Source organism: Oncorhynchus masou, chromosome 25, assembly GCF_036934945.1.
Source record: "Oncorhynchus masou masou isolate Uvic2021 chromosome 25, UVic_Omas_1.1, whole genome shotgun sequence".
Taxonomy (NCBI): domain Eukaryota; kingdom Metazoa; phylum Chordata; class Actinopteri; order Salmoniformes; family Salmonidae; genus Oncorhynchus; species Oncorhynchus masou.
Window position 1 is genome coordinate 14004159 of NC_088236.1, and position 125108 is coordinate 14129266.

Here is a 125108-nt window from a genome sequence, read left to right on the forward strand (position 1 = left end):
GCAGTCAATGTCTCTTAATTACGATGTATTGTGATGAGCTGTGTGTCGGGGGGAATTTGAGATTAATTCTCAGTCTCTTATCTCGAAATCGTTTCTAGACCATTCCTTGGACAGCGTGGTAAAATGCAGATTCATTTCCCAATGTTTATTCTGTGGAAAATGTGCTGTTGAAATGACAGATCAGACAATAGTGTTTTTTGAAAGGGGGATATAGCGTGGACTAGAGTGTCCTTTTAACTGGCTAGCGGCTGTAGTTAAATTAACACTCAGATAATCGTCAGCACCAACTGCAGGATGCATAAACAGCAAATCATGAGAGACTTCACCTCAATGCTGTTAAACGACAAAATACTAAATCCATCTGTGTTATTCTGTCAGTATTTGTAAGCATAAGCTGATCCTCTTCCAGTAAAACAATGCAAAAACATTTATGATAAAATGTTGACAACATGGGCCATTAAAATCTTACATTGCGAAGAACAGGGGGGCTTTTTAATCAAACTGAATAATTGCAGCTTCAGGGGTAAGTTCAAACACTCTGCAGCTAGACAATGAATTAATATGCTGATGAGTTTCTTTGCGCAATCAGATTTTTCTCCTTGAAATCAATCATGTATGAATGTATACGGCCACACACACACACACACACACACACACACACACACATTTCCTCAGTTAATGTTGGTTTAGTCAGAGGGATAGACTAATGGTAGGGCAAGATCTCCTGTTTTGCAGAGATTCAACTCACCTTCTGCCCATGTGCGCACACAAACAGCTTTCCCCTGGCCCTGGAACTAACTGACACTATTAATCAGGGCACAAACACAGCGTGGAGGCTGAGTTCATGAGCACATTTCCTGCTAAGCCTGTCAATGAGGCGTGTGTGTATGTCTGTGCGTGTATGTCTGTGTGTGTGTTTGTGTGTATGCGTGTGTCCCAGGGAAGTCACCGTCGAGGGCTTGAAAGTAATAACAGCCCCTTGCCAGGTCCAGAGGTTAAACAGACATTTAGATAGGCTTGGATAATGACAGATGAGTGTAAATCTGTCTGACAGGCAGAGTTAGAGAGGCAGCAGTCCAAATGGTACCCTATTCCTTGTATGGCTCTTGTCAAAAGTAGTGTACTATATAGGGATCAATGACAACGATGAGGGAGGAGGTCAGAGAACTGGCAATGTGGTGCCAGGACAACAACCTCTCCCTCAATGTAATCAAGACAAAGGAAATTATCATGGACTACAGGAGAATGAGGGCAGAACATGCTCCCCGTTCTCATCGACAGGGCTGTAGTGGAGCAGGTTGAGAGCTTCAAGTTCCTTGGTACACATCACTAACGAACTATCATGGTCCAAACACACCAAGAAAGTGGTGAAGATGGCATGACAATGCCTATTCCCCCTCAGGAGACTGAAAAGATTTGGTATGGGTCCTCAGATCTTCAAAAGGTTCTACAGCTGCATCATCAAGAGCATCCTGACTGGTTGCATCACCGCTTGGTATGGCAACTTCTCGGCCTCCGACCATAAGACGCTACAGAGGGTCGTATGTACGGCCCAGTACATCACTGGGGCCAAGATTCCTGCCATCCAGGACCTCTACAACAAGCGGTGTCAGACAAAAGCCCTAAAACTTGCCCAAGACTCCAGCCACACTAGTCATAGACTGTTCTCTATGCTCTAGGCTTCTTAACAGCTTCTACCCCGTACCCATAAGACTCACAGCTAAATGAATAGCTAGTTAAAAGGCTATCCAGACTATTTTCATTGACCCCCCCCCCCCCTCACCCGCTACTGTTAATCTCTGTTTAGTATCTATGAATAGTCACTTTACCTACATGTACATATTACCTCAATAACCTTGACTAACCTTTGCCCCCCCACATTGACTCTGTACTGGTGCCCCCTGTATATAGCCTCATTACTGTTATTTTAGTTTTGCTCTGTAATTATTTATTTTTCAATTTTTTGTCAGACAAAGACCCTAAAAATGACCAAAGACTCCAGCCACACTAGTCATAGACTGTTCTCTCTGCTACCACACGGCAAGCGGTACCAAAGCACCAAGTCTAGGTCCAAAAGGCTTCTTAACAGCTTCTACCCCGAACCCATAAGACTCCTGAACAGCTAATCAAAAGGCTACCCAGACTATTTTCATTGACACCACCTCACCCCCATTTTTACGCTGCTGCTACTCTCTGTTGAGTATCTATAAATAGGCACTTTACCTCCATGTACATATTATGCTCCCCGCACATTGACTCATTTTTGCTCTTTAATTATTTGTTATTTTTAAATTTTCTTCCTTTTGTTTTTTGTTTTTATTTCTTTATTTTTCACTTCAGTCTATTTTAGTAAATACTTTCTTCACACTAATTTTTCTTAAAGTATTGTTGGTTAAGGACTTGTAAGTAAAGCATTTCAGTGTAAGGTCTACACCTGTTGTATTCAGCGCATGTGACAATTTAATTTGATTTTAAGAGTGCTATTTGGGAAAGGTTCAAATAATGTTCAAATAAAATAAAATAACATGTTATTTATCACATGTGCCGATTATAACAGTGTAAATAGTCCAGGTGGCCATTTGATTAATTGTTCAGCAGTCTTTTGGCTTGGGGGTAGAAGCTGTTACGGAGCCTTTTGGTCCTAGACTTGCTGCTCTGGCACAGCTTGCTGAGCGGTAGCAGAGAGAACAGTCAATGACTTGGCTGACTGGAGTCTTTGACAATTTTTTGGGCCTTCCTCTGACATACAGAGTTATTACGAGACCATGGATGACATCACAGTGGTGAATAACAATGTGTTGTAATGCCCAATCTGACCACTATATGGTGGCATTCACATATTACATTTGGTACCCGGTTTCCTGGAAAGTTTGTGAGAATTCTACAAAATACATTTTGCTTTCTCAAGTAATGAAAAATAACAGGTTCAGTGTGTGATTAGCAAGACACACATTCTACATGCCCTTATCTAGCCAGCGTATTTACAATGGGCAAAAAAGTTCCACGAAACTCGCTCTGCCGCATCACAATACCTGGTACTCTGGTCCTGGATCTTGAACCCGCTACTGATTTATGTCAGTCATGGCTCATTTGCTTTTCACACATGCTTTATAATGAGGATCAGGGTACCAAATGCTCCAGTATCCGGATCATAAGGGGATATGTCGAAGGGACTATCAGTGTATCGTGGAGATAAATTCCAGTGCTGTTTGTAATGTGTTGTGGTGCCTACGGCATTCATTTGTGTTATGTAAACTGTAGCTTTGATGTGCAATAAATAGAGACTAGAATGCAGTACTCATACTGAGAGAAAATCAAATGGAGAGAGCTCAAAACCCCCAGTTTCACTTATCTGCCTGTCAGTCAGTCTGTTGCTGTGGTGTTGGCAACCATTTCTATAGTGTTTTTTGTGTGTACCCCTTTCACCTGTCTGGATAAGCAGTAGTCCTGACCAGGCCTTCATCTTTCTTCATCTTTCTTCATCTCTCTCTCTCTCTCTCTCTCTCTCTCTCTCTCTCTCTCTCTCTCTCCCTCCCTCCCTCCCTCCCTCCCTCCCTCTCTCTCTCTCGGCATGCAGTCATTTTCAGAAACACAACCCCTTGCATCTCTGCACCTAAACTCCTCCAGAGGTGAATACATGAATTCCAAAACACCTACAAAGTCTAGCCTGTGTCCCAAACTGCACCCAATTCCCTACATAGTACACTACTTTTGATCAGAGCCGTATGGGCCCTGGTCAAAAGTAGTGCCATAAATAGGGAATAGGGTACCATTTGGCATTCTACCCTGTTTCTCTCACATTAGTCAAGGTCAATTTGTATTTGTATTTATTAAGCATCCCCATTATTAAGGATCCCCTGGCAGCATCTACTCTTCCTGGAGTCCAGCAACATTTTGGCAGTGATATACAATTTTAAATATTACATGACATTACATTTCATAACACTTTTCACAACACATTAAGTGTGTTCCCTCAGGTTCAACAAATTGTGTGAGGGGTAGGAATAAGCGGATTTCTCCATTCCTTTCTCCAGCCATTGAATTGGCCAGTTCAATGGTGAGAAATGTCTTAGTCCCTGCAGCAAAAATGTTGTGCTAACTAGGAGCATGAGCACAGGACATCAATAAGCTGCTCCCAAACATTTAGTCAATTATAGTTAATGTGGGATTCAATTACATGATGAAGGGCATCTCAGAACAGTTGAAGATGGATTTTAAAGAACTGATTGGGTCACTGCTTGACAACAACAAACACCCCATAATATCTGTCTCTCTGTCCTCCCTAAATCGTGGCATTGAACATTTCAGCAGACTTTTAGCCCTCCATAACTGGCTACAAGACTATTGCAGCTCTGTGGATGTAACATTAATTGACAATTTTGATACCTTCTGGAAACAGAGCTTGTTTTATTAGGATGGGAGCCACCCAAATCATTTGGGTTCCTGGATCCTTTCACAGCATTGTTAGGCTGCATCGAGACAATGACTTATCAATGACCCAAGTCCAGCTCAGTTAATCCCTACCATTGTGTCACTTAGCTACAATAATGCTTCAGCAAATGTACATTATCCAAGGGGTGTTGGAAAACACAATGTAAATTACCTAATGTATTTCCCTCTAACTGCTCTGAATGCCTCTGCTGATCCGACAGTATTGTATGCAGTAATCATGTGCTTTTGAACCACAGTTATACTGTTAACACTGAGGCTGGCTCCTCTCAATTGTACATTTTTTGCTTGACTCGTTATGATGTTATAATTACTTACATTTGCTTCAACTGTAATGTTTTGTCAGTCATCTTTGCTGACAAATGTGGGGTGGCAGGGTAGCCTAGTGGTTAAAGCGTTGGACTAGTAACCGAAAGGTTGCAAGTTCATATCCCTGAGCTGACAAGGTACAAATCCGTCTTTCTGCCCCTGAACAGGCAGTTAACACACTGTTCCTAGGCCGTCATTGAAAGTACGAATTTGTTCTTAACTGACATGCCTAGTTAAAAAAATGTTGTTTTTTTTTAAGTCACCAGCAAAGTTGGTTGGGTCACATCAAATTCATCATTGGAACCACTTGATATGATCGATCATATAAAAAACTTGGGACCCAAATGTATAATGAGTGCTTTATCTCCCCCTTGCGGTGTTCTGGAGCAATGAAGCTGTAGTGCTGGGTCCTGCGGTGTAAACTCACAACATTTAAAGGAGGAACCTGTATAGACTAACAAGTGCTAACAGTCAGTTAGTATATGTGTGAAATGCTTGATAATGTAATGTATGTGATATTAACAAAGCGGTATATTTTCTGGGTGATTTCAGTATTGACATGCCTTCATCAAGCTGCCCGCTAAAGAAAATACACACTAGCTTAAAAAGCTTCAAACTGTAAACAGTGCCTGCAAACTGGTTTAGGTTATCAAGTTATCAGTCAACCTACCAGGTTAGTTACAAACAGCACAGGAATGAAATCATAAACATGTATTGATCACATCTTTACTAATATAGTAGCCATCACAATATAGTCGCCAACGTTCCAAAGGCTGGGGGTAATATCATGTATAAGAGGTCATAGAATGAATTTTGTGTTGATTCTTATGTTGAGGATGTAAAGAATATTTGCTGTTCTGTGGTGTGGTGTGGAATGAGGAGCAACCAGACTCTGCCCTTGACACATTTGTGAAGTTGCTTATTTCAGTTACTAATAAGTACGCACCCATTAAGAAAATGATTGTAACAACTGTTAAATCCCCTTGGATTGATGAGGATTTGAAAAATGGTATGGTTGAGCAGGATGAGGCAAAAGGTATAGCAAATAATTCCAGCAGCACAACCGACTGGCAAACGTACTGCACATTGGAAAATCATGTGACTAAACTGAATAAAGATATATCGTTTGAAACAGAAATAAATGATATAAAGAATGATAGTAAGAAGCTTTGGAGCACATTAAATGATATGTTGGGCAAAAAGGCAAACTCAGCTCCAACATTCATTGAATCAGATGGCTCATTCATCACAAAACCCACAACTACTTTAATTATTTTTTCATTGGCAAGTATGGTGGCAAAGAAATTGCTGTGTATCTATGTATTTAACTAAAGTCACATAATGTACTAATGAGACTTGCTCCCTCTGCTAGAACACTTCCCTTTGTCTACATAACTGTCTCATGGTTTTGACACTCCTATTTGCCAAATAAAATTTGATTTGATTTGATTTAAATACACATATAGGTAGTGTTTTCAGTAGTTAATAACTTTTTTGCAATGTAGCAGTGTAGCTAACTACTGGAACTACACACTACTGTTTTACCATAAGGCGGTGTTGCTAACTACGGGAACTACACACTACTGTTTTAACATGTAGCGGTGTAGCTAACTACGGGAACTAGACACCACTGTTTTACCATGTAGCGGTGTTGCTAACTACGGGAACTACACACTACTGTTTTACCATGTAGCGGTGTTGCTAACTACGGGAACTACACACTACTGTTTTACCATGTAGCGGTGTTGCTAACTACGGGAACTACACACTACTGTTTTAACATGTAGTGGTGGAGCTAACTACTTGAACTACACACTACTGTTTTACCATGTGGAGCTAACTATTGGAACTACACACTACTCTTTTATCATGTAGTGGTGGAGCTAACTAACTACAAACTACTGTTTTTTCAAAAAATGAAATAAAATATGGGTAAAGTAAGCAATAATTTCCATTCTATTTCGACTTCAGACCTGCCTAATTTTCACTTCTCAATGTATTTAAGTTTTTAATCTAAATTACACATTGTTAACATTTGAGCCCAAGGTGAGTTTTTCTTGTAATCTTTTGTCTATGACGTTTCAGATTTACATATGATAATTGTTCACAAAGTAGTTCGGATGTAGTAAACTTTAGTTAAGTAAAAAAAAATATATAAGGGTAGCGTTAGTGTAGCTTAATTAATTCCAGTGTGAAGTAATTGGTAGCTTGGTAAACTATATGTTCAGAGTAGCTTCCCCAACACTGATTAGGAGATCTTTATCCAGGATGCCATGTCCTCATTGGGGATAATTCAAAACAGAGCCTCACAATAAACTCTAACAAGTCCCATTGCTGTAAGGCAGGGAGAAAAAGACAGAGAGAGAGAGAGAGAGAGAGAGAGAGGCTCTTCTGAACAACTTGATAAATGCCTATCAAGACATCGACTGTCCGTCTGCCTCACTGAATAATGTATCCTATCTAGTCCACTCCACCATTGCCAGCTTGTTCATTCTTAGCATTCTGTTTGGTTTTACATTCACTCTGATTTAGCTACAGATGAAATTCAAACTTGCATGCAGCCCAGACTGTAAAGTGGGATTATATTTTCTTTGTTTGATGGGGATTTTTCCAACAAAAGCCAGAAAGACCCTCGGGCTTGTTGGAATGTGTAGTTGGCAAACCGGAGAGCTTTTAAAATTGAATTATGCATAATTGTCTTTGGTTTCTTCTTTGGTGTTTGAAATGTGGTCCAATCACTCACTCAAATGAGAACATGCTCCCCAGCCTCTGTTGTGCATCTTGAAATAGTTTCTCATCCACTCTTTGATTATACATAATAAAATAGTTAAAAGAAAAAGAAGAGAATCACCTCTTACATAACATTGTGTAGTTGGATGAGTTAAAGAGGATCAAGGGAGACTCTGTCGGTCCCCGGCCAGGGTTTGCCCAGCACCACCCACCCATGGGTCTCTGTTTGGTGTCGTCATCAGGATTCCATATGATGCAACTGGAAGGAAAGACTGATTGATGGATTCCCTGCCCAGGGCTGCATTCTAGAACCGTGGAACTATAGTATGGTGTTCCACAACAACATCTGTCATAAGTCAGTCTGTCCCTGGATTGTTCGCGGGCGAATACATTGCAGGTGGTGATTAGATGTTTGTTTGTACTAAATCAAATCAAATCAAATTTTATTTGTCACATACACATGGTTAGCAGATGTTAATGCGAGTGCAGCGAAATGCTTGTGCTTCCAGTTCCGACAATGCAGTAATAACCAACAAGTAATCTAACTAACAATTCCAAAACTAATTTCTTATACACAGTGTAAGGGGATAAAGAATATGTACATAAAGATATGAATGAGTGATGGTGCAGAGCAGCATAGGCAAGATACAGTAGATGGTATCGAGTACAGTATATACATATGAGATGAGTATGTAAACAAAGTGGCATAGTTAAAGTGGCTAGTGATACATGTATTACATAAGGATGCAGTAGATGATAGAGTACAGTATATACGTATACATATGAGATGAATAATGTAGGGTATGTAAACATTATATTAGGTAGCATTGTTTAAAGTGGCGAGTGATATATTTTACATCCTTTCCCATCAATTCCCATTATTAAAGTGGCTGGAGTTGAGTCAGTGTGTTGGCGGCAGCCACTCAATGTTAGTGGTTGCTGTTTAACAGTCTGATGGCCTTGAGATAGAAGTTGTTTTTCAGTCTCTTGGTCCCAGCTTTGATGCACCTGTACTGACCTCGCCTTCTGGATGATAGCGGGGTGAACAGGCAGTGGCTCGGGTGGGTGTTGTCCTTGATGATCTTTATGGCCTTCCTGTAACATCGGGTGGTGTAGGTGTCCTGGAGGGCAGGTAGTTTGCCCCCGGTGATACGTTGTGCAGACCTCACTACCCTCTGGAGAGCCTTACGGTTGTGGGCGGAGCAGTTGCCGTACCAGGCGGTGATACAGCCCGCCAGGATGCTCTCGATTGTGCATCGGTAGAAGTTTGTGAGTACTTTTGGTGACAAGCCGAATTTCTTCAGCCTCCTGAGGTTGAAGAGGCGCTGCTGCGCCTTCTTCACGATGCTGTCTGTGTGAGTGGACCAATTCAGTTTGTCTGTGATGTGTATGCCGAGGAACTTAAAACTTACTACCCTCTCCACTACTGTTCCATCGATGTGGATAGGGGCGTGTTCCCTCTGCTGTTTCCTGAAGTCCACAATCATCTCCTTAGTTTTGTTGACGTTGAGTGTGAGGTTATTGTCCTGACACCACACTCCGAGGGCCCTCACCTCCTCCCTGTAGGCCGTCTCATCGTTGTTGGTAATCAAGCCTACCACTGTTGTGTCGTCCGCAAACTTGATGATTGAGTTGGAGGCGTGCGTGGCCGCGCAGTCGTGGGTGAACAGGGAGTACAGGAGAGGGCTCAGAACGCACCCTTGTGGGGCCCCAGTGTTGAGGATCAGCGGGGTGGAGATGTTGTTGCCTACCCTCACCACCTGGGGGCGGCCCGTCAGGAAGTCCAGTACCCAGTTGCACAGGGCGGGATCGAGACCCAGGGTCTCGAGCTTGATGACGAGCTTGGAGGGTACTATGGTGTTAAATGCTGAGCTGTAGTCGATGAACAGCATTCTCACATAGGTATTCCTCTTGTCCAGATGGGTTAGGGCAGTGTGCAGTGTGGTTGATATTGCGTCGTCTGTGGACCTATTTGGGCGGTAAGCTAATTGGAGTGGGTCTAGGGTGTCAGGTAGGGTGGAGGTGATATGGTCCTTGACTAGTCTCTCAAAGCACTTCATGATGACGGAAGTGAGTGCTACGGGGCGGTAGTCGTTTAGCTCAGTTACCTTAGCGTTCTTGGGAACAGGAACAATGGTGGCCCTCTTGAAGCATGTGGGAACAGCAGACTGGTATAGGGATTGATTGAATATGTCCGTAAACACACCAGCCAGCTGGTCTGCGCATGCTCTGAGGGCGCGGCTGGGGATGCCGTCTGGGCCTGCAGCCTTGCGAGGGTTAACACGTTTAAATGTTTTACTCACCTCGGCTGCAGTGAAGGAGAGACCGCATGTTTCCGTTGCAGGCCGTGTCAGTGGCACTGTATTGTCCTCAAAGCGGCAAAAAAGTTATTTAGTCTGCCTGGGAGCAAGACATCCTGGTCCGTGACTGGGCTGGATTTCTTCTTATAGTCCGTGATTGACTGTAGACCCTGCCACATACCTCTTGTGTCTGAGCCGTTGAATTGAGATTCTACTTTGTCTCTATACTGACGCTTAGCTTGTTTGATAGCCTTACGGAGGGAATAGCTGCACTGTTTGTATTCGGTCATATTACCAGTCACCTTGCCCTGATTAAAAGCAGTGGTTCGCGCTTTCAGTTTCACGCGAATGCTGCCATCAATCCACGGTTTCTGGTTAGGGAATGTTTTAATCGTTGCTATGGGAACGGCATCTTCAACGCACGTTCTAATGAACTCGCACACCGAATCAGCGTATTCGTCAATGTTGTTGCCTGACGCAATACGAAACATGTCCCAGTCCACGTGATGGAAGCACGTGGACTGGGAACTTTGAAAGTTTCTTCAAGTGCAGTCGCAAAAACCATCAAGCGCAATGATGAGATTAGCTCTCATGAGGACCACCACAGGAAAGGAAGACCTAGAGTTACCTCTGCTGAAGAGGATAAATTCATTACAGTTAACATCTCAACATTAACTGTTTAGAGACTGCGTGAATCAGGCCTTCATGATTGAATTGCTGCAAAGAAACCATGACTAAAGGACACCAATAAAAAGACACTTACTTGGGCCAAGAAACATGAGCAATAGATATTAGACAGGTGGAAATCTGTCCTTTGATCTGATGAGTACAAATTTGAGATTTTGATCTCAACGGATGATCTCTGCATATGTGGTACCCACCATGAAGCTTGTGTTGCCAGGTGGTAAAAGTGTATAGCTGTATTCATGTATGTCCACTAAATGGCACTGTCCCTTTAAGAGAAACATAAATAATGTATGCAAGTGTTTATTGGGTTGCGCATGTGCAGTGTGTAAGAGCGAGAGCAAGCAATTACACTGGAGAGCTGTTGAAATCCATCGTGGGTCCAATGTTACTTCAGATGGGTATATAATATGTTTTATCTTACTCTTGTGCCAATATATCATATATCATATTTTGCATAATCTGCAGTGTATAAGAGTTATTTTGTAATATATATGTCAGATGGTCGTGTTAGCCTATTGATACTTTCAGATTGACATGAGGATGTTTGCTCCTTGCTAGCTGAATACCAGTGCTCTCAGAACCATGTTGTGGAGTTGATGACAACATTATTTGTAGTGTGAGCAATTATCAGATTGACATTCTATTTCGTGTAAAGCTTCAGGGTGTTGCATTTTGTTTCATTTTTGAATTGTAACTTATCAGTTTATATGACATTTCCCCCAGTGCAGTATGGGAGAGATGAGGATTTACTGTTCCATGTGGGGTTAGGGCATCACCTGGACAGTGTGTTTGTAATTATTCCTACTGTTTTATGACAAAGTGTATTTTGGTTTTTCATGCACTACAATGTAATTGTATTTATGGACATCTTGTACCAAGATATTTGAAATGTTAGAAAGTCCATTCAGTGAGGATTGTGGTCTCTGATATTTTCTTATGTTTTTCTGTATAAAGCAGAGCCACTACCGTTAAGGCATTTCACTTTGTACTTATTGTACTCCGATTGTTTTTATGCACTTTACTAACAGATTTATTTCTCTTGATTGTGATTTAGACTGAACTTTACTTTATGGTGACATCATCTTGTGGTGATTTCCTTTCTACATTATCCTGTTTTAAATGTAAGCTTCAACAGAATAAACAACCCCAAATTAGTTTGTGTCCTGTGCTGGTTTTCCTTTTGCCAGGCTACACATGGAGGTGTGTTGGTGTGGGGGTGCTTTGCTGGTGACACTGTCAGTGATTTATTTAGAATCTAAGGCACTCTTAACCAGCATGGCTACTACAGCATTCTGCAGCAATGTGCCATCCCATCTGGTTTGTGCTTAGTGGGACTATCATTTGTTTTTCAACAGGACAATGATCCAAAACACACCTCCAGGATGGGTATGGGCTATTTGACCAATGATAGTGATATAGTGCTGCATCAGATGACGTGGCCTCCACAATCATACCGACCTCGACCCAAATGAGATGGTATGAGATGAGTTGGACCGCAGGGTGAAAGAAAAGCAGCCAACAAGTGCTCAGCATATGTGGGAACTCCTTCAAGACTGTTGGAAATGCATTCCTCATGAAGCTGGTTGAGATAATGCCAAAAGTGACCAAAGCTGTCACCAAGGCAAAGGGTGGCTACTTTGAAGTATATAAAATATAGTTTGATTTGTTCAACACATTTTTGGTTACTACATGTGTAGTTTGGTTACTTCCATATGTTATTTCATAGTTTTGTTGTCTTCACTATTATTCTACATTGTAGAAAATAGTAAAAATAAAGAAATCCCCTTGAATGAGTCGGTGTGTCCAAACTTTTGATGGGTCAAATGTGCCCCGAAAAAGTAAAAAATCTTGAACTTTATTGTATCTCCTAGATAATGAACAGACTTCAAAACCGTATTCCTTATCCTTATGATTTACTTTTTTACTGTATTTTGTTTGTCATAAATGTGTTATTCAATGTGTTTCTACGGGCTATAGTAGTAAAGGTCAAATTCAATATTTTATCAACTTTGTACATTTTTTTTAATAACTAAAGGGGTCCTAAAATGTTATATCAAATAGCTAAATGGTAGGTGTCACGACTTCCGCCGAAGTTGGTTCCTCTCCTTGTTCAGGCGGCATTCGGAGGTCGGCGTGCCAGTCTTTGAGCCATCATTGATCCACTTTTCATTTTCCATTTGTTTTGTCTTGTCTTCCCACACACCTGGTTTCAATACCATCATTACATGTTGTGTATTTAACCCTCTGTTCCCCCCATGTCCTTGTCCGGAATTGTTTATTGTAAGTGCTTGTGCACGTTATGTCTGGTGTGCGACGGGTTTTGTTCCCATTATAGTTTTGTTTACGGTGATTTTTATTATTAAACTGTGCCGTTGTAACACAGTTTTTGCTCTCCTGCGCCTGACTTCTCTGCCGCCAGTACGCACCCCTTACAATATGACCATCTTAAAACAATTCCAAAAGTTAGCTTAGAGGAACCCCTCCCCCCAGCAGTTTAGACTTTTAGAGATTAAGCATGCAATAATCATTACAATATATAGAAATGCTGTGTACTAACCAAGAGGGACATATTACGGTGTTATTACTATGTAAATACATTGCTGTATTCTTTACTTACAGCTGCTCTACTTTTGTATAGGAGTTTGCAGTCTTGGTTTGACTTTGTTGCTGCGTTTCTTTCCGATATTCATGGAACTATAAGCTACATGGGAAATACTTTCTTTCTTTTCGATAACTTATGCATGCATTATTTCATGTCTTTGGGGTAAATGATCTGTTTCAAAAACTGATGGCCAGTGTGATATTTCAAAAGGTTACGCTGTGTCGGGCTCAGCGATTGTTTCGGCTGATTTATATTTATATAAAGAAGGGTTGTGGTTGTCAGTGATAACAAATGCTCTTGACAAATACCTGGGCAGGGTGCCATTTGGAATTCATTTAACAGGCAAGGAAACGATAAAGCCCCCTGTCTGGGCTCCAGTCGGTAAATCACATAACAGATACAATGAATTACACAGGTGAAGTAGTACCCTCTAAAGAACAAACAGCACCACCACAGACCTGGATTCAAGTACTATTTCAAATAATTTCAAGTACTTTAGATGTCCAATAGAATAGTCCCAAAACTGCATACACTGCCCATCTTTTTTATCTGGTACTCTAGGTAAGCTAGAAGAAATGCTCATCGTATTTGAAATATTTCAAATAGTATTTGAACCCAGGTCTACACCACAGACTACAGATGTAGGATCTTATTTTGATCACCCTGTTGCAGGATAACTTTCCTGCAATGCAGGATATTTTAAACTTATAGTGTATTTGAGGTGAAAAAAGGCTTCTGAAGTTTGTAATTTTCACTTTTTCACAAGATGATTTTCCCTCATGAAAAACATATCAACACAGCAGCAGGGCAGCCTAGTGGTTAGAGCGTTGGACTAGTAACTGGAAGGTTGCAAGTTCAAATCCCCGAGCTGGCAAGGTACAAATCTGTTGTTCTGCCCCTGAACAGGCAGTTAACCCACTGTTCCTAGGCCGTCATTGAATATAAGAATTTGTTCTTAACTGACTTGCCTAGTAAAATAATAAATAAAAACCTACAAAATTGTCCATTAATTATATTTCCTGTTGCTTCAGGATTATTTTCCTGCTGTAGAAAACTGGCTCAAATTAAGATCCTACATCTATCTGTATGTTTATTTACTAGAGCCCGACATTCCATCAACTGACACAATATTTCACGCTCACTTCCCCAGAACGCCACCATAAATGGAGTAAAAAACAAGATCTTACATTTACATCTCAGGTTTCATCTCTATGAATTTATCCTACGATTATTCAAGGCAATCCATTTCAATCATAAAATGACCCTGAGGAGAGAAGAGAGCACACACCGGAAGAACTAAACTTGCCAGGTTTACCTTCTGGACCATCTGAGGTAGGCCCAGCTACTGTTCACATAGCCTCTTCCAAGAACCAGGAGTCTGGCAAGACATACTAGGATAGACAGGCCCATTCTGTCTTGTGAGACTAGGATAGACAGGCCCATTCTGTCTTGTGAGACTAGGATAGACAGGCCCATTCTGTCTTGAGAGACTAGGATAGACAGGCCCATTCTGTCTTGAGAGACTAGGATAGACAGACCCATTCTGTCTTGTGAGACTAGGATAGACAGGCCCATTCTGTCTTGAGAGACTAGGATAGACAGGCCCATTCTGTCTTGAGAGACTGGGATAGACAGGCCCATTCTGTCTTGAGAGACTGGGATAGACAGGCCCATTCTGTCTTGTGAGACTGGGATAGACAGGCCCATTCTGTCTTGAGAGACTAGGATAGACAAACCCATTCTGTCTTGTGAGACTAGGATAGACAGGCCCATTCTGTCTTGTGAGACTAGGATAGACAGACCCATTCTGTCTTGTGAGACTAGGATAGACAGGCCCATTCTGTCTTGTGAGACTGGGATAGACAGGCCCATTCTGTCTTGTGAGACTGGGATAGACAGGCCCATACTGTCTTGTGAGACTAGGATAGACAGGCCCATTCTGTCTTGTGAGACTAGGATAGACAGGCCCATTCTGTCTTGTGAGACTAGGATAGACAGGCCCATTCTGTCTTGTGAGACTAGGATAGACAGGCCCATTCTGTCTTGTGAGACTAGGATAGACAGGCCCATACTGTCTTGTGAGACTAGGATAGACAGGCCCATTCTGTCTTGAGAGACTAGGATAGACAGACCCATTCTGTCTTGTGAGACTAGGATAGACAGGCCCATTCTGTCTTGTGAGACTGGGATAGACAGGCCCATTCTGTCTTGAGAGACTAGGATAGACAGGCCCATTCTGTCTTGTGAGACTAGGATAGACAGGCCCATTCTGTCTTGTGAGACTAGGATAGACAGACCCATTCTGTCTTGTGAGACTAGGATAGACAGGCCCATTCTGTCTTGTGAGACTAGGATAGACAGACCCATTCTGTCTTGTGAGACTAGGATAGACAGGCCCATTCTGTCTTGTGAGACTGGGATAGACAGGCCCATTCTGTCTTGTGAGACTAGGATAGACAGGCCCATTCTGTCTTGTGAGACTGGGATAGACAGACCCATTCTGTCTTGTGAGACTGGGATAGACAGGCCCATACTGTCTTGTGAGACTGGGATAGACAGGCCCATTCTGTCTTGAGAGACTAGGATAGACAGGCCCATTCTGTCTTGAGAGACTGGGATAGACAGGCCCATTCTGTCTTGTGAGACTGGGATAGACAGGCCCATTCTGTCTTGAGAGACTAGGATAGACAGGCCCATTCTGTCTTGAGAGACTAGGATAGACAGGCCCATTCTGTCTTGAGAGACTGGGATAGACAGGCCCATTCTGTCTTGTGAGACTGGGATAGACAGGCCCATTCTGTCTTGAGAGACTGGGATAGACAGGCCCATTCTGTCTTGTGAGACTGGGATAGACAGGCCCATTCTGTCTTGAGAGACTAGGATAGACAGGCCCATTCTGTCTTGAGAGACTGGGATAGACAGGCCCATTCTGTCTTGTGAGACTGGGATAGACAGGCCCATTCTGTCTTGTGAGACTAGGATAGACAGGCCCATTCTGTCTTGAGAGACTGGGATAGACAGGCCCATTCTGTCTTGAGAGACTAGGATAGACAGGCCCATTCTGTCTTGAGAGACTAGGATAGACAGGCCCATACTGTCTTGAGAGACTAGGATAGACAGGCCCATTCTGTCTTGAGAGACTAGGATAGACAGGCCCATTCTGTCTTGTGAGACTAGGATAGACAGGCCCATACTGTCTTGAGAGACTAGGATAGACAGGCCCATTCTGTCTTGAAAGACTAGAATAGACAGACCCATTCTGTCTTGAAAGACTAGAATAGACAGACCCATTCTGTCTTGAAAGACAAGGATAGACAGGCCCATTCTGTCTTGTGCTAAGTACCAGAAGATGTGCATTCTCTTATAACCACAAGTGGAGACAGCTTATAGCTCAATCCAGATATTCTCCATATACCCTGTGTAACGGTTTTCTTGAGTTGAAGGAGAGGCGGACCAAAATGCAGCGTGGTTACTTGTATACGTCTTTAATAAAGATGAAAACACGAACAGTACACAAAAAACGTGAGAAAACCGAAACAGTCTATCTGGTACAAACAAACACAGAGACAGGAACAACCACCCACAAAACCCAACAACAAACAGGCTACCTAAATATGGTTCCCAATCAGAGACAATGACTAACACCTGCCTCTGATTCAGAACCATATCAGGCCAGACATAGAAATAGACAAACGAGATATGTAACATAGAATGCCCACTCAGATCACACCCTGACCAAACAAAACATAGAAACATACAAAGCAAACTATGGTCAGAGTGTGACACCCTGTCATCTTTGATTAAGACATGGTTCTGGAATGTCATGTCATGGTTCTGTTGGTGACTAATTGATTTCACGCTTTGTAACAAAGGTACATAAAATAAAACAATTATTAGAAGTGCTTTCACAACTTCTGTGTGCATCTACAGATGTAGGATCTTACTTTGAGGCAGTTTGCTACAGCAGGAAAATAATCCTGCAGCAACAGGAAATGTAAATTATTATGTGGATTATAATTAATGGACATTTTTGTAGAGGTTGATAGCTAAAAATGTTTGTTTTTTCCAAAGTGGAAATGACAAACTTTAGAAGCCTTTTTAAACCTCAAAATTCCATGAACAGACAATTAGTTCCATGATACTCCCATCTTTCCACAAGATAGTGCTTCAGTTCCAACTAGCTAAGCAAACCCATACTTGATGCACCCTTGTGTTTGAATACGTATGTGATGTGTGGATATGGGGATATGGATATACTGTATTTTGTTGAGAGTGATAGATCAAAGGGTTTAACCATGGGTTCAGAACAATAGAGGACTACCTTCTCTTGACATTCAAGCAGTACACCCCCCCCCCCCCCCCAAAGCACACACACACACACACACACACACACACACACACACACACACACCCTCCCCAATGCAATTGCTCCATAAGTACCGGGGCCTCGCATCTCTGGTCTGTCTATTGGTGTGTTAGGGTTCTCTCTCTCTCTCTCTCTCTCTCTTTCTCTTTCTTTCTGCCTCTGTCTTTCTCTCTCTCTCAGTGCCATGCAGCTTCACTCCATGGCGAGCTCTGAGCAGAGAGAGAGAGAGAGAGAGACGCTCATTATGCGGTTTAGAGGAGAGAGCAGGGCAGGCACTGGGAACATCCCACACACTTCCACACCAGGCAGCATAGTGTTGCACGAGGCTGTCAATGACAGCAGTCAAGCGGGTGTGTGCCTTGCCCTCCGGCTCTGTGAATAAGTGCCAGTGTGCCGGCTGGCTCACAGATCCCTGCTCCCTGTCGTGTGTGTGTGCGGCTCCAGGTGGCAGCTAGTACTCTGCTTGGGGCATAGGCGGAAGGCTTTACCAGGCTTTACAAGCTGTGTGTTGTGTGGTGGGACTGGGTACTGTGACAGCAAACATTACAAACGTTCAGCCTGGCCTCAGAGCCATACGAAACATACTTTATGTATTTCCGAGCACCTCCAAGATGGATGATGCACTCTTAGAAACAAGGTGCTATCTAGAACCTGAAAGGGTTATTCAGATGTCCCCATTAGAGAACCCTTTGAAGAACCCTTTTTGGTTCCAGGTCGAACCCTTTTCACAGGGAACCCAAGTGAGTTCTACCTGGAACAAAAAAGGGTCTCCTATAGGGACAGCCGAAGAACCCTTTTGCAACCATTTCTAAGATTGTACCTATTAATTTTCTGGTTACTTTAGACAGGAACAAAAGTAAGGAGGTTGGTTGGGGAGGATGGGTGGAGGTAATCCGCGACAATTCAAAGCGGTTGCGTCTTCAAGTCGCGTCGGAGAAAACTGTAGCATTTTAGACAACCCTTCCCCTAAACTGTATTCTAATCTTAACTCAATTCACCTAACATTTGTTGTTTTAGTTCTCCTAACCTTTTAAATAAATTATCCTAACCTTGGTCATTGGTTTACCTAACAGCCAATGTAACAGCCAATGTAAATTCTCCCCATAACTCTCCTTTGTTGTTAGCTGAAATAAGCAACCTGGTCTCAGAAAAAGACGTATAATAATATCAGCCTCAAAGATGTATGGTAAATTATGTCATCCAATTCGTATGCTACTATTTGGCCAGGTAAGACGTATGATACTATACATCCTATACTTCGAGAAAAACTATTCAGTTCAAAATGTAACCTAATATACAGTATCATACTAAATGGTGCATTGCAGATATATGTATAGAATAATACGAATTGCCCTGAGACCACAGTGAAACGTTCGATATCTCTGTAAAATGAATCAATAAAGATTGTTTGGTTTTGTTCCTCCAGGAGGATGGATGGATGTACTATACGGATGGATCCACAGATTGGGAAGGAAGACAGATGTAACTGACAACCAGTGTGTGTCAGTGAGGTGGGGTGAGTTGCCTCTATCGTACCTCACGTCCTTGTCCATAACTCTCACAGAGCTTTTAACACTTCGGCTTATATGAACAATGTTGGTCTGGGTTAAGTGATGGAAGAGTTATATACAGTGCCTTCAAAAAGTATTCATACTTCTTTACTTTTTCCACATTTAGTTGTGTTACAGACTGAATTGACTATTTATTAACCTGAAATGTTGTGTCACTGATCAACACACAATACCCCATAACGTGAACGTGGAATTTTGTTTGTAGCACATTTTAGAAATTAATCAAACATTTAGAGCTGAAACTTCTTGACTCAATAAGTATTCAACCCCTTTATTATGGCAAGCGTAAATAAGTTCAGGAGTAAAAATGTGTTTAACAAATTACTATTCCATCTCTATACCCCAGAAATAGAATATTCTGTAAGTTCCCTCAATCGAGTAGTGAATTTCAACCACAGATCCAACTATAAAGACCAGGAAGGTTTTTAAATGCCTCGCAAAGAAGGGAACCAATTGGTAGATGAAAAAAAGACGCAAAAATGAAAGAAGCTGAATATCCCTTTGAGCGGATATATATATATATGTGGATATTAATTACACTTTGGATGGTGTATCAATACACCCAGTCACTAAAAAAGATACAGGCCTCATTCCTAACTTGCCGGACAGGAAGAAAACTGCTCAGTGATTTTAAAACAGTTACAGAGTAAAGGCTAGGTATCCCACTAGCGGGACAACTTCCGGTGACACTGGAGGGCGTGCAATTCAAATAAATAATCATACAAGTTATGGATAGTAAACCTTTAGGTACACACAAGTGTCTTATCGGTTAAAAGCTTAAATTGTTGTTAATCGAACTGCGCTGTCCGTTTTACAGTAGGCTTTACAGTGAAAGCAGGCCATGCCACCGTTTGAGGACGGCGCCCCACATCAAAATATTTTTCCACCGGCACAGGTTTCATAAATTCACAAATAGCGATTAAATATTCACTTACTTTTTGAAAATATTCCTCTGATTTGTCATCCAAAGGGTCCCAGCCACAAGATGTAGTGTCAGTTTGTTAGATAAAATCCTTCTTTATAACCCAAAAAGTCAATTTAGTTGTCGCCATCAATTTGAAAAATCCACTCGTTCAACATGTGGGGAAAGGAATCCAAAATGCTACTGCTAAACTTTGTTAAAACAAGTCAAAATATGTTTCTATTTAATCCTCAGATGCCCTAAAATGTAAATAAACTATAATATTTCATACAGAAATAAGTATGTTCAATAGGAAAACGATATTGGCAGGTACGTTTCCTCTTCGTCGCGTGCGCATACACGAATTTCCAAGTCTGTGTCCCTGTGTAAAAACTCATTATTATTCATCGTTTTGGAAGAAACAAGCCTGAACTTGAAGAAAGACTACTGATACCCAGTGGAAGCCATAGGAATTGCATACTGGGAGCTAGATTACATTTTTTTCCCCATACGTTCCATTGGAAGAGCAGGTGCTCTCAAAAAAAATTAATTCTGGTTGGTTTTTCTTTGGATTGTCTCCTACCATATCTATTGTGTTATAGTCTCCTACATTATTATAACATTTCTACAAACTTCAGAGTGTTTTCTTTCCAATGTTACCAATTATATGCATATCCTGGCTTCAGGGCCTGAGCAACAGGCAGTTTACTTTGAGAATGTTAGTCAGGTGGAAATGGGTTTTTAAGTAATACTGAAAAAAATGTGTCAAAGAAATGAACTTTTTGTCCTGAATACAAAGCGTTATGTTTGGGGCAAATCCTACACAACACATCACTGAGTACCACTCTTCATATTTTGAAGCATTGTGGTGGCTGCATCATGTTATGGGTATGCTTGTCATTGGCAAGAACTATGATGTTTTTGGGGATAAAAATAAATGTAAAACAGCTATAAACACAGGCAAAATCCTAGAGGAAAATGTGGTTCAGTCTGCTTTCCAACAGACACTGGGAGACGAATTCACGTTTCAGCAGGACAATAACCTAAAACACAAATCCAAATCTACACTGGAGTTGCTTACCAAGAGTGGCCTAGATATAGTTTTTACCTAAATCGTTTTGATAATCCATAGCAGGACTTGAAAATGGCTGTCTAACAATGATCAACAATAAACTTGACAGAGTATGAAGAAATGTTAAAATAATAATGTCAGGATAAGTTGTAATTGGGTGAGGTTGTAACTGATCATGTCAGGCTGAGTCTTGACTGGGTGAGGTTGTAACTGATCATGTCAGGCTGAGTTGTGATTGGGTGAGGATGTAACTGATAATGTCAGGCTGAGTTGTGACTGGGTGAGGATGTAACTGACAACCAGTGTGGTTCAGCTGGGGAGGAGCCTCTTTCTGTCCTGTGTCAGGCCCTTGTCTAACAACACACAGACCCTCATGAAGTCCCACTCCTTAAGTTCTGCAGTATATCAACAATAAAGTGTTGGAGGATCAACAGTATACGACATTCAAGATTTTGTGTTCAAGTACTGTATCTGTATTTTGGCAGAATATGTCGGAAGCGACAGGTCTGTGTTTTTTTTTCCATTATCAAAACTTCTACAGACATGCAGAGAGATAAACCCTTACCAACCAATACATGCAGAGAGATAAACACTTACCAACCAATGAATGCATAGAGATAAACACTTACCAACCAATGTATGCAGAGAGATAAACACTTACCAACCAATACATGCAGGGAGATAAATACTTACAAACCAATGCATGCAGTGAGATAAATACTTACAAACCAATGCATGCATGCAGAGAGATAAACACTTACCAACCAATGCATGCAGGGAGATAAACACTTACCAATCAATGCATACAGAGCACACACACAGACCTAAAGTGCAAACACTAGTGAAAAGATGAGGATTACTTACACAAAAACCCGCTGCTTGCACAACATGCAGCCAGACATATACACACATGCATACAAATAAACCCTTATACCCTCACATAGGGATATGTCTACCCATATACCCTCACATAGGGACATGTCTTCTCATATAGGGATTGATAGAGTAGCCAACGGCTTCAGACATTTCAGTGGTCTGTTCAAGGTCTATTTGAAATCTCCCTCGACATCCCTACACAGACTCTCAGCCTAGCAACCTGCTTTCGCATGCTCCTCTCTGTCAGAGTCTGTTATTCCCGCTCTCTCCCAGTCTACCTCCTCCCTCTTTCAGTTTCCCCTTCTTACCCTATTCCCCACTTCCCTTCCTCTTTTTCTCCTCATCCCCACAGCATTTTTCTCTGTCAGTTTCTCCCTTCCTCCTCCCAAACTATTTTCTATCTCCATCTTGCTCTCTCCTCTTTCCCCCTCCTTCCCCTTTCTCCCTCTCTCTGCCTCCCTTTCTCAATCTCCCTCCTCTTCCCTCTCCATCTTACCCCTGTCCGTCTCTCCCTTACCTGTTCTTCCCCCTATCTCTCTATTTCTCTCCCTATCCCTCCCTCCCTCTCCCCCTATTCCTCCCTATCTTAAGCAGTGTCCTGGCTCCTTCTTATCTCCAGTCTCCATGTAGTGACGCCAACCATGACCAAACACACCATGACCAAACTGCAGTCTTCTCTCTCTTTGTCTTTCTCTCACTCTCTTTATCTCCCCCTTCTCTCTATTGATCTCTCTCTATTTCACTCTCTCCTTCTCTCTCTCCTTTCCTCTCCCTTCATCTCTTGCTCTCTCTTTTTCTCTCTGTTTCTCCTTCTCTTTCTCCACCTCTCTCTCTCTTTTCCTCTCCCTTCCTCTCTCTTTCTCCCGCTGTCTCTGTTTCACAGTCTGTCTAAAGAAATCAAAACTAATGCCCTCAACTAGTCATTGGATTTAATGATTGGTTGGTACCCTTCCCACCGTACCTGTTTCCGGAGTTGGATATCTACAAATGTAGGATCTTAATTTGACTTATTATTGACACAGCAAAAGAATCCTGCAGAAACATAATGTTGCTTCTGGCAAAGGGTGCCAACACATTTATGCAGCATTGAAGGTTTCCAAGAACACAGCGGCCTCCATCATTCTTAGCCAAAAGTAGGCTACATATATATATATATATATATATATATATATATATATATATATATATATATATATATACACAAAATGCATTTCATTTCCCTCATCAATCTACACATAATAACCGAGAATCACAAAGCAAAAACTGTTTTGTAAAACATTTTTGCAAATGTATAAAAAATGTCAAATAGAAATACCTTATTTACGTAAGTTTCCAGACTCTTTCCTATGAGACTCGAAATTGAGCTCAGGTGCATCCTATTTCCACTGATCATCCTTGAGATGATACTAAAACTTGATAGGAGTCCACCTGCAGTAAATTCAACTGATTAGACATGATTTGGAAAGGCAACAACCTGTCAATAAGGTGAGGTGAGGTTAAAGGAATTGTCCGTAAAGCTCAGAGACAGGATTGTGTCGAGGCACAGATCTGGGTAAGGGTACCAAAATATTTCTGCAGCACTGAAGGTCCCCAAGAGCACAGTGGCCTCCATCATTCTTAAATGGAAGAAGTTTGGAACCAACAAAACTCTTCCTAGAGCTGGCCGCCTGGCCAAACTGAGCAATCAGGGGGGAAAAGGGTCTTGTTCAGGGTAGTGACCAAGAACCTGATGGTCACTGCAGAATTCCTCTGTGGAGATGTGAGAACCTTCCAGAAGGACAACCATCTCTGCAGAACTCCACAAATCAGGCCTTATGGTAGAGTGGCCAGACAGAAGCCACTCTTCGGTAAAAGACACATGACGGCCCGCTTGGAGTATGCCAAAAGGCACCTAAAGACTCTCAGACCATATGAAACAAGAATTTTTGGCCTGAATGCCAAGTGTCCCGTCTAGAGGAAACCTGGCACAATCTCTATGGTGAAGCATGGTGGTGGCAGCATCATGCTGTGGGGATGTTTTTCAGCAGCAGGGGCTGGGAGACTAGTCAGGATTGAGGGAAAGATTAACGGAGCAAAGTACAGAGAGATCCTTGATGAAAACCTGCTCCAGAGTGCTCAGGACCTCAGAAATGGGCAAAGGTCCACCTTCCAACAGGACAACGACCCTAAGCACACAGCCAAGACAACACAGGAGTGGCTTCGTGACAAGTCTCAGAATGACCTTGAGTGGCCCAGCCAGAGCCCGGACTTGTACCCGATCAAACCTGAAAATAGCTGTACAGCGACGTTCCCCCATCCAACCTGACAGAGCATGAAAGGATCTGCAGAGAAGAATGGGAGAAACTCCACAAATACAGGTGTGCCAAGCTTGTAGCGTTATACCCAAGGAGATTTGAGGCTGTAACAAAGGTGCTTCAACAAATTAGGGTCTGAATACTTATGTAATTGTGTGATTTTATTTATTTATTTTTTTACAAACATTTCTAAAAACCCGTTTTTGCTTTGTCATTTCGGGGTACCATGAACCCCTGAATGACTTATGAATATGACATTTCATAGATAGCTTATCCGCCATTGATTCATCAGAATTTTATCTATATCCCCATTACTGGGAAAAATGTATGGAAAGAGGCAAAACAGACTCCCCAGTTGAAAAGAAACCCTATCACCACCACACATTGTAGCCTGTGGAACACATAGGAAGAATTATTGACAAGTATCCGTCTCCATCGAGCCAATAGAAGATATTATGTGAGAATCACGTTTCCAGATGAATGGTGAAACAATGCAATCTGGTGCTACAGAACCTGCTATCTGCAGTGGGGAGACACAGCAAATAAATGTCTGACTTCAGCGCCTGTCAGCAGCCAAGCCGATACCTTTTGAGTCTGTATCAAAACGTAATTATGACACCCATGCATACATTATTGCTACCAGGCTTTCTATCATACCCAAATGTGAGCCCTGGGAATATAAATAACAAACACACATTTTTATCTATCTGTACTGGAAGTAATTAATTATTGAATCCATGTGGAGACAGACTGGAGAATTCTCCTCTGGGTTTACACTGCCATCTAGAGGTGGACTGAGGTGTGTGTGTGTGTGTGTGTGTGTGTGTGTGTGTGTGTGTGTGTGTGTGTGTGTGTGTGTGTGTGTGTGTGTGTGTGTGTGTGTGTGTGTGTGTGTGTGCGCGTGTGCGTGCGCGTGTGCGCGTGTGTGTGTGTGTGTGTGTGTGTGTGTGTGTGTGTGTGTGTGTGTGTGTGTGTGTGTGTGTGTGTGCGTGCGCGTGCGCGTGTGTGTGTGTGTGTGTGTGTGTGTGTGTGTGTGTGTGTGTGTGCGTGCGTGCGTGGGCGTGGGCGTGTGTGTGTGTGTGCGTGCGTATCCGTGTGTATACTTGCCTGCGTCCATGTCTGAATGGAAGAAGTATCAGTACCCAAGGATGCTGGCCCATCCTGATTTGGTGGCTGGATGTTGTTCCTTCCAGGGGAATGTAGCCTGGACGATTGTTCCCGGTGCCATGGTGTGTCGGTCGGGGCCCAGGCTGCCTGACCGTCCCAGCGGTGCTCTGGTGGAGTGGAGTGTGCCCAGGGCTGCTACGGGCCCCTGCGTCTGGCAGCTGCATCGCCCTCCAGATGGTCCCTGGAATTATGAGTAGGTACAGTGAGTAGACACACACATACACACATAGAGAGAGAAAAACACACACACTCACAGCAGCCTTCCAGCTCACTGCCCCTGTCAAGGCAAGAAGCCATGCATGAAGTTTTATCAGCTTGTCAACACCAGCAGAGTGATTATCCCTCGGCGGTGGAGAGGCACTGCAGATAGATTTTTCTCATTTTTGGTATCTGGTAACAGCTCAACAGTTTCCGGCCTCCCCTGGCGTGCTGATGTCTCTCTCCTGTCTGTGGTGTGGTCCTCCCTGACACCTTTAAGACTACCTCGCTCCCTCTCTCCCCTGACATTTTGTCACCAGGCACAAGGATTCTTTCTGTATTGTTAACTACTCCCCTTCCCACTCACACCATCACTGCCACCTTCCTCTCTCTGCAGATGCTTTGAGTCAAGGTACAAGGAGTTTTTCTGTTTTTGTTAACAACAGCCATGCTCTCCCTGGTATACATGCGCAAGTGCGAATGCACCCACACACTCAGCCCCACACATACAACCACCTCCCCTTGGCACCGGCTCTTCCAACCTGTCTGTGCCCAGACTAATGGTTGCTGGTGTTTAATGCTGGCTAGGCTTGAGATGTCACAGGCTGAGCACCTTCCCAGATAGAAGGAACCGGCAGCCATTTTAACTTCCGTCCCCCCCTACATGCTTCTCCAGTCTGCATTTAGTTGTTGGTTGGGTGTGTTTGAGTTTGAAAAAACAGGTATAAGATTGCAGGAATTAGTTAAAAAGTCACTGATTCTGGTCCTTTGGCCACTCTCCTCTATGAACCTCTCCTCTCCTGTAGCTGAGACTCATAGAGAACGGCCGCTGCACCACACAGCACAGCACAGCACCGAAAGGAAAGGAAACTTTTAATTGGCTACACGAAGCACAGCTGTGTTTTGTTGTTCTCTAGAAAAAAAAGGAAAATCTATTTGCCAGAAGTGCAGACTGCAGTAATACTGAGGCAACACCTGAAACTAATACCAAACAGAAATATGTGTCCCAAATGGTTCCCTATACCCTTATAGTGAACTACTTGGTCTTGGTCAAAAGTCGTTCCCTGCATAGGGAACAGGATGCCGTTTGGAACTAAACCTATGGATTTACTGAAGCACATTCATATCGGAGCTATCAATCAGATTTTATCTGAAGCACAGGGGACCGTTTATCTGTAAACCAAGGGAGGAGTAGAATCCCTCCTTCCTCTAAATAGTATCAGCATCATCGTCTGTTCTGAGATGGAACATCATAAATATGCTTATTCATTCAGTGTGACTCTGGTGTTGCAGAGGGTGGAATGTTTTACAGATTCCTGTTCCAATCAGTCAACTGTGGATACGTCTCAAATGGCAACCTATTCCCTATAAAGGGCACTACTTTTGACCAGGCCCCATAGGTTTACGTTCAAAAGTAGTGCACTATATAAGGGGTAGGGTAGGGTGCCATTTGCACCATTTTACTAATCATTATTCAGATGGGATTGGTTTTATTCACCCTCCCTCTGAGCTTTACTGTATAAACGGTTTACAGGGGGGTGCTGTGAGGCTTTTTGTTATTTTGTATTATGTATGTCGCCCCCTGGACAGTACTTGAACAGTCCCAGAGTCCCCCACAATAGGCTTATGACTGCAGACGGAGGAAGTGCTATTTTATTTTTCCTTTCCTTTTTCTCTGGCTCTCTGGGATTCACTTCACGGTCATAAAGAAAATGAAATCCACCTGAATGGGGCCCTTTGGGTAATTTGCATGCCAGTAGTGCTTTGAAATGGAATGAGATATGACACGACAATTTAATTACGGCTTCAGGAGGGCTTCACAATTGTCTTCCCTTATAGAATAAATATTGAATAAAGGATTCTCTTGCTTTCCTTCTCTCTGCCTCTGTTCCTTCTCTCTCTCTGCCTCAATTCCTTCTCTCTTTCTGCCTCAATTCCTTCTCTCTCTCTCTACCTCAATTCCTTCTCTCTCTCTCTCTGCCTCAATTCCTTCTCTCTCTCTGCCTCAATTCCTTCTCTCTCTCTGCCTCAATTCCTTCTCTCTTTCTGCCTCAATTCCTTCTCTCTCTCTACCTCAATTCCTTCTCTCTTTCTGCCTCAATTCCTTCTCTCCCTCTGCCTCAATTCCTTCTCTCTCTCTCTGCCTCAATTCCTTCTCTCTCTCTGCCTCAATTTCTTCTCTCTCCCTCTGCCTCAATTCCTTCTCTCTCTCTGCCTCAATTCCTTCTCTCTCTCTGCCTCAATTCCTTCTCTCTCTCTCTGCCTCAATTCCTTCTCTCTTTCTCTGCCTCAATTCCTTCTCTCTCTCTGCCTCAATTCCTTCTCTCTCTCTCATTTTTTAAATATATATATCTCTCAAAAACATACTCTCTCTCGCCCTCCCTCTCAATATTGTCTTTCTCTCTACCCCTCCCTCGAGGCAAGTTCTTTCCCTCTCTTTTTTCTCTCTCTCTCTCCACCCCCCCTCATCTCCATCTCTCCCCACTTCACTTCCCAGTCAGTCCCTCCACTCAGTATTCAGTAAACACCAGGTGATGGTGATTGGTGATGCATATCGTGCTGTGGGGGGGCCAGCTCAGAGACCTGCTTTGAGAGGTCCCACATTCATGAGTTTCCACCCAGGTCCTGGCCAAGCTGAATGTGAGGTTACCACAACTCAGTATGCATACCCACGCTCCCCACCATAATGACCTCTGAAAATACACACCATTTCCAAAGCAATAGGCTTTAGAAAATGTAAATGGAGACACTCGGGGCATGGGCACACCTTTACAGCAGAGGGGAGCCAAACCAGTGGGGAGGAGAGCTGACAGTGTACGCGTACGTGTGCACGCATTAATGTGTTTGAGAGACTTCACACACAGCCTCCCTTCATCCGCCAGCAGGCAGTGTGTGGACTCTGACCCCTCCGCTCCTCCGTTACCCCCGAGGGTCCATTGGGTCAGCCTCTTAGAAAACCTCACCTCTCTGAGAGTCTCTGTGAGAGCTTCCCCACTGAGAGGAATAGGCCTGCTTAGGAATTCACTGCCCATGTTTAACCACCACCGCAACTCAGAGAAAATGAAGGAGAAGAAGAAGAGGAAGAAGCATTATCTCAACAAAGTTTGGCATCATTGAGTCAAATTAACATCTGGTCGCCTCCACTCATAGTGCGTTGACTGAAAGAGTTGTCAACATATTCTTATTCGCTTCTACTCACTTAAATGACTATTCTCAGGACCACACACACTCACGCACACACACACTACAGACAGGCCATTAGGGCACATCCTCTTTCAGGGTCCTCAAACTTCCATTTTCTAATGGCTCACTCATGTGAATCATTACAATATAGCCTTAAGAAAGGGTGTCAGCGCTTGCCAGCTTGATGCATTGTTAACACCATGTCGCAGAGTGAGCGGAGACAGAGCTTCGTCCCAAATGGTGGCCTATTCCCTACAAAGTGCACTACTTTCGACCATGGCATGGGGCAATGGTCAAAAGTAGTGCACTATGTAGGGAATAGGCTGCCATTTGAGATACAACCAGGACCTGCCAGAGGATTAATCCGCCTCACAACACAGAAGGTCAGGGGCCGTCGACGTCGCGCTGCAATTCTAATCAGATGCCTACCAACGTTGACAGTCAGTACAGGCAGGAAGGAGAAATTAATATTACACAAGTCGTCTATTTTCATTCCTCTTCTCTTCTTTTCTTGTCCAGTGAATGATTCATGTGTCATGAATACATTAACGCTGTAGCATAGCCGAAAGAGGAAGAATGGAAGATTGAAATAAAGACAGAGAGAGAGAGAGATTAGGCGAAAGATTTGAGGCGATTAGGCTGTGAGTCCCAAACAAGCTCGTACGACAACAGCAATCTCTGATTCCAGATTTCTATCAATTTTCGAAGGCTTCTGTTGAGATACTGTGTTTTGATCAGTTTCCATCTGTGTGTGTGTGTGTGTGTGTGTGTGTGTGTGTGTGTGTGTGTGTGTGTGTGTGTGTGTGTGTGTGTGTGTGTGTGTGTGTGCCAATGGTTTACCATAATGAGATGAACACCTCCCAGCACTAACCCTTAGCCATGATTGAAGGCTACAGAAGGGCTGGGAAAAAAGGATGACAAATTTAATTGTTTCATTCTAATTGGACTGCATGGAGATGGTATGTGTTGCCATGCGAATTCCATGCCTTGCATGTTAACATACAGTATACGCAGGCCCACTTCTCTTACAGGGAGGCATGGGTCCTTCTTAGCAGTAGCAGTTTCTGATACACAATGAACATGGTGCTGTGCATTCAATCAAACATGGACTGGTGATGCCAATAGCATACAGTAAGCTATATACCAACCTCTTGGTGATCCATGAGCACTCTAACAGGTAGAATACACTGCAAGACTGTTGACGCTAATAGCATACAGGATGAACCAGCCTGTCTGACTCTATATTCCCACTAATTAAAGAAAGAAGGTGGCTTGTCTCTCCGGAGGCGGCGGCTGACTCCAGGTCTCATGGTCTGAGAGAAGGTTGCTGACCTAACCGTTTGAGGACACTGTGCTATCGTTCATTTCCGCTTCGCCGGCTCCTTATAGCGTGCTAACGATTATGAAAAGGGCAAATATGATTCTGAGACCTGAAATGACAAAGTAAACCTTTCAATGTGAAAAGAGTTGTAAAAGACGTGGGAAGATGTCTCCTCGGTTATGTAGCTATGACTATACAATTTGACTTATCTTTTGTGGTTTGGCCTCGCCGGTCGCTTCCTGTGGAATGGAATGGAAGGGGAAAAACAACCTTGAATCATTTGAATGTGAATGGAGTTTAGATTCATCTTTTCAGTTATCATTCCCAACAGAGCTGGAAAAATGGGGAGGAAGGGAGTGGGCATTTTCAGTCCATAAACTGGAGCAAATTAAAACCTCCAGGCAGAATAGAGACATACTCAACCTTGATAAATATTTCATTTTCCCATTCAGAGGTAGTCCACTGAACAGCTGGACCTGATTCATGGTGTAAAAAATCTACCCTTAAGTGGAACACAGAGATGTAGTCCAGAATAAGTACTGTACATATGTAGGATATTCATTTGAGCCAGTTTTCGACAGCAGGTAAATAATCCTGCAGTAACAGGAATTTGAATTATTATGTGGATTATAATTCATGGACGTTTTTGTAGGGGTAGTATCACCAAAGGACCAAGCAGCATGGTAACGTGCAGCCGCAGCGATCTCCAGACTCCTGGACATGGGAGGAGATCCTGGATGGCAAGGGACCCTGGGTACAACCGGGAGAATATCGCCGCCCCAAGGCAGAGCTGGAGACAGCGAAAGCCGAGAGGCGGTGGTATGAGTAGGCAGCACGGCAGCGCGGTTGGAAGCCCGAGAGGCAGCCCCAAAAATGTCTTGGGGGGGCACACGAGGAGTGCGGCTAAGTCAGGTAGGAGACTTGAGCCAACTCCCTGTGCTTACCGTGGAGAGAGGGGGACCGGGCAGGCACCGTGTTATGCCGTGAGGCGCACGGTGTCCCCGGTGCACAGGCATAGCCCGGTGCGGTACAGAGCAGCGCCTCGTATCGGCCGGGCTAGAGTGGGCATCAAGCCAGGTGCCATGAAGCCGCTCAGCGCATCTGGTCTCCAGTGCGTCTCCTCGGGCTGGGGTACATGGCACCAGCCCTATGCATGGTGTCCCCGGTTCGTCAGCACAGCCCAGTGCGGGATATTCCACCTCGCCGCACTGGACTGGCTACGGGGACACTGTGCGTGTCCCCATATCGGCAAGACAGAACAGCAATCTCTGGTAAGTCATGGGGCGGGGGCCTATGAATTTATGTAAAAAACAGCTTGTGCACAATATCTAAGGAAGTCTCAAGGTTTTGCTCACCTGAGGTAGAGTATCTCATGATAAGCTGTAGACCACACTATCTATTTTTCGTAGCTTTCTACATTCCACCACAGAGCGAGGTGGGCACTAAAACCGCACTAAATGAGCTGTATTCTGCCATAAGCAAACAGGAAAATGCTCATCCAGAGACGGCGCTCCTAGTGGCTGGTGATTTTAATGCAGGGAAAATCAAATCAGTTTTACCGAATTTCTATCAGCATGTTAAATGAGTAAACCACCTTTACTCCACAAACAGGGACGTGTACAAAGCTCTGCCTCGCTCTCCATTTGGCAAATCTGACCATAACTCTATCCTCCTGATTTCTGCTTTCAAGCAAAAATTTAAGCAGGAAGCACCAGTGATTCGGTCTATAAAAAAAGTGGTCAGATGAAGCAGATGATAGACTACAGGACTGTTTTGCTAGCACAGACTGGAATATGTTCCGGGATTCTTCCGATGGCATTGAGGAGGAGTACACCACATTAGTCACTGGCTTTATCAATAAGTGCATCGAGGACCTCGACGCCACTGTGACTGTACGTACATACCCCAACAAGAAGTCATGTATTACCAGACGTCATGAGCCTACCAGACGAGCTAAATACCTTCAATGCTCGCTTCGAGGCAAGTAACACTGAAACATGCTGGAGAGCATTATCTGTTCCGGATGAGGTCAACATTCATAAGGCCACTGGGCCAGACGGATTACCAGTACGTGTACTCCTCTCCCTGATTGAGTCTGTAATACCAACATGTTTCAAGCAGACCACCATAGTCCCTGTGCCCAAGAACACTAAGGTAACCTGCCTAAATTACTAATGACCCATAGCACTCATGTATGGAGCCATGAAATACTTTGAACGGCTGGTCATGGCTCACATCAACACCATTATCCCAGAAACCCTAGACCCACTCCAATTTGCATACCACACTAACACATCAACAGATGATGCAATCTCTATTGCACTCCACACTACCCTTTCCCACCTGGACAAAAGGAACACCTATGTGAAAATGCTATTCATTGACTACAACCCTGGGACTAAACACCTCCCTCTGCAACTGGATCCTAGAACTTCCTGACAGGCCGCCCCTAGGTGGTAAGGGTACGTAACAACGCATCCGTCATGCTGATCCTCAACACGGGGTCCCCTCAGGGGTGCGCGCTCAGTTCCCTCCTGTAATCCCTGTTCACCCACGACTGCATGGCCAGGCACAACTCCAACACCATCATTAAGTTTGCTGATGACACAACAGTGGTAGACCTGATCACCTAATCGTGTGGTGCAAGGTCAACAACCTCTCCCTCAATGTGATCAAGACTAAGGATACGATTGTGGACTACAGGAAAAGGAGGACTGAGCACGCCCCCATTCACATTGACAGAGCTCTAGTGGAGCAGGTTGAGAGCTTCAAGTTCCTTGGTGTCCACATCACCAACAAACTAACATGGACAGTTGTGAAGAGTGCACAACATAACCTATTCCCCCTCAGGAGACTGAAAAAATTTGGTATGTGTCCTCAGATGCTCAAAGGGTTTTACAGCTGCACCATCGAGAGCATCCTGACGGGTTGCATCAGTGCCTGGTATGGCAACTGCTCGGCCTCCGACCGCAAGGCACTACAGAGGATAGTGTGTACGGCCCAGTACATCACCGGGGTCAAGCTTCCCACCTTCCAGGACTTCTATACCAGGCGGTGTCAGAGGAAGTCCCTAAAAATTGTCAAAGACTCCAGCCACCATAGTCATAAACTGTTCTCTCTGCTACCGCACGGCAAGCGGTACCGGAGCGCCAAGTCTAGGTCTAAGAGCCTTCTAAATAGCTTATACCACCAAGCCAGAAGATACCTGAACAGCTAGTCGCTCTGGATAAGAGCGTCTGCTAAATGACTTAAATGTAAATGTAATGTAAATGTAATCAAATGGTTACCCTGACTTTTATTTACAGCTGCTCTTAAATTATTTGTTTTTCTTATCTCGTACTTATTTATTATATTTTTGTGGGGGGGAATTTTCTTCAAACTGAATTGTTGGTTAAGGGCTTGTAGGTAAGCATTTCACTGTAAGGTCTACACTTGTTGTATTCGGCACATGTGACAAATAAAATTTGATTTGATTTAGTTAGTTGTCTCATCTCCAAATCTACAGAGGTTTCATTCAGCCAGTCAGATTGGACCGATCTTTTGGAAAACACCTTTACCTTTTTACTTGTATTGAACAATGAAGAATTCTCTCAAAAGTAATTCACTCTAGGAATTTAAATTTATAGTCAAGAACAATTATAGTTTTCCACTGAGACCATAAAATTAAGTTTTCCCAGGTGACCACAAAGCATGTTTCACAAGGTCATCTGCTTTACCACTCCAGTCCCCCATAACTCAGAAGGCACTGAGAAAATACACTTAGGTTACCAAGTCAAAAAGCTTGTCTGGAACGTAATGAAGCTCGCAACATCCTTAAGCCTCCAGTTACCGGGGCCCAGCTTCCAATTTCCCCCTATCTGAGCAGCAGGTGTGTGTGTGTGTGTGTGTGTGTGTGTGTGTGTGTGTGTGTGTGTGTGTGTGTGTGTGTGTGTGTGTGTGTGTGTCACCATATTGCCCAAGCAAGAGCAGCCAGCGTCAACTCAGCTGTTACATTTGCCTGCGCTCTCCAAATCCCTCTATAATTCCTGGGTCAAGCAGCTGGAACGGAGAAACAGAACATGTTGGAGTTGTGAGTTAGAGGGGCAAGCAGCTGGAACGGAGAAACAGAACATGTTGGAGTTGTGAGTTAGAGGGGCAAGCAGCTGGAACGGAGAAACAGAACATTATGGAGTTGTGAGTTAGAGGGTCAAGCAGCTGCTGCAGGTGGTGAAGGTGCTAATGCACCATCAGACCTGGTTTCAAATATTATTTCAACAAGCTCAATCAAGCACAGATAAAGTATTTGATGGATAGTGATTGGTGGATAGTGATGGGTATACTTGCTCAAAGTCTGCTGACAATGTTAGAGAGCATTCATTTAGAAATGTCTCTAAATATCCTATCAGCAAAAGAGGTACAGTACGATGAAGAGTATGCTGTGCTAGTGATAGCTAGTGATAAAAAAAGGGCAGGGCAGGCAGTCATGTGTGAATCTGTTTAAAAGATCCTGAAGAAAGCTATGGAGATGAATTGTATATATGGTATCATGGTTTTAATGGTAAAGGACTCACAGCTGTTCTATTGCATCTACATTCTGAATCCCATTAACACTTTAATGAAGCATGACAGCTGAGATCAAAGTTCGACTGGTTGCCATAGCTACGGCTGGACTGGAGAGAGAGCTGACTTGCAATACTGATGGAAATATTATACCATACATACCCCATCGCTGTACCCCGTCCACCTATTTCCCCATCCAGATAAGATGTTATTATGGTATGGTAGAATGGTAAACAATAAGCAATTGTTAAGTGGACTGTAATTGCCTGTACAACATGTACAATGCTTAGTGGCTTCTTTCAAAGTGGCTACATACAAAACCTGTCATATAGTAGGAAAATAAATGACTGATGTAGTAAATCAATGCATAAGATTGAAATGTTCCTGGCTCTCATAAAGGGTCCCGTGGGGGGAGAAAAGCAACCATCCAGCCAAGGTAAGCCAGATGAGACCAGATGAGCCCATCTGCTGAGAGAAATTATATCTCCCATATGACCCTCACTTTTGAGATGCTAACACCGATAGGATTCCACATAGGATGAAACCGTCATTTCACACACACACACACTCCCACACACACACAGACTAACACACACACACACAAACTAACACACACACACACACCAAGTCACTTGTGAACCTTGCTCTTCTCCATTGATGCCCGAGTCTTTTCATTCAGGAAACGTGTTTAGGTCATAGAAATACCAGTTTACCAGCAATGTTCTTCTTCAAGACCAATTGAAACCTGAGCTACTACTGGTCCCTATTCACATCTTAGGGATGTGTCATGTAGACCATTTTGTAGACTCATGGTCATAATTTAATTGAAATTCCATTGACAGTATTATAAGAAATACAGATTATGTTCATTGTTCATCTTGATAAGCCGGATGGTAACAAAGCAACAACACTATACCTATTAAGATTCCTATATTTGTTTTGCTTACTATATCTAATTATGTGTAAAACATAATTCGTTAATTACAATTTGTTATAGAATCTCCTCAGAGGAGTATGTTTATAGCTTTGGTTTAAATGTAAACATCCCCAAGGTTGGGGTGTTGTCACGATCGTCATCCTCCTCGTCTGAGGAAGAGTAGTTGGAAGGATCGGAGGACCAAAATGCAGCGTGGAATGTGCTCATCGTGAATTTAATGAACAGAGAACACTAGAACAAATTATTAAAACCAATAACGACCATGACGCTATAATAAGAACTCTGCTGACACAAGCAACTAACATAGACAATCACCCACAATGACAAAACAGGCTACCTAAATATGGTTGCCAATCAGAGACAACGACTAACACCTGCCTCTGATTGAGAACCATATCAGGCCAAACACAGAAACAGACAAACTATACATACAACATAGAATGCCCACTCAGATCACACCCTGACCAAACATAACATAGAAACATACAAAGCAAACTATGGTCAGGGTGTGACACGTCTGTCTTTCTGTCTGTCCAGTGCTATTACAGTTGTCAAATAAAATATTACAAAATACATTTTATTTTTTTACTAGGCAAGTCAGTTAAGAACAAATTCTTATTTTCAATGACGGCCTAGGAACAGTGGGTTAACTGCCTGTTCAGGGGCAGAACGACAGATTTTGTACCTTGTCAGCTTGGAGATTTGAATTTGCCAGCTTTCGGTTACTAGTCCAATGCGAGTAACGTGCTGAATTGGCTTTTTCTTTTGAGAAATACTGTCGCTAGTTAAAATATTTTGATACCTAGTGTTACATTGGTGTTGCAATCGAAAAACAACACAATTGTGCTTCTATAGGAGCAGCAACAACATAAAAAGTGCATCTGAAAACACAGCACCAAAACATAATGCAGCAAAGCATCCCTAGTAACACTAAGGGTATATCCTAAAATGGTCTCATATTCCCTATACAAGGCACTATTGTTGACTAGGGCTCATAGGGCTCTATTCAAAATTAGTGCACTATTTAGGCATTAGGGTGCGATTTGCGACACCTGCTATGATGTATGGATCATTGTGTAGGATCCTCTGTAGTGTGCCAGCCTATGCTTCAATTACACTCACCTCAGCCCCTCAGCTAAAGCTACAGGACTAATGATAAAGTCTGTTGAAGTAGAAGGCCTTGAAGCTTCCTTCCGCTGACCAAGTGTATAGAGAATCCTACACAATGATCCATACATCATCGCATCTAGGGGGATACAACATATATCTGTAATATCTTTCATATAGTCCAATCTTTGTGAAGTTTGGGGGTATTGTATTAAAGGATAAGAGCATCATCAATCTGTCATTGTCTCTGATCTCCTGGAACTCCTGGAACTGTTTCCGGCAGTCAATTAATCAAAATAACAGTTATTGCCAAATTACAGACTCAAGTTCAGAGATGGATGGCTTCTGGCTGATGGGAACTGACAGCTCTGAGAGTGATTCATTCTGCTTTACTCCAATGATTGGCAAGAGAGTAAAACTGGACCCGGGTGGGTGGTATGCTTCATGATTTATTTTCAGCATCCTGATTCTGCAGCACACGAGAAAGGCTAAAGCCCACATACCACCCTCCTTCACACATACACACAACCAGACTTGGGTTCAAATAGTATTTGCATTCTTTCAAATACTTCAGCTGCACATGATTGAGTTTTCCTGTTGTAACAGAGCCAGTGTAATTGCCATAACAGTACAAATCCATGGCCCTACGCACAGCACACTGCACACTGCAGATTTAACTCTCTCAGAGTGAAAAAAACAACACATGGGAGGGGCCTCAATACCATATTTCCGAGCATGCTTTGTTGCAGGTTGCTTTTTAGAATAGTTTGTTTTAACATTCATGCTTCTGCATGAACATTGATTGATTAATCGATCTTAAACTACACAAAGATAAATAATATAAAAAAATCTGAACTAATCCAAACTGTAAATTGTTGGACTTATTTCATTTGTTTTTGAAATGGTGTCGTGGAAATTCAGTACTGAGAGAGACTTGGTCATTTCTTCAAACAATCATCTTTATTTAATATCGATGAATTATTGTGACAATGAAACCGTCTGTAAAGCCTACCCTTTACATACCTACATACTTACATACATACATGCTCTTCCTTATATACCTCATACCAAGATTAGTGGGGCGGCAGGTAGCCTAGTGGTTAGAGCATTGGGCCAGTAATTGAAAGGTTGCTAGATTGAATCCCAGAGCTGACAAGGTAAAAATGAATTGTTCTGCCCCTGAACAAGGCAGTTAACCCAGTGTTCCTAGGCTGTCACTGTAAATAAGAATTTGTTCTTAACTGACTTGCTGTCATGTCCTGACCATAGAAAACCTCTATTTTCTGTGGTAGAGTAGGTCAGGGCGTGACAAGGGCTTTTTGTTCTAGTTTATATTTTCTATGTGGGGTTCTAGGTTTGATTTTCTATGTTGGTGATTTGTATGATTCCCAATTAGAGGCAGCTGGTTATTGTTGTCTCTAATTGGGGATCATACTTAAGTAGCATTTCCACCTGTGGGTTATGGGATATTGTTTATGTTTAGTTGCCTGTTAGCACTGAATTGTCATCACAGTTTGTTTATTCTTTATTGTTTTGCTTAAGTTTCACTTTATTCATCATAATATGTGGAACTCTACGTACGCTGCGCCTTGGTCCGACCATCATTATACTGTCTTTATTGGCACCTGGTGTTATCTTAACCCCCGACCCTGGCCTAATTTCCCAGATGCCAGAATGTCTAAGAACCATTGAAGCCTTTGTTCTACTTCTCTCTATCCCAGTTACAACCACCCCACAACCTGTCACTGGAATGCCAGCTGTAAGATTTATCACCAAGTCAATCAATTGTCAGCTCAAGCTTTCTCTAGTAAACCATACGCCTAGTTTAGCTGCAGGGTGCTAGAGTGGAAACCATAAAACACAGCATTAGCAGGACAGAAATATCTTACTGTTAAGTAAATAATTGTTAAATATCCAACAAATCAGGTAAATATGTAATTTTTCTATCACATTCCCCTCTCAAGAAGCTAAGCTTCTCCTGGAAAAATGTAAGGGTATAAGCATTACATGATTTTTTTGTAAACATACATTTAAACAAACAAAGTACCTATTTCTGGTGCCTGACATTTCATCCATGGTAAACAACATTTCTTTGGGTTGCTGAGTTTTAGACCTTTCTGGAACAGAAAATGAAACATAAGAAATAAAAAATAACTTTTTACACTCAGCAGGAACATGAGCTTTACATCTGGGGCCTTATGCTCAGAATTGGGATCCTCATCAGAGATGTAGTCATGAATAGGTACAGGAAATCATTCAGTTTCCAAATCATAATCAAAACTCAATTAACTATCCAACCAAAATGATATTGCTCAGTGATTCACACTGGTTCTATCACTCAAAATGAAAACCCTCAACTTAACATACATCAATACTGTGCAGAATGTACATTTATATTAACCATACAATATATTAATCTCATAATTCTAGTATTAAGTTCCTCATCAGGGTTATAATTACATATTAGTATCTCAATGCATTATTTCAAATCAAAGTTTATTTGTCCACCGAATGCAACAGGTGAAGAAGACCTTACAGTTAAATGCTTACTTACAGGCTCTAACCAATAGTGCAAAAAAAAGGTATTAGGTGAACAATAAGTAAAGAAATAAAACATTAAAAAGACAGGCTATATACAGTAGCGAGGCTATAAAAGTAGCGAGGCTACATACAGACACAGGTTAGTCAGGCCTCAATCATTATACATTCAGCCGTGTGAATCTCCAAGTCTAAATCAATTACAGGCACAATTGACCAACCCCCTCCCTTCTCCGGCACTCAATCTTCTGGCATTTCTTAATTTTTCTCCAGATAGCTTCACAGTTCAAAGTGGATGGCCCATGATAATGTCACAACTTCAACGTCTCACCTGAACCCCACCACAAATCATGATATCTGGTCAATTTGCCACCCAGTATAACCAGCAATATGAGAGACGTTTTGGAACGGATCTCTCTCCCTGTTCACTCCACGTGGACTTCTGTTGCACTCCAGAGACACAAGGTAGTTGATCACTTCAACTGGATGCTGGACACATCAGAAATTAACTGAACTGAATTGTTGTTCTGATCTGTCCTTTCTCGAGGTTATGGTGGAGATGCATGGGAAGAATCATTTGACCAAACGGGTTGGACCTCAAAACCCCCTCTAACCTGCCGAAGAAATGGCATTCACTACGGCTGGCTTGGACTTAGGTCTCTCGATAGAAGTGGTGCAAATTTTCAAATGAGTTATACTACCTTATCACACCGTCAACCTCATTGCAAACTCATAGGATCAGTCACAGAGTCAGAAAGTTATCCTGATCATCCAGCAGACCCAATCTGGTGAGATTTATCAAAACAAAACAGAACAAACAATGCAACAATACATTCCTTCCTATATCACTCTAGGTGTGTAAACTGCAATCCAAAAACCCTCAAAATACTGGTAATTCCCCCATTTTGACACATAATTCACATCGTGACTAATGTGTAAAAACAGCAACACCACAAATCAAATTCAAATTACTACCCATAATAACTAAAAAAAATGTGCCCATAACTTAATTCAAGAAATAGAAAAATAGACTAGAGGCAGGTCTATCCTTCTCGTGGTCCTATTAGATATAAAACTTCCCCGTAATTATCAGCATTACAAATTACCTTTGAGAAGGCTTCCACAAGATGTTGGAACATTGCCGCAGGGACTTAATTCCATTCTGCCACAAGAGCATTAGTGAGGTTGGGCACTGATGTTGGGCGATTAGGCCTGGCTCGCATTCAGCGTTCCAATTCATCCCAATGGTTTTCAATCGGGTTGAGATCAGGGCTCTGTGCAGACCAGTCAAGTTCTTCCACACCGATCTAGACAAACCATTTCTGTATGGAACTCGCTTTGTGCACGGGGGCATTGTCATGCTGAAACAGGAAAGAGAAGCACAGAATCATCTTGAATGTAATTGTATGATGTGGGGTTAATATTTACCTTCATTGAACTAAGCCCAAAACATGAAAAACAGCCCCAGACCATTATTCCTCCTCCACCAAATGTAAAGTTGGCAATATACAGTTGAAGTTTACATACACCTTAGCCAAACATATATAAACTCAGTGTTTTATCATTCCTGACATTTAATTCAAGTAAAAATGCCCTGTCTTAGGTCAGTTAGGCTCACCACTTTATTTTAAGAATGTAAAATGCCAAAATAATAGTAGAGAGAATGATTTTCTTCCGCATTTATTTCTTTCCAGTGGGACATAAGTTTACATACACTCAATTAGTATTTGGTAGAATTGCCTTTAAATTGTTTAACTTGGGTCAAACATTTCAGGTAGCCTTCCACGAGCTTCCCAAAATAAGTTGGGTGAATTTTGGCCCATTCCTTCTGACAGAGTTGGTGTTACTGAGTCAGGTTTGCAGGCCTCCTTGCTTTCACACGCTTTCTCAGTTCTGCCCAGACAATATCTATAGCGTTGAAGTCAGGTCTTTGTGATGGCCACTCCAATACCTTGACTTTGTTGTCCTTAAGCCATTTTGCCACAACTTTGGAAGTATGCTTGGGGTCATTGTCCATATGGAAGACCCATTTGCGACCAAGCTTTAACTTCCTTACTTATGTCTTGAGATGTTGCTTCAATATAGCCACATAATTTTCTTCCCTTATGACGCCATCTATTTTCTGAAGTGTACCAGTCCTTCCTGCAGCAACACAACATGATGCTGAAAAAGTACTTGTGTCATACACAAAGTAGATATCCTAACCGACTTCCCAAAACTATAGCTTGTTAAAAATACATTTTTGGAGTGGTTGAAAAACAAGTTTTAATGACGCCAACCTAAGTGTATGTAAACTTCTGACTTCAACTGTACATTCGGGCAGGTAGTTTTCTCCTGGCATCCACCAATCCTAGATTCGTTCTTCGGACTGCTTGAAGCGTGATTCATCACTCCAGAGAACGCATTTCCACTGCTCCAGAGTCCAATGGTGGCGAACTTTACACTACTCCAGCTGACGCTTGGCATTGCACATGGTGATCTTATGCTTGTGTGCAGCTGCTCGGCCATGGAAACCCATTTCATGACTCTCCCAATTAAGTTATTGTGTTGACGTTGCTTCCAGAGGAAGTTTGGAACTCTGTAGTGAATGTGGCAACTGAGAAAATAAGATTTGTATGGGCTCCCCACTTCAGCACTCAGTGGTCCCGTTTTGTGATCTTTTGTGGCCTATCACTTTGCTGCTGACTCACCAGGTCGAATCCAGTCATTTGAAGGGGTGTCCACATACTTCTGTATATATAGTGTAAGTAGAAGGACTTTTCATGAATATTTATGACAGTGAATTCACAATTCAGGACACTGAAACGAAATTCACTATAGGCTCCAAGTACAGGGATTAAAGCAAAACAAAATCACATGACTCAAATTTAAGTCAATCTCAGCTCAATCGATCAGAGCAACCCATGCTAGTTGTTGCATCTTTAGATCTCCCCTCTTTTAAGATGTTTAACTGATATTTTCATATAGGTCACATGAAAGCACTAGCACTCCTGCACGAGCACTACTGCTGCACTTATAATGTGAATAAATAATAGTTTATCAACATTAAGCTAAACATCTTCAGCTGTTGCATGAGCCTCATTGCTTTTCGCTTTTTGTTTAATGTGCAGTGGTTTTATGAATTTGGGATTTATCATCTCACGACTGTCCCGGAGTCTGTTTAGAATATTTATTTCTCGCACAGAATGACACGTTTCTATGGAGGATAGAACATTGGCAAAGACTAGTGATTTTGCTGTTCGTTTACTCAAATCAAATCAAATTGTATTTGTCACATACAGATGGTCAGCAGATGTTAATGCGAGTGTAGCGAAATGCTTATGTGCTTCTAGTTCCGACAATGCAGTAATAACCAACGAGCAATCAAACCAAACAATTTCACAACAACTACCTTATACACACAAGTGTAAAGGAATGAAGAATATGTACGTAAAAATATATGAATGAGTGATGGTACAGAACAGCATAGGCAAGATGCAGTAGATGTTATCGAGTATAGTGTCAATATATGAGATAAGTAATGTATGTAAACATTATATGAAGTGGCATTGTTTAAAGTGGCTAGTGATACATTTTTCATCCATTTTTACATTATTAAAGTGGCTGGAGTTGAGTCAGTATGTTGGCAGCAGCCACTCAATGTTAGTGGTGGCTGTTTAACAGTTTGATGACCTTGAGATAGAAGCTGTTTTTCAGTCTCTCGTTCCCTGCTTTGACTGACCTCGCCTTCTGGATGATAGTGGGGTGAACAGGCAGTGGCTCGGGTGGTTGTTGTCCTTGATGATCTTTATGGCCTTCCTGTGACATTGGGTGGTGTAGGTGTCCTGGAAAGCAGGCAGTTTGCCCCCAGTGATGCGTTGTGCAGACCTCACTACCCTCTGGAGAGCCTCACGGTTGTGGGCGGAGCAGTTGCCGTACCAGGCGGCCATACAGCCCGACAGCATGCTCTCGATTGTGCATCTGTAAAAGTTTGTGAGTGCTTTTGGTGACAGGCCGAATTTCTTCAGTCTCCTGAGGTTGAAGAGGCGCTGCTGCGCCTTCTTCACCACGCTGTCTGTGTGGGTGGACCAATTCAGTTTGTCCGTGATGTGTACGCCGAAAAACTTAAAACTTACTACCCTCTCCACTACTTGTCTTTTCAGCTGAAGAAGAGTAAATGGGGGCAATTCTTCTAGCATATTCAAAGCCTCTGATTTTGATAAACAGGATGCGTTGCGTTGCATCCCTGATGTGTCTGTCTTCACTTCTATTTCGGAGCTGCGAGGCCTGTGAGAAGTACTTGATCACGTGACGGGCATTAGCTAATAAGAATTGAGATATCTGAGACAGCCATTTGAGTGAAAGGTGCTTTGGTGCACACCGATTGGCAGCCGTGAGAAGGGAATTATAATTATTATATTCAGCCTTATAAGGGCACAATGGCCACTTTGGCATGGAAATCGCCCCCCCTTCCGGAACTGGAGATTGTTATTGCAGATCTCATAAACGACCTCTCCAGAATCCGTGACAGAACTTTAACACCTGCATTTATTCCACCATTCCTTAACTTTGTTTTATACATTCTCATCCTCCCAGATCAGTAACAGACCAATGAAATTCATTAACAGCCTTTAGTGTCTATCGTGCTGTAAAGTTGCAGCAGAGCGGGGGCTGTGGTTGGCATGGAAACACGGGCTGTAGGAGAAGGTTACAGTGGTGTCTAACCTGCTAGGACGCACGTACAAACAGGATAATTATTGTCTGGCTATCATCAGCACATAGAATGCAGGGGAGGTGTGTGTGTGTGTGTGTGTGTGTGTGTGTGTGTGTGTGTGTGTGTGTGTGTGTGTGTGTGTGTGTGTGTGTGTGTGTGTGTGTGTGTGTGTGTGTGTGTGTGTGTGTGTGTGTGTGTGTGTGTGTGTGTGTGTGTGTGTGTGTGTGTGTGTGTGTGTGTGTGGGTGTGGGTGTGGGTGTGTGTGTGTGTGTTGTTGTTTATCTAAAAGCGAAAGTTTCCAAATGAATGCATGGTGCTGACTGTAAATACCTGACTGTGTTGACAATGGCAAATAATGCAGAAAGATGACTGTTCTCAAGCACTACTAAAGTAATGCAATACCTTGAATACCAAAACACTTGAATGTGATTCAGCCTTTACTGCTCAAATGTTTGTATGCTGATTTCATTTCAAAGCCACCAGCAACAACCAACAGTTCATCATTTCATAACTGTGAGGTATAGTCTCTTCCTTTGCTATTGCTGCCCCTCTAAGATGTAATCCGATACATGACTGCATCCGAAATGGCACTTGTCAAAAGTAGTGCACTATATTAGGAATAGGGTGCCATTTGGGATGTATTGACGTATTTACCTGAGAGCACCACATGCACAGCATAAGAATTCACATAAACAGGTGTTTATCGAACTCCAGCTAGTACCACCTGCTGAAGTATCTTACAGGTGTGTGTGTGTGTGTTTGTGTCTGTTTTGTGAAAAGCGTCTGCACTTAAATGTATTCCAACAGACGTGGCACGGCTCTGAATGTGTCACTGATGAGATGACAAGCCAACCAGTAAACCATTTGCATCATTAGAGGCATGTGAGCTTGTCACACTCCCACCGTAAATGAGTCATAGTACATTGTGTAGCAACATTGAAATTCATCAGCCACTTCAGTCTAGTAGAGAGGATATACGCTGTGTACAAAACATTAGGAACACTGTCCTAATATTGAGTTACACTCCCTTTTGCCCTCAGAACAGCCTCAATTTGTCAGGGCAGGGACTCTACAACGTGTCAAAAGCGTTCCACAGGGAAACTGGCCCATGTTGACTCCATTGCTTCTGACAGTTGTGTCAATTTGGCTGGATGTCCTTTGGGTAGTGATCTGGTGGACCATTCTTGATACACACAGGAAACTGTCTTTGGCCATTTGATGGACATAATTTGCAATGAAATGTAAAAGAATGGTAGTATCCTTGTGTCCCCAATGAAAAACATTGCATCATGCTAAATAAAAGAGGTACAAAAGGCTACATCTGAGCCTGCTTTGAGAAATACTGTCTAGGTAGAGGTTGTCTGATAGAGCCTGCCATGAGATATACTGTCTAGGTAGAGGTTGTCTGACAGAGCCTGCCATGAGATGTACTGTCTAGGTAGAGGTTGTCTGACAGAGCCTGCCATGAGATATACTGTCTAGGTAGAGGTTGTCTGACAGAGCCTGCCATGAGATATACTGTCTAGGTAGAGGTTGTCTGACAGAGCCTGCCATGAGATATACTGTCTAGGTAGAGGTTGTCTGATAGAGCCTGCCATGAGATTTACTGTCTAGGTAGATGTTGTCTGACAGAGCCTGCCATGAGATGTACTGTCTAGGTAGAGGTTGTCTGATAGAGCCTGCCATGAGATTTACTGTCTAGGTAGAGGTTGTCTGATAGAGCCTGCCATGAGATTTACTGTCTAGGTAGAGGTTGTCTGACAGAGCCTGCCATGAGATTTACTGTCTAGGTAGAGGTTGTCTGATAGAGCCTGCCATGAGATTTACTGTCTAGGTAGAGGTTGTCTGACAGAGCCTGCCATGAGATTTACTGTCTAGGTAGAGGTTGTCTAACAGAGCCTGCCATGAGATTTCTGTCTAGGTAGAGGTTGTCTGACAGAGCCTGCCATGAGATATACTGTCTAGGTAGAGGTTGTCTGACAGAGCCTGCCATGAGATATACTGTCTAGGTAGAGGTTGTCTGACAGAGCCTGCCATGAGATATACTGTCTAGGTAGAGGTTGTCTGACAGAGCCTGCCATGAGATGTACTGTCTAGGTAGAGGTTGTCTGACAGAGCCTGCCATGATATATACTGTCTAGGTAGAGGTTGTCTGATAGAGCCTGCCATGAGATTTACTGTCTAGGTAGAGGTTGTCTGATAGAGCCTGCCATGTGATTTACTGTCTAGGTAGAGGTTGTCTGACAGAGCCTGCCATGAGATGTACTGTCTAGGTAGAGGTTGTCTGATAGAGCCTGCCATGAGATTTACTGTCTAGGTAGAGGTTGTCTGATAGAGCCTGCCATGAGATTTACTGTCTAGGTAGAGGTTGTCTGACAGAGCCTGCCATGAGATTTACTGTCTAGGTAGAGGTTGTCTGACAGAGCCTGCCATGAGATTTCTGTCTAGGTAGAGGTTGTCTGACAGAGCCTGCCATGAGATTTCTGTCTAGGAAGAGGTTGTCTGACAGAGCCTGCCATGAGATGTACTGTCTAGGTAGAGTTTGTCTGACAGAGCCTGCCATGAGATTTCTGTCTAGGTAGAGGTTGTCTGACAGAGCCTGCCATGAGATTTCTGTCTAGGTAGAGGTTGTCTGACAGAGCCTGCCATGAGATATACTGTCTAGGTAGAGTTTGTCTGACAGAGCCTGCCATGAGATATACTGTCTAGGTAGAGGTTGTCTGACAGAGCCTGCCATGAGACATAATGTCTAGGTAGAGGTTGTCTGACAGAGCCTGCCATGAGATTTACTGTCTAGGTAGAGGTTGTCTGACAGAGCCTGCCATGAGATATACTGTCTAGGTAGAGGTTGTCTGACAGAGCCTGCCATGAGATGTACTGTCTAGGTAGAGGTTGTCTGACAGAGCCTGCCATGAGATGTACTGTCTAGGTAGAGGTTGTCTGACAGAGCCTGCCATGAGATTTACTGTGTAGGTAGAGGTTGTCTGACAGAGCCTGCCATGAGATTTACTGTCTAGGTAGAGGTTGTCTGACAGAGCCTGCCATGAGATTTACTGTCTAGGTAGAGGTTGTCTGACAGAGCCTGCCATGAGATGTACTGTCTAGGTAGAGGTTGTCTGACAGAGCCTGCCATGAGATATACTGTCTAGGTAGAGGTTGTCTGACAGAGCCTGCCATGAGATATACTGTCTAGGTAGAGGTTGTCTGACAGAGCCTGCCATGAGATATACTGTCTAGGTAGAGGTTGTCTGACAGAGCCTGCCATGAGATATACTGTCTAGGTAGAGGTTGTCTGACAGAGCCTGCCATGAGATATACTGTCTAGGTAGAGGTTGTCTGACAGAGCCTGCCATGAGATGTACTGTCTAGGTAGAGGTTGTCTGACAGAGCCTGCCATGATATATACTGTCTAGGTAGAGGTTGTCTGATAGAGCCTGCCATGAGATTTACTGTCTAGGGAGAGGTTGTCTGATAGAGCCTGCCATGTGATTTACTGTCTAGGTAGAGGTTGTCTGACAGAGCCTGCCATGAGATGTACTGTCTAGGTAGAGGTTGTCTGATAGAGCCTGCCATGAGATTTACTGTCTAGGTAGAGGTTGTCTGATAGAGCCTGCCATGAGATTTACTGTCTAGGTAGAGGTTGTCTGACAGAGCCTGCCATGAGATTTACTGTCTAGGTAGAGGTTGTCTGACAGAGCCTGCCATGAGATTTCTGTCTAGGTAGAGGTTGTCTGACAGAGCCTGCCATGAGATTTCTGTCTAGGAAGAGGTTGTCTGACAGAGCCTGCCATGAGATGTACTGTCTAGGTAGAGTTTGTCTGACAGAGCCTGCCATGAGATTTCTGTCTAGGTAGAGGTTGTCTGACAGAGCCTGCCATGAGATTTCTGTCTAGGTAGAGGTTGTCTGACAGAGCCTGCCATGAGATATACTGTCTAGGTAGAGTTTGTCTGACAGAGCCTGCCATGAGATATACTGTCTAGGTAGAGGTTGTCTGACAGAGCCTGCCATGAGACATAATGTCTAGGTAGAGGTTGTCTGACAGAGCCTGCCATGAGATTTACTGTCTAGGTAGAGGTTGTCTGACAGAGCCTGCCATGAGATATACTGTCTAGGTAGAGGTTGTCTGACAGAGCCTGCCATGAGATGTACTGTCTAGGTAGAGGTTGTCTGACAGAGCCTGCCATGAGATGTACTGTCTAGGTAGAGGTTGTCTGACAGAGCCTGCCATGAGATTTACTGTGTAGGTAGAGGTTGTCTGACAGAGCCTGCCATGAGATTTACTGTCTAGGTAGAGGTTGTCTGACAGAGCCTGCCATGAGATTTACTGTCTAGGTAGAGGTTGTCTGACAGAGCCTGCCATGAGATGTACTGTCTAGGTAGAGGTTGTCTGACAGAGCCTGCCATGAGATATACTGTCTAGGTAGAGGTTGTCTGACAGAGCCTGCCATGAGATATACTGTCTAGGTAGAGGTTGTCTGACAGAGCCTGCCATGAGATATACTGTCTAGGTAGAGGTTGTCTGACAGAGCCTGCCATGAGATATACTGTCTAGGTAGAGGTTGTCTGACAGAGCCTGCCATGAGATATACTGTCTAGGTAGAGGTTGTCTGACAGAGCCTGCCATGAGATATACTGTCTAGGTAGAGGTTGTCTGACAGAGCCTGCCATGAGATTTACTGTCTAGGTAGAGGTTGTCTGACAGAGCCTGCCATGAGATATACTGTCTAGGTAGAGGTTGTCTGACAGAGCCTGCCATGAGATTTACTGTCTAGGTAGAGGTTGTCTGACAGAGCCTGCCATGAGATATACTGTCTAGTTAGAGGTTGTCTGACAGAGCCTGCCATGAGATATACTGTGTAGGTAGAGGTTGTCTGACAGAGCCTGCCATGATATATACTGTCTAGGTAGAGGTTGTCTGATAGAGCCTGCCATGAGATTTACTGTCTAGGTAGAGGTTGTCTGATAGAGCCTGCCATGAGATTTACTGTCTAGGTAGAGGTTGTCTGACAGAGCCTGCCATGAGATGTACTGTCTAGGTAGAGGTTGTCTGATAGAGCCTGCCATGAGATTTACTGTCTAGGTAGAGGTTGTCTGATAGAGCCTGCCATGAGATTTACTGTCTAGGTAGAGGTTGTCTGACAGAGCCTGCCATGAGATTTACTGTCTAGGTAGAGGTTGTCTGATAGAGCCTGCCATGAGATTTACTGTCTAGGTAGAGGTTGTCTGACAGAGCCTGCCATGAGATTTACTGTCTAGGTAGAGGTTGTCTGACAGAGCCTGCCATGAGATTTCTGTCTAGGTAGAGGTTGTCTGACAGAGCCTGCCATGAGATATACTGTCTAGGTAGAGGTTGTCTGACAGAGCCTGCCATGAGATATACTGTCTAGGTAGAGGTTGTCTGACAGAGCCTGCCATGAGATATACTGTCTAGGTAGAGGTTGTCTGACAGAGCCTGCCATGAGATGTACTGTCTAGGTAGAGGTTGTCTGACAGAGCCTGCCATGATATATACTGTCTAGGTAGAGGTTGTCTGATAGAGCCTGCCATGAGATTTACTGTCTAGGTAGAGGTTGTCTGATAGAGCCTGCCATGTGATTTACTGTCTAGGTAGAGGTTGTCTGACAGAGCCTGCCATGAGATGTACTGTCTAGGTAGAGGTTGTCTGATAGAGCCTGCCATGAGATTTACTGTCTAGGTAGAGGTTGTCTGATAGAGCCTGCCATGAGATTTACTGTCTAGGTAGAGGTTGTCTGACAGAGCCTGCCATGAGATTTACTGTCTAGGTAGAGGTTGTCTGACAGAGCCTGCCATGAGATTTCTGTCTAGGTAGAGGTTGTCTGACAGAGCCTGCCATGAGATTTCTGTCTAGGAAGAGGTTGTCTGACAGAGCCTGCCATGAGATGTACTGTCTAGGTAGAGGTTGTCTGACAGAGCCTGCCATGAGATTTACTGTGTAGGTAGAGGTTGTCTGACAGAGCCTGCCATGAGATTTCTGTCTAGGTAGAGGTTGTCTGACAGAGCCTGCCATGAGATGTACTGTCTAGGTAGAGGTTGTCTGACAGAGCCTGCCATGGGATTTCTGTCTAGGTAGAGGTTGTCTGATAGAGCCTGCCATGAGATATACTGTGTAGGTAGAGGTTGTCTGATAGAGCCTGCCATGAGATATGCTGTGTAGGTAGAGGTTGTCTGATAGAGCCTGCCATGAGATATACTGTGTAGGTAGAGGTTGTCTGATAGAGCCTGCCATGAGATTTACTGTCTAGGTAGAGGTTGTCTGACAGAGCCTGCCATGAGATTTACTGTCTAGGTAGAGGTTGTCTGACAGAGCCTGCCATGAGATTTCTGTCTAGGTAGAGGTTGTCTGACAGAGCCTGCCATGAGATATACTGTCTAGGTAGAGTTTGTCTGACAGAGCCTGCCATGAGATATACTGTCTAGGTAGAGGTTGTCTGACAGAGCCTGCCATGAGACATAATGTCTAGGTAGAGGTTGTCTGACAGAGCCTGCCATGAGATTTACTGTCTAGGTAGAGGTTGTCTGACAGAGCCTGCCATGAGATATACTGTCTAGGTAGAGGTTGTCTGACAGAGCCTGCCATGAGATGTACTGTCTAGGTAGAGGTTGTCTGACAGAGCCTGCCATGAGATGTACTGTCTAGGTAGAGGTTGTCTGACAGAGCCTGCCATGAGATTTACTGTGTAGGTAGAGGTTGTCTGACAGAGCCTGCCATGAGATTTACTGTCTAGGTAGAGGTTGTCTGACAGAGCCTGCCATGAGATTTACTGTCTAGGTAGAGGTTGTCTGACAGAGCCTGCCATGAGATGTACTGTCTAGGTAGAGGTTGTCTGACAGAGCCTGCCATGAGATATACTGTCTAGGTAGAGGTTGTCTGACAGAGCCTGCCATGAGATATACTGTCTAGGTAGAGGTTGTCTGACAGAGCCTGCCATGAGATATACTGTCTAGGTAGAGGTTGTCTGACAGAGCCTGCCATGAGATATACTGTCTAGGTAGAGGTTGTCTGACAGAGCCTGCCATGAGATATACTGTCTAGGTAGAGGTTGTCTGACAGAGCCTGCCATGAGATATACTGTCTAGGTAGAGGTTGTCTGACAGAGCCTGCCATGAGATTTACTGTCTAGGTAGAGGTTGTCTGACAGAGCCTGCCATGAGATATACTGTCTAGGTAGAGGTTGTCTGACAGAGCCTGCCATGAGATTTACTGTCTATGTAGAGGTTGTCTGACAGAGCCTGCCATGAGATATACTGTCTAGTTAGAGGTTGTCTGACAGAGCCTGCCATGAGATATACTGTGTAGGTAGAGGTTGTCTGACAGAGCCTGCCATGATATATACTGTCTAGGTAGAGGTTGTCTGATAGAGCCTGCCATGAGATTTACTGTCTAGGTAGAGGTTGTCTGATAGAGCCTGCCATGAGATTTACTGTCTAGGTAGAGGTTGTCTGACAGAGCCTGCCATGAGATGTACTGTCTAGGTAGAGGTTGTCTGATAGAGCCTGCCATGAGATTTACTGTCTAGGTAGAGGTTGTCTGATAGAGCCTGCCATGAGATTTACTGTCTAGGTAGAGGTTGTCTGACAGAGCCTGCCATGAGATTTACTGTCTAGGTAGAGGTTGTCTGACAGAGCCTGCCATGAGATTTACTGTCTAGGTAGAGGTTGTCTGACAGAGCCTGCCATGAGATTTACTGTCTAGGTAGAGGTTGTCTGACAGAGCCTGCCATGAGATTTCTGTCTAGGTAGAGGTTGTCTGACAGAGCCTGCCATGAGATATACTGTCTAGGTAGAGGTTGTCTGACAGAGCCTGCCATGAGATATACTGTCTAGGTAGAGGTTGTCTGACAGAGCCTGCCATGAGATATACTGTCTAGGTAGAGGTTGTCTGACAGAGCCTGCCATGAGATGTACTGTCTAGGTAGAGGTTGTCTGACAGAGCCTGCCATGATATATACTGTCTAGGTAGAGGTTGTCTGATAGAGCCTGCCATGAGATTTACTGTCTAGGTAGAGGTTGTCTGATAGAGCCTGCCATGTGATTTACTGTCTAGGTAGAGGTTGTCTGACAGAGCCTGCCATGAGATGTACTGTCTAGGTAGAGGTTGTCTGATAGAGCCTGCCATGAGATTTACTGTCTAGGTAGAGGTTGTCTGATAGAGCCTGCCATGAGATTTACTGTCTAGGTAGAGGTTGTCTGACAGAGCCTGCCATGAGATTTACTGTCTAGGTAGAGGTTGTCTGACAGAGCCTGCCATGAGATTTCTGTCTAGGTAGAGGTTGTCTGACAGAGCCTGCCATGAGATTTCTGTCTAGGAAGAGGTTGTCTGACAGAGCCTGCCATGAGATTTACTGTGTAGGTAGAGGTTGTCTGACAGAGCCTGCCATGAGATTTCTGTCTAGGTAGAGGTTGTCTGACAGAGCCTGCCATGAGATGTACTGTCTAGGTAGAGGTTGTCTGACAGAGCCTGCCATGGGATTTCTGTCTAGGTAGAGGTTGTCTGATAGAGCCTGCCATGAGATATACTGTGTAGGTAGAGGTTGTCTGATAGAGCCTGCCATGAGATATGCTGTGTAGGTAGAGGTTGTCTGATAGAGCCTGCCATGAGATATACTGTGTAGGTAGAGGTTGTCTGATAGAGCCTGCCATGAGATATGCTGTGTAGGTAGAGGTTGTCTGATAGAGCCTGCCATGAGATATACTGTGTAGGTAGAGGTTGTCTGATAGAGCCTGCCATGAGATATGCTGTGTAGGTAGAGGTTGTCTGATAGAGCCTGCCATGAGATATGCTGTGTAGGTAGAGGTTGTCTGATAGAGCCTGCCATGAGATATACTGTGTAGGTAGAGGTTGTCTGATAGAGCCTGCCATGAGATATACTGTGTAGGTAGAGGTTGTCTGATAGAGCCTGCTTTGAGATTTCTGTCTAGGTAGAGGTTGTCTGAAGGTAAGGATACAAATCTCTCTCCAGAGGCTTGTGATTGCCACATCACTACAGTTTATATGAATGGCTGGTGGTTGTGTATTTATTCACACACCTCAAGTATCAATCAGTGTCTCTGCTTCCTGTCTTGCTTTCAAAGGCTCCCCCCAAAGCCCTGGACCACAAAGGCCCTTTCAAACAATATCTTCTAAGGATTCAATGGAATGACCAAGGACTTTTACATCTCTGTGAAGTTTCCAGATCCACCAGAGAGCCTGCTGCTCTGCCAATCTTTAATTAAAATCTGACTATGCACACCTGCAGGGAACACACATTCTTCAGAGGGAAGAGATATTGAGATATTGTCACCATTCCAGCTATTTGATCATTGTGATTATTGAATTTGCGGTGGCCATCTCGTTTGGGATCGATTTCGGTTTAGCCCGCTATTAATTTGGCTAAAGAATTCCATAGGATCTTTCTATTGATCTGAATGCAATTCAGGGTCACCCTGTGATCATTACCAAAAAGGAGGGAGAGCGAGCCAAGGAGGATGTTTTTGTGTTAACAGAAAGCATCTTAGTATTCATGGTGTGAGGACACGTGTGTAGCCTAGATGGTGTTAGTTGCCTGTATGCTGCAGTCTATTCTACTGTACCACAGCTAGCAGGTGCTGTGTACATCCAATATGTAATCCAATATGATTTCAGGAGAAACACGCAGGAGATTTTGGAAGGGTAATTGATAAGGGGATTGCCTAACAACAGATTTTTTTGGAGGGGGATTACACGTTCCGGGAAGCAAGAGGATTTAGAAATGAAGTGACGAGAGGATCTGAGTCACAGCGCACGCACACACACACACGCGCACGTGCACGCAGACGCACACACACACGGTGTCTCGTCTAACTGCTACCACATTCTGCCTAATATTGCTGAATGGTGAAAGAGGAAAGACATTTTCCCAGGAATCTCTCAGTAAGACCCTTATCAAAAGCTTAGAGGAGTTGCCTGCTTGCTGCAGTGAGTTCCTCTCTCTCTCTCACTCCCTCTCCCTCTTTTTCTCACTCCCTCTTTCCATCTTACTCTCTCGGTGTCTCTCGCCTGTCTCTCTCTCTCTCTCTCTATTGCTTTCTCAAAGAATACTCTCCTCACAAAGACACATCCTGCTGTGTAGAGAGGGGCCTGTTTGTGCCGTGTTTGGATTTGACATTATAAATGTGTTTTGAAAGAGGAAGACACGACCCCACTATAGCCTTGAGACACTCACCATCCTCACAACGCTGTTAATGAGGCAGGTCCCCTTCAAGTTAAAACAGACCCAGGCGAAGAGATCATTTCGTACCCAAAATAAAAAATACAACTGCAGCCAGATAACTCAGTGAGAATGCAAGAAAACGCCTGCAGTCATATCTTTTTAAAAAAAAAACAGCAAAGGAGAAACAACCCCAACAACAGGTGAACATGAGTTGTATTTAAATGTGTTTGGCTCAGATTAATTTCACCTATCATATCACTGCATGTCAATGTTAATAAGCTTTCCATGCCTACAGGGATCCATTTCGATGGCACTGGCAGTAAAAATAGTACTCTGTCAAACTGCCTATTCATCTTATGCAATGATCCTATCATCCCACTGCCATCACAAGTCACAAAGCATTAGTCCAACTTCCTAGCTTTATTTAATGTTCCTCATTAGAGGTAAAGTGACATAGTACACAGGGTCATTAGAAAGTATTCATACCCCTTTACTTTTTACACATTTTGTTGTGTTGCAGAATTTGTGTTACTGTTATTTTGTTTGTAGAACATTTTAGAAATTCATTTAAAAAAAATTAAAGCTGAAATGTCTTGAGTCAATATGTTTTTAGCCCCTTTATTATGGGACGCCTAAAAAGTTAATGAGTAAAATTTGGCCTAACAATTAATACGTTGCATGGTGTTTAATAGTGTTTAACATGATTTTTGAATTACTAACTCACCTCGGTACCCTACACACACAGATCATTGTAAGATCCCTCACTTGAGCAGTGAATTTCAAACACAGATTCACCCACAAAGATCAGGGAGGATTTCCAATGCCTCACAAAGATCAGGGAGGGTTTCCAATGCCTCACAAAGATCAGGGAGGGTTTCCAATGCCTCACAAATATCAGGGAGAATTTCCAATGCCTCATAAATATCAGGGAGAATTTCCAATGCCTCATAAATATCAGGGAGAATTTCCAATGCCTCATAAATATCAGGGAGGATTTCCAATGCCTTAGAAGGATCAGGGAGGATTTCCAATGCCTCACAAATATCAGGGAGGATTTCCAATGTCTCACAAATATCAGGGAGGATTTACAATGCCTCACAAAGATCAGGGAGGGTTTCCAATGCCTCACAAATATCAGGGAGGATTTCCAATGCCTCACAAAGATCAGGGAGGATTTCCAATGCCTCACAAAGATCAGGGAGGGTTTCCAATGCCTCACAAAGAGCAGGGAGGGTTTCCAATGCCTCACAAATATCAGGGAGGATTTCCAATGTCTCACAAATATCAGAGAGGATTTACAATGCCTCACAAAGATCAGGGAGGGTTTCCAATGCCTCACAAATATCAGGGAGGATTTCCAATGCCTCACAAAGATCAGGGAGGGTTTCCAATGCCTCACAAAGATCAGTGAGGGTTTCCAATGCCTCACAAAGATCAGAGAGGGTTTCCAATGCCTCACAAAGATCAGAGAGGGTTTCCAATGCCTCACAAAGATCAGAGAGGGTTTCCAATGCCTCACAAAGATCAGGGAGGGTTTCCAATGCCTCACAAAGATCAGAGAGGGTTTCCAATGCCTCACAAAGAAGGACCTCTATATGTAGATTTTTTTTAAAGAAGCTGACATTGAATATCCCTTTGAGTGTCATGAAGTTGTTAATTTCACTTTGGATGGTATATCAATACACCCCGTCTCTACAGCTGCCAGAGAGGAAAGAAACCGCTGGGGGGTTTCACCTTGAGGCCATTGGTGACTGAAAACAGTTGCAGAGTGTGTGTAAAGGAGAAAACTGAGGATGGATCAACAACATTGCAGTTACTCCACAATACTAACCTAATTGACAGAGTGAAAAGAAGGAAGCCTGTACAGAATACAAATATTCAAAAACATGCATCCTGTTTGCAACAAGGCACTAAAATAAAACTGCAAAAAATGTGGCAAAGAAATTAACTTTATGTCCTAAATACAAAGCGTTATGTTTGGGGAAAATCCAAAACAACACATCTCTGAGTACCACTCTTCATATTTTGAAGCATTGTGGTGGCTTGTGATGGGTATGCTTGTTATCGGCAAGGACCAGGGAGTTTTTGTGGATAAAAAGAAACAGAATAGAGCTAAGCACAGACAAAATCATAGAGGAAAATCTGGTTCAAACTGTGAGAAAATGTCACCTTTCAGTAGGACATTAACCTAAAACACAAGGCCAAATTACTGTTTCTTACGTAAAATCAGCTTGAAAATCAATGGCAAGACTTGAAAATGGCTATCTAGCAATGATCAACAACCAACTCGACAGAATGATCAACAACCAACTTGTAGAATTTTAAGAATAATGTGCAAATATTGTACAATCCAGGTGTGCAGCGCTCTTAGAGACTTACCCAGAAAGACTCACAGCTCTAATCGCTGCCAAATATGATTCTAACATGTATTGACTCAGGGAGTTGAATACTTGTCATGTCTTGTTATGTCTGTTCCTGTCCTTTCTCTTCACTCTGTCTCTCTCTGCTGGTCTTTTTAGGTTACCTTCTCTGTCTCTCATTCTTCAGCTGTTCTACATCCCCCCTAACTAGCTCATTCACTCTTTCCCACCTGTTCTCTCTTCCCCCTCTGATTAGGTCTCTATTTCTCTCTCTGTTCCTGCTACTTTCAGTGTCTGATTCTTGTTTGTGTTTTTGATGCCAGAAGCAAGCTGTCGTCCCGTTTGCTTCCACCTTGTCCTATCCTGTCGGAGTCCGCCTGGCAGGTGCATCCTGCATTATACTAACGTTCTTTTTGTTCCATTGACTACGTTGGAAGAGGATTTATGCCATTCCTGTTTTTCATTAAAGAACTCTGTTTTCTGTTAAAACCGCTTTTGGGTCTTCACTCAAGTACATAACAGAAGAATCAGACCAAGAATGGACCCAGCGGCTCCGGACCCTTTTCACTCCGCCGTCGAGATCCAGGGAGCGATGCTAGGCAGACACGAGGAGGAATTGTCTGCTGCTCGACATGCCGTTGAAACCCTGGCCGTCCAAGTCTCCGACCTCACAAGACAGGTTCACCAACTCCACCTCGATCCACCGCCCACTTCCAGGGTTTCCGAGTCTCCGGAGCCCAGGATCATCAACCCGCCGTGTTACTCTGGGGAGCCCACTGAGTGCCGCTCATTCCTCACTCAGTGTGATGTGGTGTTCTCTCTCCAGCCCAACACTTACTCCAGGAGCGCAGCCCGCATCGCCTACGTCATTTCTCTCCTTACCGGACGGGCGCGTGAGTGGGGCACGGCAATCTGGGAGGCGAGGGCTGAGTGTATTAACCAGTATCAGGACTTTAAGGAGGAGATGATACGGGTTTTTGACCGTTCTGTTTTTGGGGAGGAGGCTTCCAGGGCCCTGTCTTCCCTATGTCAGGGGAATCGATCCATAACGGATTATTCTATTGAGTTTCGCACTCTCGCTGCCTCTAGTGACTGGAACAGCCGGCTTTGCTCGCTCGTTTTCTGGAGGGTCTCCTCGTCGAGGTTAAGGATGAGATCCTCTCCCGGGAGGTTCCTTCCAGTCTGGACTCCTTAATAGCTCTCGCTATTCGCATAGAGCGACGGTTTGATCTTCGTCGCCGAGCTCGTGGAAAGGAGCTCGCGTTCTCCGTTGCTCCCCTCTCCACATCACTGCCACCTGCCGCATCACTGCCACCCTCCTCCGCCGGCTCGGATGCTGAGCCTATGCAGCTGGGGGTATCCGCATCTCGGCCAAGGAGAAGGAACGGAGAATCACCAATCGCCTCTGTCTCTACTGCGGCTCCGCTGGTCATTTTGTCACCTCATGTCCAGTAAAAGCCAGAGCTCATCAGTAAGAGGAGGGCTACTGGTGAGCGCAACTACTCAGGCCTCTCCTTCTGGATCACGCACTACCTTTCCGGTCCATCTCCGCTGGCCCGGTTCATCTGCTTCCTGCAGTGCCTTGATAGACTCTGGGGCGGAGGGCTGTTTTATGGACGAGACCTGGGCTCGGGAACATGACATTCCTCTCAGACAGTTAGGGGAGCCCACGGCCTTGTTCACTTTAGATGGTAGTTCTCTCCCCAAGATTCAGCGTGAGACGCTGCCTTTAACCCTCACTGTCTCTGGTAATCATAGCGAAACCATTTCTTTTTTAATTTTTCGTTCACCTTTTACACCTGTTGTTTTGGGTCATCCCTGGCTAGTGCGCCATAACCCTTCTATTAATTGGTCTAGTAATACTATCCTATCCTGGAATGTTTCTTGTCATGTGACCTGTTTAATGTCTGCTATCCCTCCTGTTTCCTCTGTCTCTTCTTCACAGGAGGAGCCTGGCGATTTGACAGGGGTGCCGGAGGAGTATCACGATCTGCGCACGGTGTTCAGTCGTTCCAAGGCCACTTCTCTCCCTCCACACCGGTCGTATGACTGTAGTATTGATCTCCTTCCGGGAACTACTCCCCCCCGGGGTAGATTATACTCTCTGTCGGCTCCCGAACGTAAGGCTCTCGAGGATTATTTGTCGGTTTCGCTCGACGCCGGTACCATAGTCTCCTCCTCCTCTCCCGCCGGAGCGGGGTTTTTTTTTTGTTCAGAAGAAGGACGGGTCCCTGCGCCCATGCGTGGATTATCGAGGGCTGAATGACATAACAGTTAAGAATCGTTATCCGCTTCCTCTTATGTCTTCAGCCTTCGAGATCCTGCAGGGAGCCAGGTTTTTCACCAAATTGGACCTTCGTAACGCCTACCATCTCGTGCGCATCAGGGAGGGGGACGAGTGCAAGACGGCGTTTAACACTCCGTTAGGGCACTTTGAATACCGGGTTCTTCCTTTCGGCCTCGTTAACGCTCCAGCTGTCTTTCAGGCACTAGTTAACGACGTCCTGAGAGACATGCTGAACATTTTTGTTTTCGTTTACATGGACGATATCCTGATTTTTTCACCGTCTCTCTCGATTCATGTTCAGCACGTGCGACGCGTCCTCCAGCGCCTTTTGGAGAACTGTCTTTATGTGAAGGCTGAGAAGTGCACTTTTCATGCCGCCTCTGTCCCTTTTCTCGGTTCCGTTATTTCCGCTGAGGGCATTAAGATGGATCCCGCTAAGGTCCAGGCTGTCATTGATTGGCCCGTTCCTAAGTCACGCGTCGAGCTGCAGCGCTTTCTGGGCTTCGCTAATTTCTATCGTCGTTTCATCCGTAATTTAGGTCAGGTGGCAGCTCCCCTCACAGCCCTTACATCTGTTAAGACGTGCTTTAAGTGGTCCGTTTCCGCCCAGGGAGCTTTTGATCTTCTTAAGAATCGTTTTACATCCGCACCTATTCTTGTTACACCTGACATCTCTAGTCAGTTTGTTGTTGAGGTTGACGCGTCAGAGGTGGGCGTGGGAGCCATTCTTTCTCAGCGCTCTCTCTCTGACGGCAAGGTCCATCCTTGCGCGTTTTTCTCTCATCGCTTATCGCCGTCAGAACGTAACTATGATGTTGGTAATCGCGAACTGCTCGCCATCCGCTTAGCCCTAGGCGAATGGCGACAGTGGTTGGAGGGGCGACCGTTCCTTTTGTCGTTTGGACTGACCATAGGAACCTTGAGTACATCCGTTCAGCCAAACGACTTAATGCGCGTCAGGCTCGTTGGGCTCTGTTTTTCGCTCGTTTCGAGTTTGTTATTTCTTATCGTCCGGGCTCAAAAACACCAAGCCTGATGCTTTATCTCGTCTCTTCAGTTCTTCTGAGGTCTCCACCGACCCCGAGGGGATTCTCCCTGAGGGGCGTGTTGTCGGGTTGACTGTCTGGGGAATTGAGAGGCAGGTAAAGCAAGCACTCGCTCACACTCCGTCGCCGCGAGCTTGTCCTAGGAACCTTCTGTTCGTTCCCGTTCCTACTCGTCCGGCCGTTCTTCAGTGGGCCCACTCTGCCAAGTTAGCCGGCCACCCCGGCGTTCGGGGTACGCTCGCTTCCATTCGCCAGCGTTTCTGGTGGCCCACTCGGGAACGTGACGCGCGTCGATTTGTCGCCGCTTGTTCGGTCTGCGCGCAGACTAAATCTGGGAACTCTCCTCCTGCCGGCCGTCTCAGACCGCTTCCCATTCCCTCTCGACCGTGGTCTCACATCGCTTTAGATTTTATCACCGGACTGCCTTCATCAGCGGGGAAGACAGTTATTCTTACGGTTGTCGATAGATTCTCTAAGGCGGCTCATTTCATTCCTCTCGCTAAGCTCCCTTCTGCTAAGGAGACGGCTCAGATCATTATCGAGAATGTTTTCCGAATTCATGGCCTTCCGTCTGACGTCGTTTCCGACAGAGGCCCGCAGTTCACGTCTCAATTTTGGAGGGAGTTTTGCCGTTTGATTGGGGCTTCCGTCAGTCTCTCGTCCGGCTTTCATCCCCAGTCTAACGGTCAAGCCGAACGGGCCAATCAGACTGTTGGTCGCATTTTACGCAGTCTTTCTTTTCGTAACCCTGCGTCTTGGTCAGAACAGCTCCCTGGGCAGAGTACGCCCACAACTCGCTTCCCTCGTCTGCTACCGGTCTATCTCCTTTTCAGTGTAGCCTCGGGTACCAGCCTCCGCTGTTCTCATCTCAGCTTGCCGAGTCCTGCGTCCCCTCCGCTCAGGCTTTTGTCCAGCGTTGCGAGCGCACCTGGAAGGGGGTCAGGTCGGCACTTTGCCGTAATAGGGCGCAGACTGTGAGGGCCGCTAATAGCGTAGGACCAAGAGTCCTAGATATTGTTGCGGTCAGAGAGTATGGCTCTCCACTCAGAACCTTCCCCTTAAGACAGCTTCTGCAAGTTGGCCCCGCGGTTCATTGGTCCGTTCCGTATTTCTCAGGTCATTAATCCTGTCGCAGTGCGACTTCTTCTCCCGCGCTATCTTCGTCGCGTTCACCCGGTCTTCCATGTCTCCTGTGTTAAGCCCGTTCTTCGCGCCCCCGCTCGTCCCTCCCCCCCATCCTTGTCGAGGGCGCACCCATCTACAGGGTTCGTAAGATTTTGGACATGCGCCCTCGGGGCCGTGGTCATCAGTACCTAGTGGATTGGGAGGGGTACGGTCCTGAGGAGAGGAGTTGGGTTCCCTCTCGGGACGTGCTGGACCGTTCGCTGATCGATGATTTCCTCCGTTGCCGCCAGGTTTCCTCCTCGAGTGCGCCAGGAGGCGCTCGGTGAGTGGGGGGGTACTGTCATGTCTTGTTATGTCTGTTCCTGTCCTTTCTCTTCACTCTGTCTCTCTCTGCTGGTCTTTTTAGGTTACCTTCTCTGTCTCTCATTCTTCAGCTGTTCTACATCTCCCCTAACTAGCTCATTCACTCTTTCCCACCTGTTCTCTCTTCCCCCTCTGATTAGGTCTCTATTTCTCTCTCTGTTCCTGCTACTTTCAGTGTCTGATTCTTGTTTGTGTTTTTGATGCCAGAAGCAAGCTGTCGTCCCGTTTGCTTCCACCTTGTCCTATCCTGTCGGAGTCCGCCTGGCAGGTGCATCCTGCATTATACTAACGTTCTTTTTGTTCCATTGACTACGTTGGAAGAGGATTTATGCCATTCCTGTTTTTCATTAAAGAACTCTGTTTTCTGTTAAAACCGCTTTTGGGTCTTCACTCAAGTACATAACAATACTATTCTAATTAAGATATATTACTGTTTTATTTTTCATGATATGTTTTACAAATGTTCAAATTTTTCTTCCATTTTCACATTTTGTGTAGATTCTTGACAAAAAATGACAATGAAATCCATTTTAATCCCACTGTGTAACACAACAAAATGTGGAATAAATTAAGGGGTGTCAATACTTTCTGAAGGCACTGTAAATAGCTCAACATGTGTTCTAAATGTTGTTGTTGTTTGTTGTTTGTAAACAACAAGGTCAGGGTCAACACAACTAAGAACATTGTATTTGGCACAAATCATTCCCTAAATTCTAGACCTCGGCTGAATCTGATAATGATTGGTGTGACTGTTGAACAAGTTGAGGAGACTAAATTACTTGGTGTTATCTTGGATTGTAAACTATCACCGTCAAAACAGATAGATGAAATGGTTGTAAAGATGGGGAGATGTCTGTCCATAATAAAGACATGCTCTGCTTATTTGACACCACACTCCACAATGCAAGTCCTGCAGGCTCTAGTTTTGTCTTATCTTGATTATTGTCCAGTTATGTGGTCAAAAGCTGCAAGGAAAGACCTAGTAAAGCTGCATCCCAGAACAGAGCGGCATGTCTTGCTCTGAATTGTGATCAGAGGGCTAAAATGAATACTATGCTGCCAGTCTCTCTTGGCTAAGAGTGGAGGCGAGACTGACTGCATCAATCTTCTTTGAAGAATAAACATTGTGTTGAAAATTCCAAATTGTTTGCATAGTCAACATACTCACAACTCTGACACACACCCTTATCCCACCAGACATGCCACCAGGGGTCTTTTCACAGTCCCCAAATTCAAGAAAGCGTACATTATTATATAGAGACATTATTTAAAGGAACTCCCTTCCATCTCATATTGCTCAAATGAACAGCAAACCTGGTTTCAAAAAACAGGCAAACATCTCACGGCACAATGCCTCTCCCTTATTTGACCTAGATAGTTTGTGTGTATGTATTGATATGTAGGCTACGTGTGCCTTTTTTAAATTGATGTAGTTCTGTCCTTGAGCTGATATTGTCTATTAATGTTCTGTATCACGTCATGTTTCATGTTTTGTGTGGAACCCAGGAAGAGCAGCAGCTGCTTTCGCAACAGCTAATGGGGGATCCTAATAAAATACCAACACTACGGCTTGAGTCCAGTCTAGCGCTGGCAGGAGTTCAGATCTTTGGCCTAACACTGTGTTGGGGGCCAGGGCCTCACGGCCAGAGCCGAGGTGGGTGGAATAAGAAAGAGGACAAACATGTACTCAGGAAGAGGTAGTGCCATATTCAGGAGAAGAGCATAACAGCGAGGGAGACCATTTTGAAGAAAATAACATAACAGCGAGGGAGAAGAGAATAGGTTAGAGGCAGCACGGAATATTTAAGAGGTAGATTATGGAAATATTAGAGGCAGCATGAAAGCTTTAACAGTGGTAGATTATTGACATATTAGAGGCAGCATGGAACCTTTAACAGTGGTAGGCAATGGAAATATTAGAGGCAACATGGAACCTTTAACAGTGGTAGAGAATGGAAATATTAGAGGCAACATGGAACCTTCAACAGTGGTAGAGAATGGAAATATTACTCCCTTAGAAAAGGCAGAGTAGACACTCACTCACACACAGAAATATACACACACGCTGTGTAGCTAAGGTAACACACATCAGAGACTGAGTGAATATTAGCTGATAATGAGACTGGTGGAGGACCAACCACAGCTCAATTCACACTTGTGAACCAGAGGACCAAATTCATTCTCCATTGGTCCAGACCTCAATCATATGGTTTCTCCATTGTTCCAAACCTCAATCATAGGATTTCTCCATATAAATATTATTATTTTGCATTCCTTTTCCTGACTAAATTTACCATGTCAGATTGTGAGCCATACTGGCAGAATCTGTCAGTTTGGGACCAGGCTAATAATTAGCTGTTTCACCTTTGGTTTCTGTCAGAAACTTTTGTGAGAAACTTACAAGGTTACAAGATTTTTATTAAAATTTTTCTATCACCCTCAGCTATAACCCTCAGCTTCCAGTAGCAGAACCAAGGAAGCGACTAAAGGGATTAGACAGACAAGCAAACAGTGCCCAAATGTTTTCCCTTTCCACTTTAAGCCCAGGTGCCATTAAAGCAGCAGAAAAAAGTATATTTTTGCTTCATTTTCTTTCCCACTCACTGCCGCTAACTAAGCCTACCTTTCTTAATCTAAAACCACATGTACCTAGTTCATTCCACCATGCATTCCCATCCAACTCAATTTCTCTTGCTATGCTGCAGTTAGTGTTTTCAACCCCTTCCCTTTTCTTTCAAACTCAATTTCAAAGAGTCCCTGGAGACAGCAGTGGCCTCCGAGTTGGTCGATCACATTTTCTCATTAATTTAGAGGCGGTAGATGCCTTCCGATTACAGCATGAATAATAAATAGGCCCGTGAGTCTCACTGCAGTGGGTGTGCCAGGCAGACCTACTGTTTAATTTACTGTCTATCCAACAGTAATAGGGAAGCGGCTTCTCCAAAGTGGCAGCAGGAACACATTACATTGTTGTTCCAGACTTAATAAACAACCAGTCAAGTCCTGTTACTGTATGGATGGATGTTCCCAGAGAATCCCAGCCCCTAAGAATAGTCCTGTTACTGTATGGATGGATGTTCCCAGAGAATCCCAGCCCCTAAGAATAGTCCTGTTACTGTATGGATGGATGTTCCCAGAGAATCCCAGCCCCTAAGAATAGTCCTGTTACTGTATGGATGGATGTTCCCAGAGAATCCCAGCCCCTAAGAATAGTCCTGTTACTGGATGGATGGATGTTCCCAGAGAATCCCAGCCCCTAAGAATAGTCCTGTTACTGGATGGATGGATGTTCCCAGAGAATCCCAGCCCCTAAGAATAGTCCTGTTACTGTATGGATGGATGTTCCAAGAGAATCCCTGCCCCTAAGAATAGTCCTGTTACTGGATGGATGGATGTTCCCAGAGAATCCCAGCCCCTAAGAATAGTCCTGTTACTGGATGGATGGATGTTCCCAGAGAATCCCAGCCCCTAAGAATAGTCCTGTTACTGTATGGATGGATGTTCCCAGAGAATCCCAGCCCCTAAGAATAGTCCTGTTACTGGATGGATGGATGTTCCCAGAGAATCCCAGCCCCTAAGAATAGTCCTGTTACTGTATGGATGGATGTTCCCAGAGAATCCCAGCCCCTAAGAATAGTCCTGTTACTGGATGGATGGATGTTCCCAGAGAATCTCAGCCCCTAAGAATAGTCCTGTTACTGGATGGATGGATGTTCCCAGAGAATCCCAGCCCCTAAGAATAGTCCTGTTACTGGATGGATGGATGTTCCCAGAGAATTCCAGCCCCTAAGAATAGTCCTGTTACTGGATGGATGGATGTTCCCAGAGAATCCCAGCCCCTAAGAATAGTCCTGTTACTGGATGGATGGATGTTCCCAGAGAATCCCAGCCCCTAAGAATAGTCCTGTTACTGTATGGATGGATGTTCCCAGAGAATCCCAGCCCCTAAGAATAGTCCTGTTACTGGATGGATGGATGTTCCCAGAGAATCCCAGCCCCTAAGAATAGTCCTGTTACTGGATAGATGGATGTTCCCAGAGAATCCCAGCCCCTAAGAATAGTCCTGTTACTGGATGGATGGATGTTCCCAGAGAATCCCAGCCCCTAAGAATAGTCCTGTTACTGTATGGATGGATGTTCCCAGAGAATCCCAGCCCCTAAGAATAGTCCTGTTACTGGATGGATGGATGTTCCCAGAGAATCCCAGCCCTAAGAATAGTCCTGTTACTGGATGGATGGATGTTCCCAGAGAATCCCAGCCCCTAAGAATAGTCCTGTTACTGTATGGATGGATGTTCCCAGAGAATCCCAGCCCCTAAGAATAGTCCTGTTACTGGATGGATGGATGTTCCCAGAGAATCCCAGCACCTAAGAATAGTCCTGTTACTGGATGGATGGATGTTCCCAGAGAATCTCAGCCCCTAAGAATAGTCCTGTTACTGGATGGATGGATGTTCCCAGAGAATCCCAGCCCCTAAGAATAGTCCTGTTACTGTATGGATGGATGTTCCCAGAGAATCCCAGCCCCTAAGAATAGTCCTGTTACTGGATGGATGGATGTTCCCAGAGAATCCCAGCCCCTAAGAATAGTCCTGTTACTGGATGGATGGATGTTCCCAGAGAATCTCAGCCCCTAAGAATAGTCCTGTTACTGTATGGATGGATGTTCCCAGAGAATCCCAGCCCCTAAGAATAGTCCTGTTACTGTATGGATGGATGTTCCCAGAGAATCCCAGCCCCTAAGAATAGTCCTGTTACTGGATGGATGGATGTTCCCAGAGAATCCCAGCCCCTAAGAATAGTCCTGTTACTGGATAGATGGATGTTCCCAGAGAATCCCAGCCCCTAAGAATAGTCCTGTTACTGGATGGATGGATGTTCCCAGAGAATCCCAGCCCCTAAGAATAGTCCTGTTACTGTATGGATGGATGTTCCCAGAGAATCCCAGCCCCTAAGAATAGTCCTGTTACTGGATGGATGGATGTTCCCAGAGAATCCCAGCCCCTAAGAATAGTCCTGTTACTGGATGGATGGATGTTCCCAGAGAATCCCAGCCCCTAAGAATAGTCCTGTTACTGTATGGATGGATGTTCCCAGAGAATCCCAGCCCCTAAGAATAGTCCTGTTACTGGATGGATGGATGTTCCCAGAGAATCCCAGCACCTAAGAATAGTCCTGTTACTGGATGGATGGATGTTCCCAGAGAATCTCAGCCCCTAAGAATAGTCCTGTTACAGGATGGATGGATGTTCCCAGAGAATCCCAGCCCCTAAGAATAGTCCTGTTACTGTATGGATGGATGTTCCCAGAGAATCCCAGCCCCTAAGAATAGTCCTGTTACTGGATGGATGGATGTTCCCAGAGAATCCCAGCCCCTAAGAATAGTCCTGTTACTGGATGGATGGATGTTCCCAGAGAATCTCAGCCCCTAAGAATAGTCCTGTTACTGTATGGATGGATGTTCCCAGAGAATCCCAGCCCCTAAGAATAGTCCTGTTACTGGATGGATGGATGTTCCCAGAGAATCTCAGCCCCTAAGAATAGTCCTGTTACTGGATGGATGGATGTTCCAAGAGAATCCCAGCCCCTAAGAATAGTCCTGTTACTGTATGGATGGATGTTCCCAGAGAATCCCAGCCCCTAAGAATAGTCCTGTTACTGTATGGATGGATGTTCCCAGAGAATCCCAGCCCCTAAGAATAGTCCTGTTACTGGATGGATGGATGTTCCCAGAGAATCCCAGCCCCTAAGAATAGTCCTGTTACTGGATGGATGGATGTTCCCAGAGAATCTCAGCCCCTAAGAATAGTCCTGTTACTGGATGGATGGATGTTCCCAGAGAATCCCAGCCCCTAAGAATAGTCCTGTTACTGGATGGATGGATGTTCCAAGAGAATCCCAGCCCCTAAGAATAGTCCTGTTACTGGATGGATGGATGTTCCCAGAGAATCCCAGCCCCTAAGAATAGTCCTGTTACTGGATGGATGGATGTTCCCAGAGAATCCCAGCCCCTAAGAATAGTCCTGTTACTGGATGGATGGATGGATGTTCCCAGAGAATCCCAGCCCCTAAGAATAGTCCTGTTACTGGATGGATGGATGTTCCCAGAGAATCCCAGCCCCTAAGAATAGTCCTGTTACTGTATGGATGGATGTTCCCAGAGAATCCCAGCCCCTAAGAATAGTCCTGTTACTGGATGGATGGATGTTCCCAGAGAATCCCAGCCCCTAAGAATAGTCCTGTTACTGGATGGATGGATGTTCCCAGAGAATCCCAGCCCCTAAGAATAGTCCTGTTACTGGATGGATGGATGTTCCCAGAGAATCCCAGCCCCTAAGAATAGTCCTGTTACTGGATGGATGGATGTTCCCAGAGAATCCCAGCCCCTAAGAATAGTCCTGTTACTGTATGGATGGATGTTCCCAGAGAATCCCAGCCCCTAAGAATAGTCCTGTTACTGGATGGATGGATGTTCCCAGAGAATCCCAGCCCCTAAGAATAGTCCTGTTACTGGATGGATGGATGTTCCAAGAGAATCCCAGCCCCTAAGAATAGTCCTGTTACTGGATGGATGGATGTTCCCAGAGAATCTCAGCCCCTAAGAATAGTCCTGTTACTGGATGGATGGATGTTCCCAGAGAATCCCAGCCCCTAAGAATAGTCCTGTTACTGGATGGATGGATGTTCCCAGAGAATCCCAGCCCCTAAGAATAGTCCTGTTACTGGATGGATGGATGTTCCCAGAGAATCTCAGCCCCTAAGAATAGTCCTGTTACTGGATGGATGGATGTTCCCAGAGAATCCCAGCCCCTAAGAATAGTCCTGTTACTGGATGGATGGATGTTCCCAGAGAATCCCAGCCCCTAAGAATAGTCCTGTTACTGGATGGATGGATGTTCCCAGAGAATCCCAGCCCCTAAGAATAGTCCTGTTACTGGATGGATGGATGTTCCCAGAGAATCCCAGCCCCTAAGAATAGTCCTGTTACTGGATGGATGGATGTTCCCAGAGAATCCCAGCCCCTAAGAATAGTCCTGTTACTGGATGGATGGATGTTCCCAGAGAATCCCAGCCCCTAAGAATAGTCCTGTTACTGGATGGATGGATGTTCCCAGAGAATAGTCCCTGGATGGATGGATGTTCCCCCCAGCCCCTAAGAATAGTCCTGTTACTGGATGGATGGATGTTCCCAGAGAATCCCAGCCCCTAAGAATAGTCCTGTTACTGGATGGATGGATGTTCCCAGAGAATCCCAGCCCCTAAGAATAGTCCTGTTACTGGATGGATGGATGTTCCCAGAGAATCCCAGCCCCTAAGAATAGTCCTGTTACTGGATGGATGGATGTTCCCAGAGAATCCCAGCCCCTAAGAATAGTCCTGTTACTGGATGGATGGATGTTCCCAGAGAATCCCAGCCCCTAAGAATAGTCCTGTTACTGGATGGATGGATGTTCCCAGAGAATCCCAGCCCCTAAGAATAGTCCTGTTACTGGATGGATGGATGTTCCCAGAGAATCCCTGTTACTGGATGGATGGATGTTCCCAGAGAATCCCCCTAAGAATAGTCCTGTTACTGGATGGATGGATGTTCCCAGAGAATCCCAGCCCCTAAGAATAGTCCTGTTACTGGATGGATGGATGTTCCCAGAGAATCCCAGCCCCTAAGAATAGTCCTGTTACTGGATGGATGGATGTTCCCAGAGAATCCCAGCCCCTAAGAATAGTCCTGTTACTGGATGGATGGATGTTCCCAGAGAATCCCAGCCCCTAAGAATAGTCCTGTTACTGGATGGATGGATGTTCCCAGAGAATCCCAGCCCCTAAGAATAGTCCTGTTACTGGATGGATGGATGTTCCCAGAGAATCCCAGCCCCTAAGAATAGTCCTGTTACTGGATGGATGGATGTTCCCAGAGAATCCCAGCCCCTAAGAATAGTCCTGTTACTGGATGGATGGATGTTCCCAGAATAGTCCTGTTACTGGATGGATGGATGTTCCCAGCCCCTAAGAATAGTCCTGTTACTGGATGGATGGATGTTCCCAGAGAATCCCAGCCCCTAAGAATAGTCCTGTTACTGGATGGATGGATGTTCCCAGAGAATCCCAGCCCCTAAGAATAGTCCTGTTACTGGATGGATGGATGTTCTCAGAGAATCCCAGCCCCTAAGAATAGTCCTGTTACTGGATGGATGGATGTTCCCAGAGAATCCCAGCCCCTAAGAATAGTCCTGTTACTGGATGGATGGATGTTCCCAGAGAATCTCAGCCCCTAAGAATAGTCCTGTTACTGGATGGATGGATGTTCCCAGAGAATCCCAGCCCCTAAGAATAGTCCTGTTACTGGATGGATGGATGGATGTTCCCAGAGAATCCCAGCCCCTAAGAATAGTCCTGTTACTGGATGGATGGATGTTCCCAGAGAATCCCAGCCCCTAAGAATAGTCCTGTTACTGGATGGATGGATGTTCTCAGAGAATCCCAGCCCCTAAGAATAGTCCTGTTACTGGATGGATGGATGTTCCCAGAGAATCCCAGCCCCTAAGAATAGTCCTGTTACTGGATGGATGGATGTTCCCAGAGAATCCCAGCCCCTAAGAATAGTCCTGTTACTGGATGGATGGATGTTCCCAGAGAATCCCAGCCCCTAAGAATAGTCCTGTTACTGGATGGATGGATGTTCCCAGAGAATCTCAGCCCCTAAGAATAGTCCTGTTACTGGATGGATGGATGTTCCCAGAGAATCCCAGCCCCTAAGAATAGTCCTGTTACTGGATGGATGGATGTTCCCAGAGAATCCCAGCCCCTAAGAATAGTCCTGTTACTGGATGGATGGATGTTCCCAGAGAATCCCAGCCCCTAAGAATAGTCCTGTGCCATTTTACATGCCGTTTCTGTTTGACATAGATTGGAGAAAGCAAGTTATGTTCCCTCTAATACTAGTTTCAGATTGCTGTGTGAGGAACGACTTCACTAATTAGTTGATCTATGTGATGGTGGTTCTGGTTCTGATTGTTGCTTAAGTGTCCCTGTTCTATACATGTAATCACTTTTCATTTGAGTCGAACAAATTGCATAAAATAGGCCAGTAGCAAGGCCTCAAAATTTGTTAGATACCCCTACCTGAGGTAGAACAAAGCACAAGCATGTTTTCTCCCGTCTCTAATGTCTCCCATTTATTAAATGGATGGTTGTGTACAAATATCTTTCTGTAAAAGTGGTTAAATGTAGCGGTAGTGTGACACACCCTATAAACTAAAAAAAATACAGAATGCCACAAACTCATGTAATGCAATATTACATGCTCTGATATTGCTAACATTTGGAATACAAGTAGTCAGTTGACTACCCTACATACACAGATACAGCATTAGGATATCTTAATGCATCTAGGACATATAGAACAGTAAACACAGAGATACAATAGACGGAAATATCAACTAGGAATATTTGATGAATGTAAGCTTTACTTTTTGGTAGCTGATTAATAGACACATGTTCTCTCATTCAGTCCTGCATGGTGGCTGGCTCACAAAAATACATACAGTCACACGTCTTTTGATGCTGTCGTTATTGTAATTGGGTATAAGATGAACAAGCGTGCTCATACATCGAAAAAAAAAAGTACGAAGGTTCAAGGTTCTTTGAAGGATTTTGTGTCTTTAGCCCCTACTCATGCAATTTAGTCAGGGGGCCACCACAGATTAGCTTTGGGGCCACCACAGATGAGCTTTGGGGCCACCACAGATGAGCTTTGGGGCCACCACAGATTAGTTTAGGGGCCACTACAGATTAGCTTTGGGGCCACTACAGATTAGTTTTGAGGCCACCACAGATTAGTTTTGGGGCCACCACAGATTAGCTTTGTGGCCACTACAGATTAGCTTTGGTGCCAACACAGATTAGCTTTGGGTCCACCACAGATTAACTTTGGGGCCACCACAGATTAGCTTTGGGGCCACCACAGATTAGTTTTGGGGCCACCCTGGATTTTTCCTCAAATCCCATAGAGCCATAATACGATTTGATGGAGGTCAAATCTCTTGGTATAACTTTGACTGAGTGGCACTGGAATGACTACGTTTTGTTTGAATAGCTGAAGCCGAATAAAAAACATGAGCTGTGCTGACTAATGGTGAATAAACTATAAATTATAAAAATAAAGAGTGTCGCACACTCCATATATAAACTCCCAGTAAATTATTGGGTAAATCACCAACGTTTCGGCATCACTGTGCCTTCTTCAGGGTAATGTCATGAATACTTGAACCAGGTTATGTAGACAAACAGTGTAATTAGTGCAACCAATGACAATAGTGAGGGGTGTGTCAGAATGATTAAGTTATTGAAAATAAATTGAGAGAACATTTTCAAAAACAATAGTTTATGGCATATTAAATATATGAGGCTATTGTTATCATATGGTAACATAATTGAATATTGTACATAATATTAGCATCAACATACATCATTGTTTAATTAAATTTCACATATTTAATTGTTTGCTATTTCATTTCATATTCGTTACATGTAATCTTTTGGTTCAACCTTAATGCATAATAAGCATCATCAACAGGGGGAACATATTTGGTTTACGCTAATAAGCTGTAGAAAGAATATATCAATTTGTAAGACTTGTTCATAAAAGAGAGAATTGTTCATAAGAAGGGCCAATATTCAGACCACTAGGGATCAATGTTTAAAGGTAGGATATCTAGTAAGCCTCCCTTTGTAATAGTAGGATCTCAATGTTACCTCCTCTCTTTGGTAGAGCAACATGCTCAATGCCTGTGTATTTGAGGGAGGAGATTGGATGGTTAGCTTCACCAAAGTCAGGTGCTACTGGATAGTCAATGTTCTTACACCTGATTAAGCTGTGGTGTTCAGCTATGCGTTGTTTTTAATTGTCTTTTTGTTTGTCCTACGTAGGCTTTCTCACATGAACAGGCAATGAGATAAATTACTCCCTTGGTCTTGCATGAGATGATCCCCTAACAGGGATTTTGAAACTGTATGTGGGTGTCTGAAGAAGGATGTTTTTGTAGTGCTATTGCAGTGTGTCCATGAGACACATTTGTAGTTTCCATTTGGAACGTAGTCAGGAGTGTCTGAGTGGGCTCAGGGGGCAGTTCAAATCTCACCAAACTCATCTCCAATATTGCGACCACACTTATAGACCACCAGTGGGGGTTCCTTGAAGAGATGTGCATTGTTTTGTCTGATTGCAGAATATGCCAGTGCTTTTTCAGGATTGCTTTCATTTTCTCCAAACACTTGGTGGACTTGGTGCAAAAGACGGTTGCGTTGTTTTTCTTCTTTGGTTGAGTTTTTAGTAATTCCTCACTTGGTTTTGGAGATATTTTCATCATTGCAGCATCAAGAGTTTTGTCTTTGTAGCCTTTCATTTTGAATGTGTCTATCATTTCTTTAGCATTGCTGTCAAAATCTGTCTGGTGGCCACAGATTAATTTAACCCTGCATAACTGTCTATATGGTAGACCATTCCTGAGGGGAAGGGGATGCATACTATCTGCACATAGCAGGGTATTGCGGTCTGTGTGTAATGCATCATTCTCTTTGATGATCCATACTTCCAGGTAGTTTGGAATTAATTTAGTTCCTGCTGACTTCCTTCCCAGAGCGCAAAGACATCATCTATGTATCTCTTCCATAGGAGGATTTTAGAAAGTAGTGGGTGTGTCTGTTTTGTAAAGGAGCGCTTCCTCAAATTGTCCCACATACAGGTTCACATAGTTGGCTACACCCCGAATTTGAAGGAAAAAGTCTAACTCAAAGACGAAGTAGTTATTGGATAATACCAGTTCAGTAAGTTGTAAGATGCAATCATTGGATGGAGCAAGGGTAGGGTCTCTCTGCTGAAGGAAGTGTTGCAACGCCTGCAAGCCTCCAGTGTGTGGGATGTTAGTGTACAAGATCTCCATATCAAAAGTGGCCAGCAGGGTGCCCTCTGGGATCCTTCGTAAGCCCTCTATCAATGAGATCATGTGACTAGTGTCTTTGACATAAAATGGAAGATTCTCAGCCATTGGATTAATGTGGCAGTACACAAACTTAGAGATGTTGGATGTCACAGAGTCGATTGCTGCTACAATGGGTCTGCCTGTAGGAGGAGACACTTGTTTGTGTAATTTAGCGACTGTATAGAAAGTTGGTATCTTAGGAAACTTCACACAGAAATTCAACTTACTTTTTGGTGATTTGTCCTGATTCCAAACAGCTTTGCATTGTGGATGAGATATAATGCTGAAATTCTGGGGTCATAATTTATTTTGTAAAATTTGTCACCTTCAGATACTTGTCGGCGACATTCATTCACATAGTTACATTTGTTTTGTATGAATAGCTGAAGCCAACAAGCTTTTCAATGTGTGTTCATGTTTTTCACGATACAAGCACATAGTAAAATAACCAAGGTACCTGTAGCATACAGTGCATTTGGAAATAATTCAGAACCCTTGACATGTTCCACATTTTGTTACGCTACAGCCTTATTCTAAAAGAGATTAAATCATTTTCTCCCCTCATCAATTTAGGTTTTCATCAAGGAACTCTCTGTATATGGCCCCGTTCATCTTTCCCTCGATCCTGACTACTCTCCCAGTCTCTGCCTCTGAAAAACATCCCCACAGCATGATGCTGCCACCACCATGCTTCACCGTAGGGATGGTGCTAGGTTTCCTCCAAACATGACGCTTGGCATTCAGGCCAACGAGTTCAAACTTGGTTTCATCAGACCAAAGTGTCTTGTTTGTCATGGTCTGAGAGTCCTTTAGGTGTCCTTTGGGAAACTCCAAGTGGGCTGTCATGTGCCTTTTACCGAGGAGTAGCTTCCTTCTGTCCACTCTACCACGAAGGCCTGATTTGTGGAGTTCTGCAGAGATGGTTGTACTTCTGGACGATTCTCCCATCTCCACAGAGGAACTCTGGAGCTCCCGATTGCTCAGTTTGGCCGGGCGGCCAGCTCTAGGAAGAGTCTTGATGGTTCCAAACTTCTTCCATTTAAGAATGATGGAGACCACTGTGTTCTTGGGGACCTTCAATGCTGCAGAACACCAGATCTGTTCCTGGACAGAATCCTGTCTTAGAGCTCTACGGACAATTCCTTCAACCTCATGGCTTGGTTTTTGCTCTGACATGGACTGTCAACTGTGGGACCTTAAATAGACGTGTGCTTTTCTAAATCATGTCCAACCAATTGAACTTACCACAGGTGGACTCCAATCAAGAAACATTGTAGAAACATCTCAAGGATCCCTACCGAGTGGCGCAGTGGACTAAGGCACTGCAGTGCTAGCTGTGACTGACACAACTTGCCATTCTTCTTGAACTAACAATTACAACGATGAGAGATCCGAGGCCCTACTGAACAGGCAGCTTAATAAGTATTCAATAGCGCCCATCTGACTAGCATAACATTGTTTTATACATGTGTGTATTTGGCATACATAAATAACTTTCTAATTCTGTGAAGGGCGTCCTCTTGGTTCAGACAGAGATATGAGCTGCTTTTCTTCACCCTGTATTTTCAAGGTAGTATGTCTCCCTCTACAGGTTACGAGGTGAATATTCACAACTCACATTTCCCAGTGACTCATCCAGAGGACCTATTAATTACATGCTGCACTGACAGGCAGGATAATCATGTACATGTTGATTTCGGCATTTCAATCAGTGCAATTAAATGTATGTTTGTCATATTACATGTATTCAGTTGAAATACACCATCCTGACCCTCCAATGTCCTTAATACTGTATTATTTACAAATATTTCAAATCAAAGTTTATTGGTCACATACACATGGTTAGCAGATGTTAATGCAAGAGTAGCAAAAATGCTTGTGCTTCTAGTTCCGACAGTGCAGTAATATCTAACAATTCCCCAACAACTACCTAATACACACAAATCTAAAGGGGTGAATGAGAATACGTACATAAATATATGGATGAGTGATGGCCGAGCGGCATAGGCAAGGTGCAATAGATGGCATAAAATACAGTATATACGTACATGAGTAATATAAGATATTTAAGCATTGGTTAAAGTGGCATTGTTTAAAGTGACTAGTGATCCATTTATTAAAGTGGCTAGTGATTTGGTCTCAATATAGGCAGCAGCCTCTTTGAGTTAGTGATTGCTGTTTGGCAGTCTGATGGCCTTGAGATAGAAGCTGCGGGGAGATGGAGGGAGTAAAGGATGTCATGTTTTGATTTTAATCAAACTGGATAATGTAACTGTCGTTTTAACTGACCAACTACACACACAAAAAGGAAAGCAACAAGTAATCAGTAAATACTTGACATTTATTTGTATACCTGAAACTCGCATGCTCATCTTTAAAACCTTCTATTCAAATGTGGCATTGTATTTTTTTGAAAATATCAACAACATTAAAATGACCCTGGAAGCATCAAATGGAAGTCAACACAGTTTTACATTAGCTCTGAAAGTTTTTCCTTCACCTTCTCTTCAATGTTCGCAAAGTATTTCATTTGGGCGAGAAGCGCTTTGGCAGCTTGAAGCTCTCCTGTTGAAAAGAAATAGACGTTGAGTCAAAGTTGAACCATGTCTCACCAGGGCATCAGCAAGCATCTCCGAAGACTGAAGACAGAGGAGGGAGAGTAACACTTTGTCCTCTGAGATAGTGCAGCATACCTTTGTGCAGGGATGCATCTATTTGTTCAGTCAAGTCGTTCAACTTCTCTGCAAGTAAAAAGGCAAACTAAAACTTGAATACATTTTGCATTTAGGGGCCATACGGTACAATTTCATCACCCCGAAAAAATCTCATTACTCTCATTACATTACTGGAAAAGTAATTACTGGAAAAATAAGCAAAACACTGATCCGTTTCATTAAACTCACATCCTGCCGATTCAAATCAACATACTCAAAAACAAAACAGAAGTAGCCGGAGTAAAATGACTTTTCCAACCCAGACCTTTCATAGAGGCGCCTATCTTGGCCGACTCTTCTTTGCTTCGTGTCTCATCCAGTGCTTGGTTGATCTCCATCAACTCCATAAGGAACAGAGGATCAGCCCCCGCATCAGTCCCCTCCTCTATCCCCATGCCATTCAGCTCCAGCTGAAATAGAAGCAGTAACTCACTTAAAAAAAGAAATAATCATCTGACATTGAAGGGAACACAATATTCCACCAGGTTGTCACATATAAACATATCACTGACTGTCTGGCATGCTATAAAAACAAACAAGCACAGCAGAAAAACTGATGGGGGGGGGGCGCTTTGTGCTGTTGATTGCTCTTAGGGGTTCTAGGCTAGGTTACTCTCAAACAATGTGACAACTGTGGTTGTTAAAAGGGTTCTTGCTACGTTAATACTATTTAACTGATTGAATTGGTTTGAGAAAAAGGGATTGTTAAGACAAACTGTGCTAACCACCGAAGGTTGGTGGCACCTTAATTGGGGAGGACGGGCTCGTGGCAATAGCTGGAGCAGAATACGTAGAATGCTAACAAATACATGGTTTCCATTCCATCCACTCCATTCTAGCCATTATTGTGAGCCGTCCTCCCCTCAGCAGCCTCCACTGGTGCTGACATTAATTCAAAGTGTGTCTATATAAATAATACAATAAAAATGTAAAACAAGGACATCAAACTCACCATGTAAAGGCCACGACTCAAAGGCTTGAGCAGGGTCCTGTATGCCTTGTTTACTAGGGCTGACTGGTATTCAGAGTACTCTTGTTCTTTCTGACAAAAGAAATAGACAACTTTAACTTACAAATAAAGATTCGGTACACCAGTACATTGGCCATATAGACTAACTACAGTACAGTGATCAGACTGACATCACATAATGGTAACATACAGTCACATCCAAAATTATCGGCACCCTTTATGAAGATGAACAAAAAGGACTGTATGAAATAAATTATACAAATACTGAGTTATATTGTTAAGGTCAATGGCATCATGAACTTCACCAAGTGCATGACATTTTAGCCAAAAACCTGGTTGCCTCTGCCAGGAGGCAGGAACCTGGCCGCAAGTGGATCTTCCATCAAAACAATAACCCCAAGTTTACATCGAAATCCACAAAGAAATGGTTTATTGAGCACAAAATCAACATTTTGCAATGGCCAGCTCAGTTTCTGGACTTGAACCCCATTGAAAACCTGTGGTTTGAATTGAAGAGAGCAGTCCATAAGCACAGATGAATGATATCAAGGATCTGGAAAGATTCTGTACGGAGGAATGTCGAAAGGTTTTATTTAGATTATTAGGAACCCCATTAGCAACAGTTAGTCTTACTGGGGTACAACACATGAAGAAAAAATACATTACAGACAAAAGACTTGACATTCATTTAAAACATTAACATGTCGTGTGTGTGTGCATCTATCAGTTCCACACACACATGCCAGTACACACAACAATTAGATCACATGGGGGAGAGACGTTAGGTGTTGCTCCATTTGTTTTTTGAAACCAGGTTTGCTGTGAATTTGTTCTGGACCTGGGGGCTGTGAAAAGACCCCTGGTGGCATGTCTGGTGGGGTAAGTGTGTGTGTCAGTGTGTAAGTTGATTATGCAAACAATTTGGAATTTCCAACACATGAATATTTCATATAAAAACAAGAAGTGACGCAGTCAGTCTTTCCTCAACTCTTAACCAAGAGAGACTGACATACAAGGGATTAATATTAACCCTCTGATTACAGTCGGGCTGCTCTGTTCTGGGCCAGCAGCACCTTAACTTGGTCTTTCTTCAAGATAAGATCAAACTAGAGTTTGCACAACTTGCTTTGTGGAGTGTGGTGTCAAAAAAGCAGAGCATCTCTTTATTAGACAGACATCCCAATCTTTACAACCATTGAATCTATGTTTTGAACATTACAGTTTACAGTAACACCAACTAACTTAGTCTCCTCAACTTGTTCAACAGCCACACCATTCATAACCAGATTCAGCTGAGGTCTAAAACTTAGTTAGCTTAGCTCTTAGTTTTAGAAATGTTCAGGACCAGTTTATTACTGGCCACCCATTGAAAAACAGACTGCAACTCTATGATCCCTCCCAGTGTGTTCTCCAATCATATAAAACATTTCAGAAAAAGGGTCAGTGCCGTTATCCTCGTAAGCAGAGGGTGCCGGAGTATTGAAAACAGGGGTGCCAATAATTCTGACCTCTCTAATTTATTACTTGTTAAACAAAATCTCTTTCTCTGAGCAATAATATTAGTATTAAAGAATCTAATTGTCAAAACAATGTTTGCATACAATATAGCTGAGTATTTGTATGAGTTATTTTACAGTATTCTTTTGCTCATCTTAAATAAAGGGTACCAGTCATTTGGGATGTGACTGTATATAGAGAATATTGGACGTCAGACACACAAAAATAAACACAAACACATTTAACACATCTTTCCTCAAACTGTCAAACTGTCTCAAATGTGGGAAAGACCATGTCACCATGGGAATTACATTACAAGTTATTTCACACATTGCCACCTCTCCGACTCAGAGGGATTGGGTTGAATGTGGAAGACACATTTCGGTTGAATGCTTTAAATTGTGCAACTGACTAGGTATTCCCCTTTCCTCTATATCCATTTATCTTTTAAAAGCCAAACCCTGGGTGATAATTAGATTCTTCGACAGATCTTGACACTTTACAGTGGGAAGCGGGTTGGAATGTGTCTGGATCCATCAGGGAACAGGTATAAGTGAGATGTGGTGGATGGGTGTAACGGTGGATACAAGCTTAGTGTGCATCCCAAATGGCACCCTATTCCATCCAATAAAAAGTAGTGCACTACAAAGTGAATAGGGTGCCATGTGGGATGCAGTTTTGGAGACGGCTGACAGGCAGAGAGCATTTGCAGCTGTCAGGTCCTTCAAACCCAGGCAGGATCAGTAGCCTCCAGTGGTGGCCAGAGGGGCTGTCATGTCAACAGTATGCCCTTTGTCTTTACCTGGATGCCTCAAATGCAACAGGAGCATCCTGGAAACCTTGTAATTGTAAGTAATGAGTTTTACCCCCTGTAGGACTGAGTCAAATTAGGGGATTGTAGCCAGGGGTGCTGATTTAATAATACAGTCGGAAAGTTGTGTAATGATTTGGTTGTGGTAGAGGAATCCTTGGCAGCATGTTTTGCGTTCAGTCCCATTGTGCAACAGTATAAGGTCAGCTAATTAGTTGATAACTGTCTAGTCCCATTGAAGTATAGTGGGTAATTTAACTTATATCATTATCCCAGCCGATGTAGATTATAACTGTCTAGTCCCATTGAAGAATGGTGTGTTATTTAAATTACATAATTATCCCAGCCGATCCAGATCATATCATTATCCCATGATATTACAGGGTCTAAAATGGTTAAGTGTGAAATGCAAGCACCCATTCCTAGTACTGTCCATTCCTAGTACTGTAGAGGCCTAGTATTGTCCATTCTTAGTCCTGTAGAGGTCTAGTATTGTCCATTCCTAGTCCTGAGAGGCCTAGTATTGTCCATTCCTAGTCCTGTAGAGGTCTAGTATTGTCCATTCCTAGTCCTGTAGAGGTCTAGTATTGTCCAGTCCTAGTCCTGAGAGGCCTAGTATTGTCCATTCCTAGTCCTGTAGAGGCCTAGTATTGTCCATTCCTAGTCCTGTAGAGGTCTAGTATTGTCCATTCCTAGTCCTGTAGAGGTCTAGTATTGTCCATTCCTAGTCCTGAGAGGCCTAGTATTGTCCATTCCTAGTCCTGTAGAGGTCTAGTATTGTCCATTCCTAGTCCTGTAGAGGTCTAGTATTGTCCATTCCTAGTCCTGTAGAGGCCTAGTATTGTCCATTCCTAGTCCTGTAGAGGTCTAGTATTGTCCATTCCTAGTCCTGAGAGGCCTAGTATTGTCCATTCCTAGTCCTGTAGAGGCCTAGTATTGTCCATTCCTAGTCCTGTACAAGTCTAGTATTGTCTATTCCTAGTACTGTCCGGGCCTAGTATTGTCCATTCCTAGTCCTGTACAGAACTAGCATTGTCCATTCCTAGTACTGTACAGGCCTAATATTGTCCATTCCTGGTACTGTCCAGGCCTAGTATTGTCCATGCCTAGTATTGTCCATTCCCTAGTACTGTACAGGCCTAGTATTGTCCATTATGAGTACTGTACAGGCCTAGTATTGTCCATTCCTAGTACTGAACAGGCCTGGTATTGTCCAACCTAGTATTGTACAGGCCAGGTATTGTCCATTCCGAGTACTGTACAGGCCTAGTATTGTCCATTCCTCATACTGAACAGGCCTGGTATTGTGCAACCTAGTACTGTATAGGCCTAGTATTGGCCATTCCTAGTACTGTCCAGGCCTGGTATTGTCCAGGCCAAGTACTGTCCAGGCCTAGTATTGTCTATTCCTAGTACCGTCCAGGCCTAGTATAGTCCATTCCTAGTACTGTCCAGGCCTAGTATTGTCCATTCCTAGTACTGTCCAGGCCTAGTATTGTCCATTCCTAGTACTGTCCAGGCCTAGTATTGTCCATTCCTTGAACTGTACAGGCCAGGTATTGTCCAGGCCTAGTACTGTCCATTCCAAGTACTGTCCAGGCCCGGGATTGTCAATTTCTAGTACTGTACAGGCCCGGGATTGTCCATTCCTAGTACTGTTCAGGCCTGGGATTGTCCACTCATAGTACTGTACAGGCCTAGTATTGTCCATTCCGAATACTGTACAGGCCTAGTATTGTCCATTCCTAGTACTGAACAGGGCTGGTATTGTCCAAGCTAGTATTGTACAGGCCTGGTATTGTCCATTCCTCGTACTGTACAGGCCTAGTATTGTCCATTCCGAGTACTGTACAGGCCTAGTATTGTCCATTCCAAGTACTGAACAGGCCTAGTATTGTCCAACCTAGTACTGTACAAGCCTAGGACTGTCCATTCCTAGTACTGTACAGGCCTGGTATTGTCCATTCCTCGTACTGTACAGGCCTGGTATTGTCCATTTCTAGTATTGTCTAGGCCTGGTATTGTCCATTCCTGGTATTGTCCATTCGTCGTACTGTACAGGCTTAGTATTGTCCATTCCTAGTACTGTACAGGTCTGGTATTTTCCATTACTAGTACTGTACACACCTGGTATTGTCCATTCCTAGTACTGTACAGGCCTGGTATTTTCCATTCATAGTATTTACAGGCCTGGGATTGTCCATTCCTAGTACTGTACAGGCCTAGTATTGTCCATTCCTAGTATTGTCCATTCCTAGTACTGTACAGGACTGGGATTGTCCATTCCTAGTACTGTACAGACCTAGTATTGTCCATTCCTAGTACTGTACAGACCTAGTATTGTCCATTCCTAGTATTGTCCATTCCTAGTATTGTCCATTCCTAGTATTGTCCATACCTAGTATTGTCCATTCCAAGTACTGTGCAGGTCTAGTATTGTCCCTTCCAAGAACTGTACAGGCCTATTATTGTCCATTCCTTGTACTATCCAGCCCTAGTACTGTACAGGTCTAGCATTGTCCAATTCCCAGTACTGTAGAGGCCGAGCATTGTCCATTCCTAGTATTGGCCATTACTAGGACTGCCCAGGCCAGGCCTAGTACTGTCCAGGCCTAGTATCGTCCATTCCTAGTACTGTCCAGGCCGAGTACTGTCCATTCCTAGTACTGTCCAGGTCTAGATTTGTCCAGTCCTAGTACTGTACAGGCCTGGTATTGTCCATTCCTAGTACTGTACAGGACTAGATTTGTCCAGTCCTAGTACTGTACAGGCCTGGTATTGTCCATTCCTCGTACTGTACAGGCCTGGTATTGTCCTTTCCTAGTACTGTACAGGCCTGGTATTGTCCATTCCTAGTACTGTACAAGCCTGGTATTGTCAACTCCAAGTACTGTACAGACCTAGTATTGTCCATTTGAGTCCTGTCCAAGTCTAGCATTGTCCAATTCCCAGTACTGTAGAAGCCTAGCATTGTCCATTCCTAGTCCTGTAGAGGCCTAGTATTGTCCATTCCTAGTCCTGTAGAGGTCTAGTATTGTCCATTCCTAGTCCTGTAGAGGTCTAGTATTGTCCATTCCTAGTCCTGAGAGGCCTAGTATTGTCCATTCCTAGTCCTGTAGAGGTCTAGTATTGTCCATTCCTAGTCCTGTAGAGGTCTAGTATTGTCCATTCCTAGTCCTGTAGAGGCCTAGTATTGTCCATTCCTAGTCCTGTAGAGGTCTAGTATTGTCCATTCCTAGTCCTGAGAGGCCTAGTATTGTCCATTCCTAGTCCTGTAGAGGCCTAGTATTGTCCATTCCTAGTCCTGTACAAGTCTAGTATTGTCTATTCCTAGTACTGTCCGGGCCTAGTATTGTCCATTCCTAGTCCTGTACAGAACTAGCATTGTCCATTCCTAGTACTGTACAGGCCTAATATTGTCCATTCCTGGTACTGTCCAGGCCTAGTATTGTCCATGCCTAGTATTGTCCATTCCCTAGTACTGTACAGGCCTAGTATTGTCCATTATGAGTACTGTACAGGCCTAGTATTGTCCATTCCTAGTACTGAACAGGCCTGGTATTGTCCAACCTAGTATTGTACAGGCCAGGTATTGTCCATTCCAAGTACTGTACAGGCCTAGTATTGTCCATTCCTCATACTGAACAGGCCTGGTATTGTGCAACCTAGTACTGTATAGGCCTAGTATTGGCCATTCCTAGTACTGTCCAGGCCTGGTATTGTCCAGGCCAAGTACTGTCCAGGCCTAGTATTGTCTATTCCTAGTACCGTCCAGGCCTAGTATTGTCCATTCCTAGTACTGTCCAGGCCTAGTATTGTCCATTCCTAGTACTGTCCAGGCCTAGTATTGTCCATTCCTAGTACTGTCCAGGCCTAGTATTGTCCATTCCTTGAACTGTACAGGCCAGGTATTGTCCAGGCCTAGTACTGTCCATTCCAAGTACTGTCCAGGCCCGGGATTGTCAATTTCTAGTACTGTACAGGCCCGGGATTGTCCATTCCTAGTACTGTTCAGGCCTGGGATTGTCCACTCATAGTACTGTACAGGCCTAGTATTGTCCATTCCGAATACTGTACAGGCCTAGTATTGTCCATTCCTAGTACTGAACAGGGCTGGTATTGTCCAAGCTAGTATTGTACAGGCCTGGTATTGTCCATTCCTCGTACTGTACAGGCCTAGTATTGTCCATTCCGAGTACTGTACAGGCCTAGTATTGTCCATTCCAAGTACTGAACAGGCCTAGTATTGTCCAACCTAGTACTGTACAAGCCGGGGACTGTCCATTCCTAGTACTGTACAGGCCTGGTATTGTCCATTCCTCGTACTGTACAGGCCTGGTATTGTCCATTTCTAGTATTGTCTAGGCCTGGTATTGTCCATTCCTGGTATTGTCCATTCGTCGTACTGTACAGGCTTAGTATTGTCCATTCCTAGTACTGTACAGGTCTGGTATTTTCCATTACTAGTACTGTACACACCTGGTATTGTCCATTCCTAGTACTGTACAGGCCTGGTATTTTCCATTCATAGTATTTACAGGCCTGGGATTGTCCATTCCTAGTACTGTACAGGCCTAGTATTGTCCATTCCTAGTATTGTCCATTCCTAGTACTGTACAGGACTGGGATTGTCCATTCCTAGTACTGTACAGACCTAGTATTGTCCATTCCTAGTACTGTACAGACCTAGTATTGTCCATTCCTAGTATTGTCCATTCCTAGTATTGTCCATACCTAGTATTGTCCATTCCAAGTACTGTGCAGGTCTAGTATTGTCCCTTCCAAGAACTGTACAGGCCTATTATTGTCCATTCCTTGTACTATCCAGCCCTAGTACTGTACAGGTCTAGCATTGTCCAATTCCCAGTACTGTAGAGGCCGAGCATTGTCCATTCCTAGTATTGGCCATTACTAGGACTGCCCAGGCCAGGCCTAGTACTGTCCAGGCCTAGTATCGTCCATTCCTAGTACTGTCCAGGCCGAGTACTGTCCATTCCTAGTACTGTCCAGGTCTAGATTTGTCCAGTCCTAGTACTGTACAGGCCTGGTATTGTCCATTCCTAGTACTGTACAGGACTAGATTTGTCCAGTCCTAGTACTGTACAGGCCTGGTATTGTCCATTCCTCGTACTGTACAGGCCTGGTATTGTCCTTTCCTAGTACTGTACAGGCCTGGTATTGTCCATTCCTAGTACTGTACAAGCCTGGTATTGTCAACTCCAAGTACTGTACAGACCTAGTATTGTCCATTTGAGTCCTGTCCAAGTCTAGCATTGTCCAATTCCCAGTACTGTAGAAGCCTAGCATTGTCCATTCCTAGTACTGCCCAGGCCTAGTATTGTCCAGGCCTAGTATTATCCAGGCCTAGTATTGTACATTCATAGTACTGTTCATTCCCAGTACTGTCCAGGCCTAGTATTGTCCATTCCTAGTACTGTCTGGGCCGAGTATTGTCCAGTCCTAGTCCTGTACAGGCCTAGTATTGTCCAGGCCTAGTATTTTCCAGGCCTCGTCCTGTCCAGGTCTAGCATTGTCCAATTCCCAGTACTGTAGAGGCCTAGCATTGTCCATTCCTAGTATTGTCCATTCCTAGTACTGCCCAGGCCAAGTATTGTCCAGGCTGAGTATTGTACATTCATAGTACTGTTCATTCCTAGTACTGTCCAGGTCTAGTATTGTCCATTCCTAGTACTGTCTGGGCCGAGTATTGTCCATTCCTAGTAATGTACAGGACTAGTATTGTCCAATCCTAGTATTGTCCAGGCCTAGTATTATCCATGCCTAGTATTGTCCATTCCAAGTACTGTACAGGCCTATTATTGTCCAATCCTAGTACTGTACAGGCCTAGTATTGTCCAATCCTGGTATTGTCCAGGCCTAGTATTGTCCAGGCCTATTATTGTCCATTCCAAGTACTGTACAGGCCTATTATTGTCCATTCCTAGAACTGTACATGCCTAGTATTGTCAATTCCAAGTACTGTACAGGCCTGGGATTGTCCACTCATAGTACTGAACAGGCCTAGTATTGTCCATGCCTAGTTTTGTCCATACCGAGTACTGTACAGGACTAGTATTGTCCATTCCTAGTACTGAACAGGGCTGGTATTGTCCAAGCTAGTATTGTACAGGCCTGGTATTGTCCATTCCGAGTACTGTACAGGCCTAGTATTGTCCATTCCTAGTACTGTCTGGGCCGAGTATTGTCCATTCCTAGTCCTGTACAGGCCTCGTCCTGTCTAGGTCTAGCATTGTCCAATTCCCAGTACTGTAGAGGCCTAGCATTGTCCATTCCTAGTATTGTCCATTCCTAGTACTGCCCAGGCCTAGTATTGTCCAGGCCTAGTAGTGTACATTCATAGTATTGTCCATTTCTAGTACTGTCCGGGCCGAGTATTGTCCATTCCTAGTACTGTCCAGGCCTAGTATTGTACATTCCTAGTACTGTCCAGGCCTAGTATTGTCAATTCCTAGTACTGTCCATTCCTAGTATTGTCCATTCCTAGTACTGCCCAGGCCTAGTATTGTCCAGGCCGAGTATTGTATATTCATAGTACTGTTCATTCCTAGTACTGTACAGGCCTAGTATTGTCCATTCCTAGTACTGTCCAGGCCTAGTATTGTCCATTCCTAGTACTGTCCAGGCCTAGCATTGTCCATTCATTGTACTATCCAGGCCTGGGATTGTCCACTCATAGTACTGAACAGGCCTAGTATTGTACAGGCCTGGTATTGTCCATTCCGAGTACTGTACAGGCCTAGTATTGTCCATTCCTAGTACTGTCTGGGCCGAGTATTGTCCATTCCTAGTCCTGTACAGGCCTCGTCCTGTCCAGGTCTAGCATTGTCCAATTCCCAGTACTGTAGAGGCCTAGCATTGTCCATTCCTAGTATTGTCCATTCCTAGTACTGCCCAGGCCTAGTATTGTCCAGGCCTAGTATTGTACATTCATAGTATTGTCCATTTCTAGCACTGTCCGGGCCGAGTATTGTCCATTCCTAGTACTGTCCAGGCCTAGTATTGTCCATTCCTAGTACTGTCCAGGCCTAGCATTGTCCGTTCCTAGTACTATCCAGGCCTGGGATTGTCCACTCATAGTACTGAACAGGCCTAGTATTGTCCATGCCTAGTTTTGTCCATACCGAGTACTGTACAGGCCTAGTATTGTCCATTCCGAATTCTGTACAGGCCTAGTATTGTCCACTCATAGTACTGAACAGGCCTAGTCTTGTCCATGCCTAGTTTTGTTCATACCGAGTACTGTACAGGCCTAGTATTGTCCATTCCTAGAACTGAACAGGCCTCGTCCTGTCCAGGTCTAGCATTGTCCAATTCCCAGTACTGTAGAGGCCTAGTATTGTCCATTCCTAGTACTGCCCAGGCCAAGTATTGTCCAGGCCGAGTATTGTACATTCATAGTACTGTTCATTCCTAGTACTGTACAGGCCTAGTATTGTCCATTCCGAATATTGTACAGGCCTAGTATTGTCCATTCCTAGTACTGAACAAGCCTGGTATTGTCCAAGCTAGTATTGTACAGGCCTGGTATTGTCCATTCCGAGTACTGTACAGGCCTAGTATTGTCCATTCCTAGTCCTGTACAGGCCTCGTCCATTCCTAGTACCCAGGTCTAGCATTGTCCATTCCTAGTACTGTACAGGCCAGGTATTGTCCATTCCTAGTACTGCCCAGGCCTAGTATTGTCCAGGCCTAGTATTGTCCAGGCCTAGTACTGTTCATTCCTAGTACTGTCCAGGCCTAGTATTGTCCATTTCTAGTACTGTCCGGGCCGAGTATTGTCCATTCCTAGTCCTGTACAGGCCTAGTATTGTCCATTCCAAATACTGTACAGGCCTCGTCCTGTCCAGGTCTAGCATTGTCCAATTCCCAGTACTGTAGAGGCCTAGCATTGTCCATTCCTAGTATTGTCCATTCCTAGTACTGCCCAGGACTAGTATTGTCCATTCCTAGTACTGTACAGGCCTAGTATAGTCCAATCCTAGTATTGTCCAGGCCTAGTATTGTCCATTCCAAGTACTGTACAGGCATATTATTGTCCATTCCTAGTACTGTACAGGCTTAGTATTGTCCAATCCTAGTATTGTCCAGGCCTAGTATTGTCCAGGCCTAGTACTGTCTATTCCAAGTAATGTACAGGCCTATTATTGTCCATTCCTAGAACTGTACAGGCCTAGTATTGTCAATTGCAAGTACTGTACAGGCCTGGGATTGTCCACTCATAGTACTGAACAGGCCTAGTATTGTCCATAACTAGTTTTGTCCATACCGAGTATTGTACAGGCCTAGTATTGTCCATTCCGAATACTGTACAGGCCTAGTATTGTCCATTCCTAGTACTGTCTGGGCCTAATATTGTCCATTCCTAGTCCTGTACAGGCCTCGTCCTGTCCAGGTCTAGCATTGTCCAATTCCCAGTACTGTAGAGGCCTAGCATTGTCCATTCCTAGTATTGTCCATTCCTAGTATTGCCCAGGCCTAGTATTGTCCAGGCCTAGTATTGTCCAGGCCTAGTATTGTACATTCATAGTACTGTTCATCCCTAGTACTGCCCAGGCCTAGTATTGTCCATTTCTAGTAGTGTCCGGGCCGAGTATTGTCCATTCCTAGTCCTGTACAGGCCTAGTATTGTCCATTCCAAGTACTGTACAGGCCTCGTCCTGTCCAGGTCGAGCATTGTCCAATTCCCAGTACTGTAGAGGCCTAGCATTGTCCATTCCTAGTATTGTCCATTCCTAGTACTGTCCAGGTCTAGATTTGTCCAGTCCTAGTACTGTACAGGCCTGGTATTGTCCATTCCTAGTACTGTACAGGACTAGATTTGTCCAGTCCTAGTACTGTACAGGCCTGGTATTGTCCATTCCTCGTACTGTACAGGCCTGGTATTGTCCTTTCCTAGTACTGTACAGGCCTGGTATTGTCCATTCCTAGTACTGTACAAGCCTGGTATTGTCAACTCCAAGTACTGTACAGACCTAGTATTGTCCATTTGAGTCCTGTCCAGGTCTAGCATTGTCCAATTCCCAGTACTGTAGAAGCCTAGCATTGTCTATTCCTAGTATTGTCCATTCCTAGTACTGCCCAGGCCTAGTATTGTCCAGGCCTAGTATTATCCAGGCCTAGTATTGTACATTCATAGTACTGTTCATTCCCAGTACTGTCCAGGCCTAGTATTGTCCATTCCTAGTACTGTCTGGGCCGAGTATTGTCCAGTCCTAGTCCTGCCCAGGCCAAGTATTGTCCAGGCCGAGTATTGTACATTCATAGTACTGTTCATTCCTAGTACTGTACAGGCCTAGTATTGTCCATTCCGAATATTGTACAGGCCTAGTATTGTCCATTCCTAGTACTGAACAAGCCTGGTATTGTCCAAGCTAGTATTGTACAGGCCTGGTATTGTCCATTCCGAGTACTGTACAGGCCTAGTATTGTCCATTCCTGTACAGGCCTCGTCCCGCCCAGGTCTAGCATTGTCCAATTCCCAGTACTGTACAGGCCAGGCATTGTCCATTCCTAGTACTGCCCAGGCCTAGTATTGTCCAAGCCTAGTATTGTCCAGGCCTAGTATTGTCCAGGCCTAGTACTGTTCATTCCTAGTACTGTCCAGGCCTAGTATTGTCCATTTCTAGTACTGTCCGGGCCGAGTATTGTCCATTCCTAGTCCTGTACAGGCCTAGTATTGTCCATTCCAAATACTGTACAGGCCTCGTCCTGTCCAGGTCTAGCATTGTCCAATTCCCAGTACTGTAGAGGCCTAGCATTGTCCATTCCTAGTATTGTCCATTCCTAGTACTGCCCAGGACTAGTATTGTCCATTCCTAGTACTGTACATGCCTAGTATAGTCCAATCCTAGTATTGTCCAGGCCTAGTATTGTCCATTCCAAGTACTGTACAGGCATATTATTGTCCATTCCTAGTACTGTACAGGCTTAGTATTGTCCAATCCTAGTATTGTCCAGGCCTAGTATTGTCCAGGCCTAGTACTGTCTATTCCAAGTAATGTACAGGCCTATTATTGTCCATTCCTAGAACTGTACAGGCCTAGTATTGTCAATTGCAAGTACTGTACAGGCCTGGGATTGTCCACTCATAGTACTGAACAGACCTAGTATTGTCCATGCCTAGTTTTGTCCATACCGAGTATTGTACAGGCCTAGTATTGTCCATTCCGAATACTGTACAGGCCTAGTATTGTCCATTCCTAGTACTGTCTGGGCCTAATATTGTCCATTCCTAGTCCTGTACAGGCCTCGTCCTGTCCAAGTCTAGCATTGTCCAATTCCCAGTACTGTAGAGGCCTAGCATTGTCCATTCCTAGTATTGTCCATTCCTAGTACTGCCCAGGCCTAGTATTGTCCAGGCCTAGTATTGTCCAGGCCTAGTATTGTACATTCATAGTACTGTTCATTCCTAGTACTGCCCAGGCCTAGTATTGTCCATTTCTAGTAGTGTCCGGGCCGAGTATTGTCCATTCCTAGTCCTGTACAGGCCTAGTATTGTCCATTCCTAGTACTGTACAGGCCTGGTATTGTCCATCCAGGTCGAGGCATTGTCCAATTCCCAGTACTGTAGAGGCCTAGCATTGTCCATTCCTAGTATTGTCCATTCCTAGTACTGTCCAGGTCTAGATTTGTCCAGTCCTAGTACTGTACAGGCCTGGTATTGTCCTTTCCTAGTACTGTACAGGCCTGGTATTGTCCATTCCTAGTACTGTACAAGCCTGGTATTGTCAACTCCAAGTACTGTACAGACCTAGTATTGTCCATTTGAGTCCTGTCCAGGTCTAGCATTGTCCAATTCCCAGTACTGTAGAAGCCTAGCATTGTCTATTCCTAGTATTGTCCATTCCTAGTACTGCCCAGGCCTAGTATTGTCCAGGCCTAGTATTATCCAGGCCTAGTATTGTACATTCATAGTACTGTTCATTCCCAGTACTGTCCAGGCCTAGTATTGTCCATTCCTAGTACTGTCTGGGCCGAGTATTGTCCAGTCCTAGTCCTGCCCAGGCCAAGTATTGTCCAGGCCGAATATTGTACATTCATAGTACTGTTCATTCCTAGTACTGTACAGGCCTAGTATTGTCCATTCCGAATATTGTACAGGCCTAGTATTGTCCATTCCTAGTACTGAACAAGCCTGGTATTGTCCAAGCTAGTATTGTACAGGCCTGGTATTGTCCATTCCGAGTACTGTACAGGCCTAGTATTGTCCATTCCTAGTCCTGTACAGGCCTCGTCCCGCCCAGGTCTAGCATTGTCCAATTCCCAGTACTGTACAGGCCAGGCATTGTCCATTCCTAGTACTGCCCAGGCCTAGTATTGTCCAGGCCTAGTATTGTCCAGGCCTAGTATTGTCCAGGCCTAGTACTGTTCATTCCTAGTACTGTCCAGGCCTAGTATTGTCCATTTCTAGTACTGTCCGGGCCGAGTATTGTCCATTCCTAGTCCTGTACAGGCCTAGTATTGTCCATTATGAGTACTGTACAGGCCTAGTATTGTCCATTCCTAGTACTGAACAGGCCTGGTATTGTCCAACCTAGTATTGTACAGGCCTGGTATTGTCGATTCCGAGTACTGTACAGGCCTAGTATTGTCCATTCCTTGAACTGTACAGGCCTAGTATTGTCCAAGCCAAGTACTGTCCATTCCAAGTACTGTCCAGGCCCAGGATTGTCCATTTCTAGTACTGTACAGGCCCGGGATTGTCCATTCCTAGTACTGTCCAGGCCTGGGATTGTCCATTCCTAGTATTGTCGATTCCTAGTATTGGCCATTCCGAGTACTGCCCAGGCCTAGTATTGTCCAGGCCAAGTACTGTCCAGGCCTAGTATTGTCCATTCCTAGTACTGTCCAGGCCTAGTATTGTCCATTCCTAGTACAGTCCAGGCCTAGTATTGTCCATTCCTTGAACTGCACAGGCCTAGTATTGTCCAGGCCTAGTACTGTCCATTCCAAGTACTGTCCAGGCCCGGGATTGTCCATTCCTAGTACTGTCCAGGCCTGGGATTGTCCACTCATAGTACTGAACAGGCCTAGTATTGTCCATGCCTAGTTTTGTCCATTCCGAGTACTGTACAGGCCTAGTATGGTCCATTTCAAGTACTGAACAGGCCTAGTATTGTCCAACCTAGTACTGTACAGGCCCGGGATTGTCAATTCCAAGTACTGTACAAGCCCGGGATTGTCCATTCCCTAGTACTGTACAGGCCTGGGACTGTCCATTCCTAGTACTGAACAGGGCTGGTATTGTCCAAGCTAGTATTGTCCAGGCCTGGTATTGTCCATTCCTAGTGCTGTACAGGCCTGGTATTGTCCATTCCTAGTACTGTACAGGCCTGGTATTGTCCATTCCTAGTACTGTACAGGCCTGGTATTGTCCATTCCTAGTACTGTACAGGCCTGGTATTGTCCATTCCTAGTACTGTACAGGCCTAGTATAGTCCAATCCTAGTATTGTCCAGGCCTAGTATTGTCCATGCCTAGTATTGTCCATTCCAAGTACTGTACAGGCCTGGTATTGTCCAATCCGAGTACTGTACAGGACAAGTATTGTCCATTCCTAGTACTGTACAAGCCTGGTATTGTCCATGCCTAGTACTGTACAGGCCTGGTATTGTCCATTCCTCGTACTGTACAGGCCTGGTATTGTCCATTTATAGTATTGTCCAGGCCTGGTATTGTCCATTCCTAGTATTGTCCATTCGTCGTACTGTACAGGCTTAGTATTGTCCATTCCTAATACTGTACAGGTCTGGTATTGTCCATTACTAGTACGGTACAGGCCCGGGATTGTCCATTCCGAGTACTGTCCAGGCCTGGCATTGTCCATTCCTAGTACTGAGCAGGCCTAGTATTGTCCATGCCTAGTATTGTCCATTCACTAGTACTGTACAGGCCTAGTATTGTCCATTCTGAGTACTGTACAGGCCTGGTATTGTCCATTCCTTGTACTGTACAGGCCTAGTATTTTCCATTCATAGTACTGTCCAGGCCTAGTATTGTCCAGGCCTAGTACTGTCCATTCCAAGTACTGTCCAGGCCCGGGATTGTCCATTTCTAGTACTGTACAGGCCCGGGATTGTCCATTCCTAGTACTATCCAGGCCTGGGATTGTCCACTCATAGTACTGAACAGGCCTAGTATTGTCCATTCCTAGTACAGCCCAGACCTAGTACTGTCCAGGCCTAGTATTGTCCATTTCTAGTACTGTCCGGGCCGAGTATTGTCCATTCCTAGTCCTGTACAGGCCTCGTCCTGTCCAGGTCTAGCATTGTCCAATTCCCAGTACTGTAGAGGCCTAGTATTGTCCAATTCCCAGTACTGTAGAGGCCTAGCATTGTCCATTCCTAGTATTGTCCATTCCTAGTACTGCCCAGGCCAAGTATTGTCCAGGCCGAGTATTGTACATTCATAGTACTGTTCATTCCTAGTACTGTCCAGGCCTAGTATTGTCCATTCCTAGTACTGTCCGGGCCTAGTATTGTCCATTCCTAGTCCTGTACAGGACTAGTATTGTCCATTCCTAGTACTGTACAGGCCTAGTATTGTCAATTCCTAGAACTGTACAGGCCTAGTATTGTCCAGGCCTAGTACTGTCCATTCCAAGTACTGTACAGGCCTAGTATTGTCCATTCCTAGAACTGTACAGGCCCGGGATTGTCCATTCCTGGTACTGTCCAGGCCTGGCATTGTCCATTCCTAGTACTGAACAGGCCTAGTATTGTCCATGCCTAGTACTGTCCAGGCCGAGTACTGTCCATGTCTAGATTTGTCCAGTCCTAGTACTGTACAGGCCTGGTATTGTCCATTCCAAGGAAAGTACAGGCCTAGATTTGTCCAGTCCTAGTACTGTACAGGCCCGGTATTGTCCATTCCTCGTACTGTACAGGCCCGGTATTGTCCATTCCTAGTACTGTACAAGCCTGGGATTGTCCATTCCTAGTACTGTACAAGCCCGGGATTGTCCATTCCTAGTACTGTACAAGCCCGGGATTGTCCATTCCTAGTACTGTACAGGCCTGGTATTGTCCATTCCTAGTACTGTACAGGCCTGGTATTGTCCATTCCTAGTACTGTACAGGCCTGGTATTGTCCATTCCTAGTACTGTTCATTCCTAGTACTGTGCAGGCCTAGTATTGTCCATTCCTAGTCCTGTCAAGGCCTAGTCCTGTCTTGGCCTAGCATTGTCCATTTCTAGTACTGTAGAGGCATAGCATTGTCCAATCCTAGTACTGTAGAGGCCATGTATTGTCCATTCCTAATCCTGTCCAGGCCTAGCATTGTTCATTCCTAGTATTGTCCATACCTGTTCCTGTACAGGCCTTGTTTATTTCATTCCTAGTGCTATAGGGGTCTAGTATTGTCCAATCCTAGTCCTGTACAAGTCTAGTATTTTCCAATCCTAGTATTGTCCATTTCCAGTACTGTAGAGGCCTAGTATTGTCCATTCATAGTCCTGTCCATTCCTACTACTGTACAGGCCTATTATTGTCCATTCCAAGTACTGTACAGGTCTATTATTGTCCATTCCTAGTACTGTCCATTCCTCGTACTGTACAGGCCTAGTATTGTCCATTCTTAGTCCTGTCCATTCATAGTACTGTCCATTGCTAGTACTGTAGAGGCCTAGTATTGTCCATTCCTAGTACTGTACAGGACTGGTATTGTCCATTCCTAGCATTGTCCAGGCCTGGTATTGTCCATTCCTGGTATTGTCCATTCGTCGTACTGTACAGGCTTAGTATTGTCCATTCCTAGTACTGTACAGGTCTGGTATTTTCCATTCCTAGTACTGTACAGGCCTGGTATTGTCCATTCCTAGTACTGTACAGGCCTGGGATTGTCCATTCCTAGTACTGTACATGCCTGGGATTGTCCATTCCTAGTAATGTCCATTCCAAGTACTGTACAACCTAGTATTGTCCATACCTAGTATTGTCCATTCCTAGTATTGTCCATTCCTCGTATTGTCCATTCCTCGTATTATCCATACCTAGTATTGTCCATACCTAGTATTGTCCATTCCAAGTACTGTACAGGTCTAGTATTGTCCATTCCTTGTACTATCCAGCCCTAGTACTGTACAGGTCTAGCATTGTCCAATTCCCAGTACTGTAGAGGCCGAGCATTGTCCATTCCTAGTATTGGCCATTACTAGTACTGCCCAGGCCTAGTATTGTCCAGGCATAGTATTGTCCAGGCCAAGTATCGTCCATTCCTAGTACTGTCCAGGCCTAGATTTGTCCAGTCCTAGTACTGTACAGGCCTGGTATTGTCCATTCCTCGTACTGTACAGGCCTGGTATTGTCCATTCCTTGTACTGTACAGGCCTGGTATTGTCCATTCCTAGTACTGTACAGGCCTGTTATTGTCCATTCCTAGTACTGTTCATTCCTAGTACTGTGCAGGCCTAGTACTGTGCAGGCCTAGTATTGTCCATTCCTAGTCCTGTCAAGGCCTAGTCCTGTCCAGGCCTAGCATTGTCCATTCCTCTTACTGTAGAGGCATAGCATTGTCCAATCCTAGTACTGTAGAGGCCATGTATTGTCCATTCCTAGTCCTGTCCAGGCCTAGCATTGTCCATTCCTCTTACTGTAGAGGCATAGCATTGTCCAATCCTAGTACTGTAGAGGCCATGTATTGTCCATTCCTAGTCCTGTCCAGGCCTAGCATTGTTCATTCCTCGTATTGTCCATACCTGTTCCTGTACAGGCCTTGTATATTTCATTCCTAGTACTATAGAGGTCTAGTATTGTCCATTCTTAGTCCTGTACAGGCCTATTATTGTCATTTCCAAGTACTGTACAGGTCTATTATTGTCCATTCCTAGTACTGTCCATTCCTAGTACTGTACAGGCCTTGTATTGTCCATTCTTAGTCCTGTCCATTCATAGTACTGCCCATTCTTAGTACTGTAGAGGCCTAGTATTGTCCATTCCTAGTCCTGTCCATTCCTTCTACTGTAGAGGCCTAGTTTTGTCCATTCCCAGTACTGTCCAGACCTAGCTTTGTCCATTGCTAGTACTGTAGAGGCATAGCATTTTCCAATCCTGGTACTGTAGAGGCCATGTATTGTCCATTCCTAGTCCTGTCCCGGCCTAGTCCTGTCCCGGCCTAGCATTGTCCATTCCTGGTATTGGCCATTCCTAGTACTGTACAGGCCTAGTACTGTACAGGCCTAGTATTGTCCAGGCCTAGTACTGTCCATTCCTAGTACTGTACAGGCCTAGTATTGTCCATTCCTAGTACTGTACAGGCCAGGTATGGTCCATTTCTAGTGCTGTACAGGCCTGGTATTGTCCATTCCTAGTGCTGTACAGGCCTGGTATTGTCCATTCCTAGTGCTGTACAGGCCTAGTTTTGTCCATTCCCAGTACTGTCCAGACCTAGCTTTTCCATTGCTAGTACTGTAGAGGCATAGCATTTTCCAATCCTGGTACTGTAGAGGCCATGTATTGTCCATTCCTAGTCCTGTCCCGGCCTAGTCCTGTCCCGGCCTAGCATTGTCCATTCCTGGTATTGGCCATTCCTAGTACTGTCCATTCCTAGTACTGTACAGGCCTAGTATTGTCTAGGCCTAGTACTGTCCATTCCTAGTACTGTACAGGCCTAGTATTGTCCATTCCTAGTACTGTACAGGCCAGGTATGGTCCATTTCTAGTGCTGTACAGGCCTGGTATTGTCCATTCCTAGTGCTGTACAGGCCTGGTATTGTCCATTCCTAGTGCTGTACAGGCCTGGTATTGTCCATTCCTAGTGCTGTACAGGCCTGGTATTGTCCATTCCTAGTGCTGTACAGGCCTGGTATTGTCCATTCCTAGTGCTGTACAGGCCTGGTATTGTCCATTCCTAGTACTGTACAGGCGTGGTAGGCCTATTAACCAATTTTCAAAACCTCTATTCAAACATGAGCCTTCATGAAAGTCCTTGTGTAAACCTAGCCCTAGCACTGGATTACTTTTTCAAAAACCTGACCCCAGCCTTTTCTCTTATCCCAGCCTTAGCCTTTTGCAAAACTAGTGCACAGTTATTATAATATTAAAATATTTGAACGGATGTTAGAATTCGATTAGCCTACTTCTGGGAGTATTCAAAACATGACATAGGCCTATTTGAATAAAATGCTCAAATGTAATTCAATTATGTACGTGACATTTTCGACATACAAGGATAGACCATGACATTTTTATCAAACAAAAAATATAAAAAATATAAAATATAAAATATAAAAAATAATATAATAAGGCCTAAAACAACAGTTTTAGAACAGTTTTTATGACTAATAAAAACGTATATTTTTTTTTAAATGTAATTTTTCACAGGTGCACCTTGTTATTGTCGGTCAATCAAAGCTGCACTCCTGTCCGAGGCACCATGTGTAGCCCCTTGATCAACATCCATTATACTACACATAAGAGTCATTGGACGAAGGCGACTTCTCTACAGGGGAGTTTGTAAAGGGACCCAATGCTCGGTCTGAACCTCTGCGTCTCCAAACATCTGTGTGAACGGAAGACGGACACCACAAATGTATTTTACATTTGTGAAATTAATTTGATGTAATATGAAAGTAAAAGGATTTATGTTTCAAGAAACGTACCGCAATTGAGAATCGATTCACGTTTAGATGGAGTATTTGGCTGTTTTGGCTTCCAGAGCCAATGCGCCTTTAAACAGAACATTTAAGGTTTTTGGACTATAAGGAGTAAAGTTAGGCTCCTTTAGTCCATTATTGGGCTACTCCATGTGTAGCAAGTGAGGTTGGAGATTTCTAATCAATGCAAAATGGAATTACAATTACGGAATAAAGTTGGCTAAATGTTTATTTTATTTTATTTCACCTTTATTTAACCAGGTAGGCAAGTTGAGAACAAGTTCTCATTTTTTTTTTTTTACCTTTATTTAACTAGGCAAGTCAGTTAAGAACAAATTCTTATTTTCAATGACGGCCTAGGAACAGTGGGTTAACTGCCTGTTCAGGGGCAGAACGACAGATTTGTACCTTGTCAGCTCGGGGGTTTGAACTTGCAACCTTCCGGTTACTAGTCCAACACTCTAACCACTAGTGCGACCTGGCCAAGATAAAGCAAAGCAGTTCGACACATACAACAACACAGAGTTACACATAGAGTAAAACAAACATACAGTCAATTATGCAGTAGAAACAAGTCTATATACGATGTGAGCAAATGAGGTGAGATAAGGGAGGTAAAGGCAAAAAAAAAGACCATGGTGGCAAAGTAAATACAATATAGCAAGGAAAACACTGGAATGGTAGATTTGCAATGGAAGAATGTGCAAAGTAGAAATAAAAATAATGGGGTGCAAAGGAGCAAAATAAATAAATAAATAAAATAAATACAGTAGGGAAAGATGTAGTTGTTTGGGCTAAATTATAGGTGGGCTATGTACAGGTGCAGTAATCTGTGAGCTGCTCTGACAGCTGGTGCTTAAAGCTAGTGAGGGAGATAAGTGTTTCCAGTTTCAGAGATTTTTGTAGTTTGTTCCAGTCATTGGCAGCAGAGAACTGGAAGGAGAGGCAGCCAAAGAAAGAATTGGTTTTGGGGGTAACCAGAGAGATATACCTGCTGGAGCGCATGCTAAAAAAATTGTATTTTTATTTTTTATTTTACCTTTATTTAACGAGGCAAGTCAGTTAAGAACAAATTCTTATTTTCAATGACGGCCTGGGAACAGTGGGTTAACTGCCTGTTCAGGGGCAGAACGACAGATTTGTACCTTGTCAGCTCGGGGATTTGAACTCGCAACCTTCCAGTTACTAGTCCAACGCTCTAACCACTAGGCTACCCTGAGAAGTGATAGCTTTCAATGATCAACCAATAGGTAGGCTGTTGTTTAATATAAATAGAGCTGTTGTGGCATTAGAACCAGGAGCACAGCAAAACAGTCTCATTTAGCATTACTAACTAGCTAACTTAACTGGCTAGTGGAGCTTCTTTACATCGATTTGATGGTCATCACAAGTTACCACAGTCACAAAGTAACACACCTAGGCTATTTCAAATATGTATCTGCATAAACGTGAATTCAAACCTAACCTTAGCAAATAACATGAACCACGCTGTTAATTTAAGGTTAGGCATAAGGTTAAGACTCAAAAGCTCATTTTTGTTTTCATGAATTTTTACGATATAGCCAATTTTAACTTTGTGGCTGAGGTAACTATTAATGATAACCCGATTATTTGACAAGCAGAGAGCACACCGCCTCACCTGATTCACGCAAGTCCCCATTAAAGTATTTAAACTTTAAAACACATGCATTTCAAATAGCCAGATAGCGCCCCCAAAATTGTATATCGCCCTAATAGCGAAATCATTAAAAATGCCCATCCCTACTCAAAACCCAAGTGTTCCCAGACTTATCGCTGTCAACTGACAAGCCCTGAACCCTCCATCCATACCGCAGTTTTCTGGCTGAAGTTGTCAGGGTGAAGAGACCGCTGGAGCTTCAAGTATGTTCTCTGCAGCCTCTGGGTATCCAGTGCAAAGGTCTGGTCACTAAAAATAAGCAATAACAGAGGTTAAGCATCCATTGCACTGTAGGGTACTTTAGGGTGAATCTGTCCTATTAAAGGCCTTGTTTTTTAACTGATTGTGATTCCTACCCATGCATTTATTCCACATTTTGTTGTGTTACAACCTGAATTCAAAATAGATATTTTGTTTTCTCAACCTTCTACACACAATACTCCATAATGAGAAAGTGCAAACATGTTTTTAGAAATGTTTGGAAATGTATTGAAAATGAAATACAGAAATATCTCATTTACATAAGTATCCACACTCCCTGTCCTTTACACTTGTGTGTATAAGGTAGTTGTTGTGAAATTGTTAGATTCCTTGTTAGATATTACTGCACGGTCGGAACGTGAAGCACAAGCATTTCTCTGCACTCACATTAACATCAACTAACCATGTGTATGTGACCAATAAAACTGGACTTGATTGTATTGCACACAGAGTGAGTCCATGCAATTATTAAGTGACTTGTTAAGCACATTTTTACTCCTGAACTTATTTAGGCTTGCATTAACAAAGGGGATGAATAATTATTGACTCGACATTTAATATTTGATGTTTAACAGTGGTGGAGAAAGTACTCAATTGATGAGTGCAAACAAAATAGTGAATACAAACTAAATTAATAATAATAATGATAATAATAGGTAGCTTAGTGAGTGTGTAAACATAATGTAACATTTCAATTGAAAACGTCATATCACTCACCACTCCATAATCAGAAAATAGGACGCCCTCTCATCTGGAGGCTGGACAGAGTTACACGATAAACAGAAGAAGGCCGGAGTTTGTTCGATAGACTGGCTGCAGTTCCAACAGTGTAGCTTCACAGAGGCTGTGTAGAAAGTCGTTTGCAGTGAACTGACATGTTTTACTATACTTTCGTTAAGTAATCTGAAGCCCGTGTGCCTCCTTGTGCCCTTACTGCTGAAGGTGATAGAGTTGTTGCATAGCGTTGCACGAGACGAAGCCTTTGATAAGCATTGCCTGATAGCTAATAACTTTGGTGAATGCTGAAGAGCCTGAGATATGAAAATAACGCCTAAATTATTCAGTGACAGCATTGTTGACAGGTGAAAGCATAGGTTAGTTGTCTAAATGTTTATAACGGAGCACTTCCTGGAGAATGATGTTTCTTCTTCTACTGTATGATAAGCGACAAAAAAATCACACTACTGCCGCCTATCGGAAATAAGGATAATTGCAGGCTGCAATGCTCAACGACAACAGATGAAAAGAAGGCAACACTAGCTAGCTAACTCCAAACCATCATGTATTTCTGTTAGCATGTGGTGTTCGCCAGCCTTGCTGCAGTGGAGCAAAACTGAGTAAGTTTAGTCTAGTAACTAGACTATAGTTGTTAAAACGATAGTCAAGATGGGCCTTACTTCTCTGAGAGTTGTTTATGGTAATGCCGGTCGAGCTAACATTTGAATGCTAAGAAATGTTAGCTAGCAAGCTACGCTAGCTAACGTTATAGCTAGCTAACCACTTTAATTATAACTGGTGTATGTGTTTCTAAGCTAGCCATCACTGAAATGATAACATCAATAGCTATACACTGGCTAATGGATCATCGACTATAGGCTATCTAGCAGCTGAACTCCTCAATCGTCTGCATCACATACCGGTTTCATCTGGCATGATTTGGCCAGCTAGCTACTTAGCTACCATTAGTTACCTAGCTAGCTGTCATTAACGCTAGTTACTAAATGTATATGACGAGGCTCGATAGTTAGCAGGGTAAATAATGTAGCTAGACTAGCTAGAGTATTTCACCATGGAGATTGCATTTGTTTCTTGAATTTCATGAGTTTATCCATGTGTCGTGTGTTTTGGACTTTGCAAACTGATCACATCATCAGACTCCAGAATAAGCCATGTCATGTAATGTGTGTGTCACCCTTTCAAGTGCTTAAATCCACATGTCTTCCCAGCATGTGATTTCAACTTTGGGAATGGAATGTCAGACTTATGTAAGTTTAAGCTGTTAGTGTTGTATACAAGCCTACATCTTGCCAGTCTGTTTGCTAGCTAGTGAGTTTGTCTGATAGGTATTAACCCCAGTGCTACAAGACCAGACATTAAATAGTTGCTTGCTAGGCATAATTAGGCTTATTCCCCTTCCAATTTTCTTTCGTTTTCAGATTAGCCACCCATTCCTATGGAGATAGAAGAGACCTGGGCTCATGAGGATCGATGGGCTTTCACTGAGTGGGATATCCACCAACGACCGCACCAGGTACCGAAGTACAGATCACACCAGTACCAACACTGTGGTAAGAGCTCCAGAGTGGAGCAGTGGTCTAAGGCACTGCATCTCAGTGCAAGAAGTGCCACTACAGGCCCTGGTTTGATTCTAGGCTGTAACACATCTGGCTGTGATTGGAACTCCCATAGGGCGGCGCACAATTGGCCTAGGGTAATCCGGGTTTGGTAGGCCGTCATAAATTTGGCCAGGTCGCAATTGTAAATGAGAACTTGTTCTCAACTTGCTTACCTGGTTAAATAAAGGTGAATAAGAATTTGTTCTTAACTGACTTGCCTAGTTAAATAAAATAAAAAGAGCAGATGCCTAGATACCTGCACAGTTCACAGAAATTAGGCTAATCTCACAGAGATGTCATCTAACCATGTTTCTAACTCTTCAATTCTCTGTGCAGTACTTAGAATTCTTGTGTACTGCATATTACATACGAATATGAAGTTTGGTCATACATGTGGCTACTGTCACTCACTGAGTGTTGTCTTTTTGTGCTTCTATTGGCCCTGTATAAAGAAACGTTTTACAAATCAGTGCGTTTTGTCAGTACTCAAATGGGTTGTTTGGTCTCTGAATATGACTGAATTGCTGTGACAATGACATTGTGTGTGGGAGTAGGTTGGAGGTCTGGCTGGGCTGTAGTGGGGCTAGGCTGTAGTGGGGCTGGGCTGTAGTGGGGCTAGGCTGTAGTGGGGCTAGGCTGTAGTGGGGCTGGGCTGTAGTGGGGCTGGGCTGTAGTGGGGCTGGGCTGTAGTGGGGCTGGGCTGTAGTGGGGCTAGGCAGGCGTCAGACTTCTCATCTCCACAGGAAGTCTCTATTTTATCTGTCTTCCTCACTGAACACATGCGGCGACAGATGGCCAACTCCCAGTCTTGTGGGAATGAGGAGGGCAGAGATGGTAGCCTATATTCTCAGGAATATGTTCTTTAGAATTTGTTACAAAATAATCATTGCAAGTAACAATGTTGGCAATAACGAACATATGTGGATTCTTCAATCCTACAGCTTTTTATGTGCTTTATTTATTACTTTGCAGCAGAATTTTTGGAACACGTTCTAAAGAACTAAATAACATATTCCTGAAATAGAATGACCATTCAGAGAGAAGGGCTATTAGGTTCCTTCCAATGTTCCCTCTAGGAGACCACCAGGAGCAGGAGACATGGGGTACAGTGTTGAGCCTACTGGGAGACAGGAGCTGGAGACACAGTGTTGAGCCTACTGGGAGACAGGAGCTGGAGACACAGTGTTGAGCCTACTGGGAGACAGGAGCTGGAGACACAGTGTTGAGCCTACTGGGAGACAGGAGCTGGAGACACAGTGTTGAGCCTACTGGGAGACAGGAGCTGGAGACACAGTGTTGAGCCTACTGGGAGACAGCTGGAGACACAGTGTTGAGCCTACTGGGAGACGGGAGCTGGGAGAGCCTACTGGGAGCTGGAGACACAGTGTTGAGCCTACTGGGAGACAGCTGGAGACACAGTGTTGAGCCTACTGGGAGACGGGAGCTGGAGACACAGTGTTGAGCCTACTGGGAGACGGGAGCTGGAGACACAGTGTTGAGCCTACTGGGAGACGGGAGCTGGAGACACAGTGTTGAGCCTACTGGGAGACGGGAGCTGGAGACACAGCTGGGAGACGGGAGCTGGAGACACAGTGTTGAGCCTACTGGGAGACGGGAGCTGGAGACACAGTGTTGAGCCTACTGGGAGACACAGGGAGATGGTGTCACAGTGTTGAGCCTACTGGGAGACGGGAGCTGGTGTCACAGTGTTGAGCCTACTGGGAGACGGGAGCTGGAGACACAGTGTTGAGCCTACTGGGAGACAGGAGCTGGAGACACAGTGTTGAGCCTACTGGGAGACAGGAGCTGGAGACACAGTGTTGAGCCTACTGGGAGACAGGAGCTGGAGACACAGTGTTGAGCCTACTGGGAGACAGGAGCTGGTGTCACGGAGACACAGTGTTGAGCCTACTGGGAGACAGGAGCTGGTGTCACGGGTGTACAGTGTTGAGCCTACTGGAGACAGGAGCTGGAGATGCCGTGTTGAGCCTACTGGAAACAGACAGCCACCCCCGCCTCCTCCTCTAAGGTAAACAGGATCTCCTCCTGAAGGTCGCTGGGAGACAATACCCTGGGTATTATTATGGGAAACGACTAAGAATAGATAACGAAAGTAAGGTGGCTGTCGTGTCTGTGGTTTGTGTTTGGATCAGACGAGCCAAAACGGAAGATTTTTCTATAGAAGTGTTACAGTTGTGAAGATAATGTTCTTGGTGAGAAGGGTACACAAGTGAAAGAGCGGGACACATGGTAAAACGTCAGATGTTTATCAGTCTGTCTATCTTCATGGTAGTTAAGTATTGGAGTTGAAGGCCTAAATAGAGAAGACCTATTTTGTATGCTGTTCATAAATGGAGACTTACTGTTCTACTGTATTTTGTTCCAGATTTTGTAAGTATTATTTCTTTTACTTTAAAATGTGGAATATTGGACATGTAGGATAACTAGACTGCATATTTTTTTCTGTTAGTTTTGATTTTCTGTCACTTGTGCCTCCTATCTATTCTGGAATGTTTATTTCTGGAATGTTTTAATGATCTGCCAACTACCTTCCCCATAGCTTTTGTTATACATTCATCTCACTACCCTGTTCTTCTTACTGAATGTAAACACTTCAATATTGTACCTCTTCTATTTTCCAAGTAGGTTCATGGCCAGGTCTCGGTGATTTAAACACTTAAATTACTAATCTAACCGCTGATGAATTAGATTACTGCTAAACTGACTTTGGTCTTCTGAGACATGCTGTGTGTTTTCCAGGGTAATCCAAATTAGTGATGGGGGGGGGGAATTGATACAGTTAAATATCGCAATATTATTTAGGATTATATCGATACTTTGACTCCAACTATTGATTTGTATTTTTTGTTTTGTTAGGTAGCTCTAGTCGGCTGCACCTACACCAAAACTATTTTTCATCCTGTAGCTTGTTCTCTATCTTCTTTTTAAATGGTGAGCCAAAATGTTTTGTCCAAATTATTGTGTGAACCGTGGAGGAATTACAATCATTTGTATACATAGCCCTGAATTTTAGGGGCTCAAAAGTAAATGGACAACTGACAATCATAAATTAAATTGTGATTTTTAATACTTGTTTGCAAATCCTTTGTAGTCAATGACTGCCTAAAGTCTGGAACCCATAGACATCACCAGATGCTGGGTTTCTTCCCTGGTGATGCTCTGCCAGGTCTTTACTGCAGCTGTCTCGAGTTCCTTGTTCTTGGGGCGTTTTGCCTTCAGCAAGTGAAATGCATGCTCAATTGGATTCAGGTGATTGACTTGGCCATTGCAGAGCATTCCAATTCTTTGCCTTAAAAAAGTATTGGGTTGCTTTCGCAGTATGCTTTGGGTCATTGTCCATCTGCGCCGTCCAATGAGTTTTGAAGCATTTGGCTGAATCTGAGCAGATAATATAGACCTAAACACTTCAGAAATCATCCTGCTGCTTGTCAGCAGTCACATCATCAATAAATACAAAGTAACCAGTTCCATTGGCAGCCATATATGCCCACGTCATAACACTACCTCCATCATGCTTCACAGATGAGGTGGTATGCTCTGATGAAACAGTTCCTTCCCTTCTCCATACTCTTCTCTTCCCATCATTCTGATACACGTTGATCTTTGGCTCATCTGTCCATAGGATGCGGTTCCAGAATTGTACAGGCTTTTTTTAGAAGTTTTTTGGCAAACCTCGATTCTGGTCTTCCTGTTTTTGAGGCTTACCAATGGTTTACATTTTATGGTAAAGCGTCTGTATTTACTCTGGTGAAGTCTTCTCTTGAATGTTGACTTTGACACTGATATGCCTACCTCCTGGAAGGTGTTCCTGATCTGGCCAACTGTTGTGAAGGGGTTTTTCTTCACCAGGGAAATAATTATTCTGTCATCCACCACAGTTGTTTTCCGTGATCTTTCGGGCCTTTTGGTGTTCACCAGTGTGGTCTTTCTTGTTAATAATGTACCAAATACAGTGCCTTGCGAAAGTATTCGGCCCCCTTGAACTTTGCGGCCTTTTGCCACATTTCAGGCTTCAAACATAAAGATATAAAACTATTTTTTTGTGAAGAATCAACAACAAGTGGGACTCAATCATGAAGTGGAACGACATTTATTGGATATTTCAAACTTTTTTTAACAAATCAAAAACTGAAAAATTGGGCGTGCAAAATTATTCAGCCCCTTTACTTTCAGTGCAGCAAACTCTCTCCAGAAGTTCAGTGAATGATCCAATGTTGACCTAAATGACTAATGATGATAAATACACTCCACCTGTGTGTAATCAAGTCTCAGTATAAATGCACCTGCACTGTGATAGTCTCAGAGGTCCGTTAAAAGCGCAGAGAGCATCATGAAGAACAAGAACACACCAGGCAGGTTCAAGATACTGTTGTGAAGAAGTTTAAAGCCGGATTTGGATACAAAAAGATTTCCCAAGCTTTAAACATTCCAAGGAGCACTGTGCAAGCGATAATATTGAAATGGAAGGAGTATCAGACCACTGCAAATCTACCAAGACCTGGCCGTCCCTCTAAACTTTCAGCTCATACAAGGAGAAGACTGATCAGAGATGCAGCCTAGAGGCCCATGATCACTCTGGATGAACTGCAGAGATCTACAGCTGAGGTGGGAGACTCTGTCCATAGGACAACAATCAGTCGTATATTGCACAAATCTGGCCTTTATGGAAGAGTGGCAAGAAGAAAGCCATTTCTTAAAGATATCCATAAAAGTGTCGTTTAAAGTTTGCCACAAGCCACCTGGGAGACACACCAAACATGTGGAAGAAGGTGCTCTGGTCAGATGAAACCAAAATTGAACTTTTTGGCAACAATGCAAAACGTTATGTTTGGCGTAAAAGCAACACAGCTCATCACCCTGAACTCACCATCCCCACTGTCAAACATGGTGGTGGCAGCATCGTGGTTTGGGCCTGCTTTTCTTCAGCAGGGACAGGGAAGATGGTTAAAATTGATGGGAAGATGGATGGAGCCAAATACAGGACCATTCTGGAAGAAAACCTGATGGAGTCTGCAAAAGACCTGAGACTGGGACGGAGATTTGTCTTCCAACAAGACAATGATCCAAAACATAAAGCAAAATCTACAATGGAATGGTTCAAAAATAAACATATCCAGGTGTTAGAATGGCCAAGTCAAAGTCCAGACCTGAATCCTATCGAGAATCAGTGGAAAGAACTGAAAACTGCTCTTCACAAATGCTCTCCATCCAACCTCACTGAGCTCGAGCTGTTTTGCAAGGAGGAATGGGGAAAAAATTTCAGTCTCACGATGTGCAAAACTGATAGAGACATACCCCAAGCGACTTACAGCTGTAATTGCAGCAAAAGGTGGCGCTACAAAGTATTAACTTAAGGGGGCTGAATAATTTTGCACGCCCAATTTTTCAGTTTTTGATTTGTTAAAAAAGTTTGAAATATCCAATAAATGTCGTTCCACTTCATGATTGTGTCCCACATGTTGTTGATTCTTCACAAAAAAATACAGTTTTATATCTTTATGTTTGAAGCCTGAAATGTGGCAAAAGGTCGCAAATTTCAAGGGGGCCGAATATTTTCGCAAGGCACTGTAGTTGATATGGCCACACATGTTTTTGCTCTCTCTCTGATTGGTTTCTTTTGATTGTTCAGCCAAATGATGGCTTGCTTCCCTTGCAGTGACAGCTCTTTGGACTTCATATTGAGGGTTAACAACAACAACCGATTGCAAATGCCACACTTGAAATCAACAGAGTCTACAACCCAAGTGGCTCAGGTAGTGCAGCTCATCCAGGATGGAACATCAATGCGAGCTGTGGCAAGAAGGTTTGCTGTGTCTGTCAGCGTAGTGTCTAGAGCATGGAGGTGCTACCAGGAGACAGGCCAGTACATCAGGAGACATGGAGGAGGCTGTAGGAGGGCAACAACCCAGCAGCAGGACCGCTACCTCCGCCTAGCAGGAGGAGCACTGCCAGAGCCCTGCAAAATTACCTCCAGCAGGCCACATGTGCATATGTCTGCTCAAACAGTCAGAAACAGACTCCATGAGGGTGGTATGAGGGCCCGACGTCCACAGGTGGGGGTTGTGCTTACAGCCCAACACCGTGCAGGACGTTTAGCATTTGCCAGAGAACACCAAGATTGGCAAATTCGCCACTGGCGCCCTATGCTCTTCACAGATGAAAGCAGGTTCACACTGAGCACATGTGACAGACATGACAGAGTTTGAAGACGCCGTGGAGAACGTTCTGCTGCCTGCAACATCCTCCAGCATGACCGGTTTGGCGGTGGGTCAGTCATGGTGTGGGGTGGCATTTCTTTGGGAGCCGCACAGCACTCCATGTGCTCGCCAGAGGTAGGCTGACTGCCATTAGGTACTGAGATGAGATCCTCAGACCCCTTGTGAGACCATATGCTGGTGCGGTTGGCCCTGGGTTCCTCCTAATGCAAGACCATGCTAGACCTCATGTGGCTGGAGTGTCAGCAGTTCCTGCAAGAGGAAGGCATTGATGCTATGGACTGGCCCACCCGTTCCCCAGACATGAATCCAATTGAGCACATCTGGGACATCATGTCTCGCTCCATCCACCAACACCACATTGCACCACAGACTGTCCAGGAGTTGGTGGATGCTTTAGTCCAGGTCTGGGAGGAGATCCCTCAGGAGACCATCCGCCACCTCATCAGGAGCATGCCCAGGCGTTGTAGGGAGGTCATACAGGCACGTGGAGGCCACACACACTTCTGAGCCTCATTTTGACTTGTTTTAAGGACATTACATCAAAGTTGGATCAGCCTGTAGTGTGGTTTTTCCACTTTAATTTTGAGTGTGACTCCAAATCCAGACCTCCATGGGTTGATAAATTTGATTTCCATTGATCATTTTTGCGTGATTTTTGTTGTCAGCACATTCAACTATGTAAAGAAAAAAGTATTTAATAAGAATATTTAATTAATTCAGATCTAGGATGTGTTTTTAGTGTTCCCTTTATTTTTTTGAGCTGTGTGTGTGTGTGTGTGTGTGTGTGTGTGTGTATAGATATATCTATATATCTCTGTGATTGGAAATGTTACAGACACTTACATTGATGGAAGCTACAATCTATCTACAATATTAAAGCTGATCTACCACCTAAAAAAATGTCTGTAGACCGTTTATCTGCTTACCTGTAAATTAACTAATTAGGGAGTAAAACACACCTGGACATGGAACAGCTGAGCAGCCAATTGTCCAATTACTTTTGGTCCCTTGATAAGGGGGGGGGGGGCACATTAAAAAGTGCTTTAATTCCTACCCCGTTCACACAATTTGGATTTTAAAGCTGAAGGTCTGCACTTTCAGCTGATATTCATTATTTAATTTCAACTCCAATATGCTGTGATACAGGTAAAATAATAATAACTTGGTCAATGTCCAAATATTTATGGCCTGACTGTATAGTGAGCAATATGTTTGGGACATCAAATTGCAATATTGAATCAAGTGAATTGCAATACATGTATGGTATTGCGATTTAATATAGTATTGTGAGGTCCCTGGCAATTCCCAGCCCAACACACACACCCTGCCAGCCCTAATGAAAATGCTGTCCCAAACCCTGCCCTATGGCATCTAGATTAACTGGACCTGTTTAACAATAGTGAAATCAATAGCAAACCAGCCAATATAATGCATCAGAGATTCAGGTGTCAGAACATGCATGCGGTAGTCAGTCTATTCAATTACTACACACCTTCAACTGAATCCATCTGGTTGCCTATTATCGGATGCGTGACCCTGTTAGCATTGCTGCCATTGATTCGGAGGGGCTGGGTTAAATACGGAAGACCTATTTCGGTTGAATGCATTCAGTTGTGCAGTTGACCAGGTATCTCCCTTTTCTGATGCTGTCAGTACAGAATATGTGTTACACATTACATTCGACATAGGATGCTTGTTTTGTTCATGGAGATCCAGAAGCAAGAGCTATGGTACTCTTCGTTGATTTGAGTGTTAAATAAAGACGTGAATGGCTGTTACTAATTGCGGTTGCTAATCTACATATGTTCCGGATGCAAAATTTAAAAAATTATGGCATAAAACAGATTTCCCTATTTTAATGTAGACAATTTATTAGTGGCGAGTGCACCGTTATTTTATTGGACCTGAAGGCCCCCATTTTTAAATGCCAAGTATTTCAGAAATACAGAATTGCTCTTCTGCAATTTGATCATTAAAAAAACATTGAATTTGAAATTATGAAACCTCCTGTCTGTCATACTATGGGTGGCAGGTAGCCTAGCGGTTAAAGCGTGGGGCCAATAACCGAAAGGTCGCTAGTTCAAATCCCCAATCCGACAAGGCGCAAAATCCATCTGGGCCCTTTGAGCAAGGCACTTAACCTTAACTGCTCCAGGGTCGCCATTGATAATGGCAGACGCTGGCCGTGACCCAACTCTCGTAGGGTGTCAGAGGGAGAGTTGGGGTTTGCAAAAAAACACATTTCCAATTCACACATACTTGTACATATGTGAAACAGGATAAATATAACCACCCACCTAATTATTATTATTATTTCTCCTCTTCCCAGATAAGCCATGATCCCCATCACTGAGCTGCGTTACTTTGTAGACTGCCAGCCGGCCTACCGCATCCTGAAGCCATGGTGGGACGTCTTCACCGACTACATCTCCATCGTCATGCTCATGATCGCCGTGTTCGGGGGCACTCTGCAGGTCCGTTAGAGGACAGTCCCTTTTTTCCCCCTATGTACTTGATCTTGTTTTTGTTCTGCTTCTGTTACAAATCAGAGACAGCATAGTATGCAAACACTACAGTGAAATGCTTACTTTACTATTGTCGATGTACTTAAAATGCTTTTCTTTCAATCTAGGTCACCCAGGACAAGATGATCTGCCTGCCCTGCAAGTGGGTGGTCAACCATACCTGCAGGAGGTATTTCAACGCTACTCTGTCGGCCCCGCTCTTGTTGGAGCCCAAAGGGATCCAATACAACCTGGATCGCCACCAGTACAACTACGTAGACGCTGTGTGCTACGAGAACCGCCTGCACTGGTTTGCCAAGTACTTCCCCTACCTGGTGCTACTGCATACCCTCATCTTCCTGGCCTGCAGTAACTTCTGGTTCAAGTTCCCCCGGACTAGCTCCAAACTGGAGCACTTTGTGTCCATCTTACTCAAGTGTTTTGACTCTCCCTGGACCACCAGGGCTCTGTCTGAGACGGTGGTGGAGGAGCGCGACCCCAAGCCCCACAAGATGAACGGCTCCATGGATAAGAAGGCGTCGTGTGTCAGCGAGGACGTGGAGGCCAGCGTCCCCATGCTCCAAAAGACAAAGTCTCGCCTGGAGCAGGGGATCGTGGACCGCACTGAGACAGGCGTCCTGGATAAGAAAGAGGGCGAACAGGCAAAAGCTCTGTTTGAAAAGGTGAAAAAGTTCCGCATACACGTGGAAGAGGGAGACATTGTGTACAGGCTCTACATCCGACAGACTATTATCAAAGTCATTAAGTTCATTTTTATTATCTGCTATACGGGGTATTATGTGCACAATATTCAGTTCAGTGTGGACTGTAGTGTGGATATAGAGAGCCTCACAGGGTACAGCATGTATCGTTGTGCCCATCCTCTGGCCACTCTGTTTAAGATCCTAGCCTGCGTCTACATCAGCTTAGTTGGGGTTTACGGCTTAATTTGCATGTACACTCTCTGTTGGATGCTGCGGCGCTCGCTGAAGAAATACTCCTTCGAGTCAATACGAGAGGAGAGCAGTTACAGCGACATACCGGACGTGAAGAACGACTTTGCTTTCATGCTGCACATGATTGACCAGTACGACCCTCTGTACTCCAAACGCTTTGCTGTCTTCCTGTCCGAGGTGAGCGAGAACAAGCTGCGGCAGCTCAACTTGAACAACGAGTGGACTCTGGACAAACTGAGGCAGAGAATCACCAATAACTCCCAGGAGAAGTTGGAGCTGCACCTCTTCATGCTGAGTGGCATCCCAGACACAGTATTTGACCTGATGGAGCTGGAGGTAGTTTGTGTAGAGATGGCTGTATTCCATGTTGTCCATGTGCCTTGATTTGTTCTATTTTTTAATGCACACACTATAGAAACTTCAATTTGTTGTACATTATAGGAAAAGTACTTGCACATCTGAGTCTCAGGTGTGTCGGAATAATTACAGGATGTCTTAAAAGAAGAAAGAAACTTGTACACTGCTCCTGCCAATGTCACTTCAGTTTATTGAGCTTACATTCGGACCAAGAGGCCGATATCTATTATTTTTTTGTTATTATTGTAGGTGCTGAAGCTGGAGCTCATTCCAGACATTACCATCCCTCCTATCATCGCCCAGCTGGTCAACCTGAAGGAGATGTGGCTGTACCATACCCCGGCTAAGATCGAGGCTCCCGCCTTGGCCTTCCTCAGGGAGAACCTCAAGTCCCTCCACATCAAGTTCACCGACATCAAGGAGATCCCTCTGTGGATCTACAGCCTGAAGAACCTGAGCGAGCTGCACCTGACGGGGAACCTGAGCGCAGAGAACAACCGATACATTGTTATTGATGGGCTACGGGAGCTGAAGAGGCTCAAGGTGCTCCGGCTGAAGAGTAACTTGACCAAACTACCTCAGGTATTTGTTTCTTTAAAATAAATCGTCCTCTCTCTATCTATTTCTCTTGTCTTTGTTTGTTTTTCATGTAATTTATAGTTTTAATCATTTGGTTTGGGAGAGGAGCCCCTGTCAAACCCTGTTGTTTTTCCCCCTCTCCCTGCACTGTAATGTTTCACTTTTTATGTATGATGTTCTTCACCCCAGGTGGTGACGGACGTGGGGGTGCACCTCCAGAAGCTGTCAGTCAACAACGAGGGCACCAAGCTGATGGTCCTCAACAGCCTGAAGAAAATGGTGAACCTGACTGAACTGGAGCTGATCCGCTGTGACTTAGAACGAATCCCACACTCCATCTTCAGCCTGCACAACTTGCAGGAGATTGACCTCAAGGTTCGTTGGTCAATGCTGTTTATTACGTTCCGTTAGGGTTGCAATATTCTTGTAACTTTTCCAAATTTCCCTGGTTTCACAGAAATCCTGGTTGCAGGATTTTAGATTGTGTGCTTATTCTCTCCTCATTCCTGACATTTTCCAATTGAGATTTCAGGAAAACCAGGGAATTTTGGGAACGTAACAAGAATTTTGCAACCCTGCGTTCAGTGTACTTTTAATTTGTGTTCTCACCAATTTTATTACGTGATTGTATTGTTTCCCAGACGCATTAATCGGGCTCTCACACCAAATTGGTTTGGAGCGTTTTTTCTGAATTCTGCTGCTTTTCCTCCCTTAGTTCGGTTAGTTTGGGCTAGTGTGAATACTCTATCTGCACTCAGGAGCGCACGAAACAATGCCCATGGTTCAACGCACAAAGGGTAATCTCGGTCTCATTCGGTCTCGGTCTCATTCATACCGTGGTGCGGTTCGCTGCCGGTGAGAATGCAGTCCAGACCAAACACAGGAAAATAACCAGAGTTATTTATTGGTTGCTTGACTGAGAGCATTTGATGAAGTTCATGCAGTACCATAACTTGATATCTCTGAAACATTCTGTGAGTAGCTGCACATTTATGACCACATCCAATGCAGATTAAGGGGACTGGGGCTATACCGGAGATATAGGCTACTAAATATAGACTATTCAAATCAACTTTTAACTGTCACATGTGCCAAATACAAGTGGTGTAGAGCTTACAAATGCTTACTTACAAGCCCATAACCAACAATGCAGTTTTAAGAAAAAATAAGTATTTACTAAATTAACTGAAGTAAAACAATAAATAAATACAAATAAAAAAAATAGATTCACTTTCACATCACAGTTAAAGCGGCTTTTACACTGTTACCTCCCGCATGTTGAAAGTGTGTGTGTGTGTGTGTGAATACATATACACTGCTCAAAAAAAATAAAGGGAACACTAAAATAACACATCCTAGATCTGAATGAATGAAATATTCTTATTAAATACTTTTTTCTTTACATAGTTGAATGTGCTTACAACAAAATCACACACATATTATCAATGGAAATCAAATTTATCAACCCATGGAGGTCTGGATTTGGAGTCACACTCAAAATTAAAGTGGAAAACCACACTACAGGCTGATCCAACTTTGATGTAATGTCCTTAAAACAAGTCCAAATGAGGCTCAGTAGTGTGTGTGGCCTCCACGTGCCTGTATGACCTCCCTACAACGCCTGGGCATGCTCCTGATGAGATGGCGGATGGTCTCCTGAGGGATCTCCTCCCAGACGTGGACTAAAGCATCCGCCAACTCCTAGACAGTCTGTGGTGCAACGTGGCGTTGCTGGATGGAGCGAGACATGATGTGCTCAATTGGATTCAGGTCTGGGGAACAGGCCGGCCAGTCCATAGCATCAATGCCTTCCTCTTGCAGGAACTGCTGACACACTCCAGCCACATGAGGTCTAGCATTGTCTTGCATTAGGATGAACCAGGGGCCAACCGCACCAGCATATGGTCTCACAAGGGGTCTGAGGATCTCATCTCGGTACCTAATGGCAGTCAGGCTACCTCTGGCGAGCACATGGAGGGCTGTGCAGCCCCCCAAAGAAATGCCACCCCACACCATGACTGACCCACCGCCAAACCGGTCATGCTGGAGGATGTTGCAGGCAGCAGAACGTTCTCCACAGCGTCTCCAGACTCTGTCATGTGCTCAGTGTAAACCTGCTTTCATCTTTGAAGAGCACAGGGCGCCAGTGGCGAATTTGCCAATCTTGTTGTTTTCTGGCAAATGCCAATCGTCCTGCACGGTGTTGGGCTGTAAGCACAACCCCCACCTGTGGACGTCGGGCCCTCATACCACCCTCATGGAGTCTGTTTCTGACCGTTTGAGCAGACTCTTGCACATTTGTGGCCTGCTGGAGGTCATTTTGCAGGGCTCTGGCAGTGCTCTGCCTGCTCCTCCTTGCACAAAGGTGGAGGTAGCAGTCCTGCTGCTGGGTTGTTGCCCTCCTACGACCTCCTCCACGTCTCCTGATGTACTGGCCTGTCTCCTGGTAGCTCCTCCATGCTCTGGACACTACGCTGACAGACACAGCAAACCTTCTTGCCACAGCTCGCATTGATGTGCCATCCTGGATGAGCTGCACTACCTGAGCCACTTGTGTGGGTTGTAGGCTCCGTCTCATGCTACCACTAGAGTGAAAGCACCGCCAGCATTCAAAAGTGACCAAAACATCAGCCAAGAAGCAGAGGGACTGAGAAGTGGTCTGTTGTCACAACCTGCAGAACCACTCCTTTATTGGGGGTGTCTTGCTAATTGCCTATGATTTCCACCTCTTGTCTAATCCATTTGCACAACAGCATGTGGCATTTTTGTCAGTGTTGCTTCCTAAGTGGACAGTTTGATTTCACAGAAGTGTGATTGACTTGGAGTTACATTGTGTTGTTTAAGTGTTCCCTTTATTTTTTTGAGCAGTGTATATATGAGGCCCAATAGCAGCAACCATCACTCCTGTGTTCCAATGGCACAAGGATATTTCTAAGTGACCCTAAACTTCTGAACGGTAGTGTATGTATGTATGCATGTACAGTGGGGCAAAAAAAGTATTTAGTCAGCCACCAATTGTGCAAGTTCTCCCACTTAAAAAGATGAGAGGTCTGTAATTTTCATCATAGGTACTCTTCAACTTTGACAGACAAAATGAGAAAAAAAATCCAGAAAATCACATTGTAGGATTTTTGATGAATTTATTTGCAAATTATGGTGGAAAATAAGTATTTGGTCAATAACAAAAGTTTATCTCAATACTTTGTTATATACCCTTTGTTGGTAATGACAGGGGTCAAATGTTTTCTGTAAGTCTTCACAAGGTTTTCACACACTGTTGCTGGTATTTTGGCCCATTCCTCCATGCAGATGTTCTCCAGAGCGGTGATGTTTTGGGGTTGTTGCTGGGCAACACGGACTTTCAATTTCCTCCAAAGATGTTCTTTGGGGTTGAGATCTGGAGACTGGCTAGGCCACTCCAGGACCTTGAAATGCTTCTTACGAAGCCACTCCTTCATTGCCCGGGCGGTGTGTTTGGGATCATTGTCATGCTAAAAGACCCAGCCACGTTTTATCTTCAATGCCCTTGCTGATGGAAGGAGGTTTTCACTCATCTCACGATACATGGCCCCATTCATTCTTTCCTTTACACGGATCAGTCATCCTGGTCCCTTTGCAGAAAAACAGCCCCAAAGCATGATGTTTCCACCCCCATGCTTCACAGTAGGTATGGTGTTATTTGGATGCAACTCAGCATTCTTTGTCCTCCAAACATGACGAGTTGAGTTTTTACCAAAAAGTTATATTTTGCTTTCATCTGACCATATGACATTCTCCCAATCTTCTTCTGGATCATCCAAATGCTCTCTAGCAAACTTCAGACGGGCCTGGACATGTACTGGCTTAAGCAGGGGGACACGTCTGGCACTGCAGGATTTGAGTCCCTGGCAGCGTAGTGTGTTACATACTGATGGTAGGCTTTGTTACTTTGGTCCCAGCTCTCTGCAGGTCATTCACTAGGTTCCCCCGTGTGGTTTTGGGATTTTTGCTCACCATTTTGTGATCATTTTGACCCCACGGGGTGAGATCTTGTGTGGAGCCCCAGATCGAGGGAGATTATCAGTGGTCTTGTATGTCTTCCATTTCCTAATAATTGCTCCCACAGTTGATTTCTTCAAACCAAGCTGCTTACCTATTGCAGATTCAGTCTTCCCAGCCTGGTGCAGGTCTACAATTTTGTTTCTGGTGTCCTTTGGCAGCTCTTTGGTCTTGGCCATAGTGGAGTTTGGAGTGTGACTGTTTGAGGTTGTGGACAGGTGTCTTTTATACTGATAACAAGTTCAAACAGGTGCCATTAATACAGGTAACGAGTGGAGGACTCTTAAAGAAGAAGTTACAGGTCTGTGAGAGCCAGAAATCTTGCTTGTTTGTAGGTGACCAAATACTTATTTTCCACCATAATTTGCAAATAAATTCATCAAAAATCCTACAATGTGATTATCTGGATTTTTTTTCTCACTTTGAAGTGTACCTATGATGAAAATTACAGGCCTCATCTTTTTAAGTGGGAGAACTTGCACAATTGGTGGCTGACTAAATACTTTTTTGCCCCATTGTATGTATGTGTAACAAATAATGAAACTTATTCGAACTACAGCTAAGTGAAAAACCTGTGTGAAAATGCCCAAATCTAGTCCAGGACTAAGCTTAATCTGTGTCAGGGAAAACTGGCCTTGTATTTATTAAATGCTTTTGTATGTATGAATGAAATGTATTATTATTGTCATCATTGAAGGACAACAACCTGAAGACCATCGAGGAGATCATCAGCTTCCAGCACCTGCACCGGCTGGTCTGCCTTAAGCTTTGGTACAACCAGATCGCCTACATTCCCATCCAGATCGGCACCCTCAACAACATGGAGAGGCTCTATCTGAACAGGAACAAGATCGATAAGATCCCCAGCCAGCTGTTCTACTGTCGGAAGCTGCGCTTCCTAGACCTGAGCCACAACAACCTCACCTACATCCCAGCAGACGTGGGGTACCTGCAGAACCTCCAGTACCTGGTAGTCACTGCTAACAGAGTGAGTGCTTTCCTTTTCAGATTTGTTTTGTTGTACAAACAGTTCTGAGGGTGTATTCTGGATTAGTTATGAGGAAAGTGTTGTCTGTAGCCGTGTTGACTCATCTGAGAACTGTGAATCAAATCCCATTAACACATTGTGCAGTGATAGTTACGTCCACCTGACACTATAACACATTGTGCAGTCATAGTCATGTCCACCTGACACTATAACACATTGTGCAGTGATAGTCACGTCCACCTGACACTATAACACATTGTGCAGTGATAGTCACGTCCACCTGACACTATAACACATTGTGCAGTCATAGTCATGTCCACCTGACACTATAACACATTGTGCAGTGATAGTCACGTCCACCTGACACTATAACACATTGTGCAGTGATAGTTACGTCCACCTGACACTATAACACATTGTGCAGTGATAGTCACGTCCACCTGACACTATAACACATTGTGCAGTGATAGTCACGTCCACCTGACACTATAACACATTGTGCAGTCATAGTCATGTCCACCTGACACTATAACACATTGTGCAGTGATAGTCACGTCCACCTGACACTATAACACATTGTGCAGTGATAGTTACGTCCACCTGACACTATAACACATTGTGCAGTGATAGTCACGTCCACCTGACACTATAACACGTTGTGCAGTCATAGTCACGTCCACCTGACACTACCTCTTGATCCCACTTTCCTTTCTTTTCGCCCCACAGATTGAGGCCCTGCCCAACGAGCTGTTCCAGTGTAAGAAGCTCCGTACTCTGAACCTGGGGAACAACTGCCTGACGTCTCTGCCGTCACGCTTCGGGGAGCTGACGGCCCTGACCCAGCTGGAGCTCAGGGGGAATAGACTGGACTGTCTGCCCGTGGAGCTGGGGGAATGCAGGCAGTTGAAGAAGACGGGCCTGGTGGTGGAGGAGGACCTCTTCAACACCCTGCCCACCGAGGTGAAGGAGCAGCTGTGGAAGGTGGACAAGGAGACTGCCTGAGTAGATAGGGGGTTGGGGGATGGTAACTTAGTCAAAACAGACACACGCCGGACACCTGGAGGACTGAAGAGGACTAGAGGACTACACAGCTTCGGACAGCTCGCTAACAGAGCAGCCCCTGCTCACTCTGACTGTACTCTACTCTACTGCAGGGATGCTTTTCAAAGGGAATCGAAGTCCCACCGCCATGCCACTTTTTTTTCCAGACGTAAAAAAAGATACAAAAGTCTGCCATGGGATACAGTGTGTGTGTGTTGAACAACATGAGAGATGTCCGCTCGAATGTGTTGCACGTGAGGATACAAAATGCAAATGCCATATTTCTGTAAGAGAAGGGACTCTGCAGGTGGGCAGTGTAATTGTCATTAAGGCAGGGTATATTATCCTGTTACATACAGTACAATAGGCCCCCCTTGATAGATTCTAGTCCATAGGGTGCTAAGTGGCAATAGTTAGTTGCCCACTCTCAGTATGTGCCATGAGAGATGGTGTATAGCTACTGTCCGCAATGACAGGAGGAAGAAGCTCCATTAAAGGAGGATTCTCCAAGATCTCTGGTCCTGTGCTCATTACTCTAGTGTGTGTGTGTGTGTGTGTGGTCCATTACATTCATAACAGAAAATATCTTAAATGGGGAATTTTCCACTCAAAATTGGACGGACCTAGCTGAATTGGTCGAAATCAAATAATGTTGTAGCGGCCAGGTCTTTATTCCTTGCTCACTGACTGACATTTTAGTTAACATGTTTATAAAGTGCTTAAGAACAGCCCGTAGCTGTGGTATATTGGCCATATACCACACCCCCTCGGGCCTTATTGCTTAAATACACCAGTGTTTTTTTTTTTTTTTTTTCTCCAGTGGCAATTCGGCAAATTGTTGTTTAATCAGTAAGTTATGTCAAAGTAAACTGGGCCGACGACTGCTATACAATCCATTTATATTACTCCTCCTATGCATCAGCACTGGAATGTGCTGCTTAAATTAGATACGATGTCTGTAACAGCTGCGGTATGGGGCTGGAGAATTGTAACCACTCTCAAATTCATTGGCGGAGCCATGCAACTATGGACTAAGCATTCTCAGTCTCAATGGAAATTCTCCTTTTGAAAGAGGATTTTATTCCAGGACTAAACTTAATCTGAGTTATATTATTCAAGAATCAATGGGTGTATATATCATTCATTTATAAGTCCACAAATAGATATAGCAATTACAGATAGACCCTTTCCTCAGCAATCCACTGCTGATGACATTGACAATCAACTCTTATTTTATGGTGTTATCTCAGACATACTTGTCTCTTAATGGAATTATGCAAATATTCATGCTAGACTACATAGTGAGAGAAGACTAACAGAAGGGATCCGTTTCTTAGACACAGGCCTAAAAAGCATTCTCAGTCTCAATGGAAATTCTCCTTTGAAATAGGTTTTTATTCCAGGACTAAGCTTAATCTGTGTCTTGGAATTGGAGTTATATTATCCAAGAATTAATTTATAACTCCACAAATGGATATAACAATTGCAGATAACATCCCTAACCCCACCGCCACCATGGTGCACTCTTCACAACGTTGACATCCGCAAACCACTCGCCCACAGGACGCCATACATGTGGTCTGAGGTTCTCAGCCTGGTTGGACCTACTGCCAAATTCTCTAAAATGACATTGGAGGCGGCTTATGGTAGAGAAATGAACATTCTCTGGCAACAGCTCTGGTGGACATTCCTGCAGTCAGCATGCCAATTGCACGCTCCCTCAACTTGAGACGTCTTTTGCATTGTGTTGTGACAACTGCACATTTTAGAGTGGCCTTTTACTGTCCCCAGCGCAAGGTGCACTGGTGTAATGATCATGCTGTTTAATCAGCTTCTTGATATGCCACACCTGTCAGATGGATGGATTATCTTGACGAAGGAGAAATGCTCACTAACAAGGATGTAATCAAATTTCTGCATAAAAAAATATGGAACATTTCTGGGATCTTTTTATTTCAACTCATGAAACATGGGACCAACACTGCATCTTGCATTTATATTTCTGTTCAGTGCATTAACAATAGCTACCTGGATGGCATCAGCATTACGTGGATTAATGGCAGTATTTGAATAGAATGGTCATAAGGTTGAATTCAATGAAACCCACATTATAGTATTTCCAGTTCTGGGGTCTATATAATAATACAGCATGTTTTATTGAGGCTACTGAATAAACAAGATGAATCACAATAGACAGATTTGATTCAATCTGTCCCTTTGTCAGGCTACCACAGTGGAGCATAGCCATCACTATGAAGGGATCTTGCTGACTACATTATGTTCATTTTCAGAATTAAGGACCAAAATTGAGTTAGGATTTGAAATAGAAATGTATTGGTCACGTACACATATTTAGTAGATGTTGTTGACGGTGTAGCGAAAAGCTCCAATGGTGCAGTAGGATCTACACATACATCTAAAAAATCAAATGGAAATATATCAAATTTACGATGAGCTTTGTCAGAGAGGCATTGACCAAAATACAGTATATAGATATGAAATGATTAAAACAGGATGTATACATTAAAGTGTTCCATGGGTACTTTGGCCTTGTTAACTTGTACTTAAAGATGGGGATCGATGTTCAAGTTGATCCTTAATGTGTGGGTGCTATATTGAGCTACCGGTTACTACTGTTCATTAGTGTTGATACGCAACCATGAATGGGGCTCTATGCTCTAGTTAAGAGGTTGTTAGGGTGCAGCTGAAATGGCACCCTAAGTAATGCACTGTAGGGAATAGGATGCCATTTCAGATGGAGTTGAGTTTCCATTTCTTAACTAGTCATTCTAGCTGTTATGAGTCTGACAACCAAATATCTCATCCTCATAGGTCATTCCATATTCATCTATTTGTTCATCAACTATTTTTGTGAGTAAAATTCTATATCCCCCCAGCATTTCTGGGTTTGTCTCAGTGAGCATGATGATGTTGTGATGATTGGGTTTGCCTCAGTGAGCATGATGATGTTGTGATGATTGGGTTTGTCTCAGTGAGCAAGATGATGTTGCGATGATTGTGGACTTCTCTATGCAAGGTCAATGCATGGCTCTGACACAGCAACACAACACGTGCATAGAGGAGCTGTCTTGTCATCAGGAAACAGATTATAACACAGATGCAAAGAACATTGCTGTGGATGACATGGAGATTAACAAAATATGCACAGTGGTCTTATGACTGAAGGACAACACAAACAACACCGGAATGATGGCTGGCTGTGTAAAGCTGTTCTGCCAATGCTTGTCTTTCCCACTTGCCCATGCAAGAAGTTAAGAAGATTTAAGGCTGTAGGAAGATGGGTTCATTGTAATGGTTGGAATGGAATTAATGGAAAGGAGTCAAACATGGAAACCACGTGTTTTGACTCCATTCCATTAATTCCAGTCCAGCTATTACAATGAGCCCATCCTATAGCTCCTTCCATCAGCCTCCACTGGTATTTATGTTCTTAAAAGGTTACTATGACATGTACGTTTCCTCAGCAATCCACTGCTGATGACATCAACAATCAACTCTTATTTCATACTTGTCTCTTCATGGAATTATGCAAATATTCATGCTAGACTAGATAGTGAGACAAGATTAACAGAAGGGATCCGTTTTTTAGACACAGATTAGTCCAGGACTAAAAAGCATTCTCCATCTCAAATGGACATTCTCTTTTGAAATAGGTTTTTATTCCAGAACGAAGCTTAATCTGTGTCTGGGAAACAGCCCTTAGATGAGTGCAGCCCATCGTCAAGTGTGAGATGTCTTGGAGAAAGTGTGTACCCTTGTGTCCTGATTCTTCACAAAAAAATACAGTTTTATATCTTTATGTTTGAAGCCTGAAATGTGGCAAAAGGTCGCAAAGTTCAAGGGGGCCGAATACTTTCGCAAGGCACTGTATGTCAATAGATATATTTTGTGTGTATTCATTTGTGTTGTTTCCTTTGTTGCTCACTTTAATTAAGAGTATGGAAGAAATTGATGTGTACAGTATATGTTTTAGAGCCATCATAGATGTACAGTAGACCCTACTCCTACCACAATACCATGTAGTTGTATTTTTAAACTGGAATGTCATCCTCCAACATGTTTTTGTTACACCATATTTTGTTTTTAAATCAAATTCCACATCTAAGAGACTGACAAACCCCCATTTTACTACTAGTAAGTAGTGTATCAGCAGTATTAACTTTGTTGCCAAAAAATCTCCCAGCACTTCAGGAAAATAACATGGGCTATTTTGTTTACATGACATGATGTTGTCAACTGTCTATTTGATCCTAATTATGCTCTAAAATATTGTCATCATTCCACTCCTTTAATTCCTCTTGTGAAATTACAGTATAATAAACTTAATTACGCACTTATACTTGTCTCATTTTAGCATTTGCTTCCTGGATCAATTTGTGTTGAATTTGATCAATTAAGTGGGCACTTTACACTGCCGAACCACAACAATCAAGAGCCTTGATATGGATATGAAGTACTACTATATTGTAATGATATTGGAATATGAGATCGTTCTGATTTTGTAATAGACATTTGAGCACAAGTCTGCTAGTAATTATGTTGACCTTCTCTAGATGAGAGAAAAAAAGTTCCATCATAACAGTAGTAAGAAAGGCCATGTGAGGATGTGACAGATCTCGGTGACAATGGTCGTGTTCTTCTGCTCAGTGCTCCTGGTGCTTTCAAAACAACTTGGAACCTCTATGAGTTAACATTTGCATCCGTTTTTTGCATAGAGCTTTATTTTAGTTGATTGTAACTCTTTCCAAATGGGAAACTCGGAACTCATCCTTCTACAATGTGATTCCAAGTTGGTAAAACAATAGGAGTTTTACGAGTTCAAAGTTGTCTTGAACTCGGCATCATGTGTTGCATGCATTAACCGTCGGGCACCAGACTGCTACAACATGATGTTGTAAAATACCTATCCAGGCGTTGTAAGATCTGCCAAGCGTAAGCAATGTCTGAGCAGAGGAACACAACCTTTGTATACAGAGAGAACCAAAGGGGGACGAGCTTTAGGGACACCAGTAGTGATGGCGCTTTCAAGACAACTGAGAACTCTGAAAGAAAACGAGTTCAAATCATGATGTCAGTGATTTTCAGGTCGGAAAGTCGGAACTCTAGAAAAATGTGTTTTCGACTTGGAGTTGTTTGTTCTGAATTCCTAGTTGTCTTGATCGCCCTGAAGTTGGAAGTCTGTGATTTCCCAGTTCCCAGTTGTTTTGAACAGGGCATGGGGGGGGGGGGGGGTGTAACATAGAGATAGATAGAGGTAGATAGAGATAGCTAGAGGACTCATCTTTGTATCTGTGCCATTATAGCATCTGTGAGAGCATGGGCTGCGCCACTGAGGCAATCTCCATTTTGAAGTGGTCAATTTTCTACTTTGCAATTGGCTGATCCCTCCTGATGACACGGTTGGACATGACTCCAAATGGGTGACTAGGATAGTATCATGGCGCCGGAGAAGATGGCTGACGTTTTACTTGCTTCTAACTGAATGTGTTTTTTCCCTTGTTATTTTCTATTGTTTGTAACTTGTTTTTTTACTTATTCTGTACGTAATGTTGCTGCTACCATCTCTTATGACAGAAAATAACTTCTGGACATTGAATACTCACAAAGCTTTTTTTCTTCTTTAACGAGTCCAACGTGAAGGACATACTGCTTTCCCGGGAACAGATGCAAATCCCCATCATTTGCTTAAAGAGAAGATGGAGAAAAAGAGGACGGAAGTCGGGCTGCATTCTGAGAGTTCGTAGGCGATCGAATAAACCCCCACTGCCTTCCGTTCTACAAGCTAGCATGCCATTTTGGGAAATAAAATCGACGACCTACGAGGAAGATTAAATTACCAACAGGACATTAAAAACTGTAATATCTTATGCTTCACGGAGTCGTGGCTGAAGGACGACATTATCAACATACAGCTGGCTGGTTATACACTGAATCGGCAGGATAGAACAGCGGCGTTTGGTAAGACAAGGGGGACGGACAATCTATATTTGTAAACAACAGCTGGTGCACAGCATCTAAGGACGTCTCGAGGTTTTGCTGCCTGAGTACCTCATGATAAGCTGTAGACCACACTATCTACCTAGAGAGTTTTCACCTGTTTTTTTGTAGCTGTCTACATACCACCACAGACCGATACTGGCACTAAGACCGCACTCAATGAGCTGTATTCCCCCATAAGCAAACAGGAAAACACTCATCCAGAGCAACAGCTTTTCTGGACGAATGTGTGACTACGCTCTCCGCAGCCGATGTGAGTAAGGCCTTTTAACAGGCCAGCATTCACAAGGCCGCACGTCGCAGGACGTGTACTGCGAGCATGCACTGACCAACTGGCAAGTGTCTTCACTGACATTTTCAACCTCTCCATGTCCGAGTGTAATACCAACATGTTTTAAGCAGACCACCATAGTCTCTGTGCCCAAGGACACTAAGGTAAGCTGCCTAAATGACTACCGACCCGTAGCACTCACGTCTGTTCCCATGAAGTGCTTTGAAAGGCTGGTCATGGCTCACATCAACATCGTTATCCCAGAAACCCTAGACCCACTCCAATTTGCATACCGCCCTAACAGATCGAAAGATGATGCAATCACTATTGCACTCCACACTGCCCTGTCCCACCTGGACAAAAGGAACACCTATGTGAGAATGTTATGCATTGACTACAGCTCAGCGTTCAACACCATACTGCCCTCAAAGCTCATCAATAAGCTAAGGACCCTGGGACTAAACACCTCCCGCTGCAACTGGATCCTGGACCTTCTGACGGGTCGCCCACAGGTGATAAGACTAGTTAACAACACATCTGCCATGCTGATCCTCAAGACAGGGGCCCCTCAGGGGTGCTTGCTCAGTCCCCTCCTGTACTACCTGTTCACCCATGACTGCACGGACAGGCATGACTCCAACACCAGCATTAAGTTTGCCGATGAAACAACAGTGGTAGGCCTGATCACCGACAATGATGAGACAGTCCTGCCGTACATACACTACCATTCAAAAGTTTGGGATCAGTTAGAAATGTCCTTGTTTTTGAAACAAACGCACATTTTATGTCTTAAAATAACATCAAATTGATCTGAAATACAGTGTAGACATTGTTAATGCTGTAAATGACTATTGTAGCTGGAAGCGGCTGATTTAAAAAAAAAAAAAAAGATATCTACATAGGCGTATAGAGGTTCATTATCAACAACCAACACTCCTGTGATCCAATGGCATGTTGTGTTAACTAATCCGAGTTTATCATTCTAAAAGGCTAATTGATCATTAGAAAACCCTTTTGCAATTATGTTAGCACAGCTGAAAACTGTGGT

The 125108-nt window shown here is 43.9% G+C and overlaps 2 protein-coding genes across 5 annotated transcripts; one reads left to right on the top strand and one right to left on the bottom strand.

The window, feature by feature from the left end:
- Window positions 1-75513: 75513 nt before the first annotated feature.
- Window positions 75514-99903, bottom strand: hscb (HscB mitochondrial iron-sulfur cluster cochaperone). Its single transcript, XM_064936745.1, has 6 exons — window positions 99451-99903; window positions 98625-98721; window positions 76857-76946; window positions 76170-76314; window positions 75884-75931; window positions 75514-75755 (listed from the first exon to the last, which is right to left on the bottom strand). The coding sequence occupies exons 1-6, from the start codon at window positions 99804-99806 to the stop codon at window positions 75661-75663; spliced, it is 831 nt and encodes a 276-aa protein (XP_064792817.1). The 5' UTR covers window positions 99807-99903; the 3' UTR covers window positions 75514-75660.
- On the top strand, window positions 99881-119709 carry LOC135513805 (volume-regulated anion channel subunit LRRC8A-like). Of its 4 annotated transcripts, none has more exons than XM_064936740.1 (8): window positions 99881-100070; window positions 100890-101021; window positions 109638-109782; window positions 109941-111104; window positions 111375-111707; window positions 111894-112079; window positions 116440-116730; window positions 117457-119709. In XM_064936740.1, exons 3-8 carry the CDS (start codon window positions 109645-109647, stop codon window positions 117730-117732), a joined length of 2388 nt encoding a protein of 795 aa, XP_064792812.1. In that variant the 5' UTR covers window positions 99881-100070; window positions 100890-101021; window positions 109638-109644; the 3' UTR covers window positions 117733-119709. The 4 variants fall into 4 exon arrangements, with proteins under 4 accessions (XP_064792812.1, XP_064792813.1, XP_064792814.1 ...); XM_064936741.1 differs by having other exon boundaries at window positions 100890-100984; XM_064936742.1 differs by lacking the exons at window positions 99881-100070; window positions 100890-101021 and adding an exon at window positions 102816-103098.
- Window positions 119710-125108: the final 5399 nt, after the last annotated feature.

Excerpts from the sequence above, each read along its gene's own strand:
- hscb (XM_064936745.1), bottom strand. The coding sequence starts at position 99,806 with ATGCTGTCACTGAATAATTTAGGCGTTATTTTCATATCTCAGGCTCTT. Across the intron at positions 76,947-98,624 it reads ACTTCAGCCAGAAAACTGCG|AAAGAACAAGAGTACTCTGA; the intron begins GTATGGATGGAG and ends TTCTTTTGTCAG. Across the intron at positions 76,315-76,856 it reads TGAGTCGTGGCCTTTACATG|CTGGAGCTGAATGGCATGGG; the intron begins GTGAGTTTGATG and ends CTTCTATTTCAG.
- LOC135513805 (XM_064936740.1), top strand. The coding sequence starts at position 109,645 with ATGATCCCCATCACTGAGCTGCGTTACTTTGTAGACTGCCAGCCGGCC. Across the intron at positions 109,783-109,940 it reads TGTTCGGGGGCACTCTGCAG|GTCACCCAGGACAAGATGAT; the intron begins GTCCGTTAGAGG and ends CTTTCAATCTAG. Across the intron at positions 112,080-116,439 it reads TGCAGGAGATTGACCTCAAG|GACAACAACCTGAAGACCAT; the intron begins GTTCGTTGGTCA and ends TCATCATTGAAG.